At 43.9% G+C, this 142,396-nt stretch overlaps 11 protein-coding genes, 1 long non-coding RNA gene and 1 other non-coding gene across 18 annotated transcripts in view; 5 read left to right on the plus strand and 8 right to left on the minus strand.

Annotated features, from left to right (window-relative positions):
* The window catches only part of LOC119883092, a 12,143-nt gene extending 10,650 nt beyond the window's left edge, over positions 1-1,493 (minus strand). Inside the window, exon 1 of the long non-coding RNA XR_005440586.1 lies at positions 1,243-1,493. This is a non-coding gene — a long non-coding RNA (uncharacterized LOC119883092). The remainder of the gene's footprint in view (positions 1-1,242) is intronic.
* LOC119883091 (butyrophilin subfamily 2 member A2-like) lies at positions 156-5,231 on the plus strand. 4 transcript variants are annotated; one of them, XM_038693600.1, is made up of 8 exons: positions 437-576; positions 675-790; positions 1,698-1,832; positions 3,023-3,168; positions 3,417-3,446; positions 3,810-4,145; positions 4,698-4,744; positions 4,989-5,231. In XM_038693600.1, the coding sequence occupies exons 4-8, from the start codon at positions 3,102-3,104 to the stop codon at positions 5,043-5,045; spliced, it is 537 nt and encodes a 178-aa protein (XP_038549528.1). In that variant the 5' UTR covers positions 437-576; positions 675-790; positions 1,698-1,832; positions 3,023-3,101; the 3' UTR covers positions 5,046-5,231. The 4 variants fall into 4 exon arrangements, with proteins under 4 accessions (XP_038549527.1, XP_038549530.1, XP_038549528.1 ...); XM_038693599.1 differs by lacking the exons at positions 437-576; positions 675-790 and adding an exon at positions 156-393; XM_038693602.1 differs by lacking the exons at positions 437-576; positions 675-790 and adding an exon at positions 156-393 and having other exon boundaries at positions 4,701-4,744.
* An 8,283-nt stretch (positions 5,232-13,514) lies between these two features.
* On the plus strand, positions 13,515-17,919 carry LOC119883020 (Fc receptor-like protein 3; the record flags this gene model as incomplete). Its single annotated transcript, XM_038693468.1, has 4 exons — positions 13,515-13,800; positions 16,108-16,353; positions 16,429-16,587; positions 16,751-17,919. Coding segments are annotated over 4 exons (816 nt in total), but the record flags the coding sequence as incomplete, so codon positions are not given.
* Positions 17,754-27,196, minus strand: LOC119883019 (coagulation factor X). The gene is made up of 11 exons (XM_038693467.1): positions 27,048-27,196; positions 26,278-26,346; positions 24,231-24,403; positions 23,938-23,962; positions 23,739-23,852; positions 22,024-22,158; positions 20,683-20,969; positions 20,433-20,547; positions 19,538-19,734; positions 19,335-19,460; positions 17,754-18,394 (listed from the first exon to the last, which is right to left on the minus strand). The coding sequence occupies exons 2-11, from the start codon at positions 26,342-26,344 to the stop codon at positions 18,152-18,154; spliced, it is 1,482 nt and encodes a 493-aa protein (XP_038549395.1). The 5' UTR covers positions 26,345-26,346; positions 27,048-27,196; the 3' UTR covers positions 17,754-18,151.
* A 1,415-nt stretch (positions 27,197-28,611) lies between these two features.
* LOC119882796 (diacylglycerol kinase delta-like) lies at positions 28,612-73,409 on the minus strand. Of its 3 annotated transcripts, none has more exons than XM_038693051.1 (31): positions 73,239-73,409; positions 67,383-67,493; positions 67,176-67,256; positions 63,124-63,228; positions 62,218-62,350; positions 46,998-47,104; positions 46,788-46,913; positions 46,601-46,703; positions 46,367-46,529; positions 46,184-46,292; positions 45,518-45,657; positions 44,070-44,154; positions 43,560-43,654; positions 43,376-43,475; positions 39,077-39,380; positions 38,820-38,981; positions 38,347-38,475; positions 38,170-38,263; positions 37,984-38,094; positions 37,664-37,760; positions 37,448-37,555; positions 37,166-37,279; positions 36,918-37,052; positions 36,593-36,765; positions 36,097-36,208; positions 35,465-35,557; positions 34,837-34,953; positions 34,309-34,426; positions 32,519-32,649; positions 32,315-32,414; positions 28,612-31,703 (listed from the first exon to the last, which is right to left on the minus strand). In XM_038693051.1, the coding sequence occupies exons 1-30, from the start codon at positions 73,374-73,376 to the stop codon at positions 32,325-32,327; spliced, it is 3,684 nt and encodes a 1,227-aa protein (XP_038548979.1). In that variant the 5' UTR covers positions 73,377-73,409; the 3' UTR covers positions 28,612-31,703; positions 32,315-32,324. The 3 variants fall into 3 exon arrangements, with proteins under 3 accessions (XP_038548979.1, XP_038548978.1, XP_038548980.1); XM_038693050.1 differs by having other exon boundaries at positions 34,837-34,956; XM_038693052.1 differs by lacking the exons at positions 67,176-67,256; positions 67,383-67,493; positions 73,239-73,409 and adding an exon at positions 66,356-66,568 and having other exon boundaries at positions 34,837-34,956.
* A 2,355-nt stretch (positions 73,410-75,764) lies between these two features.
* trnak-cuu lies at positions 75,765-75,837 on the plus strand. Its single transcript has one exon. It is a non-coding gene; the product is annotated as a tRNA-Lys (tRNA).
* Positions 75,838-78,198: 2,361 nt separating this feature from the next.
* On the minus strand, positions 78,199-79,133 carry LOC119882579 (olfactory receptor 6N1-like). Its single transcript, XM_038692666.1, has one exon. It carries the CDS (start codon positions 79,131-79,133, stop codon positions 78,204-78,206), a length of 930 nt encoding a protein of 309 aa, XP_038548594.1. The 3' UTR covers positions 78,199-78,203.
* A 15,978-nt stretch (positions 79,134-95,111) lies between these two features.
* LOC119882491 (olfactory receptor 142-like) lies at positions 95,112-96,041 on the minus strand. The gene has a single exon (XM_038692533.1). The coding sequence runs from the start codon at positions 96,039-96,041 to the stop codon at positions 95,112-95,114; it is 930 nt and encodes a 309-aa protein (XP_038548461.1).
* A 1,557-nt stretch (positions 96,042-97,598) lies between these two features.
* Positions 97,599-107,254, minus strand: LOC119882492 (olfactory receptor 1509-like). The gene is made up of 2 exons (XM_038692534.1): positions 106,318-107,254; positions 97,599-97,756 (listed from the first exon to the last, which is right to left on the minus strand). The coding sequence occupies exons 1-2, from the start codon at positions 107,252-107,254 to the stop codon at positions 97,599-97,601; spliced, it is 1,095 nt and encodes a 364-aa protein (XP_038548462.1).
* Positions 107,255-116,938: 9,684 nt separating this feature from the next.
* On the minus strand, positions 116,939-117,868 carry LOC119882493 (olfactory receptor 1509-like). Its single transcript, XM_038692535.1, has one exon. It carries the CDS (start codon positions 117,866-117,868, stop codon positions 116,939-116,941), a length of 930 nt encoding a protein of 309 aa, XP_038548463.1.
* A 3,709-nt stretch (positions 117,869-121,577) lies between these two features.
* Positions 121,578-122,504, plus strand: LOC119882573 (olfactory receptor 10J5-like). The gene has a single exon (XM_038692660.1). The coding sequence runs from the start codon at positions 121,578-121,580 to the stop codon at positions 122,502-122,504; it is 927 nt and encodes a 308-aa protein (XP_038548588.1).
* Positions 122,505-128,533: 6,029 nt separating this feature from the next.
* On the minus strand, positions 128,534-129,460 carry LOC119882230 (olfactory receptor 11A1-like). The gene has a single exon (XM_038692220.1). The coding sequence runs from the start codon at positions 129,458-129,460 to the stop codon at positions 128,534-128,536; it is 927 nt and encodes a 308-aa protein (XP_038548148.1).
* A 5,767-nt stretch (positions 129,461-135,227) lies between these two features.
* Positions 135,228-142,365, plus strand: LOC119882494 (olfactory receptor 11A1-like). The gene is made up of 3 exons (XM_038692536.1): positions 135,228-136,883; positions 141,500-141,640; positions 142,278-142,365. The coding sequence occupies exons 1-3, from the start codon at positions 135,760-135,762 to the stop codon at positions 142,363-142,365; spliced, it is 1,353 nt and encodes a 450-aa protein (XP_038548464.1). The 5' UTR covers positions 135,228-135,759.
* Positions 142,366-142,396: the final 31 nt, after the last annotated feature.

Consider the following 142,396-nt stretch of genomic DNA (forward strand, 5'->3'; position numbering starts at 1 on the left):
TGTGAGTGCTTAGGCAAAATTACTGTGAAGAATAAGTGTTTAGCGAACAGTTGGCCGCTGTAATCAAACAAATGTAACTGTTATTTAGCGAGAGCAGCACGACACGGTACCAACACACAAGCACCGGAAACGGAAATGAGTCGACACGCTTACCGCAATACGTCAGCCAACTTGTCTGCTCTTACAAAGTTACAAAGGTTATTCTCCCATTCAGCACCACGTATCTGTCTGAGACCGTCTTCAGCGCCTTGTAACCATAAACACAAAGGCCCGTAACAGGCTGAGGAGGACTTTAGGCTGAGGAGGACTTTAGGCTGAGGAGGACTTTAGGCTGAGGAGGACTTTAGGCTGGCTGTCACTAGCATCATACCTGAAATTCCATTTCTCCCTCAGGTAAGTAAAACAGGCTGGGGATGTTAAAATATTTCCTGGTTACCAGTCACGGGATCCCACGCCCAGCCCATCTCTCCCATATTCAACTACAAATACCACCACGTTAGTTCAGCCACGCCAAAGATTTAGGACCAATACACCTGAAGTACCGGATTCTGCTCTAATAACGTAGGACGATTAACGGTGGGTGGATCTCAGAATTAACTGCTTTTATTAAATTAACTTTTTACTTTAAATTTATGTGATTAAAACGTTGATTTGTCTTCACTGGCGCTTCTCAGCAGCGAGCTTTCGTGTGTATGCAGTTATACCGTCAGTGGGCACTGCTCCGTGGGAATAACGTTAACACTTCATATAAAAAACTGGCTGCTTGGAAAAAAAATAAGAGAGGAAGCTGGTAAGTTCAGAAATTGCGTGTCTGTTATTTGATTCCAGCTGTCGATTTTGCCCTTTACTGTGAAAGAAGTTAGTTAGCATAACACAGGCCTGCTCGAGCCGAACTCCGTTCAGAAAACACACATTTTAAAAGTTATCGTCTTATAATCTTGCTGTCAGACCTGGAAAAAGCACGGATTCATGTGTTTAACTAACCGGCATCATGATGTCGTTATTTCGGCATCAGTTTGATCACAGCAAACTGTTTATTTAGGGTTCACACAGCTGTAGAGAACCGGGTTGTGCAGTCTATGGTTGTATGAGGACACTCGGCCAGTTGAGGTCATAATAATTTTTTACCAGGCTCACCCTGAACCGAGTCTCTGTAGACTCTGCAGAGTTTGTCTAATAAATAAAAGTCCAAGAGTCTCTGAATCAAGTCAGGTTTTTGACTTTAGAAGCGGAAACGCTCACCTGCGAAGTCTTTTCTCCGGGTTTGGATCCTTCAGGGTTTGTAGGACTTAGTATTTCAGACGGAGGCCCTTCTCTACGGATCCACATACTCATCACAGGAGGACTGAGACACGGTGACTCTGCAGCCTCGGTCATGTGTTTAAAATAATCCCGCAGTTCTTCACCTCTTTGTGATATATAGTGCTGCTGCTACTTTTGCTTCTGCTGCTTCTTCTTTTGCTTCTTCTGCTGCTTCTGCTTCTGCTTCTTCTTCTGGCTTTCCGGCAGACTGGATGCCTTACGCCGTAGTGCTGCCTCTCACAGTTCAGTCTCAGTATCGTTTTATGGCGTCCCCATTCTCAGAGAGGTAACCCTGTTGCAGATATAAAGTCCATGATTGCTTCCACGATCCTCGACTGGTTCTCATGTCTCTCAGGGTCACTGTCTGTAGTTTAACAGTCTGTTGTTGTTTGCAGGTTCTACAGAGTCCGTGCTGCCCCGTCTGCCACCTCGTTCTCTTCCACCCCAACATGTGCAGGCACCCAAAGAAACTCCACTGACCCTCCAGCCTGTTCGACTCTATGCAACAGAACCATCAGCTCTACAAACAGGTCTGGCCGTGCTCCCCGATTGCTTCCTCTTCCACTGTAGTGCCCATGTAATAGCTAAAATCTCTGTTGTATACACCGATACCCTCTCAGACAGTCGCCTGAGCTTTACAAATTCATATTGTGGGATATAAAGTTTGCGGATCTTGGGATCCACCTGTATAGATCTGTGGATAAGACCCCCAGTGATTTTACAGTCTTTGTTTTACCATATGTGTATATAGCTTGGTGTTTTCTGTTTACTGAAGTCTATTTCTGCTGTGGGCAACTGACCAGTGAACTTGCGGGGCCACCCCCTGCCTCCCTCAGTCCCAGTTCCTCCACCTTTCTACTGATGTTAAATATAAAACATTCCTTCCACTCCCATGCATTAAGTAGTACTGTTTTTGTCCGGTCTAGACCTTACATTGCCCTGTAGATCATCAGTTGAGTATCTCTGCCTGCACCCCATGTTCTACCGGAGAGGGAACACACTTACTCACTTTTTCACACTCAGTCTGGATCTATAGAAAGACTCCCGTGTCCAAGGTACATGTGGTGAACAACTTAAAGTCCTGACCCTTCTGGACATATGTTAAAGCATCACACACTTACTTTCCGGTGGCCCCGTACCCAAGAGGCTGGAGGCCCCTAGTGAGATGAGTTACATGGCAGTGTTTTCTTGAAATTACAATACTCCCTTTTAGCATTTTATGCTAACACAACATAATGAGAATATAAACACTTCATGTAACTTCAGCAGTACTTGAAGAGAAGGTGATTATGTAAAAATATAAGGCGTAAAAATACAACGTAAGGAATATAAAAATTAGAGACAAACACTTGTAATTATGCAAAATGTGAAATTTCATTACATTTGCAAAGACTAATGGTTCAAAAATTACAATTTCAAAAATAACTAAGACACTAGGAAATGATTGAGATTAAACTTCACTTTCACTTGCTGTAACCGTCTGCTTACATGAAGACGTTCCCAGGAAACCATCTCTTGGTGTGAGACATTGTCTGGTGAGACGCTCCTCGCCAGTCCAGGCTGTTGGATTCGTTATCACGATGGGCTTGTAGATTTTCTGCTCCGTTCTGAGACGTGTTCCAGAATCGGGTTGTGGAGCTCAGCTGCAATCAGGAGTCTGCGCAGGATGTTTTATTCTCTGTCCCGTTTCTGTGTCTGACGCTCTTCTTGTTTTAAACAGTTTCAGGGTCCGACTCCTCCCTTCGTGCTCGCAGGCTGCCTGCTGGTGAAAGAGGCGGAGGCAGCGGAGCAGCAGCATCATGAAGATCTTCAGCATCATGGAGATCTTTGTGCTCCTGCTGGTCCTTCTGTCTGCACCAGTTTCAGGTAAAGACGAGCTTTTATTGTGACTCATTCATGTAGAGAGGAAAGACTTTGGAGCAAAGTTAGAAAATAACTTTGGAGAGATTTCTCCACAGTGAAGAGAGGAGGAGATGTCTGAGTGTTTCTGTTTCCTAAAGTCAGTGATGGTTCACTGGGAGCTGGTTCATTCTCAGGCAGATAGGTTGTTATTATTATAGGTAATTAAGTCAATATTATGTATTTAATAATTTTTCGGGTCATTTTTTCCACAGACACATGGGCAAAGTCAAGAGGGAATAATGGTAAGTAAAAAAAATGCTGTCTTTAATGTGTGCAGATGTAACTCGTCCTTCATTCCAACAAGAAACTGCAAGAACTCTTTTTTTATTAAACTATTCCACTTAACAAAAAACAAAACAGGAAACACAGCAAACAGCACAGTCCATGGCAACTTGTCTCAGATCTCACCGGAAACACTAAAATAATGAGGTCATTTCAAAGTTTTTGGTAGAGATGATTTGTTTTGTGTACGTCTATGCAACACGGAGCTGAACAGAGTGAATATTGGTTCTACATTTAAAAATATGCTGTTCTTAAAAGCAATTTCAAGCCTGTTTTGGGGTTATGGCTACTAGATAAAGGATTTATCTTGTGTCTTGTTTCAGAAAAGTTAATTTGCGACCGGAAGCACGAAGCAGCAGTCGGAGACAATGTGACTTTGGACTTCCACTTTAAACCCGAGTGTGATGTGACGAGGGAACTAGTCGAGTGGAGATTCAGAAGCTCTGCTCTTGTCCTCGTTTACAGAAGCCAAGGTTTTTCTCCCAACAATCAGGAAAAACAGTTCAGTGGCAGAGCGTCTCTTGACGACAGCGGCGATCTATCCAAAGGAAAACTTCCAGTAAAGATTTTATCGGTTAGCAAAGAAGATGCTGGAATATACAGCTGTTCTATTGGAAAGGGAGAAGACAAAGTTTCCAACAGTATGGAGCTCATTATTTGTAAGTAGTGCAGTGTAACTCGTATGACTGCTTGACATCTATCTGTAAACACAGCAACACCACTGCGAATTCAAAACAGTACTACAGTAACTTTAGTATCCAGCTGCCAGGAAGTTATCGTGAAATTCTCAGTAACCCTTTTACAGTAAATGCACACAAAATCCACAAAACAAAGGATATGCGACTCAAAAGCCAACTACGGGTTTTCTTTCACACTTCCAAAAAGAAAGTTTAGGTTCAGTTCAGGAATAGCAACAAAATAAACCAACGCACCTTCAAGTAAAAGGAAAAAAAAATAGTTTATGCAGTTATGGAGCCAGTCTGAGCACTTCTGAGTGAATATTAATAATAACTTCACATGTTTTCTTGTGCTGAAACAAAGAACACGAGAGAAAAATAAATAAAGTTAAATAAAAACATTTTAAAACAATTTACGGTGCAATAATCACTTACCTCATGTTGAAAGCCAGTTTAAATCATAACAGAGCTGTTCTGAAATCCTTCATGGTCTCGTCTTTTCTGAATACTTAACACCTTTTTGTCTTTTCTCAGCAGCTGATGCAGATCAGCAAGTCAACAACAAATCCCAGAAACTCAATGTAAGTATGTGTGTAATGTGCAAGAATTACACTGAAGGTAAGTACTATTACAGGTTAGGTATCAGAAAGCTAATTGTTCTGATATTTCGGTTAGACCAGTGTGCAGTGAGACAAGCAGACAGTTTTCATAAGACAGACTGCTCATCCAATAAACACTGTGCAGCAGAAGTTGGTGAGGAAAATGGATGCATGTTAACTTAGAAGCCCAGACTGAGAACAGATCTTGACATCTTTGTTCTTTCAGGTCACTTCTTTTGGAGTGGGATTGGTTACATCTACATTCCTGTATTCACTGTGGTAGTGAGGAAAAGACCGGTACGTCACGTGTTCCTCCACCCCTCGCAGACCCTATCATGCGGAAGAAAGTCGCATAATGAAGAACCTCTTGAATACTGCTGCGTTTATATACTGTGTTTATGTTTCTGTGCTGGAGTTCTTTTAAGAACTATGAGGTTTTATCCAGATTATTAAATTTTTTAAATTTTAATAAGAGTGTGTTTATTCATCTAGTGTGTTGAGCTTAATACTTCAATATGTTCTGATGTTAATATATGGGTGTTACTCATGGACGTTGTTAGTGACGTTAGGCTGCTGTATGAATGAGCACTTTAGAGATATAATGAGAGTAATTATAATTATATATACACATATATATGGCTGGTCTGGTAGTATACTCAGGAAAGATTGTGAAAATGGACAGATTTAACCGGAGTAGTGGCTTAATTGAATATTGACAACATATTTCTGTGGTTTTTCCATGGTTTGAATTTGGTCCGTGTTGTTCCATTTAATCTGGCAAACCAAAAACGAAATAATGAATCAATATTTTGTTTTTCTGTATGTACAAAAAATTGAAAACTGATGTTTGTTTCGGTCTGGGTATCTCTGGATAATCCGTAATTCATTTGTAATTATAAAACTAAAATATCATTTATCTGTTTTTTGTTTCAAAACGAAAAACCAAATAACCGTTTTTGGTGTCAGAATCAAAAAACGAAAAACCAATTAAAAACGGCCCGTTTCTCGTTTTTGGCGATTCATTTTATTCTTTCTTTTTGAACAAAGAATGAAGAGGGTCTGAACTTCAGTCAATTCGTTTTTCGTTATAAACCAAAATCTGAAGTCAGGTGATCTATTCCTTTTATGGAAGCGACAGTAACCCGTAAAACCTTAAATAAAATAAAAGTAGCCCATGTACTAAAACTAAACTAAAATAACATTTTTAGTAGGTTATAAAACTAAACTAAATCTGGGTGTGTGGAAAAAAAAAAACAATTTAGCTAACTGAAATTAAAAAAATAACTAATATAATAATACCTGTTGGGGAGAATTAAACATTTGTAAGACCGTTGGTGACCTGTAACTTCAGATTAAGACAAGTGAACTAATGTTATATGTAGCTTAGGACAGCAGTTAGCCTGTTTATTTAAGTTTCTATTATTTAATTCATGTTTTAGTTTTTTAACATATTTACACTGCGGTTTGCAGACTCTCATTAATGCTCACCAGGTTTCACACATTAGTAGGCCTACATAACTTATGAGAACTACAGGCTGCATTCAAATATTTACTTAACTAACAAGTATTTTACACTGGGGAAAATAGCAAAGGAAATTTTACAACTCCACAGATTTGTTTTGGAAGAGTTTTGTTTCAACACATAACAGTAGATGAGAGTTTTTAGCAGCTATAGCAGCACAGAAAGAGAAGCTGGAAGGCAGGTGAAGTTCTGCACACCCTTCAGACTCAGTGATCAGCTTCCTCTGGTAGCAGTGCAGCCTTCTCTGTGATAGAAACACAAGTCAAAAGGTCAAAAGCTTGTTGGCTGTTGGCGCCACAGAAGGGGGCAGAGTGACCTCTGCTGGTGGAGCTCACACACAGCAAGAAGGCCTGTAAATATGTTAAAAAACTAAAACATGAATTAAATAATAGAAACTTAAATAAACAGGCTAACTGCTGTCCTAAGCTACATATAACATTAGTTCACTTGTCTTAATCTGAAGTTACAGGTCACCAACGGTCTTACAAATGTTTAATTCTCCCCAACAGGTATTATTATATTAGTTATTGTTTTTATTTCAGTTAACTAAAGTGTTTTTGTAATCCAGTTTTAGTTTAGTTTTTACTAAACGTTATTTTAGTTTAGTTTCAGTCTAAAATCACCTTTCTAACCATGTTTGAGAGAGTCCTGTCACATGTGACCTGGACATTAACAGAATCAACACGGTTTTCTATTAACAAACACAAATTCATTTTCATACGGAGCCCTAACAGCCATGTGAGTGATTTGGTCTGGGAAACCGGACGTTGCTGCAAACGGCATTTTAATTTCGTCCTGTTCCAGCAGGGATTGTGGCACTCAGGGACAGCCGTGATGGCGCAGTGGATAAGACGCATGCCTTTAGTGTGAGAGACCAGGGTTCAACCACCACTGTGACCCTGAGAAAGACACTGAACCCCTCGTTGCTCCAGAGGCGTGCGACCTCTGACATGTATAGCAGTTGTAAGTTGCTTTGGATAAAAGCGTCAAATGTACCAGGAGATCTAACAGAATTATATCCAGAGAAGGCCTCAGAGATAAAGATTTCTATAAAACATTTACCTCCTGGTTGCCATGAACCCCAGAGTGGTGAGGACCTGTTTGGACCGGGTAATAAAAAAAAACAGACTTAAAAGGGGAATTAATTTATAATTAGGTCATAACTTTAAATGCAAAAAAAAACTATAAGGGTTCAAAACGAAAAGACCAAAAGGGTTAAGTTTTAAAAACAGTTCTTTGAAACAGTTAAAACGTCTAAAAAGAGGTTCACAGGAAAGTTTTAGGACTTCCTCTGCTATATTTCTTTGCTCTTTATTGAATCTTGAATTCTTCTAATAAAGAATCTTCAGCGGAAATAAAAGAACTTAAATGTCAGAACAATAGAAGCTGATCCACCGGGGGGCTGTAACAAAGAGAGGCTATTAAAGCAAAGTGTTTAAATCTTTACACATTTGAACTGTTTTAAGAACTTTACTATTCTTCATTCAATCTAATGTTTGATTTCTGTTTTAAAATGTATCTGTGGTTCCTTTTCAGACCATTTGATATTTTTAATATAAGATAAAGTCAATCAATGTCAATCTTATCATAAAATTATATATTGTCTCTTTTTCATAAATAAAATCTCTGTAGTTTTGTTGGTTACACAATATTTGTTATTGACTGACTGGACAGCAGGAGGAGCTGTGACTGCTGGCAAAGTCTCCTTTATCTGTGAAACCGTTTTAAACTGCGGGTTCACGTTGAACCAGAAGGAATCGCACATTCCTCAGGTGTAACTGGAATTCATTATTTCAAGAGAAATTCTGTATCCGAGAATAAAAGTCCATTTTTATTTAGTCAGTGTGTCACCAACACTTTATCATTTAATGAGTTTGTTTTTAAACCTAATATCTTTATTACACCTCACAGCAAGAAGGTCGTGGGTTCAAACCCCGGTTGCCCCGTGTTCTCCCCGGGTCTGTGTGGGTTCTCTGTCCAGGGATTGGCTCCAGTCCCCCACGACCCTGTACGCAGAATAAGCGTTGACGACGGATGGATGGATCTTTATTATTGCAAATTAAACATTTCTGGGGAGAAAAGTTGTGTTTGGAAATAATGAACCAGGATAATAATAAAACAGAGCAACAGGCATCTGATTTATTTCAAAACTGTCCAGAATAAAGAGACGAATGGCCACTAAAGTTAAAAAGCTAGTTAGTTAGTTATGCATTTTAATAAATTTATGAGAATTGATACCCAATTATGAATTAAAATTCATAAAATAAAAATTTCCTCGTTAAGGGCACCACCGGAGTTGTTATAATCCTAGAGTCTCCGGACCTCTAGGTAGTTTTGAATAATTATACAATTATTACTAGTGATCAGTTAGTTAATAATCGCTCAATTATCTTAAATCAGTCAGTCAGTCTCATATCTAAAGGCTCAATTCTCTTGGCAGGAACTATAAATAGGCAACACACACAGCTCTTGATTATATTACAGTGAATTTATTCTCTAACTAAGGTGATAAAAAGATGGTTGGATACAGGGAACAAACATTTGCTGAACAATGAGCCTGGAGGTTCGATTGTGGGAAGCATTTGACTCATACGGCATAGAAGAGCTAATGAAAGTAAACTAATGCTATGATTTAGGAGTTAAAATGGACATCTGATCACAGAACGTGTGTTAAGTCTTACTGCTTGTCGACAGCCTGCTTTTGGCCTGTTGCACGGGTCCCACTCTAGCTGCCTGATCCTGGCTTTTTGCTAGGGATTCTTCGGGGTTCTCCGTGTCTGATTGAAAACGCCTCCTCCGTCTGGCAATTCGGCTGTTTGCAGGTTTCCTTGGTTGTAGCTGGCGAGACCACGTGGCTTGGTCTGACCTCGGTGAAGTTGGCTCGACGAAAAAGGCTTAAAATGGAACTTGGTCGTTCCTGAATTAGTCCAGTGTAACTTAACGGACTCATAACTTTAACAAACAAAAGAAATAAAGAAAATAAAACAAACTGAAGGCAGATCGATGTCTCACTTCAGGTGTGTAGCTTCAGGCGAACAAAGGCCTGTTTGTTTCGCTGGCTGAGTCTGGGCGTGTTGCCTGGCGAGGCACGCTGTGCGTGCCGAAGCATCCAGAGGGCAGAGTGGAAGAGCGAGAGGAGAGAAGAGACTGGCGAGCAGGTCGCGTGTCGCTCTTTTGTTGCCTGGGGCGTGATTCCCCAGGAACTGCCTTTCTAAACTTAATGTCTAAAGAAAAGAAATCTATTTGCACGTATTATAATCAAATATTTTCCACAATCGAACCTCAATGGTTGAACGGTTGTACTGTTCTAAGCATTTGGTAACAGGAAACAATTGTCACATTATTGGTCAGGATATTTATACATTTAACGGCATTTCCGATGAGGGCATGTAATACTTATTTCGCCCACTTGGGGGAGCTCAGGTTACATGAGGAAAGCTTGGATTAAATCAAAGATCGTCTCTCCTTAGGAACCGGGGGATTTTTTGTTGATTCATCCTTTAATTCAAGCTGGCGATTAAGAGTATAGTAAAACATTTCTTTGTCATCATTTCTAAAGGAATTTTGTAGGAAAGTATTATGAACAACCATTGATTACATCGGATGAAGGAGTGTCTTGCTGAAAATAAAAACATTGCACAAGTAACTTCTTTTCAGCACTAATATCAACAACAGATAGCAACAACAGTTAACATAACTACTCAAATAGAGGCAAACGTATTCAGGCAACTAAAGATTTAATTAAACTTTGAGTCCAGTTCAGTATCTGGAACATGTCACACTTAGGTGAGACAAGGAGTATCCCTTTGATGTGGTAATAAAACAAAGAATGAGGTCAGTTGCCACGGAAACGTGTGTGTGGGGGGGCAGTTTTGATAGGCTGTTCAGGGAGATGCCAATGGCTGGCTCGTGTCCCTTTGTCAGTTTAACAGTCAGGCCCCGCGTTATCAGCTTCGGAATCAAAAAGGTGCCAGTTTTATGGTCGGGCTAGCACTTAGAGAAAGCAACTTTGACCCCTCCCCTTCTTCTCTGGGGAGGAGAAAGGAATTTAGGGTAGCTCCACATTTATTCCATGTAAAAAGCACAAATCCACACCGTTGTTCACTACAGAATGATGACATTTATTGTGATGTGTGCCTATAAATTACATTTATTCATTTAGCTGATTTGCTATACATGTCAGAGGTCGCACACCATCCCCATCTGCCATAAATAATTGCACCTCTTTATCTTCTATTAAAAATAATAATACCAATCATATCACATATCAACATCTCTGGCTTCAACAGGTGGTATTTTACTCTCTGTCGGTATCAGTATCACTGTCAGGGTTCAGGTTTTGGTTCTGGTATCGTAACAGTTTAATTAAATGATACCCAGCTCTAAAGTGAGTAACGTTACGGACAGCTTTGTTCCTCAGGAGTTTAACTCCAACAGCACGCCAGCGTACCAACAGAAAAACAAAACCCCGGGTTTTATTATGTCTTAGTGGGGTATTGCAATAAATACTTGTGGAAGGCCCTGAATGATGATGTTTTTGACGCCTCACGAAGCAGTTTAACGTCACTTCCTGTGTAACCTGTGTGGAAAGATAGAGGTGCGTCCTCCCCCTAAAGTCTTTGAGCAGTAAACTTAATTTATGCACAAATTTATATGAAGGTAAACAAAATGAAGGTGTATATAACAGAATATAATGCAGGAATGAGCAGCTTGTTGTTTTAACTTAAGTAACTTTTTGGGACAAAGCACATTTGTTTCTTATTTCAGTTGCATTGCATATTTCCTTCTTGTTTCATTTGTTATTTAACATTTCTAGCTGCTGTTTTTCCAGAACGTTTTTAAAAAAAGCTTTCAAAAAGTGATGGAGACATTCTGATTCTGACCTGTCCCCAGCGTCCCCAGTGAAAATGACACCTATCTGTCAATACTTTTAAATCCCGCCCCATCCAGGCTGTGGACATTGACTCTTATCAAACATGTAAAGTCTGGTGCAGATGTGACCATGTACTCTGAAGTTACAACAACTTCCTGTTTCATGGCGAATCATCGATTTTCGCCGCCATGCCACGGCCACGCCCTTCGATGAAAACTCACAAATAACACAACTTTTCATCGTCAGTGCCTTTAGACAGAACAGCAAAAATTTGAAGTCAATCAGATTAATTCTGTAGGAGGAGTTGGTTAAAGTACGGAGCCTGTAACTGGCAAAAAAATGACCATTAAATCCAAAATGGCCGACTCCCTGTTGCTGTACATTTCGGTGAAACGTGGCCCCGGGGCTGCTGGTGAGACATCCTGCCACGCTGTGAAAAAACATGTCATGAAATTTTTTTTTTTGTGCAAAGTTTGGTGAGTTTTTTAGCAGGTTTAAGAAACCAAAAATGCTCTTCATCTGCAGAAAGAAAGAAGGACAGATAAAATAAAAGGCAGGACTTGGTGTTCTGTCCATGAAGACCATCGTGTCCCTGCATCAGGACACCTGAGGGCTGATCTAAGGACAGTATCATCGTTACATCAGGGACACGTTCCACAGACAGTGAAGAGCGGCTGCTCTGTCTGCGTAGGTTTCCTCTCTCAGTCCTAAGACAACGTTCATCATCAAGCTTCCTGCTGACTGCTTGATGGAAAACCACAACAATACGAGTAGAACAGAAAGAGGAAGGAGGTGGGTTTTACTTGGTGTAACTGGTAAACGTTGGTCTCAGATGACCAAGAATTAAAATGGAGGAACCATCTCTGCCGTTGCTGCTGGGTCAGTAAAAATCTACTCTATCTGTGATAAAGTACCAACAGAACAATAACACGTTCATTACAGCAAGAGTTCATTTAAATTGTTAACAGTGCGAAGTTATTTGAACTGTAGAAAAGTTTTAAAGTTTAACCTTCAGGTCGTTTCTGTACTTCAACAGCTCCTCTGATTTTCCCTCCTGCTGTCCTGGCAAGGGTTTTTTTAGAAAACTTTGAATGTGTCCTAAATAAATATAATTTATTTCCATCTCTCAGATCCGCGTGTGGCTGCGCTCTCTCTCTGTGATCTTTAAGGTTTAGCTGTGAAGCTTTAAGGTTTTCATGTGTTTTAAGAACTGCAGGTGTCTCGTTGCTTTTAAAACTTCAAACCAAACGTGTGATTTCTCTTCAGTTCTGACTTCACTGCTGAGCTGCACAACCAACCAAGGTGAGCGAACGTCCATCTTCACAGTGTTCTTGTTGTACTTCTCCATTAAGTATTTTACGGACTCTTCTTTTATGTCTGATATGATTAAGATCTAAAGGTCCAACTTTATGTTAGGTCTACTGTAATAAAAACATTTGGAGCCGGGAGGAATAATCTGAGAGAAAACTCTGAATTTTGTCTTGAATAATCTCTAAAATTATGGTCAAACATTTATGAGCGAAACTCTCTGAAAAACTGTTTTTATTTTTAAATGAACCGCATCGCTTCACTTCACCTCTGCTGTGTTTTACGCACGCAGTGGAAAATTATTCTGCGCACTCGGATTCAGTCAGCAAAGAGGAAATAATCCTGATTTCAAACACCAGATTGTCATTCAGAAGTGATGTGGAGTATATTTATTATTAGCCCCAGCCGGCTTTGGACAACGTGAATTAGTCGGTCTAAATATGTGAACAGATGGGCTACATCTCAGAAACTGACCCGTTAATGAATTCAGATCTGCTCCCTGAATCACAGCTCGGCTGCAGGGCGGCTGTCTGAACGTGATGCTGCTGTGTTAAAACTTCATGTCAGCTGCAGCCCAGAGGAACAAGTCAGGAAATATTTGACCAGGTGGTGTTTATTAATACGTCTCATTACCACAGAGAGCAGTTGTGGTGGGTAGCCCACAGCGTAACCTCGAGTTAACCACAAAGATAACTAGCTTGCAGCAGTTTAGAGATGCAGCTTAAACCACTCTGACAGCGGACCTCGGGTAAAACCTGTCCCCCTTTCATAGTACGGGTTCGTCAGGATGTTACACCTGAAGTTACCTGCATAAGACAGGTACCTGCTTGGTAGTTCAGGCCTCTGTTCTGCACAGCATGATGCAGCAGCTACCAGAGGAGCGGAAACAGAATGAAATATAATCCAGCCTCCTGTAGCCAGATCTTTGAAAACATTTGTTTAATTTAACATTCGTTTAATTCAGAGTTCTGAAACTGGACATCAGTTCAGCAGAAGCGACAGTTTGAAAGTAGAAATGTGGAGAGAATAGATGAACATGTTCTCTGTAACCACGTCTCCTCCTCCCATCAGCCTCTCTGACTGCGAGTCCCAGCAGCTCTCAGCTGTTCAGAGGAAACTCTGTCTCTCTGAGCTGTGAGGACGGCGGCGGCGCTGCTGGATGGACGCTGAAGAGGAACTCAAGTGAAGGAGGACGGTCTCAGTGTGGAACTTACTGGGGAAGACCAGAGGGCTCCACCTGTCACATCAGCTTCATCCTCACATCGGACAGCGGAGTGTACTGGTGCGAGTCCAGCGACGGAGAAACCAGTAACACCGTCAACATCACCGTCACCGGTAAAGTCAGACAGGATTAACAGGCCTGATGAGGGGCAACGACGCACACTGAGTCAGTCATACTCACCGTTTCACTTTGGAGAAATCAAAACCAAGATTTAATGAGAAAAGACGAAGCTAACAAACACTGGGAGGATAGACCGCGTTCAGTCAGGCCAAACATTCAGATGGCAGCGTTCACTGAGAGTCTGGAGGCTCAGAAGAGGAGGAGAACTAAAGCTGAGACTGAGGCCCCGCCCACACCGCTGAGACCTTTTGCCGCGTTTGCTCCCCTCGACCTGACTAAAACGGCAAAAAACGCTGCCGACCCCGTTTTACGTTTTGAAACTCCGGAGGGCGTTTTAGCAAAGCAGAAACACGATGCTGCTGACAGAGTTTTAGATTCGGTATTTTTATTAAAATATAATAACAAATATCTGCCTACACTCGTACTGCGCATGTCGCCGTTTCCTTTCTGCCGTCACAGTACTGTGTTCCATACAGTAACAGTCCCTGCTCCTTATTGGTGCATGCAAATAAAAACAAACCTCTTCGTCTGTAATTGTTTATTCTTTCGCCAACTCTGTAACTAGGAAGAGACCGTCTGCTTCCTGTTTACACCCACACCCTGCGCACTTATACAGCCAGTGGCGGTGCGTTTTCAGTCGTTTTAATGTAGACGGGGCTCAACTTTTAATTATCCGTTTGTAAACTAAAACGAAGCAGCGGGCCTGAGACAGATCTCAGCGCTGACGGCAGGAGAGCAGACAGTTTGACCGCCTCCTGCTATATTTGGATAAGATATTTATTGTAAGAGAGTAAAGCAGAATGAACAACAGAAATGGGCCAATGGGTTCTGTGGAAATCAAAAAAGGAATATAACCAGTAGAGACCCTCAAAAGGAGGATTACTAGTCGAACTACTCGGAAAAATAAAAAGGTCAAAGTTTTTAAAACTGAAACCCAGAGCGCTCAGCAGCCTTTAACCCAGTGTTTCTAGATAAGAGAGAAAACTACTGTGTGCAAAGGGTGTCAGCGTTGAGACTCAAACTCTAGCCCACCTCCACACATTTACACTGATAACAAACCAGCCCGCCTACAGAAAGGTCGAAACCACAAGAGCCCAGAACGCTCGGAGCAAGATCCAGCAGCGTGAGAAACACAAATGGGCGAGCTATTCCAGGGGCGAGTTCAATCTCAAGATGGTGATGGCACGCCGCACCAACCAGAGTCACCGTCATAGGGAAAACAGGAAAAAAGCAACATGTGACCTCTTTAATGTTTTAGCCACAATCTGTAGCACTTTTTTGTGAACATGAACTTAAAGTAGAGCTGAGTCTTACTGTGTTCGTACGACAAACAGCAAGTTCACACACACTCACGTCATCCTCACAGACACGATGGCAGATGTGTTGTCAGAGTGATCCAGATGTTATTTTCGCTCCTGTTTTGTCTCTTTAAGTTCAGCTTGGTGTTGAGATTTTAGAATTACACTCACACTTCAAAGGTTCTGGGCAGAACAATCTAATTAAATCAAAATTAATCCTGAATCAATTATTGTAAACTGAATGAATTAAGGTACAATTAGATCAACCTGTTCTCACTCCCAGGTCGTCACATATGGACGAATCAGACGATGCAAAAGCAATTTATGGTAAAGTTATGGTCTTGACTGGTCAAGACCATAACTTTGGAATATCAATAAATCGCTTTTGCATCGTCCGTTTTATTTGTCAACATCCGAACTTTGCTTGGATGTAAAACGTGTTGCTTCACATGCAACAAAGAACCCTAATTAAACATGTGTTGTTCCCGTTAATGACTGCCCCCCCTCCCCCCGATGGTCAGCGTGGAAAAGGAGCGTTGAATAAAGATGCTTATGCTGATTTCAGCTCTTAGTGTTTGTTTGTGGGTGTTTTAATGGGAATGTGGATCTTTCAGATCAGTCTGAGAAGTACCTGTGATCTCGTTCCACATTTTATTGTGTGTCATGTAATGTGGGGAACTGGTCTTGGTCTCGATAAATTCTGGTCTTGGTCTTGACTTGGTCTCGGTTTGGGCGATCTCGATTACAACACTAGTACCCGGGGCGTTACAAAGCGACGACAAGGGGTGTGACCAAACGTCTGTATGTGACGAGCTGGGCGTGAGAATGTGTTGATTAGACTTGTACTGATCTGTAGATTACTGCTGCAGTAATATACGGTTCTCCTGCCCCCCCTAACTCCCCTCACATCAGTAACAGCAACAATAAAACTGAAATCGACTGTACAACAGAAGTTCTGGCTCCCCTGTGTGGGTGTGAATGGATGTTTGTGTCTGTGTTGAGGTGGACCGGTGATCCTGCAGAGTCCAGTCCTCCCTGTGATGGAGGGGGACAACGTCACTCTGCACTGTGGAACCAGGACCCCTCCCTCCGACCTGCCAGCTGCTTTCTACAAAGACGGCTCCCTCATCAGGACTGAGTCTACAGGTCACATGACCATCCGCCACGTCTCCAGGGCTGACGAAGGCCTCTACAGGTGTGACATCAGCGGTCAGGGAGCGTCTCCGCCCAGCTGGATCTCTGTCACAGGTGAGGAGGACACGTTTGATTTCAGGACTTACTTCCTCCAGAGGTTCACGTGACCAGGTGGGATTCTCTACACAGGGAAACCTACAACCTCAGCCACGCCCACCTCTGCAGCCCCGCCCCCTCCCTCAGCCCAGCTCCACCTGATGTTCTCCCCTGTCTGCCACCTGATGGTGATCTGTCTGTACTGCATCTCCACCGTCCTCATGGTGTCTTTATATCGACACAGGCCCGCAGGTAACTGAGACGTCCGCTGTCCTTACAATCGCTCAGTCAATCAATCAATCAATCGATCAGTCAGTCAATCAATCAATCAATCAATCAATCGATCAGTCAGTCAATCGATCAGTCAGTCAGTCAGTGGTGTTGATGACTGACAGTTTGTTTTCTTTCTAACCAGCTCGGACTGCAGGAAATTATGTGCCTGTCTCCATAGTGATGACCCCGCCCACCCAGGCTGAGCAGCGACTGGATGAGGACCACGCTGATGTCATCACTGCCGTCACTACAGAACATCACTTCTGAGCTGATCCGGTGCGTTCGATGTCTTCTCGTTCTTAAAGGAAGCTGAAGTGTTCGAGTCATCAGCTGATAAACCATCACAAACCTCAGAGGACCCAGAACGCTTCCCTGAGGGACTCCTCCTGTTGGAGGTGATGTTGAAGTCAGACTTCAGCTGCAGCGACAGGCTCAGCTCTGACCTGATACTGAGAGCAGCTCTGAGAGAGCAGGGATCAGGTTTAGTGAAGCCTGATCACGCTGACTCAGCTGGACTGGATACAGGGCTCCTGGACAAACGGACAGAGCTGGCGACATGTTTTTGGTCCAAATGAAACTGATCGTTATAAAGTTCTGGTCTGAGTTGTTGTTGTTGTTCATGTTTGTTTGGTTAAAATGTTTTAGAACATGGCAACGCTTTGACTTTATTATTTATTACTTTTAACAACCAGTTCTCGCTCCCAAGTCGTCACATATGGATGCATGGTCAAGTCCGGTTGGCCCCTTAGCGCCCTTAGAGCCCCTTAGCACCTGGGGGAAGCCCCATAGCGTCGTTTTTTTAACGCTAAAGGCAGGTGTATAATGCATGACAGTAAGACAGTCTGAGTAAGGAGGTGCTTACTCACGGAAGAGATGTTATTTTAAGCCAAACCATGATGCCTTACACGTAACCAAATCACAATGTTAACTAGCACTTTTATTTTGAAAGTCTAACCAGACGTTGCATATTTACTGTTGGTAACTTGACCGTAGAGCCTTTAACGTCGAAAACGAAGCTAAAGAGATCAGGGTGTTAAAAAGCAACGCCAAGGCGTCTGACCAAACGTCCACATGTAGCGAGTTGGCAACCACTAATTAAAGACATCTGTGTGGGTCATGCATTAAAAGTGTTAGAGCGTTATATCTCCTCTGAGACGTAGCTTATTTTATTTTACACTCACATGAATCATCTTATTAATGATATGAAATAAACACGTTTTGCAAAGAAATGTCTCATTTTCTGAAAAGTTTTGAGTTTAACTGACAACATTTTTCATTATTCTCATTGTTTTAAAGACTTTAGTGAGAAAATCTTCTCTGATCACTGAGGACGGTGAGCTGAAGGCGACAGAAGTAGAAACTAATCATCGTGCGTCACTTCATCGTTCTTTGGCAAAATGTTAAAACACAAACTTCTCTGTTAAAAAGAAAAAGAAGAACTCAGAAGCAGCTGTGGGAACGTTTAGAGTCACGTGAGAGGGATGTTCTCTACAGCACCAGGCGTTAAACATGACCGCTCAGTGCTCAGCCAATCAAATCACAGCTAGTGACTGGTGCCGTTGATATCTGGTCTCGCCATGGTGTCCCAGATCCAGTTCAGGAAGTTCCCCAGTCGGGTATAAACTCCGTACTTCCCCTTTTCGGCGCATTTCTCCCCCCAGCTGACCACCCCGGTCAGGAACCAGGTATCTCTGTAGTTCACCACGAAGGGCCCTCCGCTGTCCCCGCTGCAGGCGTCGATGCTGGCCTCCAGGTAACCTGCGCAGAACATGTTGTCTGTGATCACCTGCAGGGCGAGACGACACGTCAGAGACGGGCATCACTTGGTAATCCTCAATTTCCAAATGTTTTCATATTTCTGGGCATTTTAACATTTTCCTGACTAACGTTTGGGCAGAGAAGAAGACCGTTTATGTAACCAGCTACTTGATTACACTGACAAAAAGTTTTACATGCAGAACAAGTTTTACTATTTGATACCTGTATGTATTGTTTTAATTTCATACTTTGCCTTTTAGTTTATGCTTTACCATTTACAGTGTGAGCTTCCTGTTGTCATTCGGCTGCTACTCGTGAAGTCGGGGTACAAATTTTTTTTCCCGAGTTCACAAGTAGGAAATGCGACTTCAGGTGGCGTTCATGGTACTTTTTCTAGTTGGAGGTCGGAAATTCCTGAGTTCCGAGTTGCCTGGAAGGCAGCATTAGATCAGGGGTGTGACGATACGCTTAGCTCACAAGACGTGACGATGCAAAATTCTGGGTTCATGAGAAAGTGATGAGAAAATATTTGAACACGATTTTGAAGAAATATTCAGTGCTGAATGTCGTGTTGGAATTCTTCATTCTGGAGAATTTTTCTGCACCGATTTATGCTAAAAAATGACTTTATTTATGTAAAAGAAAAAAGTTCAGGTGAGAAATTAAAAATAAAAGCATATAACAGAATAGGATGCAACAATCAGCCGCTTGAGCCATTTAAAAAAGTGGTGTGGACATGTCCCCAGCGTCCCCCAGTGTAAAAGACATCTTTGCACATGATGGTCTTTAAAGGCCGATTACAAAAAGAAACCAGCAGAACCTTAATGCAGAGAAACTGGAGATTTGAATAAATAAACGAATTGTGAAATGTTTGTATTAAATAAGAACCGAACACACAATCCGTCGCTCAGCTGTCGTCAGCGCCTCCTGCAGGTGGAGCAGCTGAGTGAACATGCGGATCTGATCACCTGTTCAGTGGATGCGGTGCAGTCTCGGAAGCGGATCACAGGGAGCGCCACCTTCCTGAGGAAGCGGGAGGATCTGCCCAGGTACTGAGTGGCCCCCCAGCCCGTCACCACGCCCCGGTTACCCTCCTGAACACACAAACACAAACTGTCAGCTCTGATCTCAGGTCCGTCCTGAACAGAATCAGCGTTATGAATAAAGTTACCTGCAGCAGGTAGCTGGAGAGGTGGGGGTCGGGGAGGCAAACGGGGATGGCGGTGGGGCCCCTGACGACGGGCTGAGCGAGGTACAGCAGAGCGATGTCGCTGTCGAAGGTGAAGGAGTGGAAGTGAGGGTGAACGAAGACCTTCTGGACCTTTATCAACTGCTCACCTGGATCAGGACGCTGCTTATCAAAGTCTCCTGCACACAGAGAGAGAGAGGGGGGTCAGGGCCCGGGACATGATCCTGTACAGCACCAGCCGGAACGGCCTGCTGCTTGTTAGGGTCTCCTTACAGACTGAACTCAGAGGTCTCTCAGGTCTGCTACTCGCTGGGAGGAACTAAATCCTGTCTGATGCTGGTTTCTGTAACGACACTGACGCAGCTCAGAGCTAAAGACGTAGAAATACTCTGTTCTGTCCAGCCCGGGTTACTTTAGTAAAAGTTCAAATGTATTAGCATCAAAATATACTTACAGTACCAAAAGTACAAGTACTCATTTCAGATAATATTACTGGATCACACTTGTTGTTGCAGCTTCACCTGGAATAACACATCATCATTTACCAGCTGGGTAAACTGAGTTAATAATCTGAATCTGCAAAGTCTCAAGCAAAAACATTTCTGTCTGAAATGTGTAGAAGTAGAAAGAAAATGGAAATACTGAAGTTAAAAAACAAGAACCAAAACATTTCAGTATTTGCACACGAGTACAGTAATTACTTTCCACCACTGCTGATTGGTGAATTCGACTCCATCCTCAACGTCTCTATTTCAATTCCTCATCTGAGGAGCTCAAGAAACGAGGAAGAGGAAGCCCGTTAGCAGAATAGAAAGCACCTGCAGAAGGACTGTCCTGGTGTTGTCAGGTAGTTTACAGAAGCAGGACACGTCCTCACCTATGTTAACGTGGTCTGCAGTCTCCTCGAAGCAGTGAGCAGCAGTGACCACCCAACGGTCAGAGACCAGAGTCCCCCCACAGAAACCATAACCATCAGACCTGCAGATCCGAACCTGAACACACACAACAGATAAACAACGAGCTGAAAGTCACTATGAAGCTGCAGATTCACCAGCAGAGACTCCACCGCTGTTACTTCATACGTCAATACCATAAAAACATCTTTAGATTAATGCTTTTTAATTCACCTGCCACGGACTCCCTCCTGGTTTCTCCAGGACTCCGCCCACGATGCGAGGTGTCACCTCCTCCATCAGCTCGGTCTTATTCCTTCCTCTCCGTCCAGGCGTTGCGTTTGCTGTCACCACCTCTTCTTCTGTCTCTGTTAAGTTGAGTATAGGCTCCCAGCTGTCTGTGCTGTTGGCGTCCAACACGGCGTCCGTCTCCGTGGTGGCATTGTCCTGCTCAGAGGGACTCCACAGAGAGCGACCTTGGTACAGAAACTCACTCTGCTGACGACCGCAGGGGAACGACACTGGACAGGAAGAAGGAAAGATCTTAACACCTCGACTGTACACAGGAAGCCTCACAGTTCAGACTGACTTTTATTCTAGCGTTATGTCTTGTCTTGGTCTCTCATCCAGCAGGGAGTCCCAGCTATTTAACCTCTGTTGGGGTCGTTATCAAGGTGATGACACGTTTGTCGCAAAAGAGGTCAAATGTGAGTGTTTGTTCACAGCATTGTAGGTGGGGGATAAGTGGTGTCTCCTCCTCCCCTGTTTAGAGACGGTTTCTCTATTTTGGTGTAAATGGCTTCTTGGACTCCTCTTTCAAACCACCTGTCCTACCAACAAGTGTCCATGCACAAGAAAAGGAGCATTATCACCTGAAGGGGGCACTTACGGCCTGCGGATACCCTAAACGGACCTTTGCGAAAACAGCCGCAGGATCCAGGAAGAACACCAACACTACGGGGGATGAAGGAAAGAAAATCAAACGCAACAACACTGTGATTCCAATACGTGTCTGCAGTCTCAGAGAAACTCTGGAGGATTTTCAACAAACATCACATCCACGGGTTTTTTAAATCCAGGGACACGCTAAGACAGATACCGGTCCAACCCCGAAGACCCAAACACAAGAAAAGTAAGGTACACAAACGCATGGCTCAACACAGAAAGGCCAACTCCTCAGGTCAAGACTCAGCAGTTTACTTACATCTACAAGGACAGAGGACACTTTTCAAGTCGGCCTTGACTTTAACCTTCGTTGGATCTTTAAGGACATCAATGTATGATTCTGACCGAGAAGACGGATGGTTGGAAAGAGCAGTTAAAAAAAGACATTTGCACCAGAGAGACCATCTCTCAACAGGGAAGGAGGTCTGAGACACCACTTACACCTACAATGCTCTGCATTCATCTCGTCCCAGGAGGTTGAACAAAAATTTGGCCTCGGTCGTCACCTGGGTAACGCCCCCGCAGAGGTTAAGCAGTCGGGACTCCCTGCAGTCAGTCAGAACCGAAGAAGTACAGTACTATCAGTAGTTGCAGTAGTTATCTTAGTAACACGAGTTCTGTGAGGGGTACCGGTCTGCGAGCATCTGCGTCCATCGGGCTCCAGTTTGTATCCGTCAGCGCAGCCACACTGGACCCCGGCTCCACCCGGCAGGTCTCTGCAGTACTGCAAACAGCCGCCGTTTCTGTAGCGACACTCCAACACCTCTACACACAACACAAACACAAGTACACACAGACCTCAGTCAGCAGATCGAGCCTCCACGCCGAGGAACTGGACTTTTAACAGACTGAATGTTTTCAGTGCTGAGAAATATTTCAAGATAAACACGTAGTACCTCCATGTTGTTTCTCTACCTCAGTGTTCGGGTTCAGGTTCATAATACTGCCGATACTACTGCACCTAATACTGCTGATACTACTGATACTACTCCACATAAAACTGCCAATACTACTGTAATTACTCCACAGAATACTGACGATACTACTCCACAGTATACTGCTGATAATACTGCACATAATACTGCTAATACTATTGTAACTACTCCACAGAATACTGCTAATACTTCTCTAACTAGTCCACAGAATACTGCTGATACTACTCCACAGAATACTGCTGATACTACTCCACATAAAACTGCCAATACTACTCTAATTACTCCACAGAATACTGCCGATACTACTGTAACTACTCCATAGAATACTGCTAATACTTCTCTAACTAGTCCACAGAATACTGCTGATACTACTCCACAGAATACTGCTGATACTACTCCACATAAAACTGCCAATACTACTCTAATTACTCCACAGAATACTGCCGATACTACTGTAACTACTCCATAGAATACTGCTAATACTACTGTAACTACTCCACAGAATACTGCCGATACTACTCCACAGTATACTGCTGATACTACTGTAACTACTCCACAGAATACTGCTGATACTACTCCACAGTATACTGCTGATACTACTGTAACTACTCCACAGAATACTGCCGATACTACTCCACAGTATACTGCTGATACTACTGTAACTACTCCACATAAAACTGCCAATACTACTCTAATTACTCCACAGAATACTGCCGATACTACTGTAACTACTCCATAGAATACTGCTAATACTACTGTAACTACTCCACAGAATACTGCCGATACTACTCCACATAAAACTGCCAATACTACTGTAACTACTCCACAGAATACTGCTGATACTACTCCACAGTATACTGCTGATAATACTGCACATAATACTGCTAATACTACTGTAACTACTCCACAGAATACTGCTGATACTACTCCACAGTATACTGCTGATAATACTGCACATAATACTGCTAATACTACTGTAACTACTCCACAGAATACTGCTGATACTACTGCACATAATACTGCTAATACTACTGTAACTACTCCACAGAATACTGCTGATACTACTCCACATAATACTGCTAATACTACTGTAACTACTCCACAGAATACTGCTGATACTACTCCACATAATACTGCTAATACTACTGGAACTACTCCACAGAATACTGCTGATAATACTGCACATAATACTGCTAATACTACTGGAACTGGTCCACAGAATACTGCTGATAATACTGCACATAATACTGCTAATACTACTGGAACTGGTCCACAGAATACTGCTGATAATACTGCACATAATACTGCTAATACTACTGGAACTGGTCCACAGAATACTGCTGATAATACTGCACATAATACTGCTAATACTACTGGAACTGGTCCACAGAATACTGCTAATACTGGTACCTGAGTCACAGGTCTTGCCGTGATACTGAGGAGGACAGAGACATGTGAACTGTCCTCGGTCCAGAGTGCAGATCCCGCCGTTCAGGCAGGGGTTGGTCCGACAGGGGTTCAGATCTACGACACACAGGAGAGACGCTGAACGCATCACAACTCACGTCATCACGTCATCACGCATAAATGTGCTGTAATTAATACTCACTTTTGTATTTATACCAAAACTCCAGCTGTGGGACAAAAGAACACAGAGTTAATATACGCAGTACTGGGAGTAATACTGTGTACAGTGAGGGTGCTGTGACCTTTGACCTCCACAGGTGACTGGATGCTGTTCGGATGAAGACGCAGGTGCCCCCCAGTGGTCGTATTATACATTAGACAGTAAAAATACACCACATCATGTCTGTGTTGTTTCACATGTGGTCTCTAAACCCTGTGTGTGTTTTCAGTGGCCTCCTGTGGGGGAGCGACCCTCAGTTTGGACCTCGTTCTCACCGTCTTCTCTTTGGTCTGGAAGATCTCGGCGGCCTCCTCCTGAGAGCAGGTCTCCTCGTAACACTCCCTCTCCAGGTTTCCTGGTAGCATCTCCTCCAGGAAGAAGGAGTTGGCTCGACGCCTCCTGGAGGGCGAGCGGAGGATCTGACCTGCTGACAGCTGATCCAGGAACACTGCGAGGTGGACAAAATAACAGAAACACTCACTGTTAGTAACCAAGGGCGATTAAAATCAAGGGCAACTGGACTTGGTTGAAGATACTCGTAGACGTTTCACCTCTCATCAAAGAGGCTTCTTCAGTTTTGAGTGACTGCAGGTAGCTGTAACCTCTGTGGGGTCGTTATCAACGTGATGACAACACTTGGTTCGTTAGTGCTCCTGGTTGTTGTGGTCAGTGGTGTCACCTGAGGCCTGAGTCTTAATGACTGTCATTGGCTTTGTCACATTGTTTAGAGGACAGCATTGTAGGAGGGGGATAAGTGGTGCCTCAGCCCTCCGCCTCTGTTTAGAGATGGTATCTCGATTCTTTGAAACCATCTGTTCCTGTTCATCGAAACAGTGTCCTTTATCCTTCAGATATACTGTAGGTCAGTTTAACAACATCTGAAGGAAAAGGGAGGCCAAATGTGAGCGCTTCTTCAATGTCCTGCAAAGGGATAAAAGGACAGCACCGAAAGTCAGGGATAACTCAGGTGAGTCCATAGCGACTGTCGTTACAGCAGCGAGGAGAGCACTAACGAACCAAGAGGTATGATCACCTGGACATCAGCCCCACAGAGGGTAAATAGCTGGGACTCCCTGCAGTCGGTCAGAACTGAAGAAGCCTCTTTGATGAGAGGATCTTCCACCAAGACCGGCTGTCCTTGATTTAACCTTTTTTGGTAAACTCTGATCTGGCCGACCTTCACAGACTGTTAGTAGAACAACAGTAGAACCTGCAGGTGGAGCTGAGAGAAACAGTGTGCACACATACTGCAGAGGAGGAACTCAAGAAAACAGATCTATTATTATCCAACAGGAATAAAGACGTTTTCTTTGAGAAGCAGCAGATTCTTTGTGCAACACGACCCCAGGCAAAATGGCAGCAAATCGTTTAATAAATAATTCTTGTTGATCAGTTTTGTGGTGTTGGACAGTGATTTCCAACCAGGGGTACGTGGAGGGATTAGAACGTAGGAAATCTGATTTGATTAAAACAATATATCCACATATCAAGGCAGCTGTGACACCCGAACACTTCTGTAGCTGTTGTAAGAAGTCTAAAGCCCTGGATATGCTTGCTTTTAACGCCTATCCTGTGTACTTAGGAGCGTAGGTTGTGCGCGTCTCGACCTCACGGGCAGGTCCAATATTATGTAGCTGCAGAACCGGAGCTGCAGTTTCAGGACCCCTGCAATCCTGGGACCGCAGTTCTAGGATGCTTTGTATTGCTGTGCATTACCACCACCACTCCACTAGATGGCCCAGTCGCAAAAGAACTATGGTCCTAGAACTGCGGTCCCAGGATTGCGGGGGTCCTGAAACTGCAGCCTCCGGTACTGCAGCTACATACTATTGTTACGATGTAAAATTTTGGAGGTTGTCAAGGACGATAATCCGGTGTCGGCGAGAGATGATCCGGTCCTGGTCTGCCCCCTAGTGGATCGAGGTTTAATCCTCCAGTTACACGCAAAGTACGCAGGCAAGTATGTGAACAAAGCCGTTTGCGTCGCCAACGCCTGTCTACGCCTGTCTACGCCTGTCTACGCCTGTCTACGCCTGTCTACGCCTGTCTACGCCTGTCTACGCCTGTCTACGCCTGTCTACGCCTGTCTACGCCTGCGCTTTGTTAAAAATCCTTAAACAGGCGGCTAAAGGTAACGGATCAATGTTGGAACATTCAGCTTCACTCGAAGTGGTAAACGTATGATCGCTGACCAAACCAACCAATCCCTGGTGTTACACATGACAGGTGGGAATCGATGAAGGGGTAGGTGACTTCAGGGATGTGGGGTTACTCAGTACGTCAGCAGATCGATGAGATCGCCGCTCTACCTGCAGGTCTCACCTGTACATTCGATCAGTGCAGAGCAGATGAGCAGAGTGCAGAGAGCCGACGTCAGAGCTGGCAGCATATCTGTGGACAAAGACAGGAAGTGAATCCTCTGTTCACCGGGACAGGCTCATCAAACGCCTCATGAACGCAGCTGAGCACGTGTGTCACATGTCAAAATATCTGAATGTACAGCATCATGGTGCTTTTTGGGGTTTTCAGCAGCTTGGCACTCTGTTGGTCCACCTCTTTGGGTCAGACTGAATATATGAACTATTGAGATTAAATTTGGTTTAGACATTTAAGTTAACTGTAATAACTTCCTCTGACTTCCCTGTAGCACCAACGCCACAGTTTATGATGAGAATTCCTGTGAAACGGATTCCTGTCAGACCTCAAGTGTCTGACTTTTGACATTACCATGCAAACAGAACCCAGGTTTACGGAAGCCCTAATCGGCCATCCATTTATACATTTTATCTACATTTCCCAACAGCTATTTCAGAGGTGTGTGATGGACTCTTTAAATGTCCTTTAGAACTTTTCAAAGGTTCTTGACACACCTCTGAGACAGCCGTCAGTAAATGTGAGAGGTTGATGGATCGCCGGGTCTCTTCATAGCCACTTTACAAATCTACTCTTGTACAAGACAAACAAACACCAGCAGCTCCAGATCTGCAGAGACCTCGTCTCTGTGTTAAAGGACCCCGAGTGGCGCTGCGACCCGCGGGTTGAGAGCCTCGGCATTACTGTGAACCTGTTCTGCTGTAAGTGGACGGTCCTACCTGCTGTCTTCTGTTGTCTCTAGTTGTCTCCTGTTGTCTCCTGTGAGGACACTTTGTGTCTGTTTAGAGCTAAAATGGAGATCACACTGATTTACTGATCGTTAACCACAATGCAAATATTGACAGACAGACGTCACAGCAGCAGGACCGAGAGGACACAACAAGAAACAAGTCTGTTCACTCTGACTGAGATCACCAAGTTGTAAAGGAGATCACAGCAGCCTCTGATGATGTGTGACTTCATATTAACAAACAGGTTCAAAATACATCAGCTGATATCAAGGACTTTCCGCTCAGCTCAATAAACTCAGATCTGCTAAATCTGTTAAACACCTGAAACAGAATGTCAGTAAAAAGCAGCTGAAACATTTCAGAGCCGTAACATGAAGCTTCAATTCACTTTAAACTCATCATTCACGGAGAACTCCTCAAATAGTTACTGTGAAAGTGTAAATTAAAGGAACAGTAACATATAAAATCAACTTCATTTGTTAGGGACTATCTGTTGGCGCTGTTCACGTTCCACTCCGTCTCAGACGAGCTCTGGACACGGGCCCTCAGGGCCTTCATGGCCGTCTCTGGAGACTCCGCCCCACCAGAGACAATAAAAGCCCGGGAGCTGGGCTGATGAGTTGACACCACCCAAACACCTAGACCGGCCGGGTGAGATGAGGACTGCAAAGACTCCATCCAGGAAGGTCCTGCAGCACGTCGACTACCTGAGCCCGAGCAGGACATCATGCCTGGTCCTCGTACTCAAGAAGGGACCCCCCAAAGTCTTAAATAAAATTAAAAAATGTAATTAGTGACCTGCTGCCCCCATGTTCCTGCTCGACACCCTCCCAGTCCTGTTGTTATTATCATTAACATTAATATAAATATCCGCACCATTATTCGTTTTCAAACTAACATTAACTTTGCTGTCAGTGCTTCTGTGTCCACTGTGTTGACTGCCCCCCCCCCCTACATATATAAAATTTAATTGAAAACGGATTAAATGACTACATCCCACGTGATGAAGGCCTTTCTGAGACTTCCAACACTCCCACCTCAGGACTTTTTGTCTCCCAGGAGAACGTCAGCATCGTTTAGCTGCCACACCGGGCTTATTCCCACCTGGACGAGCCTGCGGGCAAAAAGAGGATCATGTTTGATTCCTCCAGTGCTGTTAACACCAAACTGCTGGATCCAGGCTCAGGGCTGTGCAGGTCAACTGTTCGCTCGGGTCTTTCCGGGCCTTTTCCGATCCAGCTCCAGTCACCTTCCTGCTGACGGTCTGACTTCAAACTAATCTATTAACTTTAGTACTTATTCCAGGTTCGTCCTGCCGACCAGGAATTCAACTAACAAACTGCCTTGTTGAGACTTGTTAAGGGGTTCAGTTTTTCAAGTTTATCCAGAAATGAAGGATCTCGGACTGATCTGGATGAAGGTGTTTTGTTTTTAAGGGTGAATGAACTATTTGCTGCCGAGCAGGAAGACAGACAGGAAACGTGCTGAAAAACCAAAACCTGGAGCTAAAAGAGGCTTAAAACCTCTGCAGAGGAGAAATACGCTGAGCGGGTGTTTTTCCACAGTGGAGACTTTATTTCTTACAGGAAGTTCAGATGTTTCTCTGCACACAACAATGCACTTACACTGACAGCCCTGCAGGGGGCGTATGTACAAACAAGAGGTATGACAGTACAGTATCAGGATTAATGTATAAATTATCCAATAAATACACAGGATGGAGGAGAGACGGACAAACAGCAGAGGACGAACCTGGAGCAAGGCACCGACTCGCTCATACGCTCCGACTGCAGCAGGAAGCTAACAAACATTAGCATGTTAATAATTACATTGATGCACGTTTTAAATCTTTACAACTGTCAAACTACAGTTACAGCAAAGTCTCTAACGCTCCTGATTGGTGAGACTCGGCAGCTTCGAAGGTCCTGGCGTTCTCTGAAATATCAGCTTGTTGCAGAGCCGAAGGCCTCAAGATACTTTCACCTTCTACAAGTTATCATTAAAAAGGATGGTTCGTCTGTGAGCTCACGGGTTCTTATCTTGATCCAAAGCGTGTTTGGACGACATCAGAACATGTGAGCGCATGATATGGAACAAGAGAATCATTTGTCTTTGAATACTGAACACACAGATCTGAATCAAGATAGTTTTCAGTTTGACATCCTGATCGTGTGTTTAGCTCATCACGTTAACCAGACGATAACTTGTCTGCACAACCTTTAACCTGCATGATGTGCACTCGATACACAGAGCTTCTGAGAGCAAGACCACGTCTGCGGTACAAGTAAATATCTTGTACACAAGTTCAAAACATAAATCATCTTTCAGGACTTGAAGTTAAACCACGTAGTACATCACACTGCTGCTTTCTCCTTCATCTAAATAAACTCAGCGTATTTAGAGAGCGTTAGAATATTTAATGACTAAAAGATGGAAACAAACAGAAACATAAAGTTAAACTCACTGAAACTGAACGACAGACACAGAAACACTGAAGCAGCTGAAACAAACAGAGTGACAGCATGAACAACATCAGCGGGCTGATTAAATGATTCTTCAGATATTAATACTGACTAGTCTGATGTGTGATCGACGGGAGAGTTAAGGCATCCTTTGATAACGAGTCCATCCGCTAGCTTCATGTAAACACTGAACTCCTGCTGGTTTCCTGTTCGCTTCACTCGCTGATCAGTAATCCATCACAGAGGATCAATCAGTGGGCTTGCTGTCACCGCTTGGCGCCGCATTAGAGGACGCTCGGGCATCGCAGAGGTGAGCTGCAGCTGCAGGGACGATACTTCTGAAATCTGGACGACCTGAACAAAGTGACCTGATAAGACGAGACTCCAAGAAAACGAACATATCGAGTTTGTCTGTCGGAATCCACCTGAAGGCAGCACGCACAGAAGCCGACCTATCTCTGCTGGCGGGCACGCCGTCAGACTGCGGAGGGGAGCGAAATCTAAACAACCATGTAAATATCTGTATGAACACACTGAACACACACGTGTAGCGTGCGTTATCGATTTGCACTACTGTAGCATTTTTCAATACGGTAGCGTAAAGCGTCAGAACGCCGGTCAGGTTCAGGAACAGAAAGGCAGGAAGTTTCCTGTCCCCGCAGGAACTCCTTCACGTCACCTAACTAAAGAATAGAGAGAGAAACGATCCCATCAAACGTTTCTATGCTCATTAGGCACTAATATTTTCCGGTTTATCAAAAGTGTGACGGGACATGAGGCTTTTTAGTCGGACCAGTGGAACATCGGGGTCCCTGTAAACGCAGCTCCTGAGCACCTTCACTGATATCAGGAGAACTTGTCTCCTGTTAAGACGTTAAATATGAACGTCCAGCTGCTGTTTGTTTTCTACAGACTAAAGCAACGAACGAGCTGCAGGATCTGGAGGTTCACCGGATCCAGTTTCTCTTCCTGTCGGTCCGATGCGGTTGGTTTCCAGATGACTAATTCATCGTGTTAAAAGTGAAAAGACAAATATCCCAAAGTGACGTCTTCAAACGGCCAAAAAGTTTCAGCTGGAGTTCAGGCTGAGGTCTGGGGCGCCGGGCAGAGCGGGACCGCCCGGACCGGTCTGATACACAACACAGATACAACACAGACAGAGAGACAGACAGCACTGAACAAACAGGAAAACATCAGACAGGAAACGCAGCTCGTCTTCATCGACTGTCGCTGCAGAGTCTTCGTCTCGCTCCCCTCTTGAACTCTGAATATCATCTGGACTTTATAGAAGAAATAAATATGTATTCTGGTACAAAACTCTCTGAGTCCGTGTCTCTCTACGAGCAAGAGACTCAAAGCGTCCGTCCCCCCTCGGGTGTCACAGAGTTCCTGTGTGGCAGATCGGGGACGTAGTTTAGTTCTAAAAATGTCTCTGAGCTGCTGAAACGACACTCGTCTAAAGGTTTAAAGGGTTCTGCAGGATTCTGGTCCGACATGAGAGGGACCGGAGGAGGTTCTGATTGGTTTGGCTGGTCAGATGAGACCCGGGTTGGAGAGCTGGCTTAACGGTGGCTTAAATCTGGACCCACACATCCAACAACTGAAGCTAAGATCCGGCTCACAGCTGGTCCAGAACGGGACCCAGGTCGGGTTTCTAACTGGTGTGGTGTGACGACCAGGATTAGTCAGGTACAGACTCCTGAAACCTTCATTCTGCACGCAGACATCACAGGGACATCTTTTTTGAAAAACTCTCTAAAAAAGACCCGACTCAGTGAATATACGAAGGTCACGGGGTCAGGAAGTGACCTCGCCGCACCAGCAGAGCCCAGAAGGACCTGATAACACGCAGGAATCTGGCGGCCACGTTGTCTCCCCGGTCTCCTCAGGTGTATGGCTCTGTCGCAGCCCTTCAGTAGGTAGATAATGTTTGGCTCTGGATCCCAACCCCCCACCCCTGGATACTGGATACCGATTGGTTGGGGGGTGAGATGACAAGGCACTAGTGGATCATCTGATTAGTTTCTTTCTCCTGGTGGCGGAGCTGAAGGCTCGGCAGAGACAGAATGAGTCCTGCTCCAATCGCCGTGAGCCTTGGATGTGATGTCACAGGCTGTGGTTGTGTCAGAGGTCAGGTGGTTGAGGTGGTCAATGGCAGCAGAGGTAGGAGGAGGTCGGGAAGCTGGAAGAACAACAAGGAGAAGTCAGACTACAAACAGACTGTAAGGAACAGAGACCGGGAAGATCCTGGTCAGGGCGGGGGACCGGGGGACGGGGGACCTTGGGACCAAGGGACCAATGGACCAACGGACCAAGGGACCGGGGTACCAAGGGACCGGGACACCAAGGGACCAATATACCAACGGACCAAGGGACCATGGTACCGGGGGACCAAGGGACCAATGGACCAAGGGACCAATGGACCAACGGACCAAGGGACCGTGGTACCGGGGGACCAAGGGACCGGGGTACCAAGGGACCAAGGGACCAATGGTCCAACGAACCAAGGGACTGGGGGACCATTGGACCATCGGACGAAGGGACCGGGGTACCAAGGGACCGGGGGACCAAGAAACCAGGGTACCAAGGGACCAATGGACCGGGGGACCAAGGGACCGGGGGACCAAGGGACCAATGGACCAACGGACCAAGGGACCGGGGTACCAAGGGACCAAGGGACCAATGGACCAACGGACCAAGGGACCGGGGTACCAAGGGACCGTGGTACCGGGGGAACAAGTAGAGAAGGTCATTCTCTAAATCCTGTGTTCAGAACAGAAACTCTAGAATCACCTGGCGGCCGTCACGCCTCGCTGGCGCTGCTGTTCCTGTTGAGCTCTCTGATGCCCTGAAGGATCCGCTTCATGTGACCCACCTTCGTCACCCCCAGGTCCTAAAGACACACACACAGCATTAACAGAGGGTTTGTAACAACATCCATCACGCATCAGTCGTCCATGCAGCCGGCCAATGATCGATCAGAGCTAGCGGCGGTACCTTCAGGTCCCTCCTCTCCAGGTGGATGAGCTCGGCTCCGCGGACGTCGTGTCCGATAAAGATGTCTTTATATTCAGTGAGACAGAGAAAGTCCAGCCACGCCCCCACCTCCTCCGTCCCCCACTGGTGAACTGAGACACCGACAGGAAGTGAATCAGACAAACAGGAAGTGAATCAGACAGACAGGAAACATCCCAACACAGAAAAACTACAGAGAACTGGAGCAGCTTCAGAGAGACCTGAACCCTTAACACGTGAACTAGAACCCACAATCAGTGACCTCAGGGTGAGAGAGAGAGAGAGAGAGAGCGCTCACCTGGCAGAGAGAGAGAAAGAGTGAGAGAGAGAGAGCTCACCTTGCAGAGAGAGAGAGTGAGAGAGAGAGAGCTCACCTGGCAGAGAGAGAGAGAGAGCTCACCTGGCAGAGAGAGAGAGAGCGCTCACCTGGCAGAGAGAGAGAAAGAGTGAGAGAGAGAGAGCTCACCTTGCAGAGAGAGAGTGAGAGAGAGAGAGCTCACCTGGTAGAGAGAGAGAGAGAGAGCTCACCTGGTAGAGAGAGAGAAAGAGTGAGAGAGAGAGAGCTCACCTTGCAGAGAGAGAGAGTGAGAGAGCTCACCTGGTAGAGAGAGAGAGAGAGAGAGAGAGAGAGAGCGCGCGCTCACCTGGCAGAGAGAGAGAGAGAGAGCTCACCTGGTAGAGAGAGAGAGAGAGAGAGAGAGAGAGAGCGCGCGCTCACCTGGCAGAGAGAGAGAGAGAGCTCACCTGGCAAAGAGAGAGAGAGCTCACCTGGCAGAGAGAGAGAGAGAGCTCACCTGGCAAAGAGAGAGAGCTCACCTGGCAGAGAGAGAGAGAGAGCGCTCACCTGGCAGTGAGAGAGAGAGCGCTCACCTGGCAGAGAGAGAGTGAGAGAGAGAGAGCAAGCTAGCTCACCTGGCAAAGAGAGAGAGAGCTCACCTGGCAGAGAGAGAGAGAGAGCTCACCTGGCAGAGAGAGAGAGCTCACCTGGCAGAGAGAGAGAGAGCGCTCACCTGGCAGTGAGAGAGAGAGCGCTCACCTGGCAGAGAGAGAGAGAACTCACCTGGCAGAGAGAGAGAGAGCTCACCTGGCAGAGAGAGAGAGAGCGCTCACCTGGCAGAGAGAGAGAGAGCTCACCTGGCAGAGAGAGAGAGAGAGCTCACCTGGCAGAGAGAGAGAGAGAGCTCACCTGGCAGAGAGAGAGAGAGAGCTCACCTGGCAGAGAGAGAGAGCGCTCACCTGGCAGAGAGAGAGAGAGCTCACCTGGCAGAGAGAGAGAGAGCTCACCTGGCAGAGAGAGAGAGCTCACCTGGCAGAGAGAGAGAGAGCTCACCTGGCAGAGAGAGAGAGCGCTCACCTGGCAGAGAGAGAGAGAGCTCACCTGGCAGAGAGAGAGAGAGCTCACCTGGCAGAGAGAGAGCGAGAGCTCACCTGGCAGAGAGAGAGAGAGCTCACCTGGCAGAGAGAGAGAGAGCTCACCTGGCAGAGAGAGAGAGAGAGCTCACCTGGCAGAGAGAGAGAGAGAGCTCACCTGGCAGAGAGAGAGAGAGAGCTCACCTGGCAGAGAGAGAGAGAGCTCACCTGGCAGAGAGAGAGAGAGAGCTCACCTGGCAGAGAGAGAGAGAGCTCACCTGGCAGAGAGAGAGAGAGCTCACCTGGCAGAGAGAGAGAGCTCACCTGGCAGAGAGAGAGAGAGCGCTCACCTGGCAGAGAGAGAGAGCTCACCTGGCAGAGAGAGAGAGAGAGCTCACCTGGCAGAGAGAGAGAGAGCTCACCTGGCAGAGAGAGAGTGGCGCAGGCCTCTTTGTTCTTGTTGTTTTTGTCTTTCTTGAACTTTGGGACGAGACGAAACTTTGCGCTCCGACTCCGTTTTGAGAAATCTGTCAGAGGACCCTGAAGACACACACACAGGTACGTCCTTCAGAATAAAAGCATGTCAGGAATGTTTCTCTGTGTGTTGGACGTGGTTAAAGAGGCTCAAACTGTTTGACAGCAGCCTCAGAATTTGATGAGATGGATTTACATCACTGGTGTCTACAGCAGATTTTTGGCCAATCATGTTTTGATGTAAACTTTCAGGTTTCAACGGGCTGCTGTTTGTCCGTAAGGCCACCTGGCTCTAATTTCGCTGCAACTTTCAAACTCTTTGTTTCAATGGGGACTTTGCACTATTTTGAAATCTCCCAGGACAAGTAAATTGTATTTATGTACCAAGACTACAGGCTGTATAATTACGCAGGCTAACAGTACTACTGTAAATACACCTAGTACTACCAGCTGAGTCAGCACTGATGGCGATTTACCTCGTGGTCTGAGGGGTCGATGACGGGACACAACCAGGAAACATCAGCCAGCTGCCGGAGCTGCTGAGCCACAGAGCTCAGAGCTGCATTCAGCTGTTCCTGCTGAGGAGGGTCCAGCTGCTGCACAAAAACACACAACAACCATCAGGACCAGAAACAGAACCAGGATCAGTACATCAGAGAGTTAGTGCTTGAAGATTCCTCAACAACATGGAGGAAAACAAGGAACCTTAAACTCTAATTTAATATAATCATGTATTGATGTGTGGGCTGAACAGCTGATCTGACCTCAGCAGCACGGACGATCACTATAAATATGTAGATGATCAGAATAATCAAACAGACCTGAAGTATCATCAACAAAGCAGGAGATGAATCAATATTGTTGTTTACTGAAGTCAAGTGAAATCATATCCTGATGACATCATCTATGACATCATGATCTTCTGGAGTCAGATTAATGATTCTGAGAAGTTACAAACTAAGAACTTTTGGATTAATCTATACGTGGTTTTTACAGATCTTTGCCCATGACAACAAGCTCCATTCTGAATGATAAAACATAAAAGTTATAATCTGTGATAGAAACGTCTCAAACATCTTCATGGACAGAATGATGGACAGTTACCATGGACATCTTTCCAGCCAGCAGCAGCTCCGTCTCACTGAGTAAAGCTTTGACATTACTGACCATCTGAAGGACAACGCTGCAGCTCAGAGACTGGAGACAGACAGAGAGAGAAACACAAGGTCAAGTGTTTGATTTGGATAACTAAAATCACAAATTAAATTCACAATTAAAATGATAAATGTACGCTACCGCTCAAGCTTTTAGAACAGCCCCATGTTTGTAGTTCTTCTGTAAATCTAAGTAGTTCAAGTCCAGTGAAAAACCTTAAATGGTACTAAAGTAAGGTTCCAATGTGTTTACTGTACAAATGTGTTTCATTTCCTTCCACTGCTGCAGAATAACCAAAGAAGTTAAAGACAAAGTAAAGTAAATGGCAGAGATTTACAATTTTCAGGGAACAGTAATGAGTCAACAACTTCAAATTATTCTGCAGCAGTGCAAGGAAATGAATCATCAAACACACTGGAACCTTACTTTGGTATATTTAGGGGTTTTCACTGGACTTGAACTACTTATGTTTACATACAAACTACAAATATAGGGGTGTCGCAAAACTTTCGCACTACATACAACATATAACGAGGACAGTAAGCTTCAGGACAGGACAGTGGAAAACTTGTGTTTAGTACCCCGGAGCTCTTGGAGTTTGCGTAGACCACATCCATGGCCTTTGAGCTGGCGTTGACAGCGTGAGCAAGTTCCTGTTCCAGACTGTGGTGAGACTGAGCGACTTCACGAATACTGAAGCACAAAACACCAGAGATTCATAAACATCTGCTGTCTGAAAACATCAAGTACAATCAAAGAGTACTCACAGGTCAGGCATTTCACAGTGGGTATACCACAGTATATCACTGTTGGTATACCGCAGTGGGTATTTGATAGTTGATACACCGCAGTGGGTATTTGATAGTTGATACACCGCAGTGGGTATTTGATAGTTGATACACCGCAGTGGGTATTTGATAGTTGATATACCGCAGTGGGTATTTTATAGTTGATATACCACAGTGGGTATTTTATATTTATATATCACAGTTTGTCCTTGAGCAGGATCCTTAAAACGTGAATCAGCCAATCCTTTAACGATCATTCTCCACACGCTGATGTTGGTCCTGTGGTTACCTGTGTATGAGAGCCCCTGCTGCCTGACCGAACTCGCCGATGAGCGACGCCTCTTCCTCAGAGACAATCTCTGGCTGTGAGGAGAGAGGGGGCTGTGGGGGCTGTGGGGGGGGAGTCCGGGGAAACTCGCACTTCTGTTTGTCCTCCCACGACTTCAGGGTGCTCTCAAAGGCCTGAAACACACACTGTAACTGAAACAGCTGTGGCATCATACAACTCATCAATCATTATAACTGATATTACTTATTAATCATTACATGGGCAGATCAGACCGATTCTCAGTAACCAGTTTATTATCTGTCTGAGGGTCTGGTTTAGTACTCACTCTGTCCCTGGTGAGCGTCTGGGTTCGGTTCTTGTGGATGATCTTGATGTAACCTGGAGGTTGGACCCACGCCTCCCCGTCTACCTGCACCGGGACGCCTTCATCACCCAGGATGGTGATCTTCACAGTCCGACACTGAAACAGGGAGAGACAGAAAGCGTCAGGAAGCTGGATGGACAGACAGACAGATAGTAGAGACAGACAGGTGTACCTGATGGACAGATAGACAGACAGACAGACAGGTGTACCTGAGCTATGCGGTGGTGCTGCAGGTTGATGACTCGGGACACGGCCATCTGCATGCTGCCGAACACGGCCACCACCTCCAGGATCTTATCATCAAAGGACGGAGCTGTGAACGTCTAAGAGAGAGAAACAGGTGACATCACTCATCACCTGACCACTCTGGAAGAATCTCGTTTAATACTTTCAAACATATAGGAGGGCCGTCTGTAAAGCCAGAGCGCGTGGAGAAGGACCGAGCGACAAGACAGGCAGACAGACATCACAGAGACAAGTTCAGTTCTCACGTCGTCCTCTTTGGTTCCTCCCCAGAAGTTGGTTCCTCCTGCGTAACTCGGGATATTCAGCACAGCGATGCCCTGCAGACTGGGGAGGGGGATGGGCCGCCCATCACACTGCGCACACACACACAGATTATATGTCAGCTGAAGAAAGTACCAGTTAATGGTCTAACACCAGCAGAACCGGGTCACTGGCCTGCTCCACTTTGTTCTGTGTCTCACCTCCAGCAGAACCCTCTGTTCCAGGTTCTTGTAGGTTCTGTGCAGCAGCTCTTTGGTCCCCAGAACTCCGTACCACATCATGTTCTTGGTCCGACTCCTGAACACACATTATTTAAAATGTTTAACATCAAATTAACTCACACGTTTATTGATTCACACATTTATGGTTATCGAACCACAAATAAAAAGGTCATCAGTAGCTTCTGTGGAGATGAAGCTTAAACTAAACTTTCCTTTTGTTTCTGTTCAGATCAATCGGGAAAAGACAGAAAGACATTCAGGTTCAGTAAATAAAGTGTTGATGGGCTCGTTGTCAGTACCTGCACTTCTCTGGATGTTCGTCTCTCTTGTTGTTGAAGTCCAGAGAGATTTTAGCGTCCAGTCCGATTCCAAAGTAGTTGTTCATGACACATTTCTCAGTGTAGCAGTCCCTACAAACACACACAGGTTAAAGTCATGATATCACCCACAAACAGACGGACGCACAGACTGACGGACAGTCTTACATGTTGTCTGGGTCACAGCTGAACGGGTCGGCGTTGACCAACAGTCGACTGATGACAGAACTGCTGGAGAGGGAACCTGAGAGCCCTCTGAGACCTGCACACAGGTAAACACACAGGTAAACATCACGCTGCTGTCATGACAAGATGAACTTCCTGTTTGACCTTAGAGCCTCTTACTTGGATAGAGGATCTTTGCGTTGAGCATGGGCATGTTCTCCCTACTTGCTGTCTGGACAGGAAGTGATGCAGAGCTGCCCAGTGACAGGCTGCCCTTATTGATCAGCTTCTCACAGGGCGTCTTACAGACTGAAGACACAGACAGACAGACTGACAGGTAAATAACTCTGGACATTGTTAACTGACATCTATCTGCTTTGGTATTCAAAGTGTTGAATCTGGTCGTATCTTTGGGCAGATATGATCATACTGTAGATTCTTGGAATAGTCTTTATTTACAGTAAAGAGAAGCAGGAGCATATTAAAGGTAGAACTTTTTTATATTTGTATTATAATTAATATATTAATATAATAGTTAATGTCCTTCTACAGGAAGCGTTAAGATTCCCTGATGGAACATTTGAGACTTTATGGTTCTGTACTGGTATGAGTACTAGAGATGGTAGTAGAGTTAGTAGTACAGTAGGGCTGACCTCTGCGTGAGTTGCGGTGTTTGGCGCTGTAGGACGACTGTAGAGACATTTTATCCTCCTCCACGTCCTCCTCCTCTTCCTCCTCCACCAGACCCTCCTCTTCCTCAGCCCGACTCAGAGAGAAGAGCTGCTGCTGAGTCTGAGCGTTCTGCTCATCCACAGCTGGAAACACGGACACACTTTAACCATCCTGAGAACACATCTGACGAATGAAACAGTGAACCTGATGTGTCTGCCTGCCTGTCTGCCTGTCGTACCTTTCTCTGTGTGCTCGATGATCTGTCTGATGGCCTTCTTCAGACTGTTGGCTCTCAGCATCAGCTGCTCTCGAGGTTTAAAGATGGCGGCCACAGCAGAGGAGGATGTGTTGGTCCGCGGGGAGCAGGGGGCGTGAGGGGAAGGATGAGGAGGACAAAGACGAGTAGGCAGAACGACTCCCTCTGACTCCTCCTGCTCCTCAGCGATGGTGGGGGGAGGAGCCGGGTGGTGCACCGTGGAGGCCTGAGACTCCTCGTTCAGCGTCTTCAGCAGAGAGTCCAGCTTTTCCTTCAACACACCACACTGACACAAACACGGCTCATCACCATCACGGCTCACTATTATCACTAACACGGCTCACATTACCACTAACACGGCTCACCACTATCACTAACACAGCTCCAACATGGCTCACCACTATCACCTACACGGCTCATCACTGTTATGGCTCACCACTATCACTAACACGGCTCCCCACTATCACCAACAGTAAGTAAGTAAGTAAGTACATTTATTTGTCCCGGTAAGGAAATTTGTTTGCATGGCAATCAAGTAGGCATTACAAACATACATCATACAACATACATCATACATATACACCAAAAGAGAACCTTTAAATATACAAAGTCACATACTAATACACTTAACACATATTTCCCCATACCCTGCACTTTTACTACCTATTTGATTAGGCAATACCAGACCAGCTGAGTATCCTACCTATTAACTTACATATTTAAAAGCTTAATTGCTTGAGGCACAAATGAAAACTTTGATCTATTTTTGGTAAATAGAGGGAGGCAATATCGTCGCCCAGAAGGAAGTAGTTCAAATGAAGAGGCAAGGGGGTGCCTCTTGTCTCCCACAATGGTTTTTGCCTTGTTCCTTACCCTTTCCCTATAAATGCATTCCACACTTGGTAACTTGATCCCTAGTAGTTTACTGGCCATTGTTACTGTTTTCCTTACAGACTTCTTCTGTGCCTCAGTAGCATTACCAAACCAGCAGATGATGCAGAAGGCCAACACACTTTCAATAAAAGAAGAATAAAACATCTGAAGCATTTTGTTGTGAACATTAAAGGATAACAATTTCTTTAAAAAGTACATTCTTTGTTGTGTCTTAGTACTGATGAGGTCAGACCACAGATCCCATTTAAGCTTATGGTCAATCACAACGCCAAGATATTTATAATTTGTAAGTGATTGTATAGCCTCCCCGTTGATAAAAGTTGAATTTGATGATTGGATCATTCTAAAATCAATAGACATTTCTTTTGTTTTGGTGGTGTTTAGAAGGAGGCTTGACTTTTCACACCACTCTAAGAAATAGTCAAGAACTGGCCCATGCTCCTCCTCATCATCATATAGTAGACTTAACAAGGCAGTATCATCTGCATACTTAATAAGGTGCCTGTTTGGTAAAGTGCTGGTACAAGAATTAGTATATAAAATAAACAACAAAGGAGATAAAACACATCCCTGAGGAGAGCCTGTGCAAGTAGACATTTTATCAGAGAGAGAAGTTCCTGCCCTGACTTGCTGGATTATACAGCTAAGAAAATCAACAATCCATAAGATCAAGCCAGGTTCAAGTGAAAATTCTGAGGCCAATCTATCCACCAAAATACTGGGCTGAATAGTATTAAAAGCCGAGGAAAAGTCCACAAATAAAATCTTAGCATGGGTCTTTGGTTTCTCAAGGTGAGTGTGCAATAAGTGCAATAGTGTCCCAATGGCATCTTCAAATCCCCTGGAGGCCTGATAGGCAAATTGCAAGGGGTCCATGAGGTGCTGAGTTTCAGATACAATGTACCTCACAACACTCACAACACGGCTCACCACTATCACTAACATGGCTCACCACTATCATGGCTCACCACTATCACTAACATGGCTCACCACTATCATGGCTCACCACTATCACTAACATGGCTCCCCACTATCACGGCTCCCCACTATCACTAACATGGCTCCCCACTATCACGGCTCCCCACTATCACTAACATGGCTCATCACTATCACGGCTCCCCACTATCACTAACATGGCTCATCACTATCACGGCTCCCCACTATCACTACCATGGCTCACCACTATCACTAACATGGCTCACCACTATCATGGCTCACCACTATCGCTAACACGGTTCACCACTATCACCAACACAGTTCACCACTATCACCAACATGGCTCCAACATGGCTCCTCACTATCACGGCTCAACACTATCACTAACATGGCTCATCACTAACACGGCGCCCCACTATCACTAACATGGCGCCCCACTATCACTAACATGGCTCACCACTATCACAGCTCACCACTATCACTAACACGGTTCACCACTATCACCAACACGGCTCCAACATGGCTCCTCACTATCACGGCTCACCACTATCACTAACATGGCTCATCACTATCACTGCCATCACTAACAGGGCTCATCACTATCACCACTATCACTAACAGGGCTCCCCACTATCACCAACACTGCTCCAACATGGCTCCCCACTATCACCAACACTGCTCCAACATGGCTCCTCACTATGTACACTATCACGGCTCACCACTATCACCAACATGGCTCCAACATGGCTCCTCACATCACCAACACGGCTCATCACTATCACCAACACGGTTCATCACTATCACCAACACGGCTCATCACTATCACGGCTCACCATTATTGCTAACACGGCTCATCACTATCACTGACAAGGCTCATCACTAGCAATACTATCACTGCTCACCACCATCACTAACATGGCTCACCACTATCACCAACACGGCTCCAACATGGCTCCTCACTATCACGGCTCATCACTATCACTAACATGGCTCACCACTATCATGACTATCACCACTATCACTAACAGGGCTCCCCACTATCACCAACACAGCTCCAACATGGCTCCTCACTATCTACACTATCACGGCTCACCACTATCACCATCATGGCTCCTCACTATCACTAACATGGCTCCCCACTATCACCAACACGGCTCACCACTATCACCAACACGGCTCCAACATGGCTCCTCACTATCACGGCTCACCACTATCACTAACATGGCTCATCACTATCACCACTATCACTTACAGCGCTCCCCACTATCACCAACACGGCTCCAACATGGCTTCTCACTATCAACACTATCACAGCTCACCACCATCACCAACATGGCTCATCACTATCGCTAACATGGCTCCTCACTATCAACACTATCACGGCTCCCCACATCACTAACATGGTTCACCACTATCACCAACACGGCTCACCACTATCACTAACCAGGCTCACCACTATCACTAACCAGGCTCACCAATATCACCAACACGGCTCATCACTATCGCTAACACGGCTCATCACTATTGCTAACACGGCTCATCACTATCACTGACACATCACTATCAACACTATCACTGCTCACCACTATTATTGTTTTTTGGGTATTATTGTCTTTAAACTTGTTAAAGCACTTTGTAACTTGTTTTTGAAAAGTGCTCTACAAATAAAGATTATTATTATTATAACACTGCTCATCACTTTCACCACTATCACGGCTCATTACTATCACTAACCTGGCTCATCACTATCACCAACTTGGCTCATTAGTGTCACAGATTATCACTATCACGGCTCACTGCTATCACTAACACGGCTCCAACATGGCTCATCACTATCACCACTATCACCAACTTGGCTCATTAGTGTCACAGATTATCACTAACACGGCTCCAACATGGCTAATCACTATCAACACTATCACTAACTAGGCTCACCACAAGTCCCTTTTCCACCGATGGTACCCACTCAACTCGACTTGCCTGTTTTGGTTTTCCACTGGGCAAATCTGGTACCTGGTAGGTTTTTTGTCGAGGTTCCAAGCGAGCTGAGCTGATACCAGAAGGCTACGTGAAAACACTGCAGACTGCTGTGTGAGATTGAACCTAGCTAGCAGCCGATGTGTTTATAGCTGAGCTGCTAACGTTAGCTCAGTTTAGAAGCTCAGTTTGATTTAAGTTTAAGATTCCTTCAGTGTTGACTGTTTAGGAGGTTTCTACTGGGAGCTGAATAACCACTGAGGTTGTCTCCACTCCAGAACATACGGACGAGCTCATTAAAACATCAAAAACACTGAATAAATCAGCATCACCCTAAAAAATGAACGTCTCTTCAGAGTACACTGTGCGTCAGCCAGCTGACCTCTTGGTTAGAGCTGTCGGCCGGTAGAACACAATATGGCCATGCAGTCATTTCACAGCGGAGTTATAAAGACATTAAAAATATAAATATACCTTCTTGGCCATAGCTTCCGACTCCTCTGAATTCTCGGTGTTCTTCTCGTACGCTTTACCAACACGAGCCACAAAGTCCTTCACCGTCTCACACAGAACCCTGAAGATCATCATACAAATACAGACACAGTAAATTAAACAGACAGGTGGACAAACAGAAAGACAGGTGGACAGACAGACGTACTTGGCAGAGGAGATGACGACAGAGTGCTGGTCTGAGGTCAGGATCTTGGAAAGGTGAGCAGCCACAGAGTCCTCATAAGTCTGAATCTGCTGTACCTGTGTACATTGAGGTCAGTACAGGTGAGCATGAGCTTTCAAAAAGAGACAGATTCATCAGTAGTTTTATCATGTGATTCAGTTTTTCTTGTTCTTTAAATCAGATTTTCAAATTCCTCTGAATGAGAACTAACGTCGGTCAATATTAAGAATATAAAGTAGCAGTTCTGGGTTCAAACTAAATGGATCATGTACATATATGCCCCCCTCCTCCTGAGTATGAAAACACACTGCGGACGAGACATTAGTAGATCAGCTGTTTCTTTAACATGGCATCTCGTAGTTGCATCTTTCCTGATCACATGAAATGATCCAAATCTCTCTGGTCAGTCACTTACAGACTCTTCAACACCAACTGAAAATTGGACAACGGCTGCTACTAAAGAAATATGGAGTCGCTGAATGTTCCCGTTACCTCAGAGTCGTCGCTGCAGTCCTCCGTGACGGTAGACGCAGAGTGCTGCCGTGGAAACTTGGTTTCATAGACCATGATGCTCCACCTGCAGCCGGAGGAGAGAAAGGTACAGCTAGTGTTACTGTGTCGCTGTGCAGACGCACCTTGGTGTACACATGGATAATAAGTTATTAAGTTCATCCTGATATATTAAATATGTCCGTAGCTGCATGTCAACAAGGGCTGCGGTGACGTTCATGCACTTACTTGTTTTATCCTGTATCATCTACTGTTTGACAACCTGGTCACAAGCAAGCAACACTCTCAAACCACTACAGTCCCTATCCAAAAAAAACCCATATACTTTCATCATTGCAACAACATTTATGTTGGAAAACTTAATTACACATAGAGATCTCTGTCTCATGTACAAAATCTTACATGGACTGGCTCGTCCTGTATTTGTCAACACAGCACCAACTGCTTACAGATGTACTAGGAGTGCAGCAAGAGGTGACTGCATTGTCAGTGACAGTGAGATGAGTTAGATGAGAGATGCCTTTTTTAAATTGTATTTTATTGGCAGTGAGCGTTCTGCGTGCTGTTTATGAGCCCTGGGCGCCTCAAGTTTTCACACCAGCAAAACATGTTCTGTGTGATCCGGGCCTTACACCACTGAGTTACCTGTCCTAAGTCAGTTACCTGTCCTTCGTCAGTTACCTGTCCTTCGTCAGTTACCTGTCCTACGTCAGTTACCTGTCCTTCGTCAGTTACCTGTCCTTCGTCAGTTACCTGTCCTACGTCAGTTACCTGTCCTTCGTCAGTTACCTGTCCTGTCCTTCGTCAGTTACCTGTCCTACGTCAGTTACCTGTCCTTCGTCAGTTACCTGTCCTGTCCTTCGTCAGTTACCTGTCCTACATCAGTTACCTGTCCTGTCCTTCGTCAGTTACCTGTCCTACGTCAGTTACCTGTCCTACATCAGTTACCTGTCCTGTCCTTCGTCAGTTACCTGTCCTGTCCTTCGTCAGTTACCTGTCCTACATCAGTTACCTGTCCTGTCCTTCGTCAGTTACCTGTCCTACGTCAGTTACCTGTCCTACATCAGTTACCTGTCCTGTCCTTCGTCAGTTACCTGTCCTGTCCTTCGTCAGTTACCTGTCCTACGTCAGTTACCTGTCCTACGTCAGTTACCTGTCCTGTCCTTTGTCAGTTACCTTTCCTTGGTCAGTTACCTGTCCTGTCCTTCGTCAGTTACCTGTCCTACGTCAGTTACCTGTCCTACGTCAGTTACCTTTCCTACGTCAGTTACCTGTCCTGTCCTTCGTCAGTTACCTTTCCTTCGTCAGTTACCTGTCCTACGTCAGTTACCTGTCCTACGTCAGTTACCTGTCCTGTCCTTCGTCAGTTACCTTTCCTTCGTCAGTTACCTGTCCTGTCCTTCGTCAGTTACCTTTCCTACGTCAGTTACCTGTCCAACATCTTGGTGCTGGCTCTCTCCAGTTTCTCCAGTATCTGAGGCAGCTGAGTATCGTCGTCACAGGCTGAACCCCATCCCAGAACCCGGGCCAGATCGTTGCCCGTCCCCAGAGGAAGGACTCCCAACTGACACTACAACAACAAAACACACGACAACACAGTAAACAACACGTTTCATTTCATATCTTCAGTGTGGGCCCCCGAGACAGCACTCTCTAAGGATGTTTTGCCTGTATCTTGACTCTTAGGCCCAAATAACCACAGACCAGGTCCGAAATCTTGGCTTTCTAATAGACTCAGATCTCACAGTCACAAACCACATCAAAGCAAATCACCAAAACAGCATTCTATCGTCTTAAAATACAGGCAGAGTGAAGGGCCCGGTGTCCCAAAAAGACAGAGAGATTCAGACATATGATGTGATTGGACAGTGATATTCATTAAATTAGCCTATTATTACTTTTGTTTGTCAGTACAGGAGCATCTCAAATCTCAAAACAAATTTGAATCTGGTGGAAAAGTTAATTGTGAGCACCAGAACCAGACTGAGAGATTAAAGACTCAGGAAACTTTTGCAGGTGTTTTGAGTTAATTAGCTGATCAGAGCTCTTCTCAAGTCGACATTTCTGTGTTCGGTGTGTGTATTATAGTGCGTTACCTGTTTGTGCAGTGTGAGAGCGTCTATCTCGGACAGAACCCAGCCGACGCTGCCGTCTCCTCCACACACCAGGATCCTGAACGTGTCAAACTTCTGGAACAAACGCAGACTGACAGCAACAGATTTAAAGTTTGAACCAGTTTAATAAAACTCTCTCTCTCTCCCTCCCTCTATCTCTCTCACCCCAGGTGTGGTCCCCCGTTCATCAGGTCGAACACCTGCGCCGGGTTCAGCAGCTGTTTGAAGCGCCGCAGGAACTTGACGCCCTGGTTGTCTCCGCTCTTAGAGTTGACAAACACCAGCAGAGGACTGGTGCAGGACGGAGGACAGGACGCCTTCCAGAAACCTGGACACAACACACACTTCAGCACGTGTCGCAGGTGAACGTGTCGAGTGCTGCAGTAAATATGGTCTCACCGTCAGAGTCGATGCTGTTGAGCGCCGTCGGCGGGATGACGGACACTTTACACTGACCCAGAGGACACTTAGAGGACAGCTGCTCCTTACAGCCTGAGTGCACCTGCAGGACGCACAGAGGCAGCACATCTGTATTAGTGATACGACTGTGTACACAGTTACCATGGTAACTGGACATGCGTCTCACCATGGCTTTGCACCAGAGACACCTCCAGTCCTGCAGCCGGAGGACGCTGCCACACGTCTTGTCACAGACGTTACATTTAGCCGAGACGGGTAGGTTCCCCTCTAACCACTGATGAGGCATCGACACCTGAGGACAGAGGTCAGAGGTCACGTGTGAGCGGGACACGAGGCGTTTACTGTCACAGCTACCAGGTGTGTGCATGTGTCTCACCCCGTCCTCGTCCTCGATGATGTCCTTCCCGATAGAAGCCAGCGTGGTCCACTTACAGTTGTTGGTGGCTCGAACGGCGCAGCGTTTATGAGCCTTAAACTTGCACACTGTAACACACACGCACACAGTTAGAAACACACATTGAACAGATAGAGCAGGATGCATACAGAATCCGTGAATGGTTCGTTCTGTAGTTATTAAATTATATATATTATATAATGAGTCTGATTTGTGAAGATTTGTGTGTTACACTGACAGTGGCATAATCTCAGTCTTAGTATTATTGGATCTCAGTGCTGCTTTCGACACGGTCGACCACAACATATTATACTATACTATAGGTAATCACACATCTGAGCTAAGAAAAATGACTTGTGGAGTTCCCCAAGGCTCCATTCTGGGGCCTCTTCTGTTTAACTTCTACATCAGGGGTTGGCAAATAAGTCTGGCATCGGGCCAAATCTTTTTCAAGGCATTACATGGCGGGCCAGAACAAAGTCGAATTATTTCAAATCCTTATGTATTCGTGTGCACGTTTAGCTCAGTCGGTACAGTGCGGGACTCTCGTTTGGAAGGTTGTACGATCGATTCCTACCAACTACATATAGTTTTTTCTCCTTTGTTAAACAAATGGATTATAAGCACACTTTTGCACACGCTCACAATAAAGCAAGTGCTGCAGTGTGCGTGCCTACAGACGCTTATTTTCATTTCCCTGAGAAAATTCAGGGGAATCCAATCACACGTTTACTGACGGCTTTTCCAGAGGTGTGTCAAGCCGGCCAGAGACGCTTTTGAGTGTCGTTCAGAACTTTTCAAAGTAAAAGCTCTCGATAAACTTGTCATAAAGCATTGCCACAAAAAAAGTTCTCGCGCTTTTATTTTGGAGGCACAATCACTTAAGAGGAAGTGATTGTGTGAGTAACTGTAGCTGTCATGTCTGAGATCTATTTCAGCACCAGCTGCTATGAATTTATTTCTCTTTTTTAAGAGCAAATCAATCGGGCTGCTTATTGCTGACCACTGATCTACATGCTTCCACTGGCTCAGATTATGAAAAACAACAAAATATGTTACCATAATTATGCAGATGACACACAGATTTACATAACCATTTCACCAGGGGACTGTGATCCCATACAGGCGCTGTATGGGATCACATTGTTTTTGGAGCGAAGGAAGAACGATTAAAAGTCAGTGCTCAGCTTCGATCAGTAATGTTAAGAACCACAAATCAAGCCAGAAATCTTGGTGTAGTCATGGACTCAGACCTGAATTTGCGTGTATACTGCGTGTATACTGCGTGTGTACTGCATTTCTACAGCGTGTGTCCTGCGTGTATACTGCGTGTGTACTGCGTTTCTACAGCGTGTGTCCTGCGTGTATACTGCGTGTGTACTGCGTTTCTACAGCGTGTGTCCTGCGTGTATACTGCGTGTGTACTGCGTTTCTACAGCGTGTGTCCTGCGTGTATACTGCGTGTGTACTGCGTGTGTACAGCGTGTGTACAGCGTGTGTACAGCGTGTGTACAGCGTGTGTACAGCGTGTGTACTGCGTTTCTACAGCGTGTGTACAGCGTGTGTACTGCGTTTCTACAGCGTGTGTACAGCGTGTGTACAGCGTGTGTACAGCGTGTGTACTGCGTTTCTACAGCGTGTGTACTGCGTGTGTACAGCGTGTATATTGCGTGTGTACAGCGTGTGTCCTGCGAGTGTCCTGCGTGTATATTGCGTGTATACTGCGTGTGTACTGCATTTCTACAGCGTGTGTCCTGCGTGTATACTGCGTGTGTACTGCGTTTCTACAGCGTGTGTCCTGCGTGTATACTGCGTGTGTACTGCGTTTCTACAGCGTGTGTCCTGCGTGTATACTGCGTGTGTACTGCGTTTCTACAGCGTGTGTCCTGCGTGTATACTGCGTGTGTACTGCGTTTCTACAGCGTGTGTCCTGCGTGTATACTGCGTGTGTACTGCGTTTCTACAGCGTGTGTCCTGCGTGTGTACTGCTTTTCTACAGCGTGTGTACAGCGTGTGTACAGCGTGTGTACTGCGTTTCTACAGCGTGTGTACAGCGTGTGTACTGCGTTTCTACAGCGTGTGTACTGCGTGTGTACAGCGTGTGTCCTGCGAGTGTCCTGCGTGTATATTGCGTGTATACTGCGTGTATACTGCGTGTATACTGCGTGTGTACAGCGTGTGTCCTGCGAGTGTCCTGCGTGTGTACTGCGTTTCTACAGCGTGTGTCCTGCGTGTATACTGCGTGTGTACTGCGTTTCTACAGCGTGTGTCCTGCGTGTATACTGCGTGTGTACTGCGTTTCTACAGCGTGTGTCCTGCGTGTGTACTGCTTTTCTACAGCGTGTGTCCTGCGTGTATACTGCGTGTGTACTGCGTTTCTACAGCGTGTGTCCTGCGTGTATACTGCGTGTGTACTGCGTTTCTACAGCGTGTGTCCTGCGTGTATACTGCGTGTGTACTGCTTTTCTACAGCGTGTGTCCTGCGTGTATACTGCGTGTGTACTGCGTTTCTACAGCGTGTGTCCTGCGTGTATACTGCGTGTGTACTGCGTGTATATTGCGTGTGTACAGCGTTTCTACAGCGTGTGTCCTGCGTGTATACTGCGTGTGTATTGCGTGTGTACTGCGTTTCTACAGCGCGTGTCCTGCATGTATACTGCGTGTGTACTGCATTTCTACAGCGTGTGTACTGCGTTTCTACAGCGTGTGTACAGCATGTGTACTGCGTGTGTCCTGTGCGTGTCCTGCGTTTCTACAGCGTGTGTACTGCGTGTGTACAGCGTGTGTACAGCGTGTGTACAGCGTGTGTACAGCGTGTGTACTGCGTTTCTACAGCGTGTGTACAGCGTGTGTACTGCGTTTCTACAGCGTGTGTACTGCGTGTGTACAGCGTGTGTCCTGCGAGTGTCCTGCGTGTATATTGCGTGTATACTGCGTGTATACTGCGTGTATACTGCGTGTGTACAGCGTGTGTCCTGCGAGTGTCCTGCGTGTGTACTGCGTTTCTACAGCGTGTGTCCTGCGTGTATACTGCGTGTGTACTGCGTTTCTACAGCGTGTGTCCTGCGTGTATACTGCGTGTGTACTGCGTTTCTACAGCGTGTGTCCTGCGTGTATACTGCGTGTGTACTGCTTTTCTACAGCGTGTGTCCTGCGTGTATACTGCGTGTGTACTGCGTTTCTACAGCGTGTGTCCTGCGTGTATACTGCGTGTGTACTGCGTTTCTACAGCGTGTGTCCTGCGTGTATACTGCGTGTGTACTGCTTTTCTACAGCGTGTGTCCTGCGTGTATACTGCGTGTGTACTGCGTTTCTACAGCGTGTGTCCTGCGTGTATACTGCGTGTGTACTGCGTGTATATTGCGTGTGTACAGCGTTTCTACAGCGTGTGTCCTGCGTGTATACTGCGTGTGTATTGCGTGTGTACTGCGTTTCTACAGCGCGTGTCCTGCATGTATACTGCGTGTGTACTGCATTTCTACAGCGTGTGTACTGCGTTTCTACAGCGTGTGTACAGCATGTGTACTGCGTGTGTCCTGTGCGTGTCCTGCGTTTCTACAGCGTGTGTACAGCGTGTGTACAGCGTGTGTACTGCGTGTGTACTGCGTTTCTACAGCGTGTGTACTGCGTGTGTACTGCGTTTCTACAGCGTGTGTCCTGCGTGTATACTGTGTGTGTCCTGCGAGTGTCCTGCGTGTATACTGCGTGTGTACTGCGTTTCTACAGCGTGTGTACAGCGTGTGTACTGCGTTTCTACAGCGTGTGTACTGCGTTTCTACAGCGTGTGTACAGCGTTTCTACAGCGTGTGTACTGCGTTTCTACAGCGTGTGTACAGCGTGTGTACAGCGTGTGTACTGCGTTTCTACAGCGTGTGTACTGCGTTTCTACAGCGTGTGTACTGCGTTTCTACAGCGTGTGTCCTGCGTTTCTACAGCGTGTGTACTGCGTTTCTACAGCGTGTGTACTGCGTTTCTACAGCGTGTGTCCTGCGTGTGTCCTGCGTTTCTACAGCGTGTGTACAGCGTGTGTACAGCGTGTGTACTGCGTGTGTACTGCGTTTCTACAGCGTATGTCCTGCGTGTATACTGTGAGTGTCCTGCGTGTATACTGCGTGTGTACTGCGTTTCTACAGCGTGTGTCCTGCGTGTGTCCTGCGTGTGTACTGCGTTTCCACAGCGTGTGTACTGCGTTTCTACAGCGTGTGTACTGCGTGTGTCCTGCGTGTGTCCTGCGTTTCTACAGCGTGTGTACAGCGTGTGTACTGCGTGTGTACTGCGTTTCTACAGCGTGTGTACTGCGTTTCTACAGCGTATGTCCTGCGTGTATACTGTGTGTGTCCTGCGAGTGTCCTGCGTGTATACTGCGTGTGTACTGCGTTTCTACAGCGTGTGTACTGCGTGTGTACTGCGTGTGTCCTGCGAGTGTCCTGCGTGTATACTGCGTGTCTACAGCGTGTGTACAGCGTGTGTACTGCGTGTGTACAGCGTGTGTCCTGCGAGTGTCCTGCGTGTATACTGCGTGTGTACTGCGTTTCTACAGCGTGTGTACTGCGTGTGTCCTGCGAGTGTCCTGCGTGTGTACTGCATTTCTACAGCGTGTGTCCTGCGAGTGTCCTGCGTGTATACTGCGTGTGTACTGCATTTCTACAGCGTGTGTCCTGCGTGTGTACTGCGTGTGTCCTGCGAGTGTCCTGCGTGTGTACTGCGTTTCTACAGCGTGTGTACAGCGTGTGTACAGCGTGTGTACTGCGTGTGTACAGCGTGTGTCCTGCGTGTATATTGCGTGTGTACAGCGTGTGTCCTGCGTGTATATTGCGTGTATACTGCGTGTGTACTGCGAGTGTCCTGCGTGTATATTGCGTGTATACTGCGTGTGTCCTGCGTGTATATTGCGTGTATACTGCGTGTGTCCTGCGTGTATCCTGCGTGTATATTGCGTGTATACTGCGTGTGTCCTGCGTGTATATTGCGTGTATACTGCGTGTGTCCTGCGTGTATATTGCGTGTATACTGCGTGTGTACTGCGAGTGTCCTGCGTGTATATTGCGTGTATACTGCGTGTGTACAGCGAGTGTCCTGCGTGTATATTGCGTGTGTACAGCGTGTGTCCTGCGTGTATATTGCGTGTATACTGCGTGTGTACTGCGAGTGTCCTGCGTGTATATTGCGTGTATACTGCGTGTATACTGCGTGTGTACAGCGTGTGTCCTGCGAGTGTCCTGCGTGTATATTGCGTGTGTACTGCGTTTCTACAGCGTGTGTACAGCGTGTGTACAGCGTGTGTACAGCGTGTGTACAGCGTGTGTACTGCGTTTCTACAGCGTGTGTACTGCGTGTGTACAGCGTGTGTACAGCGTGTGTACTGCGTTTCTACAGCGTGTGTACTGCGTGTGTACAGCGTGTGTACTGCGTTTCTACAGCGTGTGTACTGCGTGTGTACAGCGTGTGTACTGCGTTTCTACAGCGTGTGTACAGCGTGTGTACAGCGTGTGTACAGCGTGTGTACAGCGTGTGTACAGCGTGTGTACTGCGTGTGTACTGCGTGTGTACAGCGTGTGTACAGCGTGTGTACTGCGTTTCTACAGCGTGTGTACAGCGTGTGTACAGCGTGTGTACAGCGTGTGTACAGCGTGTGTACAGCGTGTGTACTGCGTGTGTACAGCGTGTGTACAGCGTGTGTACAGCGTGTGTACTGCGTTTCTACAGCGTGTGTACTGCGTGTGTACAGCGTGTGTACTGCGTTTCTACAGCGTGTGTACAGCGTGTGTACAGCGTGTGTACAGCGTGTGTACTGCGTGTGTACAGCGTGTGTACAGCGTGTGTACAGCGTGTGTACTGCGTTTCTACAGCGTGTGTACTGCGTGTGTACAGCGTGTATATTGCGTGTGTACAGCGTGTGTCCTGCGAGTGTCCTGCGTGTATACTGCGTGTATACTGCGTGTGTCCTGCGAGTGTCCTGCGAGTGTACTGCGTTTCTACAGCGTGTGTACAGCGTGTGTCCTGTGAGTGTCCTGCGAGTGTCCTGCGAGTGTCCTGCGAGTGTCCTGCATGTGTCCTGCGTGTGTACTGCATTTCTACAGCGTGTGTCCTGCGTGTGTACTGCGTGTGTACTGCATTTCTACAGCGTGTGTCCTGCGTGTGTACTGCGTGTGTCCTGCGAGTGTCCTGCGTGTGTACTGCGTTTCTACAGCGTGTGTACTGCGTGTGTACAGCGTGTGTCCTGCGTGTATATTGCGTGTGTACAGCGTGTGTCCTGCGTGTATATTGCGTGTATACTGCGTGTGTACTGCGAGTGTCCTGCGTGTATATTGCATGTATACTGCGTGTATACTGCGTGTACAGCGTGTGTCCTGCGAGTGTCCTGCGTGTATACTGCGTGTATACTGCGCGTGTCCTGCGAGTGTCCTGCGTGTATACTGCGTGTGTACACTGCGTGTATACAGCGTGTGTCCTGCGAGTGTCCTGCGTGTATATTGCGTGTGTACTGCGTGTGTACAGCGTGTGTACAGCGTGTGTACAGCGTGTGTACAGCGTGTGTACAGCGTGTGTACTGCGTTTCTACAGCGTGTGTACAGCGTGTGTACTGCGTTTCTACAGCGTGTGTACAGCGTGTGTACAGCGTGTGTACAGCGTGTGTACTGCGTTTCTACAGCGTGTGTACTGCGTGTGTACAGCGTGTATATTGCGTGTGTACAGCGTGTGTCCTGCGAGTGTCCTGCGTGTATATTGCGTGTATACTGCGTGTGTACTGCATTTCTACAGCGTGTGTCCTGCGTGTATACTGCGTGTGTACTGCGTTTCTACAGCGTGTGTCCTGCGTGTATACTGCGTGTGTACTGCGTTTCTACAGCGTGTGTCCTGCGTGTATACTGCGTGTGTACTGCGTTTCTACAGCGTGTGTCCTGCGTGTATACTGCGTGTGTACTGCGTTTCTACAGCGTGTGTCCTGCGTGTATACTGCGTGTGTACTGCGTTTCTACAGCGTGTGTCCTGCGTGTGTACTGCGTTTCTACAGCGTGTGTCCTGCGTGTATACTGCGTGTGTACTGCGTTTCTACAGCGTGTGTCCTGCGTGTATACTGCGTGTGTACTGCGTTTCTACAGCGTGTGTCCTGCGTGTATACTGCGTGTGTACTGCTTTTCTACAGCGTGTGTCCTGCGTGTATACTGCGTGTGTACTGCGTTTCTACAGCGTGTGTCCTGCGTGTATACTGCGTGTGTACTGCGTGTATATTGCGTGTGTACAGCGTTTCTACAGCGTGTGTCCTGCGTGTATACTGCGTGTGTATTGCGTGTGTACTGCGTTTCTACAGCGCGTGTCCTGCATGTATACTGCGTGTGTACTGCATTTCTACAGCGTGTGTACTGCGTTTCTACAGCGTGTGTACAGCATGTGTACTGCGTGTGTCCTGTGCGTGTCCTGCGTTTCTACAGCGTGTGTACAGCGTGTGTACAGCGTGTGTACTGCGTGTGTACTGCGTTTCTACAGCGTGTGTACTGCGTGTGTACTGCGTTTCTACAGCGTGTGTCCTGCGTGTATACTGTGTGTGTCCTGCGAGTGTCCTGCGTGTATACTGCGTGTGTACTGCGTTTCTACAGCGTGTGTACAGCGTGTGTACTGCGTTTCTACAGCGTGTGTACTGCGTTTCTACAGCGTGTGTACAGCGTTTCTACAGCGTGTGTACTGCGTTTCTACAGCGTGTGTACAGCGTGTGTACAGCGTGTGTACTGCGTTTCTACAGCGTGTGTACTGCGTTTCGACAGCGTGTGTACTGCGTTTCTACAGCGTGTGTCCTGCGTTTCTACAGCGTGTGTCCTGCGTGTGTCCTGCGTTTCTACAGCGTGTGTACAGCGTGTGTACAGCGTGTGTACTGCGTGTGTACTGCGTTTCTACAGCGTATGTACTGCGTTTCTACAGCGTGTGTACTGCGTTTCTACAGCGTGTGTACTGCGTTTCTACAGCGTGTGTCCTGCGTGTGTCCTGCGTTTCTACAGCGTGTGTACAGCGTGTGTACAGCGTGTGTACTGCGTGTGTACTGCGTTTCTACAGCGTATGTCCTGCGTGTATACTGTGAGTGTCCTGCGTGTATACTGCGTGTGTACTGCGTTTCTACAGCGTGTGTCCTGCGTGTGTCCTGCGTGTGTCCTGCGTGTGTACTGCGTTTCCACAGCGTGTGTACTGCGTTTCTACAGCGTGTGTACTGCGTGTGTCCTGCGTGTGTCCTGCGTTTCTACAGCGTGTGTACAGCGTGTGTACTGCGTGTGTACTGCGTTTCTACAGCGTGTGTACTGCGTTTCTACAGCGTATGTCCTGCGTGTATACTGTGTGTGTCCTGCGAGTGTCCTGCGTGTATACTGCGTGTGTACTGCGTTTCTACAGCGTGTGTACTGCGTGTGTACTGCGTGTGTCCTGCGAGTGTCCTGCGTGTATACTGCGTGTATACTGCGTGTATACTGCGTGTCTACAGCGTGTGTACAGCGTGTGTACTGCGTGTGTACAGCGTGTGTCCTGCGAGTGTCCTGCGTGTATACTGCGTGTGTACTGCGTTTCTACAGCGTGTGTACTGCGTGTGTCCTGCGAGTGTCCTGCGTGTGTACTGCATTTCTACAGCGTGTGTCCTGCGAGTGTCCTGCGTGTATACTGCGTGTGTACTGCATTTCTACAGCGTGTGTCCTGCGTGTGTACTGCGTGTGTCCTGCGAGTGTCCTGCGTGTGTACTGCGTTTCTACAGCGTGTGTACAGCGTGTGTACAGCGTGTGTACTGCGTGTGTACAGCGTGTGTCCTGCGTGTATATTGCGTGTGTACAGCGTGTGTCCTGCGTGTATATTGCGTGTATACTGCGTGTGTACTGCGAGTGTCCTGCGTGTATATTGCGTGTATACTGCGTGTGTCCTGCGTGTATATTGCGTGTATACTGCGTGTGTCCTGCGTGTATCCTGCGTGTATATTGCGTGTATACTGCGTGTGTCCTGCGTGTATATTGCGTGTATACTGCGTGTGTCCTGCGTGTATATTGCGTGTGTACAGCGTGTGTCCTGCGTGTATATTGCGTGTATACTGCGTGTGTACAGCGAGTGTCCTGCGTGTATATTGCGTGTGTACAGCGTGTGTCCTGCGTGTATATTGCGTGTATACTGCGTGTGTACTGCGAGTGTCCTGCGTGTATATTGCGTGTATACTGCGTGTATACTGCGTGTGTACAGCGTGTGTCCTGCGAGTGTCCTGCGTGTATATTGCGTGTGTACTGCGTTTCTACAGCGTGTGTACAGCGTGTGTACAGCGTGTGTACAGCGTGTGTACAGCGTGTGTACTGCGTTTCTACAGCGTGTGTACTGCGTGTGTACAGCGTGTGTACAGCGTGTGTACTGCGTTTCTACAGCGTGTGTACTGCGTGTGTACAGCGTGTGTACTGCGTTTCTACAGCGTGTGTACTGCGTGTGTACAGCGTTTCTACAGCGTGTGTACAGCGTGTGTACAGCGTGTGTACAGCGTGTGTACAGCGTGTGTACAGCGTGTGTACAGCGTGTGTACTGCGTGTGTACAGCGTGTGTACAGCGTGTGTACTGCGTTTCTACAGCGTGTGTACAGCGTGTGTACAGCGTGTGTACAGCGTGTGTACAGCGTGTGTACAGCGTGTGTACTGCGTGTGTACAGCGTGTGTACAGCGTGTGTACAGCGTGTGTACTGCGTTTCTACAGCGTGTGTACTGCGTGTGTACAGCGTGTGTACTGCGTTTCTACAGCGTGTGTACAGCGTGTGTACAGCGTGTGTACAGCGTGTGTACTGCGTGTGTACAGCGTGTGTACAGCGTGTGTACAGCGTGTGTACTGCGTTTCTACAGCGTGTGTACTGCGTGTGTACAGCGTGTATATTGCGTGTGTACAGCGTGTGTCCTGCGAGTGTCCTGCGTGTATACTGCGTGTATACTGCGTGTGTCCTGCGAGTGTCCTGCGAGTGTACTGCGTTTCTACAGCGTGTGTACAGCGTGTGTCCTGTGAGTGTCCTGCGAGTGTCCTGCGAGTGTCCTGCATGTGTCCTGCGTGTGTACTGCATTTCTACAGCGTGTGTCCTGCGTGTGTACTGCGTGTGTACTGCATTTCTACAGCGTGTGTCCTGCGTGTGTACTGCGTGTGTCCTGCGAGTGTCCTGCGTGTGTACTGCGTTTCTACAGCGTGTGTACTGCGTGTGTACAGCGTGTGTCCTGCGTGTATATTGCGTGTGTACAGCGTGTGTCCTGCGTGTATATTGCGTGTATACTGCGTGTGTACTGCGAGTGTCCTGCGTGTATATTGCATGTATACTGCGTGTATACTGCGTGTACAGCGTGTGTCCTGCGAGTGTCCTGCGTGTATACTGCGTGTATACTGCGCGTGTCCTGCGAGTGTCCTGCGTGTATACTGCGTGTGTACACTGCGTGTATACAGCGTGTGTCCTGCGAGTGTCCTGCGTGTATATTGCGTGTGTACTGCGTGTGTACAGCGTGTGTACAGCGTGTGTACAGCGTGTGTACAGCGTGTGTACAGCGTGTGTACTGCGTTTCTACAGCGTGTGTACAGCGTGTGTACTGCGTTTCTACAGCGTGTGTACAGCGTGTGTACAGCGTGTGTACAGCGTGTGTACTGCGTTTCTACAGCGTGTGTACTGCGTGTGTACAGCGTGTATATTGCGTGTGTACAGCGTGTGTCCTGCGAGTGTCCTGCGTGTATATTGCGTGTATACTGCGTGTGTACAGCGTGTGTACAGCGTGTGTACAGCGTGTGTCCTGCGAGTGTCCTGCGTGTATATTGCGTGTATACTGCGTGTGTCCTGCGAGTGTCCTGCGTGTATATTGCGTGTATACTGCGTGTATACTGCGTGTGTACAGCGTGTGTCCTGCGAGTGTCCTGCGTGTATATTGCGTGTGTACTGCGTTTCTACAGCGTGTGTACAGCGTGTGTACAGCGTGTGTCCTGCGTGTGTCCTGCGTGTGTACTGCGTTTCTACAGCGTGTGTACTGCGTGTGTCCTGCGTGTGTACTGCGTGTGTCCTGCGTGTGTACAGCGTGTGTACAGCGTGTGTACAGCGTGCGTCCTGCGAGTGTCCTGCGTGTATATTGCGTGTGTACTGCGTTTCTATAGCGTGTGTACAGCGTGTGTACAGCGTGTGTACAGCGTGTGTACTGCGTTTCTACAGCGTGTGTACTGCGTGTGTCCTGCGTGTGTACTGCGTGTGTCCTGCGTGTGTCCTGCGTGTGTACTGCGTTTCTACAGCGTGTGTACAGCGTGTGTACAGCGTGTGTACAGCGTGTGTACAGCGTGTGTACAGCGTGTGTACTGCGTTTCTACAGCGTGTGTACTGCGTGTGTCCTGCGTGTGTCCTGCGTGTGTCCTGCGTGTGTACTGCGTTTCTACAGCGTGTGTACAGCGTGTGTCCTGCGAGTGTCCTGCGAGTGTCCTGCGTGTGTCCTGCGTGTGTCCTGCGTGTGTACTGCGTGTGTACTGCATTTCTACAGCGTGTGTCCTGCGAGTGTCCTGCGTGTATACTGCGTGTGTACTGCATTTCTACAGCGTGTGTCCTGCGTGTGTCCTGCGTGTGTACTGCGTGTGTACTGCGTGTGTACTGCGTTTCTACAGCGTGTGTACTGCGTGTGTACAGCGTGTGTCCTGCGTGTATATTGCGTGTGTACAGCGTGTGTCCTGCGAGTGTCCTGCGTGTATATTGCGTGTATACTGCGTGTGTACTGCGAGTGTCCTGCGTGTATATTGCGTGTATACTGCGTGTATACTGCGTGTGTACAGCGTGTGTCCTGCGAGTGTCCTGCGTGTATATTGCGTGTATACAGCGTGTGTCCTGCGAGTGTCCTGCGTGTATATTGCGTGTATACTGCGTGTGTACTGCGAGTGTCCTGCGTGTATATTGCGTGTATACTGCGTGTATACTGCGTGTGTACAGCGTGTGTCCTGCGAGTGTCCTGCGTGTATATTGCGTGTATACTGCGTGTGTCCTGCGAGTGTCCTGCGTGTATATTGCATGTATACTGCGTGTATACTGCGTGTGTACAGCGTGTGTCCTGCGAGTGTCCTGCGTGTATATTGCGTGTGTACTGCGTTTCTACAGCGTGTGTACAGCGTGTGTACAGCGTGTGTACAGCGTGTGTACAGCGTGTGTACTGCGTTTCTACTGCGTTTCTACAGCGTGTGTACAGCGTGTGTACAGCGTGTGTACAGCGTGTGTACTGCGTTTCTACAGCGTGTGTACAGCGTGTGTACTGCGTGTGTACTGCGTGTGTACAGCGTGTGTACAGCGTGTGTACTGCGTTTCTACAGCGTGTGTACAGCGTGTGTACTGCGTTTCTACAGCGTGTGTACTGCGTGTGTACAGCGTGTGTCCTGCGAGTGTCCTGCGTGTATATTGCGTGTATACTGCGTGTATACTGCGTGTATACTGCGTGTGTACAGCGTGTGTCCTGCGAGTGTCCTGCGTGTATATTGCGTGTGTACTGCGTTTCTACAGCGTGTGTACAGCGTGTGTACAGCGTGTGTACAGCGTGTGTCCTGCGTGTATACTGCGTGTGTCCTGCGAGTGTCCTGCGTGTATATTGCGTGTGTACAGCGTGTGTCCTGCGAGTGTCCTGCGTGTATATTGCGTGTATACTGCGTGTATACTGCGTGTGTACTGCGTGTGTACAGCGTGTGTCCTGCGAGTGTCCTGCGTGTATATTGCGTGTGTACAGCGTGTGTCCTGCGAGTGTCCTGCGTGTATATTGCGTGTATACTGCGTGTGTCCTGCTAGTGTCCTGCGTGTATATTGCGTTTGTACAGCGTGTGTCCTGCGAGTGTCCTGCGTGTATATTGCGTGTATACTGCGTGTATACTGCGTGTGTACAGCGTGTGTACAGCGTGTGTACAGCGTGTGTCCTGCGTGTATATTGCGTGTATACTGCGTGTGTACAGCGTGTGTACAGCGTGTGTACAGCGTGTGTACAGCGTGTGTCCTGCGTGTATATTGCGTGTATACTGCGTGTGTCCTGCGAGTGTCCTGCGTGTATATTGCGTGTGTACAGCGTGTGTCCTGCGAGTGTCCTGCGTGTATATTGCGTGTATACTGCGTGTATACTGCGTGTGTACAGCGTGTGTCCTGCGAGTGTCCTGCGTGTATATTGCGTGTATACTGCGTGTGTCCTGCGAGTGTCCTGCGTGTACAGCGTGTGTCCTGCGAGTGTCCTGCGTGTATATTGCGTGTATACTGCGTGTGTACAGCGTGTGTCCTGCGAGTGTCCTGCGTGTATACTGCGTGTATACTGCGTGTGTACAGCGAGTGTCCTGCGAGTGTCCTGCGAGTGTCCTGCGTGTATATTGTGTGTGTACTGCGTTTCTACAGCGTGTGTACAGCGTGTGTACAGCGTGTGTACTGCGTGTGTCCTGCGTGTGTACTGCGTGTGTACTGCGTGTGTACAGCGAGTGTCCTGCGAGTGTCCTGCGTGTATATTGTGTGTGTACTGCGTTTCTACAGCGTGTGTACAGCGTGTGTACTGCGTGTGTCCTGCGAGTGTCCTGCGTGTATATTGCGTGTGTACTGTGTTTCTACAGCGTGTGTACAGCGTGTGTACAGCGTGTGTACAGCGTGTGTACTGCGTTTCTACAGCGTGTGTCCTGCGTGTGTCCTGCGTGTGTCCTGCGTGTGTACTGCGTGTGTACTGCGTGTCCTGCGTGTGTCCTGCGTGTGTACTGCGTGTGTCCTGCGTGTGTACTGCGTTTCTACAGCGTGTGTACTGCGTGTGTCCTGCGTGTGTCCTGCGAGTGTCCTGCGTGTATATTGCGTGTATACTGCGTGTATACTGCGTGTATACTGTGTGTGTCCTGCGAGTGTCCTGCGTGTATATTGCGTGTATACTGCGTTTCTACAGCGTGTGTACAGCGTGTGTACAGCGTGTGTACAGCGTGTGTACTGCGTTTCTACAGCGTGTGTCCTGCGTGTGTACTGTGTGTGTACTGCGTGTGTACTGCGTTTCTACAGCGTGTGTACAGCGTGTGTACTACGTTTCTACAGCGTGTGTCCTGCGTGTGTACTGCGTGTGTACTGCGTTTCTACAGCGTGTGTCCTGCGTGTGTACTGTGTGTGTACTGCGTGTGTACTGCGTTTCTACAGCGTGTGTACAGCGTGTGTACTGCGTTTCTACAGCGTGTGTCCTGCGTGTGTACTGTGTGTGTACTGCGTGTGTACTGCGTTTCTACAGCGTGTGTACAGCGTGTGTACTGCGTTTCTACAGCGTGTGTCCTGCGTGTGTACAGCGTGTGTACTGCGTGTGTACTGTGTGTGTACTGCGTGTGTACTGCGTTTCTACAGCGTGTGTACAGCGTGTGTACTGCGTTTCTACAGCGTGTGTCCTGCGTGTGTACTGTGTGTGTACTGCGTGTGTACTGCGTTTCTACAGCGTGTGTCCTGCGTGTGTACTGTGTGTGTACTGCGTGTGTACTGCGTTTCTACAGCGTGTGTACAGCGTGTGTACTGCGTTTCTACAGCGTGTGTCCTGCGTGTGTACTGCGTGTGTACTGCGTTTCTACAGCGTGTGTCCTGCGTGTGTACTGCGTGTGTACTGCGTGTGTACTGCGTTTCTACAGCGTGTGTCCTGCGTGTGTACTGCGTGTGTACTGCGTGTGTCCTGCGTGTGTCCTGCGAGTGTCCTGCGTGTATATTGCGTGTATACTGCGTGTATACTGCGTGTATACTGTGTGTGTCCTGCGAGTGTCCTGCGTGTATATTGCGTGTATACTGCGTGTGTCCTGCGAGTGTCCTGCGTGTATACTGCGTGTGTACTGCGTTTCTATAGCGTGTGTACAGCGTGTGTACAGCGTGTGTACAGCGTGTGTACAGCGTGTGTACTGCGTTTCTACAGCGTGTGTACAGCGTGTGTACAGCGTGTGTACAGCGTGTGTACAGCGTGTGTACTGCGTTTCTACAGCGTGTGTACAGCGTGTGTACAGCGTGTGTACAGCGTGTGTACTGCGTTTCTACAGCGTGTGTCCTGCGTGTGTACTGTGTGTGTACTGCGTGTGTACTGCGTTTCTACAGCGTGTGTACAGCGTGTGTACTGCGTTTCTACAGCGTGTGTCCTGCGTGTGTACTGCGTGTGTACTGCGTGTGTACTGCGTTTCTACAGCGTGTGTCCTGCGTGTGTACTGCGTGTGTACTGCGTGTGTACTGCGTGTGTACTGCGTGCACCTTCACAGGACAGGCCGTGTGATGTCACTCCTGACAGAGCCTCTCTGCAGACGTTACAGTACGTCGGTCTGGCGTGAGAGCAGGCGTACCAGTTGTGCATCCCGCTGAAGTGGTCCATGCTGTACTGGGTGGACTGGGAGACACAGAGACAGTCAGAACCTGGTACTGGGCCGATATCTGGCTGATACAGCAGCTCTGATCTAAGTGTTTTTAAGTTTGTTTTTTTATTATACATGTATTTTAATTAAGAACAGTTTCTTATTTACAATAACGGCCTGGCTGGAGACATAAGGCCTCCTGTGGGAAAGGGTACTGGGATTAAATAAAAACATAAAGCAACAGACGGAGGACGCAGGACAACAACTCAGTCACAACAACCAACCTGAAAACCAGGGACAAGGACACAAAGAGACCAGATGAGAAAAATTAAAAGACAGATAAGAAACATGATAAAAGACGATCTACAGAGAGTAGACGATACAACAAACGGCACAATAGTTGAATAATAAAAACAACCTAGATAGTAGCAGAGCGACATATAAGAACAACACATAACATCACATGAAGCAAATCTAACAGAGGATAAAGATCTACTGTAGAGAGCAAAGCAGCTCTCCTTTAAACTTCAGAATGAAGCAGAACTCAGTGTGTTTCTGCTTCATTCATTAATACAACATGCTGCTGTCTCTCTCTGTGAGGCCCTTTGTGCTTTGTTTGATAACGGCTCTGCAAATAAAGTTTAAGGTTTAATTATAATATTAGATTCGACTCTAATATTATAATAACACAATAATACAGGACTTGTATCTGTTCTGATATCTGCATAATAGATCTCTGCGCTCTAAATATTGACATCGGCCTTTCATAAACCCGTATCAGTCCACCAGTATTAATCACGCAGTTCACCTCATAGTTCTGTCGGTTCTGGACGCTGCGCAGAGCCGCCATCCACTCCTCCATCTCCTTCCTGTTGTCAGCACACAGAATCAGACGCCTGCAGGGGGTGATGACCTACGCACACGCACACGCACACACACACACACACACACACACACACACATACACACAGTGCTGTTGTTGCCCATTGTTCTGGTTATATGAATAAAACACTGCAGGAGTGTGTGTGGTTGTCATTTTAAGAGAAACAGACTTCCACTTCCTGTTCAGCTGCTCCACAATGAAGCGTCTGTTTCCCACAAAGACAGAAATAGACCTGCGAGCGAGCGTGCGCACACACACACACACACACACACACACACCAGCAGATCTGACTCTGTTTTTGAAACAACACCTGAGGGTCTGACAGAACAAACACTCGTCTGTGTAGTCGTATGGCGGCGGCTTCCTGTTTGACGTCCTGCTGTCACTTTTTATTCCAAACTTTCCTTTTGAACGTGTTAAAAACTAACGAGCAGCTCCGACCTCTGACTCTCCTCCTCCCTCGTCCTCAGGAGCCAGAAGATTTATACAAAGGACGTGAAGCCTGGCGATAAAAATAAAAGCTGAGGCTCAGAGCTCCGTTCACATTCATTCAAACCAACGACGTGTGCAGGACTTTCAGAAAACAGGGTTCACATCAGTGCTCAGCACTGCACGAACCTGTGGAACCAGAACCTAACATGGTTCTGTTTGTCCCGATTCCTGGGTCTAAATCTGGGCTCTGCTCTGGAGGCGATAATAAACCCAAGTTCAGGTTCTTTCGGGGGTTTAAGGGGCAGAACTGTCTGTGTTTGGTTGAGTAGAGGACGACTACAACGACCACAACAACAATAAAACACAATAATAATAATTCTGTCTCTTCTGATATTGTGTCACTTAACACCTCCTGCTAGCATAGCAGTTAGCGTGACCTGCTGGCGTTGCTCCTGCTGGCTTCCCACCAGGCTGCAATGCAGAACTCCCACAGGAAAACTGCCTATTTAAGGCAACTAGCGATTTAAACATTAAACTGCACGTTTGGTGTTGAAGCTTTTGATTTCAGCCCCGCTTGTATTTCAGTTTCATCTTGTGAGTGTGGATATTACCAAAGGCGTCCTGTACTTATTCTTATTTATTATTTGTGGGTCCTCGGTGGTGCCGGCTTGCTTTGACGGTGAGCTTCTCGTGAATCCTGCCCGTTCTCCACAGGATTAAACTCTAAACTCTGGATTTATTTTTTGGGGTGTATTTATGTTTCTGGAAAAGATTTGCAGTAATAAAGCTCATCCTGGTCAAGTCCTCCACCTCTTCTGTGCACCTCTGGTCCATAAGCTTCACTTTAAGTTCTAATCACCTGCTGCATGTGGCTCCGCTGGACCACTCGCTCAATCAATACTTCTACCAGTACTCCTTTATATTTATTTATATTTTATCATATTTTCTACTTACCTACTTTCTATCTATTATTTCCATTCCTTATACGCTGACATGAAAGTAACAAAAGTATTTCTGAACAGTAAGACGTACAGGCACACAATATGCAGATCACATGTTGTCCGAGCCTGTGTTTCCTGTCGCATGACGGCAGGCGAGCGGAGCTTCATCTGACCCGGTGTGACTGGAAATAATGAGCAAATATTTGCAGAGGATCTGTACCGAGTCCACCGCGTCACGGTCTGAAGACTGAAGCGAGAGAAGAAAGTGAGGGAGGACAGGGAGGCTTCAGCAGCACAGCGTCAGTCAGGAACATGTAGCTGTCAGTTGAACCTGATCCGACAAGAGTCTGAATGATAGATCAGATTTATTTATCTGGAACTGAAAATTATATCATTAAAAGGATCAGAGCTGCAGTTCTACACACACTGCATGTAAATAATAAATTAATTTGCTATAATTCATTTGTATTTGTTTAGTTTTTGTTATGCTAAACGTACCTAACACCGCCAGCCCCCCCGCCTGACTTCAGTAATCTGACAGTGAGAAGCAGAAACTTCCTCGTGCTTCGGCAAAGACACAAACGTTGGCTTCAGTGCTGGAACGAGATCTCGGGATGTTAAAACGTGACGATATTCCTCGTTAACAGCGTTGGACAGTTACTCAGTTACTGCAGTATTACTACTCTCCCCAGTAACTAGTACTGTAAGGTTTACTATTCCCTTGCTGCCCAGCATCACCGGCTCTGTCAGGTTCGTTATTGTTCCAGTAAAGTGGATTCATTTCTAAAACGAGCTGCTGAACAGGCCGCCGTCACTTTTTGAGGACTTAACTTTTTTTAAGGAGTAAAAAGTAACTCATTACACTTCCACTTCAACTTGCTGAAGTTAGCAGAGAAGACGCCCCCCCGCCACTTTTAAACAGTTTGCGTGGCAGCGTGTTGGTAACAGGTGGAAACAATAAACGCCGACAGACGAGACAAGAAACAAAATGCACCTGCACTGTTTTGCATTTTGTGACTTTCAGTTTCAGATATTCTGTCATTGAAGATTTCTTAAAATTTGTGTTTAAATGTCGTCCGGTGAGCTCAGTGTGTCGTCACTCCATTCTCTAATGGCTTTAAATGCAAAGGTATAAAACTGTGAAAAGGAGTACAGCGTGTACTTTAAATATCTTTAATATATAAAACCAACTTCACTCCCTCACACAGTCTCCTCTTCCTCTCTGTCCTCACGTCCACACTAACAACATGAAGGTTAAAACTAAAGAACAATAAAACCTGCTCAGGAAGTCCAGCGCAACAGATGGAGGTGAGTCTTACACAAGAACTTGAACATGTCAGCAGTCCGAGCAGTTCTTCCTTGAAAAGGCTCGGTCACCTTTAGTTTTTAACCTGGATCAGGGGAGGTGGAGGAGCATCTGATCGGACCACCTCAGGGCTGTGACAGGAGTGTGAACATGTAAAGGTTCTGACAAATAAGAAGGCGCCAAACCATTTTAAAATCTTAAAATGAATCCTAGAGAGTACGGGAGGTTGAAACCGGGGTGACGCGCTCTCCTCTCTGCTGTGAATCTATAGGCAGAATAACTTTTACAAATAAAACCATCAATCTGATTATTGATTCTCTGTTTCAGTTGTTTGCTGATGTCGCTTCTGACGTTTTATTTCCTGCTCACATTTCTGGATTCTCAGAGACGTTTCACATGAGTCCATGATGTTAGTAAGCCCCTAATCACCAGGCCTGTAACAGCTGTGTCCATCATTTAAACCAATTAGCTCTCTTACCGTCTGATCCTCGACTCGTCACCCAGAAACACAGAGACGCCGCTTTGAATCTGTCTGGCTCAAAAATCCACTCCACAATCTGGTCCAAATCCAGAGTCCTGATCCAGCAGGGTTCAGATCTTGAGGAGAGCTGGTTCTGGTCTGAGTTACAGTGATGGTCTATCGCTCCTCAGCTGCTCACTCTCTCTCTCTCTACTGGCCACGCCCACATCCCCAAGTATGACTCAAGCCTACTTCCTGTCTGTCGTCACCCCGACTCCCACCCCCCCCACTCCCAAACACACCACCGCTTTTACAGCAGGAAGTGACAGAGTATACCAAAATAAGACTCTTAAGGTTAAGTTTCAGATTAAATTCTTATTATATCTTTATTATAAAAGATAATTTGTGTAAAATGACATAATTCTGATCAATAATTAATTTATGCAGCAAACACGCCGTTAGGCGGAAATTACTCCACTAGATGTATCTGATAATGTCTAAAGATAAGCTACAAAACTACTGGACCCAGCACAACGCCTCCCCTACACTGACTCCTGACACCGACCACATAGACCACAAAACTACTGGACCCAGCACAACGCCTCCCCGACACTGACCCCCTACACTGACTCCTGACACCGACCACAAAGACCACAAAACTACTGGACCCAGCACAACGCCGACTCCTGATGCCGACTCCCCGACGCTGACTCCACATATGGATAAAAACCAACGCTGACCAGTTGCTAATGTTATCTGATGCAAAATACCACAGGTGTGTTCTTTTCCACATGGCTTCACCAGCTCACGGTCCACATCACTCTCCAGCTCTACTCACCGTGAAGCTGTTGTTGACGTTCTTGGTGCTGGACTCGGCCACGCTGGCGTCAGTCAGGTCCACCTCGTCGAAGATTATCGACTACAGACAGGAAAAAACACCACAGATCAAACCTGAACCGACATCAGCACCTCACCTTCAGGAGGGGGAGGCATGGACAACAGGCAGGCAGGTGACCTTGTGACCCTGTCCTGCAGCCTGGCTCACCTTGGCAGTCTGAGCGTAGTACAGAGTCCTCCCTCTCAGCTTGAAGTATCGTCTCTTCCAGCGCTGGAACGAGTTGGTTTGTTTCAGCAGGTTGCCCTCCTTCAGCACCGTCTGCAACACAGCGGAGTTCATCAGCACAGGCTGATTTATGTTCGCTGCAGAGAAACTTCTGTAGAGCGACATCATCCTACAGAGACTGATAAAGCCGGGTAGGTGAGAGGAAGTCTTCTCACTGAGTTTTATATTGGTTATTTTTCCACACAGCCGGTAGAATAAATGGGTTTAATTCTTCTTATGTGAGACTGAATATTCTGAGCATTTAGTGTGGTCGGCTGAAAGTGTTTATTTTAGGTTAGTAGCTGTCTCGTGTTGGATGTATGGATTGGATGGATTTTGGTTTCGTTGCTTTATGAAGTTAATTTGGAACACTTTTCATCAACACACTGAAAAAACATAATTATGGGATGTTTTCACAGGTGACTGAAATATTGAAATAATAATATTACAGTACATAAAAACACGACTGAATACTTCATTTTAAACAGCTGGACGTTCAGCTGACCGTGTGAGTTTTTACATTTTACAACAAGATGAATTAGGACAGATGATTTTCAACGTGACGAACTGAGCTCACAAATCATCTCAGCCTTACGGATCACACAGCTCGTGCCTCACCGGCGTCAGGGGGACAAACGCTCGACTGTACTCGTCTTGTGACGGAGTCGACAACAGCAGCCGCTCAGGTCCCGAGTTCCCTTCATGGTTATTTAAAGGCTGCAGGTCAAACAGCTGCTGGCTCCGACTGACTGCAGTTATCTAACGTTTAATAAAAACAACATGATGATAGTTTCCTCGCTGGAGGAGTTGATTTTGACTCTTTTGTTGTTTTTACACAAACTTGTTTTTGCTATATTTTATAGTAGAATCAGTTTAATGTTCATTAGAGCGGACACCTGATTAGACAATCAACATAAAACAAGTATTGATAATCAATTCTTTAAACATTCTTATCCCTGTCTGCGGCACAGACAGTAACAAAGTCTACCGCCTACATTACCCATGATGCACCAACACCATGAGCTGTCTCTGCTGCACTAGACAGGTTTGCACAGTTTAAACACCTTAATGAAACACAACAGCAGCTTCAAACATAAAATAAAGAGACACAGGTACACAAATGAAACATCGCCACTCCCTGACTTTCCCCTCCGGGGGATTAATAACAGTATATATCTTATCTTATGTGCATTTGTTCTATAAAATTTCAAATTATTATTATTTTCATTGTTTGTTATTTTAGTAACTGTTCCTTTATTAATTTTTTTTAAATCTCACATTTGATACTGATTTTTATTTTTTGTCTATTAATATCCACACACACATTTACTGTTTAATTAATTATTTATTATATTATAACTTTATTTAATCTATTATATTATTATTAATAAAATTGTAATATTTATTTTTCCTTTATATATATTATTTATATTCTTTTTTTAAACACATGCTTTTTATTTACTTATCTAATGAAATGTATGAAATTAATTGTTCTTTTGTCATTTATTTGTAGCTTTGGCAATATTGTTGTTTTACATTCATGCCAATAAAGCTGAACTGAATTTAATTAAGCACCATGTATTAAATGTATTTTAATGTTTCCCCATTTATAGATCCACAGAGCTGGTTTTAAATGTGACGGAAACATCTGGACGTCTGTAAAAGGACTTGATGGATTCCTGAGACTCTGACGCAGCGGTCGGCCTTTAAACGAGTTTCCTCCTCCTGAACACAAACATCTCATTATTTCCCACATGACTCATTTATCATGTTTTTGTCTCAGACTGTGAAATCTCCCAAAACATCGGCTTTAAATAGAAACTCGGCGGCCTCCAGCCAAACTCGCTTCCTGTGACACAAACATCCACGTCAGTCTGAGCTGAGCTGCCTTCAAGGGCCGTCGGACCTGACGGGCCTCGGGGTCAGCACGCATCCTGACATCCGTGGGACAAGGTCGGGCCTGTAGTTAAAATGTTGCATCGACATAAAGACTAAATAAATGTTTAAAACTGAGAATGGAGGTTCTTCAGACAAAGAGGAGGTGTTACGTAAAGCAACGTCGCAGCAGACTGCAGCATCAGAGACACTGCTGAGTGAACGAATGAACCTCTCTGTGAAGGGCTGAAGGTGTAAATGCTCAGGTGTTAACGACACGACGAACGTCTCTCCTGTCAGGGCAGCAAAAGTCTCTAATAAAAAAGCTCTACTCCAAGGCTTTAAATGGTCTTCAGTGTGATTAAAACTCTATGGAAGCCTATAGGGGACTAAATTAAAACGTTAACGGCAGCGGTGCACCAAACTGAAAATAACGGAAAAAATTGCAGAATACCAAACATTCACATTATTTCAGTTTATGTGCAAACGGCTCGGACACTTTAAAATGCTTCCACACTGCCGGCATGGCAACGCAGTAGTTTGGTAAAATTAATACTCGGTGTTTTGACTGATTAACACCGAAAGTGCTATTGTTGCTATTTTCGGCCGATTGATTTCGGTGGTCGAACATTCGGTGCATCTCTAGATAGCGGTAACTTCAGAAAGAAATTAACTTTGTTCTGCCACTGTACGGAGATAATATTCAAATTCAATAAGCGAAGCAGCTCCGGCGTGCTTTGATTCGGTTTAGAAAAGTTCGTGGTGTGCGTTAAAATAAAAAGTCAACGCTGATTTGCCTTAATGAGGAGCGACGGATTTCATTTTCATTTGAATAAAGCCTGGGACTGTCGCCTCAGACAAAGCTTGGAAAAAGGCGCCCCTCACCTTGTTAAGGCCAATTAATACTTCTGGGTTGAATCTACACAACTCCCCAAAATGTAACGACAGTCGCGGCGACGCAGACCGTAACAACTGCGATTGGTCGTCCTTGTTCTTCTTCTCTTCTCCTCCGACGCCTTCTCTCGTTTCTACGTTTTAATAATTTCACTAACAGAAACTGCTGTTCAACACCGATCTCGCCTGCACCAACGAAGAAGAAGGAACGCTGTGGAACATGGAAACCGCCAACTAGCATTTTGGCCCAAACTACTGTCTCTCCGACTCTCTCTTCATCCAGATCGCACGCTTTAGGATATTCTGTGTGACCTCCTTTTCATAACTAATGTAATATTTTTCCACTGAGCCTCCCCTGAAGCAGCCTGGACCCCCCAGCGGGGGCCCTCCTCCCACTTTAGGCTCCCATAAAACTCCCTGCCATCGTGTTTATTTTGCTGCTGTGGCCTCAAAGTGATTTTTTATGTTCAGGAGTCGTGATTCTTGTGTCTGAACAATTACAGACGGGTTTGAAATCTTACGCCATGTCTTAGTGCTTTAGGAAGTTACAATATGAGGCTCTACCGTTAGCGGATGACACAGTTTTGTTAAAATGGCGGGGACGGGGTCATTTGAGCCAAAAGATATTTGACTGTAATATTACATTGCATTTTTATGTGACATTATGTATTTCAGACCAGAAGCCATCACGTCAGGCTTCGACTCCTCTCGTGGGGAGAGGTACAATCAGGACGCACGGGACGTGAAGATCAACAGGATGACTTTAAAGCGATGCATTTATAAGAAACAACCAGGAGACACAGCTGCGATGTTTCGCTACTAAATGCAATTAAATGTTGGGACCTGCCGTTTGAGTTTGCATGATAAAATGCCACTGATGTCACAGACCCCCAAGAGACCACTTTTTTTGGAAAGCCATATTTTAAAAAGTCTATTTTAGATCTAAATTCCCAGTGATGCACCACATCCTAAAATATACGTATATGTTTCAGCTGGAGACCTTACTGTCATGGACTCAGTTTATAGCCTAAGGGACTCCAAACTTTGGTTTCGTTATATAATGACAAATTAACAACCTTGTACATCCTGAATGTATCACATCCACCAACCTCATGTACATATAATGTTGCATAATTACTGCAATTTCTTTTTTATTTATACCAGCATCCTTTGCACTAGGGCTGGACAGTAAGGCCAAAAATGTTATCAAGGTAAAAAGTTTCACATCTTTCGATATTGATGATTAATCATATAATTAAAGGCTTATTTTCACTCCTGAGTGAAAGTTGAAGACACCTGATGGTTAATTGTGGTTTGAACTCGTCTTTATGGTCAGAACACTTGAAGCCAAACAGTGGATCACTTCACAAATCTGAGGCAGAACATTGAAAACAATCATGTCAAGTCTTTGTCAACAGATGTGCAAAAGCTTTCTTTAAATCCTTTTTCCTCAACAAAAAAAACCCCATCTTGATAAAATAAAATTAAGTCCTAATTTGTGTGTGATTCAAGTGAATGAAATAAAATATTTATTTAACATTTGTAAAATTTTTATTGCAATAAATAATGTTCCTGTTTTATTGTCCAGCCCTATGTCGCACTATTTCTTCCCACTGTTTTTGTTTACTGTTCTTCTTGTATCTGTTTGTGTTGAGCTTGTTGTTTGTTTATGCTTGTTTTGTGTGTTTTGTGTGCACACATACCTGGCGACTAAAGGTGATTCTGTTTCTGGTTCAGTGCAGGTATTTCCGCGCTTCTGAGGCGCACGTGAAGGCAGCACATCGCTGGTAGTGAAGCTAAATAAAGACCCGCTTGTATAAATTAAATGACGTTGTCGAGTTGAGCAATCTGCTCGTTAATTACCGACATGTCTGCTGATATAAACGTTATAAATGAGGGTTATAACCCCACATCATAAACTTGTATAATAACTGAGGACCGTTATGTCTAATAAAGCGGATTTTCCGACCGAGCATCCCCCCAACTGTCACCCCAGAGTGCAGCCCCCCTCCCGGGTGGGCGGCGGTGGGAAACAGCGGGGCTTTTTTGGCCCGAGACCCTTCAGCTAGCAGGAATTAGCCGGTTCAGCTTCGGCTTTATTACCGATTTCTTATCGTTTAACGGTGCAAATAACACCCCCCACAACACTGGGCTGTATTTACATGCTGTAGCTGCGTCCTGGATACACTTTCTCCCAGAACAAAGGTCTGAGTAAAGTTTAGACCCAGTTTTGGTTCTGGTTTTATTAAGTTAGCAAAGAGCTAACGTTACATTTCCGGTTAAAGACATTCACATTTTAAAAAACCCGGAGCTTCCAGCGTTTAGTTATGTCCCTACATTATGTTTTAACCCGGGTATCGACTAAAATCAAGAGTTTGGTAACTACAACTTATTTCGCGCACTGTGTGAAGCGCAGCAGCTGTGGCCCTTAGCCCAAAATATACCGTTTGCTCTCGGAGACAGAAGACTGGATCCAAACTCCATATAAAATCCGTCAGATTTCAAGTGACATCGCTCATTAAAAAAAATTTGCAAAATCAAAAACAACAATTAAAGTCGTTCAAGGTTCAAATACACCCACTCTTCTTTTCGGCATAATCCAAAACCACCAAGCAGCAGCGATTTTATTTAAATAACGCCTCAGCCGCTCGCTGCCGCCTACCACTGAGTAACTTTCCCATTAGTGTAGGAAGAGGATGTGAGGGGGGCCAAAGGTGTCAAACCGGTAACAAAACATGACATATTATAAACACATGAGAAGTTTAGTGTGTCTGGTTTATGCCGTATTACACAGCAGCCCCTGTGTGGTCGGAAAAGATCTTAACTGACAGTGGACATTGTGTATAATTTGTCTCCTAACGGAGGAAATGTTAAACTGATAGATTTTCGTATGGAGTTCTGCGAGCCGTTCTATCACTGGAGGACACCGGTGCATCTCGGGGCTGTGTGGCCCAACCCCGCTGAATGAAAACAGACACCGAGCAGAGAGAATGTGCGCTGAGATCCGCCGGGGCTTCGAACCCTCTTTACCTTGCTGCGGATCTGGCCGGACGTGGACACTTTTCGGATGAGTTTCTGCGGGGTTCCGGGCTCCTGCTCCGGCTCGCTGTCCGACGACTCGTCCGGGCACCGGGCCGCGGCAGACTCCGGTCCCCCTACCTCCGCCATCCTGCCATCAGACCCCCGTTGAGGACCAGGGGAGGGAGCGCCCCCCAGCGGCCGAGACCAGGCCACACACAGAGGTGACATATGGGCGCTTACTGACCTCTGGTGGCCAAAAGCTGATACTACAATAACTCATTATATATTTCCACCACTACATGGAGGAGCAGTTTGGAGGGCTCACCACACTCAACTGCGCCACCTGGAGGAATTTCACCTGCAGGAAATCATTAAGAGATTTAAATACTTAAATACTCAGGATACACAGAAAGGCCACTCAGGTTTGAACACACTTAGCCAGAGACGGGAGTTCAAAACTAAAGATGCTTTTTATTAATATAATAATAAAATGCAGACAAGCAATTTGAGAATAAACAGTATATAAAATATTGCACAATAGAACAAGCCAACTTTATTGTTCGGTACCTCATTGACACCGAGGTTACCAGCTAGTACCGGGCCAGATCAATACACTTCATTGGTCAACTATTATTCACAAATCTACATTAAACACACACTCACGTGCACACGCACACAGTTGACCAGGGGAACCCCAGAAAAATCAAGTACAAAGAAATAATACTACATTCACCTTCAAAAATAATAAATTGTTCAAATCAATACCCAAAATAAAAGATAAAATGAATATGATTTAAAAAAAAATCCCCAAACCTCTGTAACCTCAGCAACCAAAAACACAAGAACAGAAACACAGTATATGTTCATTCTAAGCTACAGCGAGCCCACAGCCGTGAAACTACATTAATCTCAGAGAAGAATCAAAGAAAACAAGCGTCCTACAAATGCAGTTCCGGTCCTTGGATTGCGGTCCTTAAACTGCAGCCTCCGGTACTGCAGCTACATACTACTGCTGAACAGGGGAGGGTGCCTGCAACACAATGGGTAAGTTAAAGAGAGCAGGCCCGTGCTGCACAGCAGGAACTGAAGGGCCACATCAGAGCTGGAGCGCACTGCTACAGTGGCTGGCCAGGTTGTTGGCTCCTCCCACAAATGGTAGTTTTCTTTTGTTGTTGTCTGATAAAACATGATGGTATCAGCCCCAGAGTCCTGAAGGCCTGGTTGACCGCTCTGCCGTTTTTCCAATACCAGTACCAGCGCAACTCGCCTCCACTCGGTCTTGCCGTGCTCCGTTTTCCATTGCAGATAGCGCCCCTCAATGTCTCTTTATCTAAGTTCAAACGTTTGAGGGTCATTATACAAAAACATGTCATTTTGTTTCCCTCTGAAAAAAGAAATCTCTATAAATCTTAATAAATCATAAAACAATTAAAATATTTTATAATTTAGTTTCCATAATATGTATCATCATATAATCATATAACATCATATAATAAGAAATTAACGGTTGTCTCTTTTGTTTCTAAAGGATTTTAATCACTTTTTTGTGCAAAGCATCTTGCAGAAATGTTGAAAATGGCCCTCAGTATGATTTTTCTACTTCTACTTGCTATTGAGGCCAAAAAAGTCAAACTATCATACAAAAACTTAAACCTATATAAAGCCTCGAGTGTTGTTTCATTACTCATGAAGAGGTTTTATTCTTAACATGTGTAAAATATTGCAAAAAACAACAAGTTAGCGGGGTCCCCGTGTTGTTGTCAACCCTGTTACTTTCAATCAAAACACCCCTTTGAAGCAGATGGATTGTTCCGAAGGTTGCATAATTATACTTGTCTTGACTTGACTTGTATAAAAATACTTGTCTTTGTGATGTCCAGGAAGTGACATCACAAAGACAAGTAACTGTCACCTCCTTTAATGGAATTTTTTCGAGTAACATAATGTCTCATGGAGGGGGACGAGCTCATCATGCGTCAACCCTGTTACCGCGAAAACATACAAGTTATTTGTTAGAAATTTTCAATGTACATATAACACGAATGATCACCCTGTGGGGTCCTGACATTTACCACAAGGCTTGTAGTGGCTGGTAATAAAATGTTTTGTCAACCCTGTTACCATGATGAAGTTATATGCTTTTGTGTGTTGTCCTGGAATTTATCATATTAGTGAGTCTAACATATAATAATACAGATCTGTGCATTCCTCACTGCATTGGATCGCATACACTATGTTGCTTTTCTTGTGTTTGGGGGCGGGGTCTTTCAGGTGGACCAGTTTCTGTCTTAGTGTGTTGCTGGGTTTGAAAAACACAGGGTGTGGAGTTTCTCTGACACTCCTGACATGTATGGAATGACGATGTAGCATTTTGTTCCTCTTTTCTTCACCAACCACAGTGTTAGATTTGTAGGCGGTGATAGTATTAAGTAAGTTACTTAAGTAAGTACTGGTCTGTGTGGGCTTTTCTTCTGTATACTCCAATGTGGAGGTTCCTGACCTCTTCAATATGTATGCCACACACAGATAGATGTGGCCCGGCTAGCTCAGTCGGTAGAGCATGAGACTCTTAATCTCAGGGTCGTGGGTTCGAGCCCCACGTTGGGCGAGGTCCTCTTTAGCTTAGCATTTGCTGGTTTGAGACCCCTGAGCAAGGCTGTTAAAATACCCACACCCATCCACAATTGTGACATGTCTTCTTTCACACAAGAGTTAAAGACAAGGAGGAAAAATGCAATAACATTGTGATTCATTACTGTATTTGGGGAAGAATAGAGAAGACAGGGGTGGACATATGGCACCATTTTTCCCCCATATATAATGCTGTCTCCACCTCCAAAGACAACAACGACCGTTGTTACAATAACCAGGATCACCAACCACAACTTGGTATCAATGACTTTGATCAGGACCCCATAGAAGTAAAATACCTGGAATCATTTAGAACTGAAGAACTGAAAAAATCTTCAAACTTCAGTTGTCCTCGACTAAAAATATATACGTATATATATATATATTTTTATGTACCCACAGGCCAAACAATTTAATTTTTCACATTTATTTGTTTGAATTCAACAATTGATTTAAAGTTACATCTGTAGAATAATAAAAATAATTAGTAATGTCAGCTCAGCTGCCAGGGTTCTCACTCACACCAGGCCCTGGCAGGACATTACTCCAACCCTTACTCACCTTCACTTCAAGTACCGTATCACCTATAAAATCCTCCACCTCAGCTGTAAATCCCTCCATGCCATTGTCCCCCAGTACCCACTGGGCCTTTTCCATCTCTACACCCCATCCCGGAATCTGCAGTCAAAACTCTCAAACTCTCAAACTCCGAGCTTGAGGAATATGCCCTACCCCCCCCTGGGCCCTATATACAAGCAGTCTCTTTGTTGGTCCCTGTCTCTCACGCATCTTTTGAAAATTGTGAACAAATAATTGAGCTAACAACTCTACAAATTCAACTGTGGTGGTGATTTGGGAAGTCACTAATGAACCCTTTAAACAAGTATTAACAAGGGTGTCACTTTGTGTTAAAAACTGGTGGGGACATAAGATCTCAGATTTTTCAAACAAGGCTAAATAAATGATATTCTTTACATTACCATTTGTATAATTTCAGTACATTTAATCTACCTTTATGTCCAAGCCCACAGTGTAAGTTCATGGTTCAAAGGCTTGTAGCCCTAAAAGCAAAATGATTAAAGCTTTAGAAAATTAAATGTGTGATGCTGATAATAATTTATGTTCTAGCCTACTATGCAAATATGCATCAAGCTAGATTCCTGCCTTCAATCTAAATTGCTGATATCAGCTTAAACCATTCTTCAACTCTTTAAGTTGTGATTGTGCAGACCTTTCTTTTGAAAGAAATTGGTTGGTAGTTGTTTTCCTTTCTTTGTTTTCTTTTTTGGTACCTTGATTTCCCTTTCTTTGGGAAAGACATTACTGCTTGATTATACTGTTTAGAGATGACTAAACCATTTAGCATTTTTTGTAAGGGGTGAAAGGGGCCTTAAGTCTGTCCTAAAGTCCCCATACTTCCTGTTCAAGCATATAAACTTACTAAGCTGTTTGATGTTCTTTCAGGAAATCACACCTAACAAAATCTTTAATAGAAAGCAATCAGACCCACCATTTCTATATGTTAAAACCTTTATTTCACACATAACGCAGACATCATACTTGTTAACAGAACAATTTTCAAACTACTATATCTTTTTTTGTCTTGATATTGAAGCAGAGGACATGTATTGTTCAAGAGAATTTATTTTTACCTTTCATATACATTTTTGTTTTGAAATTCTCAGTCCGTATGGCAGAGAGGTAAAGCACAGTTGGCAAGTGAGAAAGTATAATGATGAAAAAATACACAACATGTTTGGTGAACTCTTCATGTTAAACACGGTCTGATCTTTTATCATCTCTTGCTTTTCTTTACAAAGAGCTTTACAGCCTCACATATCAACATTGTAAAAATGTATGAAGAAGCTACACAGTCTAGACAGTATTTTTAACAATATAACAATAAATTGACTTTATCAACAGTAAGTCCTTTAAACATAGATGAATTCAACTTGAGATTCCCTTTACGGTTTTTAAAGGGAATTCAATAAATATCATCTCCAAACACTTGGCATGTAATCCTGGACTGAGACCTGAGAGACTCATGTGACTCATTCGAGCATACATGTACACAGCATGTAATGTGTGTTGCTGTGAGTCCATCTGCAGATGATTGAATAAAATCCACAGAAAGACAAGTGCTTGCCTCAGGTGTTTATTCGAAAAGAAGAATTACCACCACAGGTTTTTATGAAGGACTCAAACCAACTTTATCTAAATGTTTAAACATGTTTAGTTAAAACACACACGCCACAGGTATCGTCACTGTTAACACGTCTATTCTGTTTATGTTATTCAAAATCAACCAATTTGTTAGATGACAGATGGCACACAGTACGTATTCTACATTCTTTTACCAAAAGCAAGACGTTTGCATATGATGCGGATTTTGGACATTTTCAGTCCATACACTAGAGGGGAGAAGGCCGGTTGGCATGTAAGCCAGTATAATGATAAAAAGATCCGCAACATAATGGGTACCCTGCTCATATCAAACCTGCTCTGCATTATTTCAAAGAAAACTCCAAAAGAAAAGTTTAGCAGAGAAGCAAGGTGAGGAGTGCAGGTACTGACAGCTTTTTGTCTGGTCTGTTTAGAACCAGAAAAACAAACTTTAAGAATCCTCATGTACGTGTAAAAAATTAAAATTACAAGCCCAAAGATTACTGTAAACAAATAAATAAGACCGTTCATGCTATTTACAGTGGTGTCAGAGCAGGCCAGTTTAACGATGGAGTAGTTGTCACAGTACACTTTCTGGATCGTGTTCCCACACAGCTGTAACTGGGCACTTTTAGACAACATGACAACAGTATAAAGTAGATTGTAAAACCATATGAACACAGTGAGGATTGCAACCTTGTTAATTGTCATACGTATGTGATATTGTAAAGGATGACAGATAGCGAGGTATCTGTCATAGGACATGACACCCAAGGTGAAAAATTGTACATTTCCATAAAAGTGCACACAGTAAATCTGCAGGAAACAAAAGGGAGCAGAAACAGTGTGAATGTCAGAGAGAATCTGAAGCAGAAGGAATGGAAACAACCCTGTACTACCATACAGCTCATTTACAAACAGGCTGCACAGAAAAAGGTACATAGGTTCATGTAAGCTTCTGTTCATACAGATAACCACAATGAGCAGAAGATTGGCACCAACAATTAACATATATAAAGACATGACAATCATGAAATATAAGTATTTCAATGCCCCAGTGTCAAAGTAGGCAACAAGTATAAAATATGAAACCTGAGTAGAGTTTATCATGATCCTTCATTTGGTTCATTAAACAATCAGAACATTATGCAGTGGATAAACAATGTTAATTATTATGTGATATTTGTTATCGATTAGTAAAGGTATAGGCTACACCTAACACTTCCACATTAACCCCACATTAACAGAACTGATGGTAATAACAGTAAACAGATTGAATCTTCATTATGAAAACAAATCAGACAAGTTACCCAAACTTCCCATTCCACAATATAAAATCTGTATGATACAAAGATAATCAACCTTACAAGACCCAGGTGATGAGACTGTCTGCTACTCTGCTGTAGTCACACTGAGTCCCTCCCGACTGAGCTGAAACTCTTCTTCTGCTTCTTTTAAACTTTTCAGGTCCGATGACGCCCACAGCAGCAGTCTGACCTCGGTATCATAGGAGCCGCTGATTGTTGATGATCCTGATTTCAGGTAAAACAGCAAACTGTCTTTTGTGTAGATAGATAACTAGTTGGACATTTTCCTTAAAATGTCAAAATAATTTAGGTAAATTATCATTATTATGATGATCCTGATTTCAGGTAAAACAGCAAACTCTTCTGAACATGTCTGATACTTCTAAACCGATAGAGTTTTTACCTCAAGTTCTTATTGCTAACAATAGAATAGAAAATAATCTATCATGGATAAAAATACATAATATAAACAGAGAATGAGACAGAAGAACAATGAATTATTCAATCAGTAGTGTTTCAATGTGCGTTTCTGAAAAATCTGAAATCTGAAACAACACACATATACATATATATATATACATATATAGGCAAATTAAGGAGACATCAGTGTGGTAGGTGGATGGAATTATAAATTACATGTGTCATTACAAGGCCACTGATTGAGTTGGTACTGTCACGTCACAGTGTTTTCAGGCTGCAGGTATTCCTATCTGATATTTAAGTGAACTAGTGTTCCTTACAATAATAACAGGTGTATGTTTTTACATAAATGGTGCAAGTTTATTAACTAGGATAAACCCCTTCAGATGAACCGTTTCGTTTTTGAGCAGGTCTGAAGATATAATACAAAGCAAAACACAAGAGATGAATCAACGACATTATCAAATGTCTTTATTGTCCTCAAATGTGAAAATTTGTGTCTGGCTTCACAGGTTGATTGAAAACCACATAATTAAAAATCATTCTAAAAACAAGAGGAAAAGTGGAAGAAACATCAAAACGATAAGTACTTACCACTTAATGGCCACAAAGAGGCTGTTAACTAGACTGGATTTTGAAAAACATGCTTGAAAAAACTTGGGCATAGTCAAAATACGGTATCTTTTGTCTCTCGGGGTAAAGTAACATTTTCTTGAATGCAATGAAACACTGGTTCCAAAAAGTAATTTTGTGAAGGAGGTGATCAATGTGAGATTTGACTGTAAATTCAGAGTTAAGCCATAAACCCAAGCATTTACCTTTGTTAACTCTATGCAGAGAAGTGCCATCATTACACATTATTTTTGGATTTTAGATTTTGTTTTAAGGCCCTGTCTTGTACAGAATACCAGTGTAAGTGTAAGATTTTGATTTACTGAGCAATAGTATTTACAGAAGAGCCATGTTTGTAAGGTACTGCACAAATCTGTCCAAAGGGCAGTTTGGGTTTGCAGTAAATGAGGACTAGAAGTATAAATGACAGTTATTTCTGCATAAAGATCTAGAACAGATTAATAAAGGAATCTCATTAATAAAAATAGAGAAAAGAAGTGGAACCAGTGTCGAACCCTGGGGTACACCTCTTGGTTGAACAAATAAAAATTAGACCTACTTCCTTTAAGGACAACACATTGTTTCCAAATATGCAGATACAAACTAAAACATAATATTGCATTTTAAGATACACCAACTGCATAGAGCTCATCTCAACGTAGATGTTCATCAACCAAATCAAAAGCCTTCTTGAGATCAAGATCAACCCAACTCGTTATCACTCCTAAGTCGTTGCATATGGACACATGGTCAAGACCCAATATGTCAGTTTGGAACACTGGGGAGTCATAGTTCAACGCAGTGCTGAAAGCCGTGTAGCTTCAGTTTTAGACGGTAAAGGCAGGCAAAAGATATTTAATAGAAAAGACTGAGTGAGGAGGTGGTTGGGTGGAGGGCCAGTAACCGGAGTTTCAAGCAAGTTACGCAAGTAATGTTACTTACATTCCATTAATTCATTTAGCTGATGCTTTTATCCAAAGCGACTTACAATTGCTATACATGTAGCAACTAGGGGTTAAGTGTCTTGCTCAGGGACGCAATGGTGGATGTCTCACAGTGGGAATCAAACCCAGGTCTGACACACCAAAGGCAAGTGTCTTCTCTATGCTCCATCGCCACCCGTCTTTCGTTGCCTAAACCGAACCAAGTAGTTCTCTGCATAGGTTTAACCAAATAGCAACGTTTCGCAACTTTAAAAACATGCCGTTTCAAAATGGTGACGTTTCGCAATGCTTTTATTTTGAAAGCCTAACCGGACGTTGCATATTTATTGTAGCTAAATGTTGCTAACTTGACCGTGGACCCGTAAACGTCAAAAAATTACGCTAAAGTGGTACTCAGGGTGTTGCAAGCGACGTCAAAAGGGCCTTGAGTGAGAACGTGTTGACGTGTCATTTGTAGAGTGTTAAAGTAGTAACAAATGCTTACACATACAGACACACTCAGATAATCAATGTTTTTAAAAATATAATCAAAAACTACAATGCAGTCCCAAAGCCTTCATCTTCAGCTATCCCTGGCTCAGCTTTCCCTGTGTTGGACCCTGCCTCCGGTTGTACTGATTGTTCTCATGAGGAGAACCTCAGCAATAAATTTGACTAAAAATAATCCATTTTCTAATTCTATCTGGACATAATGTAATTGCCTACTCAGACCTGCGCACTGTCGCTCTTCCTGTCACTGTTTTTTCTGGTTCCATTCTCCTGCGTCCTCTCTTCCTCTTCCTTCTCTCCCACCTCATCAACATGACTGGGGTCATCACCACCCTGTACCTCTCCATCACCTTCACTGACCTTAAACACTAATATACATACGGAGATTCCTCGGTTATAGAAAGATGTTTTGTTTGTGGGAGAACACATTGCAAAACTGTTGTTGATAGTGTTTATTAACATACAAGAGATACGCTTATATATAAATGCATGTAAAAAAATGTCAGCATATAATAAATGCATTACAAATTGTGCACCTCCCTAGGTTGGGTCCTGCCTCATCTGCGCTTGCCACAGCAAACTTTCCACCAAGGAAGAGGCCGGGTCATTTGGCAAAAGGTTTTGGGATTAAAGTCGCCCCAGATGGAAAGGAAACTCCTTTAATCAATGCTGTGGAGCCAATCAGATTTCAGCTAAAAAGGAGGATCAGACGAAGTTGGGAGAGGCCACTGGTAATCAGTTTTGAAACTATTAGTTTGGCCCAGTCTGATTTGAAGACAGACAGCATTCCGGCTAAGGTTTGGAGTCTTCCCTAACTTAGCCAGTCCTCCCCTGGCTGACTCTGCTAAATGATATTTGAAGTGATGCATTGCTAACAGTGTTAACTACTAAGTGAACTTGTTAAGTATATAACTACTGAAGAGTCATTTCAGCATAATAAGTGGTATTTGATGTCTGGACTTGATGAATTTGCACAGATTTGTTACAGATTTGACTTTAATTGCTTAATAGAACTTTAGATGTGTGATTGCTTTATCGTTGTTACGTGAATTGAGGATTTGCTTTGAAGTAAATTGGAGCTTTGGCAAAATTGTATATATTCATTTTAAGATTTACTGCTATTGTCATTATTCTAATGCGCTTCATCAGGATGACTGAATAAAATATAGATTTATTGATTAGACATGTTTTTGATATTTATTTTGGATAAATTGGTTTGTTAATCGAGTAATAGGCAACTTTTCTTTCTTTAGAATAAATAAAATTAGTCGATAGATTAATCGACTAATCGAAAAAATAATTGATAGATTAATCGACTTGAAAAATAATCAATATCTACAGCCCTATTCTCAGGCTTGACACCACCTCATTAAACCTGACGAGGCTCTTAAACCCAGTCTCAAGTCTCCCTCAGGCAGCTTCTCTCAAGTTATCTGAGGTACCAGCAGATTGCCTACAAACCCTGTCCCTGAACATTTACTAAGACATTTTAGGCCTGAGAGAAGTGATGCAACCAAGCTGGTGAGATGGACGCCAGTGACGCGCTGTGCAGTGAGTAAACCTCACTCTCAGATACCTTAAGAGACACACTGGTGACTGACACCAGGACCAGTTTGAGCCTCCTCATCAGCGTGTCTGCCTCCCGTACCCGAGGTCGCCGGTTTGAGTCAGGACAGTGCGGTATGTTCTCGGGAGCAGCCGGTTATACTGATAATCACCAGTTAACTTGGGTTTCTTAAGCAGGCACTAAAATAATGTTTAACTGTGAACATCTGGCAAAACATCAGTATAGTTTTACGACAAGTGTGTATAAACAAACATTAATTTTCAGTAGATACATACAATAAGAAAACACATCAAAATACAGCAAAGTGCATTGAATGAACATGTAAAGATGACAAAAACAATTAAAGCTGCAAGCAGCGTTGGGCGGGCCCTCGCACTTGAAGCACGTCCAGGTGTGAGCCGGCCGCGAAGGTGTTATGTCACTTCCTGTGTCCCCATTGACGAAAACTCACAGATAGCACAACTTTTCATCTTCAATGCCTTTAGAAGGCACAGCAGAAATTTGAAGTCGGCCAGACTAAATCCCTAGGAGAAGTTCATTAAAGTACGAAGTGTGTAAATCATCCAAAAATGATTCAAAATGGCTGACTTCCTTTATAGGACATTGGTCCAAGACGCTTTTTTGTGCGTCTGGACATGATACATGTGCCACAGAAATTTCATATATGTAGGTCAAACGTGCGGCGGGGGCTGCTTCGTTAAAGGTCACTTCCTGTTGCCAACAGGTGAGCTTGTTTAGTCTCCCCAATATACAGGTCTGTGCATTCCTCACTGCATTGGACCGCATACACTAGATTGCTTTTCTTGTGTTTGGGTGTGCGGTCTTTGGGGTGGACCAGCATCTGTCTTAGTGTGTTCTTGGGTTTAAAAAACACAGGGATGTTGTGTTTGTTGAAAATCCTCCTGAGTTTCTCTGATACTCCAGACACGTATGGAATCACAATGTTGTTGCGTTTGACCTTCTTTTCCTCCCCTGTAGTTTTGTTCTTCTTGGATCTTGTGGCTGTTTTCACAAAGGTCCATTTAGGGTATCCACAGGCTGTAAGTTCCCCCTTCAGGTGCTTCTGTTCCTTCTCTCTGGCTTGGGCGCTTGTTGGTATGTTTTCTGCTCTGTGGTGCAGTAATAATAATAATAATCCTTATTTGTAGAGCACTTTTCAAAAACAAGTTACAAAGTGCTTTAACAAGTGTAAAGAATAATACAAAAAAAAGATAAGAGCATGAAAATTTAATATAAAATTAGTAAAATACAATAAAATAAAAGGGATAAAATAGAGTCAAATAAGATCGGGAAAGGCTCTCCTATAAAAGTATGTTTTAAGAAGGGACTTAAAAGAGTTCACTGACTCAGCCGACCTGATTTCCTCGGGCAGGCTGTTCCAGAGCCTCGGGGCCCTGACAGCAAACGCTCTGTCCCCTTTAGTTTTCAGTCGAGACTCTGGAACAGACAACAGACCTCTGCCCGAGGATCTCAAGGTACGTGCTGGTGCGTATGGGACTAAAAGGTCAGAAATATAACAAGGCGAGAGGCCATGAAGAGCTTTAAAAGTGATCAATAGAATTTTAAAGTCAATTCTAAAACATACTGGGAGCCAGTGTAATGAAGCTAAAATAGGACTAATGTGGTCATATTTCTTTGTTCTGGTTAAAAGCCTGGCAGCTGAGTTCTGGACAGTCTGGAGTCGATCAATAGATTTTTGGGTTAAACAGGTGAAAAGGCTGTTGCAATAATCCAGGCGTGATGAGATGAAGGCGTGTAAAATCGATGGGATAAAACTGGTTAAAACTCTGTTGTTGCTGGTGAGGAACCTCTGAGTAAGAGGCCACGGGGGTAATAGAGGCTCTGATTGACACCACCTTATTGGTAAGATAAAAATAATTCACAGTCATCATTACTTCCAGCTGAGGCACAAGGAGGGGTTGGGTTTACCAGCTGATCCACAGTCTTAAACAGAAACCTGGGATTGTGTTTATGTGTAGTAATGAGTTCAGAAAAATAGTGTGTTCTCGCATCCTTAACCATGTTATTGTAGTTAATTAATAAATCCTTCAGACTGAGGTAATGGACTTGGAGACTGGATTTTTTCCATCTGCGCTCTGCTTTCCTGCATTCCCTTTTTAGGCTGCGAATGCTGTCATTTATCCAGGGTTGCTTACTAGCTTTAGACGTAGGCCTAACCTTTAGAGGAGCAGTAATATTTAGTGACGACAAGCAGATATGATTGAAGTGATCAACCAGATTGTTGGTGTTGGAATCAGACAGGTGTTGGCTTTGGCTCTGAAAGACTGCGCAAAACTTTGAAACACTTTGTTCATTAAAGATGCGAGAACACACGGAGCTTGGTGAGGCGGCATGAGTAACAGGCAAATCGCAGCTAAAAACAATACATCTGTGGTCAGATATGGTCATGTCCACTAATTCCACAGAGGAAATGCTGACACCCAGGGTAAAAACCAAGTCCAGTGTATGACCACGGTTATGTGTTTGCCCTTTGACATGTTGTTTGAAGTTAAAAGAAGTGGCCAAATTTAAAAAGTCAGTTGCATTAACATTGTTGGGGTCATCAACATGAATATTAAAATCGCCACAAAGAACAATTCTGTCATAATTTAAAACCAGAGTAGATAAAAATTCAGGAAGTTCTGATAAAAATCCTCCAGGCGGTTTTGGGGGGCGATAAATTATAACAAATATGATAGGTTGCAGCCCTCCAACTTTAAGAGTGAGAACTTCAAAGGAGCTAAATTCATCACAGCGTACTTGATGACATTTAAAATTTTTCCTATACACGCTCACTAGCCCACCACCACGACCACTGACCCTCGGTTGACTAAAGCAATCATATTGAGGCGGACACAGTTCAGCTAGCTGGCTATAGTCATTCATCTGCAACCAGGATTCAGTTAAAAACATAAAATCTAGATTTGCAGACAAGATAAAATCATTTAAGATAAAAGTCTTACTTGAAAGTGATCTCACATTGAAGAGAGCCATTTTAAATGAGTTTGTTCTGGGTGCTGGAGTTGGTGCAGTTGTCCTAATCCTTAAGAGATTACTAATATTTCTGTGTGGGATGTGCACATTTCGGTTTACTGGTCTATGCGTGATGATGACAGGAATAGAAGTCTGTGGAACAGCGCTGGGAGCAGACGGCTTTACATGCCAGCAGGTGGAGACAGTTGTTTGTGGCAGTGAGGCAGAGATCTGTTCAGTGAGCGGTGGTGTGTCCAGGTGTGCTGCATGAATGATTAGTCATTCACGTAAGTCATGTGTGGACCGCACCACATGCTGTATGTGCGCAGCTAACATTTCTGAGCCCCGTTTGTTTGGGTGAAGTCCGTCTGTCTTAAAAAGAGACATTCTTTGCCAGAAAATATTAAAATTATCCACATAACACACACCGTGAGCCCTGCAGGTGGACTGGAGCCAGTCGTGGAGGCCAAGGAGTCTACTGAAGCGGCCAGCACCGCGACCGACTGTGGGAATGGGACCAGAGATAAAAACGGACTTTCCGCACTGCTTTAAAAAGTTAAGGAGACGGTTAAAATCTAATTTTGTCAGCTCAGACTGCCGAAGAGCTGTGTCATTTGTTTCCGACATGGACTATCACTCTTGTGATGGAGGACGGGAGCGACGGCATCAGGTCCTGGAGTTTTTTTAAAATGTCAGCTGTGGTGGCACCGGGGAAGCAGTGAGTGGTAGCGTTAAAGAAACGGAGGTTTCTGGTTATGGAGTCACCAATTATTAGTGTGGTTGGGGAGAAAAGAGGACGAGGAGATGCCGGTTGTGGGGTTCCAGAGCAGGACTGAGCAGAATCTGCTTCAACACTGCGTGCGGACTGAGGATGGAGTGTGTGAGCTGCCGAGTGTTGTGTTGGAGTAGCAGTAACAGACCTGACAGAAGGGCTACCCGACGGTGCAGGGTAGAGACGGCCTCCGGAGCGTCTGAGCACAGCCTCCTTCAGGATCCTACGTCGGGAAGCGGAGGTTTTTGACCGGGATGACGGCCGCCGATCAAGTCCGGCGGCAGACCGGCGGCCCAGTGCAGGAGATGTAGCCGGTGGCGGAGATGCAACAGTGTCGGCAGGCACTGTGCGCCGAAAGAGATCCGTATCAGGGAGACTCGAAGCCGCAGGTGCATCCGCTGGATGGACCGGAGTGTCGTCAGACAAGGCTGCATAGCGGTTGGAGAGGCCGATGTACGGAGGAGAGGCAGCCCCATCCGAGCCTCTCTTGCAGCCACGGACCACCACTTCAGCCCAGGTTGACTGATGCTTCGGAGTCGAGCAGGATGAAAGCCTGGGAAGGCTAGAGGGGTCCCAAAACACGGTGTCCTGGATGTTAGCGGTTGCGCTAAGAGAAACAATCTGTTTGGCTTGTACTGAAGCTACATCCATAAAGCCAGTCAGCAGGGAATCTTTCTCTTTGAGTTCCTCTGAAAGTCGTCGGATGTCTTCCATAAGGTCAGCAATCTTCTTGTTCGCTTTCTTAAGGAGTGAGTAGTCCTCATGGGGCAGAGTTATCTCGGCTTGCATAGTCACCGGAGCCTTGTTGCGATCAGTAGCGTTGATCGCGTTTTTACGGTCATCTATCTTAAAATCCATGTCGGATGACTAAAAGCCTTAACCCACGTAAAACTTAAATAAAGTTAAGTTAAATAAAAGGATATAAAAAATGTAACGAAAAAAGTGGATTAAAACTGGATAAGAGTCCGGTTCAAGACGGAGCTTCCGACAGGTGGCTACAGACGCCAACGCATGCGCAGAGTGCAGATTTCGTCAGCAATTACGTCAGAGATCTTGTGACAAGATGTTGTTCTCATGACCCCTAGCTTGTGCTCCAGTGGGTGGTGTGAATCGAACAGTAGGTATTGGTCTGTGTGTGTGGGTTTTCTGTAAACACCAATCTGCAGGCTCCTGTCCTCTTCAATGTGTACAGCGCAGTCCAGGAAGGCCAAACTGTTGTTGTGAACATCTTCTCGTGTGAACTTGATGTTACTGTCCACAGAGTTGATGTGTTCTGTGAAGGCTTTTAATTATGACCCAGGTGTCGTCCACATATCTGTACCAGTGGCTCGGTGCTGTTCCTCTGAAGGAGTTGAGGGCTTTATTCTCCACTCCATGTAGATGTTGGCCACAATCGGGGATACCGGTGAGCCCATGGCACAGCCATGCTTCTGTCTGTAGAATCCACCGTTGTACTGGAAGTAGGTGGTGTTTAGACAGAGGTCGAGTAATTTGCAGATTTGGTCAGGGCTGAGGCTAGTTCTGTTGTCCAGGGTGTTGTCTTGTGTTAGCTGTTTCCTAACGGTTTCTGCTGCCTCTATGGTGGAGATGCAGGTGAACAAAGAAGTCACGTCATAGGATACCATGGTTTCATCTGGATCCAGTTTTAGTCCTCGAACTTTGTTTACAAAGTCAATAGAGTTTTGGACGTGGTGAGGCGTGTTTCCCACCAATGGAGTTAAGATGGTGGAAATGTGTTTGGCAATGTTGTAGGTGACCGAGTTAATGCTGCTGATAATCGGCCTGAGTGGGGCTCCGTCTTTGTGTATCTTGGGTAGTCCATAAATGCATGGAATGGCTTCTCCAGGATACAAACGGTAATATTGTTCACGGGTGATGGTGTCGTCCTTCTGTAACTGTTGTAGACATTCTATGGCCTTTTTCTTGTATCCGCTGGTTGGGTCTCGTCTCAGTGTCTCATACGTGTTTGTGTCCATTAGTAGTGTGTTGACTTTGTTCTGGTAGTCTGCTGTGTTAAGGACTACCGTGCATCTTCCTTTGTCAGCAGGTAGGATAGTGATGTTTTGATCCTTGCTCAGAGATGTCACAGCCTTCCTTTCTTGGATGGTGAGGTGGGGCCTTCGCATTTGAAAGGGCTGCAGATACCTTTAGTCTGAGCTGTTCCGCTTCTGTTTCTGTTAATTTGTTTTTCCTAATGGCCGATTCTGTGGCTGTGATGAGGTCTACTATAGGTAGTTGCTGTGGTGTAATGGCGAAGTTTAATCCTTTGGCCAGAACGTCTTTCTCTGGTTGGGTGAGTTCCCTATCTGACAAGTTTTTCACCCATCTGTTGTCTGTTTCAAGTGTTGTGGGGTTGTTGTCTTTTCTCCTCCAAGACAATTCTCCTGTTCTGTTAGTGCAGCTCGCTCTGGACTGTAGGTTTTGGAATTTCCGGGTCTGTCTTTCTTTGCTCTTGTTGTGCTGAGATAGCTGTGCTTTCTTGATGAAGTCCATGACTTTCCCAGTGCTGTACTGGGCAGATATGTTTCTAGTTTGTGGTGTATGTTGTCCATTTCTTTGTTCAGGGCTTCAATTGTGAAGTGTATCTGTCTCACTCTCTCGTTCAGTAGCTGGTGTTGTGCTTTCTCCAGGATTATTCCGGCTCTGTGTCCTTTTACCGTGGAGCCTAAGTGTAGGCATCTCATGTTGAATCGTAGGTGGTTCCTGTAGTCTGCAATTTTGTGTGTGAGTGACATGTTACACCGACCCCGCTACACCCCCCCATGCCATCGTCCATCCCGATGTTTCAATGTAGTTTTGTTGATATCGTCCCAACCCTACTGAACCGACTGTTTCTGCTGCTCCCTAATAAAAGACACTTGATACGGGCGTCAAACTTGTTTTAACAAGCTAGATAAAAGGTAATTCCCTGGCAGGGGCAAATAGCTTTGGTTTAATATTTGATTTGATCACATTAATGTATAAATTGAGATTTACAAGAAATATTTTATTGCTGCTGTGTAAAGGGAATACTGCGGGGAAAAAAAGCACCTTATTTGTTTAAAGTGTTTGCAAACCACACAGAATTCATTGTTCAATTTAATGGCGATTAAAAATTTTAATCGTAGCCCAGCACTAGTAAAAATGTACAAACAAATACTTATAATACCTGTTACAATGAAAATATACAGTAAGACATAGAAAATGGCAGCAGGAAGACGTTACTATTGACAAGTTTACTTGAAGCACTTTTTTCCGACTGTTTTTGATGTAAACACACTTTGTCCCGCCAGAACTCAGATCCAACCTGTTTACCACCCAGACCAAAGTGGTGAAACACATAAGTTCTAACTTTATTTCCTCTGCAGGCCATAGATATCGCACATTTAGATGAATTAAATGTTTCACTCTCTTAGTTTGGGTGTGGTGTATGGTGGACAGAGGGTGGGCCCTGGGGACTCATGTTTACTGTATCAGTTCACAGTAATGAGTCCCGGCAGATCGCCTCTCTTCGTCCCCTTCATCATCATCAGCTATTTCCATCTGCAACACAACACAAGGCCGGATCCCAGGGGCGTCTGTGTGGACACTCGGACACCCTGGAGGCTCTAACCTGCTTCACTAACAGGCCAATTAGCTCACCCTGCATCACAGGGAATTATGGGAAGACTGACAGGTGTCACCAAAACTGAGCAGCTTCAGGCCTTCGCTTTGGATGTTTATTCTCCTCTGTAGTTCTGTTTTCATCCTCATGTCCATTAAATGGAAAGTCAGATTTGATTTCAGCCTACTTGTCATCTGACATGGTCATGGTTTCAATGATTATACAAATACAGCAGGTCTGGCTGGTACGACGGGACATACCAACGCGTTCCTCTCATCTCAGCGTGTCATTACCGACGCTTTGACAGCATGACAAAGTGTAATTATTTGACTCTAAAAGTACCCGTCAGCATCCGAGTGAAACGCCACTGTTTGCATCAACGTGATAAAAGAAGACGTGATTGACGAGCCCATTGCAGGCTGTTTTGGCAGTGGTCATTGGTCAGCATGGGCACCCTGTCTGGTCTGCAACTATGCAGCCCCATACCTAACAAACTGATGCACTGTGTGTTCTAACCTGCACATAAGTGACGCTTTCAGACAGCGTGATAAAGCGTTAGGATTTTACGCTAAAGGTTCCCTTCAGCGTCGGTATGAAACGCCCCCGTTTGCTACGTTGCAGCAACACAAGGGAAGCTAGAACTTCAGCTGCGCACATCGGCCGTGAGGCCGGTCAACATGCATACATTCAGTGACTTAGGTTTAGGTACTAACATTGGTTGTGGTGAGGGTAGGGCCTTCGGAGGGCTGTCAACACCTTTATCGCGCTATCGCTAGGGACGCCTCCTTAACAAAAACGCTGTTTGTATTTACTAATCATTTCTAGTTGCTTACATTTTTACTAATAATGAAACTTGTAACTTCCTACACTAATGTTTCATTTTAAAGTCTTCCACGTCATAATTTGCCTGGTTCTTGATAGACTTTTAGTTTGAAAAATCCTCACAGTTACCTAACCAAGCTAGAAAAAATAGCAACTGGAAAAAATTTATGAGGCTTATAATGGCTTATAAGCCATTCTTTGAATAAATATAAAATATCACAGTTCACACACTCTGCAGGTTTTGCTAAAGAAAGCCATCTGTCAGCCTTAGCTCATAGCTATCACATGACCTGTCCTCAGAACAATAGAACCAAAACCTTCAGGTTCCCCCCACTGCTGTAGGCCTGGAAGAAAGAAACAAAAACTTAAAACTGGTTGAACTGTTTCATCCAGTTTGAAGTGTTGCTTTAGAAAAGGTTGATGAAAACAACAAAATCTCAAAAAAACCCTAATTTCACTAAAGGTTTTTTTTTACGCTCGCTTGAGGTGTTTTTTGTCATAAAACGCGCTAAATGGGAGATGGAAACACTTCATGTCTGATATTCCCATAAGGTGCTGAGACACGGCTGGTAGCAGTTTGCCCGCTTGAAACACATTCCTGAGGATCTGTCTCCATTTTTATAAGATCATTTTGCCCTTAGTTCCATGCGGCCGGTTTTGTTTCTGGTTTGAAACCCATACGTCGTCTTTTTTACTCAACAAACTGATCTGCAAGGCCGGTGACGTTGTGGGGGTGGAGCTGGACTCTCTGTCGCTGGTGTCAGAGAAGAGGATGCTGTCCAAACTACATGTCCTCTTGGACAATGTCTCCCACCCACTCCATGACGTGCTGCTCAAACACAGGAGCACTTTCAGTGCAAGACTTTGGGTCTTTTCACATGGAAAGCGATTCTGTGCCCTACTGGATTCCTTCATAGCCTAGCTTAAAGTAAAACTATTAGTAACGTTAGTTGATAGGCTATATTATTACATTATATATATTCATACATCTGACAAATGTAATCATGTAAACGCCCGCCTGTTAATGTCCTGTTAATATATTTCAGGGAAGTCACAGACGGCGAGGATCATCGTCTCTCATCCATCTTCTTCTTGTGCTGCGCGTCGCGGACAGAAAGTTCAACTTTGGCAGCGGCAGCGGGTGTGTGTGAGCCCGCTTGTCTCTACAACTGTGCCCGCGCCTCCCTTCCTACATGCGCTTCCTACAGCATTTACAATATTACATTTTATACAGCGTTGCTCCTTCATCATTTGCCAGACTGGAATTTCCTAAATGAATGATAAAGAGCTGGATTCTCCTGCAGCCTGTTATTCATTTCAAACAGCTCCAGGCCTGTTTATTCAGCCGGAACCTGACGGGACTAAACGCCGGTGGCAATAACTGAGGATGAAAATATTAATGGAACAGATTAGACACAGTTTAGACTAATGAAATGAGAATGAAAAAATTAGTTTCAGCTGCACCGCAGTCATCCTCACTCAGAAATCTTCACATCATATCCAGCTGATATCTACGACAGGAATGTTCAACCTGTGCTGAAGATGAAAGGTCACTGTTCATTGATCAGTTTTGTAGCTCACGGTAAGTGTTTTGTTTTGCCTTCGTGTCCACAGAGTCACTGTGTTATAAAGAAGGACAGTGTAGCTTATAGATTTGATTCTGTGCCGAGGATAAATTTACGATGTCCAGAGATAACTCTCTGTCCTCACATCCATGACATCATAAAAGCGTCATGTTCAAGATCATGTTTGGGTAAAAAAAACTAACGGCTTATTTAACCGTAATTTCGATGTTTCTAAAGACGTAACTGCGTTCCAATACGTGCTTTGACATCGACAGTCTGAATGAGGAAAAAACAGACAGCCACTTCAGGCTCCGCAGGAGGGGAGGAGTCAGAGAGAAACTCAGCGTTTGTTGAAGTAACTTATGCTGTGAAGGTTCACAGCGTAAGTTGCCGGGGTTACAGAGTTTATCTGATCTCGCTCTCTGAAACCGAAAACCCAGAGTTTTCCTCATCTCAGGCTCAACTTACTCAGAGTTTTCATTAAACCCACTTTCTATTTTCATACCATGTCTTCTGAAATGATCAGCCTTCAGTATTTTGGGGAAATCTTAAGGACAGGTTGGCGTGGTCTTCTATCCACACACTTGAGATCAAAAGCTTGGTTGTGGACGGGATCTGTTGGATACTTTAAGGATGCAATTTTTGATACGGCCCCTTCTACAACCAGTTTCCTCACCCTCATCATCTTCTATTGCTTCCTCAAACTCAACATTATCCACCAGTTTCGGTTGTTCCTTCAGAGAATTCAACTGCTCGCTCAGGTGTAACACTTTCAGCATCTGAGTTATGTGTTCTCTCTTGGGTTTTGCTTCTGGTACCTGGTTTTAATCATGCATTTAGCGATTTGCCACTCTTGGCTGTTTCCTGGCGCTCCTTCTCCTTTTTCTGTATCTTTTGTCTTTTTGGCATTTTTTGCTGCAGGCATGATTCAAATGAATTGTTTAAATACTTTTTAGCTTCACATAACAAAACAACAGAATAATGAATTTTCTGAATACGTTAATGTATTGATCAAATACATTATTATTATTATTATTATTATTATGATTATTGCTATGCATGTACACACACACACATACAATAACTGACGGTTACATGGACTTAGTTTCACATTTGAGGAAGGACTGTCTGTATCATCATCATCATCATCGAAGAAAACCTCAAATACACATTCAGATGGAGTTTGTTTTAAACCTACTGTCCTCCATCTGTTTGCATCTGTAGATTTCTTCTCAATTAACCAAACATAACATTTCAGGGAAAGACTCCTGATGTAAGTCATTAACTGGGGAAGTTCTGAGGTGATTTGCTTTAGTTATTTTGTTTATCCTATTCACCTGCATTGCCCTGTCAAAAGTATGCAAATTTGCGCATTTTAGATGGGTTAAATGCAGAGAATGAATTTCACAACATGTATGTGACAATAAAGATATCTTCTCTTCTCTCTCTCATAATTTGTATATCAGTGTGACATTATTGGACATTAATGTTACTGTGTTCACCTGTAGTTTCTCCATTAAGTACAGTAGGCTACACTTTATATTATTACTATTAAAAATAAAAAAGCACCACAGAAAGAAGGTCACTTTCTCTTGAGGAAGAAAAAGGGCAGGAGCTGAAGCCCCTTTTGATGTCTATGTGTGCACGTGGTACCTGTTCTGTCTGCGTTTGAGTCCACAACCGGCTGGCCTAACACTTTTCATAGATCACCATCCCTGTCTCAGGTTTTGGTTCACTTACTTTTGTGTTGTGTTTTCTATGTTAATGTGCCATGTCTTTATTTGTTTTCCATGTCAGCATGTAAAGCACTTTGTAACTGTGTTTATATAAATATAGCTCTACCCGAGACCAGGTGCAGGCCAAAGCTCCAGGCTGACTAACATATGAGATATGACCACAGTCCACTGGCCTGTTTAAAATGATTTTCAAAGTATCCAGAAACAGAATTGGCATTATGCTCTTTTATTTATTAAGTAATTACAACAGATGACACACAGTAGTAAGTATTCTGCATTAATAGTAGTAGCAGTAGTTCTACATTCTCCTACCTAAATAAAGAATTTTGGATATGATGCGGATTTTGGACATATTCAGTCCATACAATACGGGGGTGAACAGCGGTTGGCATGTAAGCCAGTATAATGATAAAAAGATGCGAAACATTATGGGTACCCTGCTCATATTAAATCTGCCCTGAACTATTTCAAAGAAAGACCCGAAAGCAAAGCTGAGCAGAGAAGCAAGGTGAGGAGTGCAGGTACTGACAGCTTTTTGTCTGGTCTGTTTAGAACCAGAAAAACACACTTTAAGAATCCTCATGTACGTGTAGAGAATTAAAATGACAAGACCAAAAATTACTGTAAAAATGTAAACAAGTCCAAATATGTTACTGACAGTGGTGTCAGAGCAGGCCAGTTTAACGATGGAGTAGTTGTCACAGTACACTTTTTCAATTGTGTTTCCACATCGCTGTAAAGGGACACTCAGAGACATCATGACAACAGTTGCAAGTACACTATACAACCATATGAACGCAGTGAGGATTGCAACCTTGCTGGATGTCATACGTATGTGATATTGTAAAGGATGACAGATAGCGAGGTATCTGTCATAAGACATGACACCCAAGGTGAAAAATTGTACACTTCCATAAAAGTGCACACAGAAAATCTGCAGGTAACAAAAGGGAGCAGAAACAGTGTGAATGTCAGAGAGAATCTGAAGCAGAAGGAATGGAAACAACCCTGTACTACCATACAGCTCATTTACAAACAGGCTGCACAGAAAAAGGTACATAGGTTCATGTAAGCTTCTGTTCAGACAGATAACCACAATGAGCAGAAGATTGGCACCAACAATTAACATATATAAAGACATGACAATCATGAAATATAAGTATTTCAATGCCCCAGTGTCAAAGTAGGCAACAAGTATAAAATATGAAACCTGAGTAGAGTTTATCATGATCCTTCATTTGGTTCATTAAACAATCAGAACTTTATGCAGTGGATAAATAATGTTAATTATTATGTGATATTAGTTATCGATTAGTAAAGGTATAGGCTACACCTAACACTTCCACATTAACCCCACATTAACAGAACTGATGGTAATAACAGTAAACAGACTGAATCTTCATTATGAAAACAAATCAGACAAGTTACCCAAACTTCCCATTCCACAATATAAAATCTGTATGATACAAAGATAATCAACTTTAGAAGACCCAGGTGATGAGACTGTCTGCTACTCTGCTGTAGTCACACTGAGTCCCTCCCGACTGAGCTGAAACTCTTCTTCTGCTTCTTTTAAACTTTTCAGGTCCGATGACGCCCACAGCAGCAGTCTGACCTCGGTATCATAGGAGCCGCTGATTGTTGATGATCCTGATTTCAGGTAAAACAGCAAACTGTCTTTTGTGTAGATAGATAATAGATAAATTAGATAATTTAGGTAAATTATCATCCCGAGCTAGAACATAGGACATTGTAGCTGTTGTAAATGTATTTTAACAACTTGGCCACCAGGATGCACCAGGATGAAGTGAGTGAACAAAAGGAAAATCTAAATCAAATCAATATTTGATGTTACAACCACCAAGTTATATTGCATTAGCAATGTTTCTCCCAGGCAGACATTTCAATTCAGAAAGGGGTGTCCAGATGTGCTGTCCAAGCTATTTTGAAGAAGCACAAAGAAATATGGTGAGGACCATAGATGCACTGGTCGGCCATTGAAACTACAGCCATAGATGATAGACACATCATGTTTACTTCCCTTCATAGTAGAAGATGTCCAGCAGTGTCATCAGAATCAGAATCAGAAGGAGCTTTATTGTAAAGTAGTGTATTACACATACAAGGAATTTGCAATACGAAGACAAACATACAGTTGACGTAAATAAATGTAAACATATATAAATGTGGAATAGACAATGCAAGTTATATACTGTAAGAATAATGGGGGAATAGAAAAAATTAATACAACTATTTGCAGAGAAAGAAGAATGTGGTAGATATTTAAATGTAATTACTCTGGTTTGTGTTGTGCAGACGTATTGCAACGGAAGAGAATATAGTGTACATAAATATGTAAATTGGAAAAATAAATATATAGAACAACAATTAACAACAAATATGTGCAATGTTCCAGGCATATATGAAATGAAGTAAAATTTACACGTGCAGAGACATGTATATTATTTGAAAGGGGGGAGTGTCAGTGGGGGGCCCGGGCAAATATCAATGAGGCTAGCTGCAGATGGGTTGAAGCTGTTTTTGTGGGGAGAGGTTTTGACCCTGATGGACCGCAGCCTCCTGCCAGAGGGGAGAGTCTGAAACCGTTTGTGTCCGTACAGTTCCTGAAGCGATGGAAGATTGCAGCCAATCACCTTCTCTGCAGAATGAATGACACATTGCAGCGTGAGGTGAGGATGGTGTAGAAGTGCACCGTCATTGTCGTTTGTCATCATTCTCGTTAAAATGTCAGTGAACACCGGAGACAGCTGATCAACACAGTGCTTCAGGGTAGATGGGGATACAGAGTCTGGCCCAGCTGCTTTGCGGGGTTTCTGCCTCCTGAATAGCCTGTTGACTTCCCCCTCTGAGATGGAGAGAGGAGGGGAGGTGGGGAGCCGGCCAACTCTGAGGAGGGGGTGGGGTGGTGGACTGGGGCTGAAGCTGAGCGGAGGAGTCACGGGGGATGGTGCCCAATTGACTCTCAAAGCGGCAGTAGAACTGGTTCAGCTCATTTTCCCGGCGACAGTCGTTGATGGAGTGGGGGGCTTTGGTTTTGTAGTTAGTGATCTGTCTGGACCCCCTCCAAACAGAAGTGGTGTCGTTTGCAGAGAACTGGTCAGTACCGGTAGAAAACAGTTAGACCCAGGCACATCCTTATATTGTCCAGAGAAGTCTGGTCAGCTCACTTACCCCAGCTTATTCAAAGGATCAAACCACCATTAGAAGCAGTTCCCCTTCGAGGGAACTCGAACTGCGTTGGTGACGACACTATGGGAACGCCTCTGGGCGTGGCAGGGCTTAACATGAATGAAACTACTCCAATCCTATTGGTGTTGCTAGAACGGTAGCGTGTGACGGCGTAACTGGAGGCGTATATAAGTACGCCGGCACACAGGACACATTAGCCTTTTTCTATTCAGCAGGCACTCTGGCATGTTAAGAAAGACTACAGTAATCCGATCTCTTACCTGGAAGGATGGCAGACAGAGAGACGGCTGGTGAGCAATTCAGGCGATGTGTTTTCCTGTGCCCACGTTACATCACGGCGGGCGACACTCATATCCTGTGTGTTTCCTGTCTGGGGATGCCGCATGCCCAGGCAGCTCTCGAGGGGGCTGCTTGTGGCCATTGCGAGGCCCTGTCCCTGAGGGTGCTGAGGTCCCCTGCGGCTCTCTTCTCCCAAGACGACAGGATGCGCTCCAGGGCATCCGCATACTGAACTACATCGACTACTGGCTCATTCTGGCCCAGTCTCGAGAGTTAGCGGTTCGGCATCGAGATGTCGTCCTCGCCCACCTTCGGCGTTTGGGGCTGCGGCTCAACGCGAAGAAGAGCGTGCTGACACCCGCCCAACAGACTACGTTCCTAGGGGTGGTGTGGAACTCGATGACAATGTGGGCCCACCTGTCGCCTGCACGCGTCGGGTCCATTGTGTCCTTAGTAACCAGAATAAAGCTAGGCCGCTCCATCACTGTGAAACACTTTCAGAGAGTGTTGGGTCTCATGGCAGCAGCGTCCAGCGTAATCCCGTCTTCCCTGCTGCACATGAGAGCCCTGCAGTGGTGGTTGAAATCCAAGAGATTCTCCCCAAGGGGAAATACGTTCCGTCTGATACGGATTACGAGCAGGTGCCTTCGTTCCCTGTCAGTATGGAAGAAACCTTAGTTCCTGTCCCAAGGGCCCGTGTTGGGAGCGTCATGTCGCCGGACAATTATTTTGACAGACGCCTCACGGGATGGGGCGGTCGCCACGTACTTGTCAGGACCGACAACACGGCGGTGGTCGCCTATTTGAATCACCAGGGGGGTCTGCGCTCGCGCCCTTTATGCAAGCTGGCACATCGGATCCTCCTGTGGTCCCAGCAGAGACTGCTGTCCCTCAGAGTGATGTACATCCCTGGGACCCAGAATCAGGGAGCAGACCTGCTGTCAAGACAGGGGCTGAGGCCCGGGGAATGGAGACTCCACCCCGAGGTGGTGGAGTTACTATGCGAAGAGTTCGGCCCCATAGACGTGGACTTGTTTGAATCTCAAGAGACGACGCACTGTCATCTGTGGTTCTCCCTCTCGCCCCCAGCCCCGCTAGGGCTGGATGCCATGGTACAGACGTGGCCGAGGCTGCGGCTTTATGAATTTCCCCCAGTCGCTCTGCTTCTGGGGGTTCTGGAGCGGGTCCGTCAGGACGGTGTCAGCCTACTGTTAGTAGCTCCGTTTTGGCCGGCCTGAGTGTGGTTCTCGGACTTAATTTTGCTCCTAGAAGGCCCGCCATGGCAGGTCCCTCTGAGGAAGGACCTACTGTCTCAGGCGCGGGGCCTGGTCTTTCACCCTTGCCCCGCCCTATGGAGACTGTGAGTCTGGCCCCTGAGGGGGCCCAGTTCCTGGAGGCGGGCCTCACGGCAGGAACAGTCAAGACGCTGCTCAGCTCCAGAGCCCCGTCCACGAGAAGGATGTACGGCCTGAAGTGGAATGTGTTTGCCACCTGGTGCAGAGAACGAGCGTTGGACCCAGTTACCTGCCCGGTGACTATGGTACTGGAGTTCCTCCAGGACTGTTTCTCTGCTCGCCTTTCCCCATCAACACTCAAGGTATATGTGGCTGCCGTGGCTGCCGTGGTGGCGTTCCACACCCCTCTGAGGGATGGGCCTCTGGGGAGGCTTCCACTGGTCGTGCGCTTCCTCCATGGAGCCCGGAGGATGAGACCCGTGACTAGTTCCAGGCTTCACACCTGGGACCTGGTGGTGGTTCTCGAAGCGCTGGCTGAGGCCCCCTTCGAACCCCTGGAGTTGGCTGAGGCCAAGCACCTGACGCTTAAGATGGCCTTTCTCCTTGCTATCACCTCTCTGAGGAGGTGTCTCCTCAATGCCTGGAGTTTGCCCCGGGGAGGGTCAGAGCCATCCTGCACCCCTGTCCGGGCTATGTCCCTAAGGTCCCATCCAGGTTGGCAGGGTCCACGGTGCTGCAGGCGTTTCATCCCCCACCTCATGTGACGGCGGAGGACGGGAGACTTCATCTGCTTTGCCCTGTCAGAGCACTGAGTATTTACACTCTGAGGTCTTCCCGGTGGAGGAAAGCAGACCAGTTGCTGGTGTGTTTTGGGTCCCCCAAGGCTGGGCTCCCGGCTTCCAAACACACGATCAGCAACTGGATTGTCCAGACTATTTCCTTGGCCTATCAGGTGCGCGGGATACCTTCACCTATGGCCATAAGGGCGCACTCTACTCGAGGCATGGCGGCTTCTAGGGCCCTCCTCGCAGGGGCGTCGCTCCAGGATTTGTGTGATGCGGCTGGCTGGGCCACCCCTCACACCTTCATCCGGTTCTACAGTCTGGACCTTCCTTCTGCACCCGGCACCCGTGCGCTCTCCTCCTAGTCGTGCCGTCAGGTTCTGCAGGCTGGGGGCAGGCTGGGGGCAGGCAGGGTTTCAGCGCGGCCTAAGTGGGTATGTCGTTCCCATAGTGTCGTCACCGACGCAGTTCGAGTTCCCTCGAAGGGGAACGTCTCGGGTTACGTATGGACAGTATGGTCGGTCCGCCACACCTCACCCCGCCTGGTGTGCCTTGCTTCATAGAAAAGGGCTAATGTGTCCTGTGTGCCGGCGTGCTTATACAGGTGAACCAACCAATCAACCATGAGGAATATACATCATCAGAGAAATTATAAATCAACAAATGTGTTAATGATAAGGTGATCAGTAAGACAAAATCATTCCCCAACCAGAATGCCTGGATGAACGTAAAGGTGAGGGTTCTATCCAGAGCCAAAGAGCTGCTTTTTGGTCATGTGATAAAGAAGCTTACAGCACCACCACATGAAAGCTGGGCTCAAGGAGGCGAAGAAGAGACTGAAGAGAGACCTCAACACCAACAACACCAAAGATTTGCTAGGCGCCCAGAAATATCACAGGCTATGTGAGGCCACATTACCAGATGAGTATAACAGCTTTTATGCTCACTGTGATCTCCTCAATAAAGGGTCAGCTGTAACATCTACTATTCCTACAGAGGACCGGCAACTGTCAGTATCCACAGCAGATGTGAGAAGAGTCTTGCTGAGAGTGAATATGAGTAAAGCTGCTGGGATTTATAAAATCCATGGTCACGTACTAAAAAACTGTGTCAATCAGCTAGTTGACGTTATAACTGACATTTTCAACATCTCAGAGTCTCAGGAAAGGGTTTTCACCTGCTTCAAGACAGCCCCCAACATCACTGAACCTAAAAAGTCTGCAGTATGTAGTCTGAACAACTACTGTGCAGTGGCACTCACCCCCATTCTGATGAAGTGCTTTGAGTAAAAGGTTCTGCAGCATATAAAGAACAACATCCCAGCCAGCTTGGACCCTCACTAGTGTGCTTTCAGAACCAACAGATCCACAGAGGATGCCATCTCCACTGCCCTCCACTCAGTCCTCACACCTGGCCTGCCCACAGAAGTGACTGGGCCCCTGAAAAGGTCCAGTAAATGGGCCCTCCGCAAATCTGCTTTACTCATGTGAACGCATGCTGTGCTCTCTCTCTATCTCCTACATTAACACATACTATCCTGCCTCGTGCGGTGCACTTTTGACGTTGTGTATAACAAACTCATATCATTTTCAGGAGAGGGGGTTTTCATTATGAAACAGGCTACATTTTACGAAAGCAACATAAAAAATTTTTGTTAAGTTTTTTGTTATTTTAATAAGTAATGGTGAGTTTTTTGGTTCAAAATAAAACTTGGTTATCTTTGCTTACATTTAGAATGAACGTCATTAATACTGGAATGCATGCCCCAGAATACTTTCTCCTTTTTCCCCCCTGCCCCCATGAAACTGATCAACCACACTCTGCAAATTGATATTGGACTTAATAATAATAATTTTTATTTGTAGAGCACTTTTCAAAAACAAGTTACAAAGTGCTTTAACAAGTGTAAAGACAATAATACCCAAATAATAATAATAAAAAACAATTCAAGATAAAAGCAAGAAAACATTGAAAAGACTAAAATACACGTTTAAGATAAATATAAAATAAGTAAAACAGAATAAAATAAAAGGGATAAAATAAAGTCAAATAAGATCGGGAAAGGCTCTCCTATAAAAGTATGTTTTAAGAAGGGACTTAAAAGAGTTCACTGACTCAGCCGACCTGATTTCCTCGGGCAGGCTGTTCCAGAGCCTCGGGGCCCTGACAGCAAACGCTCTGTCCCCTTTAGTTTTCAGTCGAGACTCTGGAACAGACAGCAGACCTCTGCCCGAGGATCTCAAGGTACGTGCTGGTGCGTATGGGACTAAAAGGTCAGAAATATAACAAGGCGAGAGGCCATGAAGAGCTTTAAAAGTGATCAATAGAATTTTAAAGTCAATTCTAAAACATACTGGGAGCCAGTGTAATGAAGCTAAAATAGGAGTAATGTGGTCATATTTCTTTGTTCTGGTTAAAGGCAGTACCAGAGATCCCCACCCAGTGCCTCAGTCTGTCTAACATGATGTTGTGATCGGTGGTGTCAAAAGCAGCCCTAAGGTCCAGGAGTATCAGGACTGAGCACATGCCTTCATCAGCAGACATTAAAAGGTCATTGGTGACTTTAAGCAGGGCAGTCTCAGTGCTGTGGTACTTCCTAAAACCAGATTGAAACTTTTCAAATGTTTTGTTATTTCCCAGTACAGTGAGCTGCTGTTTGGACACAATTCTTTCTAGAATCTTTGCAATAAAAGGCAGTTTTGAAATTGGTCTAAAATTTTGTGGGAGGGAGGGATCTAAACCAGGTTTCTTTAAAAGTGGGTTCACGGAAGCCGCTTTAAAATAATCAGGGACACAACCAGTAGATAGGGAGCTGTTGAAAACAGAGATCAAATGGGGCCCAACAGAATCTATTACTTTCAGTAAAAACTTTGTAGGTATTACATCAAGTGGGCCGGAGGACACTCTCATTTGTGATACTGTTTTTAAAAGCTCAGACAAGTCAATGGGATAAAACTGGTTAAAACTCTCTTGTTGCTGGTGAGGAACCTCTGAGTAAGAGGCCGCGGGAGTAATAGAGGCTCTGATTGACACCACCTTATTGGTAAAATAAGATAAAAACAATTCACAGTTATCATTACTTCCAGCTGAGGCCCAAGGAGGGGTTGGGTTTACCAGCTGATCCACAGTCTTAAACAGAAACCTGGGATTGTGTTTATGTGTAGTAATGAGTTCAGAAAAATAGTGTGTTCTCGCATCCTTAACCATGTTATTGTAGTTAATTAATAAATCCTTCAGACTGAGGTAATGGACTTGGAGACTGGATTTTTTCCATCTGCGCTCTGCTTTCCTGCATTCCCTTTTCAGGCTACAAATGCTGTCATTTATCCAGGGTTGCTTACTAGCTTTAGACGTAGGCCTAACCTTTAGAGGAGCAGTAATATTTAGTGACGATATGATTGAAGTGATCGACCAGATTGTTGGTGTTGGAATCAGACAGGTGTTGGCTTACTAAAAGTCTTACTTGACAGAGATCTCACCGCCGAAAGGGATCCGTATCGGGGAGACTCGAAGCCGCAGGTGCATCATCTGAGTGACAGGGCTGCATAGCGGTTGGAGAGGCCGATGTGCGGAGGAGAGGCAGCCCCGTCCGAGCCTCTCTTGCGGCCACGGACCACCACTTCAGCCCAGGTTGACTGATACTTCGGAGTCGAGCAGGAGGAAAGCCTGGGAAGGCTAGAGGCGTCCCATAACACGGTCTCCTGGATGTTAGCGGTTGCGCTAAGAGAAACAATCTGTTTCTCTTGTACTGAAGCCACATCCATAAAGCCAGTCAGCAGGGAATCTTTCTCTTTGAGTTCCTCTGAACGTCTTCTCATGTCTTCCATAAGATCGGCAATCTTTTTGTTCGCTTTCTTAAGGAGTGTGCAGTCCTCAAAGTTAGGGGGCAAAGTTATCTCGGCTAGCATAATGTTAGTCGCCGGAGCTTTGTTGTGGTCAGTAACGTTAGCGTTGATGGTGTTTTTACGGTCATCTATCTTAAAATCCATGTTGGATCACTAAAATCCTTAACCCACGTAAAACTTAAGTTAAGGTTAACTTAGGTTAAATAAAAAGGATATAAAAAAATGTAACGAAAAAGAGTGGATTAAAACTGGATAAGAGTCCGGTTTAAGATGGAGCTTCCGACAGGTGGCTTCAGACGCCAACGCATGCCCACAAACAGACCCCAGACAGCTCAGATTGGCAGCCACACCTCCTCCACTCTAGTGCTCAGGGATGTACTGAGACTGAAATTCAGCCCGGTACTTTCAGACGGAGAGCTGATAGACCGGCCGACCAACGGTCGGGGATCAGAAAGTAAGACATTAGAAACTAAAAAATAAAAACTCTTGACCACCAGCCAGTCTGCTTCTGCTAGTGCTCAACACCCGAGCCCCCCAGGGCTGTGTGCTCAGCCCCCTCCTGTTCAAGCTGTACACCCACGACTGCAACTCAAGACAATAAAAGGACTCTGTTATAAAGTTTCAGACCATTCTCATCTCAGGGCGTCCAAAACCAATGCTTTCAGAAAAAGTTACAAAGCGTAGTTATTTGATGCTAAAGGTACCCTTCAGCGTCTGTGTGAGAAGCGTCTCGCTCCCGGATAAGTCTGTATAAGTGCCCCTATTTCTGATTCAAGATTAAATACTTTTTATGTTGTATGATCCTCTTTTAGAAAATGCTCCCCCTTAGTTGTAGCTATGCTAATACATTTATAGACTTGTTCATTCATTTGATGATCTTAAAGTGTAAAATGTGCCCAAAAGTTAGGATTCCCATCTATGCTATTGTAATTATTGTTATTCAGACTCAAGATTTGTGATAATTGACAAATACATAATATATGATATTATCATGTCTGCAAGAAGAAATTCTATCTTCAACTAGTTTTTGTGGCTTAAAACAATCATTACTAAATGTTTAATTCAGATATTATAGAGACATCATAACTGTTAACAGGACAAATGTCAAATTTAAATATGTTTTTTTTTATTTAAGCAGAGCAAATGTATCAATTTGATGAATGGTATTAAGAGTCTTTGTTTTATCAAAGATACTTCAATACTTTTTTTCATCATTCTCAGTCTGTAGCCTACAGTACAGAATTGAAGAGTGGTTGGCAAGTATAACAAAAATAAATATATATTATTATAATAATGAAAGTGCAACATGTTCGTCACCTTTTCAAGTTAGATATGTCAAAGAAAGATCCACAAGAAAAGGTAACCAGGGAAGCAGGGTGCAGGTACTGAGCTTACGGTCTGTTAAGAACCAGAGAGAAAAAGATGGACAATGATTTTAATAACTGTAACTGTAACAGAGGCTCATTATGTGAGCTGAATACTGTATATTATAGAAGAACTTTGTCATGTGTTTACAAAATCACCATTTACTTCATCCCAACTGCTATGGATCTTTGACCTGAAACCTTGGGTTTCCTTTTCCAATTCAATCCCACTATAAACCAGGGCCTTACTATACACATCTCTGTAATACTAGGCCAACAACAAGTAATAATAAGAAGGTTAAAAAATGTGGACTTCATTGAAGAACTAGTAGATTGTATCATAGGTGTTTTTATTTATTTCACATATAGTGTACCTTGGTATGTCACATTAGAATTTAAGATTTTTATATTGTGAATTTAAACATATTGAGTATCTCTCTGGGTTCTAGGGGAGTCTTCAGATATTCAAACAAATGCTCAACAGTGTGTAACAAAATAATGTAAACTCTAACAAGCCTTTGGAGTTTCAGCTGCAGCTTAAAGAATTTAGTCCCCAGACAGAGTAGTTTTTGTCACGTGTTATCAGATGGATTAAAATGCTTTGAAAACTGAAGTGTTCATTTTAAGAAAAAAATTAATAATCATTAGTAATTTAAGGAAAGGCCGATGCTGAATTGATTCAAAAGATGGTTGTTAGATTATATAGTTCAAAGTAGTACTTTCATAAATTATCTCAATCAATGAATATATTTCTTTTTATTGAAGAATTTCTGGTAGTTGTCAGATAACATTTGTAGTTAATTTTTCCCCCAAAGAGCAGACTTTTATAAACAGTGCGTATTTTGGACATTTTCAGTCCATACACTAAAGGACTGACGAGCGGTTGGCATGTAAGCCAGTATAATGACAAAAGAATGCGCAACATATTGGGTAAACTGCTCAGATTAAACCTGCTCTGCATTATTTCAAAGAAGGCCCCAAAAGAAAAGTTTAGCAGAGAAGCAAGGTGAGGAGTGCAGGTACTGACAGCTTTTTGTCTGGTCTGTTTAGAACCAGAAAAACACACTTTAAGAATCCTCATGTAAGTGTAGAGAATTAAAATTATAAGACCAACAATTACTGTACACATGTGAAAAATTCCATACATGTTATTTACAGTGGTGTCAGAGCAGGCCAGTTTAACGATGGGGTAGTTGTCACAGTACACTTTTTGAATTGTGTTCCCACACAGCTGTAAAGGGACACTCAGAGACAACATGACACCAGTAAAAAGTACACCGTATAACCATATTAATGTGGTAAGGATTGCAACCGTTTTAGACGTCATACGTGTGTTATATTGTAGAGGATAACAGATTGCAAGATATCGATCGTAAGACATGATGGCTAAGGTCACAAATTCTGCACATCCATAAGAGTACAGACAGTAAATCTGCAAGAAGCAAAAGGGAGCAGAAACAGTGTGAATGTCAGAGAGAATCTGAAGCAGAAGGAATGGAAACAACCCTGTACTACCATACAGCTCATTTACAAACAGGCTGCACAGAAAAAGGTACATAGGTTCATGTAAGCTTCTGTTCATACAGATAACCACAATGAGCAGAAGATTGGCACCAACAATTAACATATATAAAGACATGACAATCATGAAATATAAGTATTTCAATGCCCCAGTGTCAAAGTAGGCAGCAAGTATAAAATATGAAACCTGTGTAGAGTTTATCATGATCCTTCATTTGGTTCATTAAACAATCAGAACTTTATGCAGTGGATAAATATTGTTAATTATTATGTGATATTAGTTATCGATTAGTAAAGGTATAGGCTACACCTAACACTTCCACATTAACCCCACATCAACAGAACTGATGGTAATAACAGTAAACAGATTGAATCTTCATTATGAAAACAAATCAGACAAGTTACCCAAACTTCCCATTCCACAATATAAAATCTGTATGATACAAGGATAATCAACTTTAAAAGACCCAGGTGATGAGACTGTCTGCTACTCTGCTGTAGTCACACTGAGTCCCTCCCGACTGAGCTGAAACTCTTCTTCTGCTTCTTTTAAACTTTTCAGGTCCGATGACGCCCACAGCAGCAGTCTGACCTCGGTATCATAGGAGCCGCTGATTGTTGATGATCCTGATTTCAGGTAAAACAGCAAACTCTCTTTTGTGTAGATAGATAACTAGTTGGACATTTTCCTTAAAATGTCAAAATAATTTAGGTAAATTATCATCCCGAGCTGGAATCAAATTTAGGACATTGTAGCTGTTGTAAATGTATTTTAACAACTTGGCCACCAGGAATAATAATAATAATGATAATAATAATAATAATCATCCTTATTTGTAGAGCACTTTTCAAAAACAAGTTACGAAGTGCTTTCACAAGTATAAGGAATAATACAAAAAAACAAGATAAGAGAATGAAAACATTGAAAAGACTAAAATACAGATTAATATAAAATTAGTAAAATACAATAAAATAAAAGGGATAAAATAAAGTCAAATAAGATCGGGAAAGGCTCTCCTATAAAATCAGGAAGCACCAGGATGAAGTAAGTGAACAAAAGTCCACTCAAATCAATATTTGATGTTACGACCACACCATGGCAAGACTGAGCACAGCAACAAGACACAAGTTATACTGCATTAGCAATGTCTCTCCCAGGCAGACATTTCAAGGCAGAAAGGGGTGTCCAGATGTGCTGTCCAAGCTATTTTGAAGAAGCACAAAGAAATGAGCACCATATGGTGAGGACCATAGATGCACTGGTCGGCCATTGAAACTACAGCCGCAGATGATAGACACATCATGTTTACTTCCCTTCACAGTAGAAGATGTCCAGCAGTGCCATCAGAATCAGAATCAGAAGGAGCTTTATTGTAAAGTAGTGTATTACACATACAAGGAATTTGCAATACGAAGACAAACATACAGTTGACGTAAATAAATGTAAAAATATATAAAAGTGGAATAGACAATGCAAGTTATATAAGAATAATAAAGGAATAGAGAAAATTAATACTACATTTACTCATTTGGCAGACGCTTTTATCCAAAGCGACTTACATTTGAGGAACAACATACAAGCATCAACAAAGCATCAACTACAGACAACTGACAATACATACTAGTAAGAGCAGCAATAAATACTAGTAAAAGCTCACAGCACATATCACATCAATGGGGTAAATACCTAGGGAAGGAAGTAAGAGTTAACAAAAAGTGCAATCAATACAAGATCATTGTAGGGGATAGAAGAAGAAGAGCACAGGAAGTGCATGTTAGAGGTGTTATAAGAGGAATTGTTCTCGGAAGAGTTGAGTTTTTAAGAGCTTCTTGAAGTTAGAGAGGGACGCCCCTGCTCTGATGGTGTGTGGTAGCTCGTTCCACCATCGTTGTCTCACAAATGAGAATAGCCGGGACTGGGATCGCTTTGTTTGAAGGGATGGCAGAGCCAAGCAGCGTTTGCTGGAAGAGCGTAGCGGCCGAGAAGGAACATAAACTTCTATTATGGAGTTTAGGTAGATGGTGCAGACCCAGTAGTCACTCTGTATGCAAGCATTAGTGACTTGAATCTGATTCTGGAGGCCACAGGGAGCCTGTGGAGGTCACTGAGTAATGGAGTGACATGAGTCCTTTTGGGCTGATCAAAAACCAGACGTGCTGCTGCATTCTGAACCATTTGTAAGGGTTTCACCGCACAAGCTGGAAGACCTGCTAGGAGGGCATTGCAATAGTCGATGCGAGAGATAACCATGGCCTGTACCAGAAGCTGGGTGGCGTACTGAGTGATGTAGGGCCTGATTTCCCTTATGTTGTATAGAGCAAAGCGGCATGACCGAGAGACAGCAGCAACATGGTCTGAAAAGGACAGCTGGTCATCAATCATGACACCCAAGTTTCTCACCACCCTGATTGGAGTGATGGTTGCGGAGTCAATTTGTAGTTTGATGTTATGGTGGATAGATTGCTTGGCTGGAATGACCAAGAGTTCAGTCTTAGAGAGGTTTAGTTGAAGGTGGCAAGCTTCATCCATGCAGATATGTCCGATAGACAGTCCGTGATCCGCGCCGAGACAGTGGGATCGCCTGGCGGGAAGGATAGGTAGAGTTGCATGTCATCTGCATAGCAGTGGTAAGAGAAGCCGTGCGAGCGAATGATCGGCCCATTGAGGTGGTGTAGATTGAGAAGAGAAGAGGCCCAAGCACTGAGCCTTGGGGCACCCCTGTGGAGAGGCAGTGGGAGGAGGATAATTGTCCTTGCCACAAAACATTGTAGGAACGCCCCGAGAGGTAGGATTTGAACCACAGGAGTGCTTTACTCGAGATGCCCATTGCTGAGAGAGCGGATAGCAGGATCCTGTGGTTGACTGTGTCAAAGGCAGCTGATAGGTCAAGCAGGATAAGAACCGAGGATTGGGCTGCAGCTTTAGCTGACCTTAGGGCTTCTATTATAGACAGAAGAGCCGTTTCAGTAGAGTGGGCACTCTTAAAACCGGACTGATATGGATCTAGGAGGTCATTCCCTGAGAGGAATTCTGAGACCTGTTTGAATAATGCCCGTTCAATAGTTTTGGATAAAAATGGTAGAAGAGTCACTGGTCGATAGTTCTCAACTTGAGTTGGGTCAAGTGAGGGCTAATACTACTATTTGCGGAGAAAGAACAATGTGGTAGATATTTACATGCTCATTACTCTGGTTTGTGTTGTGCAGACGTATTGCAACGGAAGAGAATATAGTGTACATAAATATGTAAATTGAAAATATAAAAATGTAGAACAATAACAATTAACAACAAATATGTGCAATGTTCCAGGTTTGTGCATGATATGAAATTAAGTAAAATTTACACGTGCAGAGACATTTGTATCATTTGAAAGGGGGGAGTGTCAGTGGGGGGCCCGGGCCTTGTTAATGAGGCTAGATGCAGATGGGTTGAAGTTGTTTTTGTGGGGAGAGGTTTTGACCCTGATAGACCGCAGCCTCCTGCCAGAGGGGAGAGTCTGAAACCGTTTGTCTCCGTATAGTTCCTGAAGCGATGGAAGATTGCAGCCAATCACCTTCTCTGCAGAATGAATGATACGTTGCAGCGTGAGGTGAGGATGGTGTAGAAGTGCACCGTCATTGTCTTTTGTCATCATTGTCGTTAAAATGTCTGTGAACACCGGAGACCACTTACCCCAGCTTATTCAAGGATCAAACCACCAGTAGAAGCAGTTTTTACAGCAACTCTTCTGGACTGTTTTGAGTGCACAGTCTGGCGCATGTTGGCCGTCACCCAGGTGAACCACATCAACCATGAGGAATATACATCATCAGTGAAATTATAAATCAACAAATGTGTTAATGATAAGGTGATCAGTAAGACAAAATCATTCCCCAACCAGAATGCCTGGATGAACATAAAGGTGAGGGTTCTATCCAGAGCCAAAGAGCTGCTTTTTGGTCATTGACATTTTCAACATCTCAGAGTCTCACGTAAGGGTTTCCACCTGCTTCAAGACAGCTCCCATCATAACTGAACCTAAAAAGTCTGCAGTATGTAGTCTGAACAACTACTGTGCTGTGGCTCTCACCCCCATTCTGATGAAGTGCTTTGAGAAAAAGGTTCTGCAGCACATAAAGAACAACATCCCAGCCAGCTTGGACCCTCAGCAGTTTGCTTTCAGAACCAACAGATCCACAGAGGATGCCATCTCCACTGCCCTCCACTCAGCCCTCACACACCTTGACAAAAACAACTCCTACATCAGAATGCTGTTTGTGGATTTCAACTCAGCATTCAACACAATCTCCCCATGCAGGCCTGCCCACAGAAATGACTGGGCCCCTGAAAAGGCCCACTAAATGGGCCCTCCACAAATCTGCTTTACTCACGTGAACGCATGCTGTGCTTTCTCTCAATCTCCTACATAAACACATACTATCATCATCATGCGGTGCACTTGTGACGTTGTGTACAACAAACATTACTCATATCATTTTCAGGAGAGGGGGTTTTCATTATGAAACAGGCTATATATACTGAAGCAACATCAAATTTTTTTGTTACTTTTTTCTATTTTAATAAGTAATGGTGAGTTTTTTGGTTCAAAATAAAACTTGGTTATCTTTGCTTACATTTAGAATGAACATCATTAATGCTGGAATGCATGCCCCAGAATACTTTCTCCTTCCCCCCCCCTGCCCCCATGAAACTGATCAACCACACTCTGCAAATTGACTTCCTCACAAACAGACCCCAGACAGCTCAGATTGGCAGCCACACCTCCTCCACTCTAGTGCTCAGGGATGTACTGGCGTTTTGCTCCCGGATAAGTCTGTATAAGACGCTCTGGGGCCCAATTTGGACATTTCCACTTAGTAGTGTCCTCACTTTTGTTGCCAGCAGTATAGACATTAATGGCTGTGTGATGTGTTATTTTGAGGGGACAGCAGATTTACACTGTTATACAAACTGTACACTTGCTACTTTGCGTTGTAGCAAAGTGTCATTTCTTCAGTATTGACACATGAAAAGATATAATCAAATATTTACAAAAATGTGAGGGGTGGACTCACTTTTGTGAGATACTGGACATACAGGTACTGGTCATATAATTAGAATATCATCAAATAGTTGATTTATTTCAGTAATTCCATTCAAAAAGTGAAACCTGTATAATGTATACATTCATTCCAGACAGACTGATATATTTCAAGTGTTCATTCCTTTTAATTTTGATGATTATAACTGTTAAACTCAGATAAAACTGAAGTTATTGCTCTGGGGCCTAAGCACCTCCGTGACGCATTATCTAAAGATATAGTTTCCCTGGATGGCATCGCCCTGGCCTCCAGCACCACTGTGAGGAATCTTGGAGTTATCTTTGATCAGGACATGTCGTTTAAGTCTCACATTAAGCAAATTTCAAGGACCGCCTTTTTTCACCTACGTAATATTGCGAAAATCAGGAACATCCTGTCTAAAAATGATGCAGAAAAACTAGTCCATGCATTTATTACTTCTAGGCTGGATTACTGCAATTCCTTATTATCAGGCTGCTCGAAAAAGTCCATTAAGACTCTTCAGCTGATCCAGAATGCTGCAGCTCGTGTTCTGACAGGAACCAGGAAAAGAGATCACATTTCTCCTGTTTTAGCTTCTCTGCACTGGCTTCCAGTAAAATCCAGAATAGAATTTAAAATCATTCTTCTTACCTACAAAGCTCTTAATGGTCAGGCACCATCTTATCTTAAAGAGCTCATAGTACCTTACTACCCCACCAGAGCACTGCGCTCCCAGAATGCAGGGTTACTTGTGGTTCCTAGAGTCTCCAAAAGTAGACTAGGAGCCAGAGCGTTCAGCTATCAAGCTCCTCTCCTGTGGAACCAGGTTCCAGTTTGGGTTCAGGAGGCAGACACCATCTCCACATTTAAGAGTAGGCTTAAGACTTTCCTCTTTGATAAAGCTTATAGTTAGGGCTGGCTCAGGTGAGTCCTGAACCATCCCTTAGTTATGCTGCTATAGGCCTAGACTGCCGGGGGATTTCCCATGATGCACTGAGCTCCTCTCTCCTCTACTTTCTCTCCCTCTGTATGCAACCTTATCCCATTATTGCATGTTACTAACACAACTTCTCCCCTTTCTGGTAGTCTTGTGCTTTCTCGTCCCTCTCCTCTCTCCTCCTATCACTTCCTGCAGGTTTTCTGGCTCTGGAGCTGTGGAGTCTGGATCTGTGGCTGCGGGTCACCTGCTGCCCCCGTGTTCCTGCTCAACACCCTCTGCTGCAACGACTATTGTTGCTAGTCTTATTGTTATTATTGTTATTATAATCATTAACATTACGATGGTTACCATTAACACTATTATAAATATCTGTACCATTTTTCATTTAGTCTATAGCAACATTACCTTCACTGTGTGTACCTCTGTGTGTATATTGTGTAGGCTGCCTCCCTCCCCTCTCTCTCTCCTTACATCTCTCTCTCCTTACATCTCTCTCTCTCTCTCTCTCACCCCAACCGGTCGAGGCAGATGGCCGCCCACCCTGAGCCATGGTTCTGCTCGAGGTTTCTGCCTCTTAAAAGGAAGTTTTTCCTTGCCTCTGTCGCCTAGTGCTGCTCTTGGTGGGAACTGTTGGGCTTCTGTAAATAACATCATAGAGTACGGTCTAGACCTGCTCTTTTATGAAAAGCGCTGTGAGATAACTGTTGTTGTGATTTGGCGCTATATAAATAAAATTGAATTGAATTGAATTGAATAACTGACAACTAATGAAAACCCCAAAATCAGTATCTCAGAAAATTAGAATATTGTGAAAGTTTCAATATTGAAGACACCTGGTGCCACACTCTAATCAGCTAATTAACTCAAAACACCTGCAAAGGCCTTTAAATGGTCTCTCAGTCTAGTTCTGTAGGTTACACAATCATGGGGAAGACTGCCGACTTGACAGCTGTCCAAAAGACGACCATTGACACCTTGCACAAGGAGGACAAGACACAAAAGGTCATTGCTAAAGAGGCTGGCTGTTCACAGAGCTCTGTGTCCAAGCACATTAATAGAGAGGTGAAGGGAAGGAAAAGATGTGGTAGAAAAAAAGTGTACAAGCAATAGGGATAACCGCACCCTGGAGAGGATTGTGAAACAAAACCCATTCAAAAATGTGGGAGGAGATTCACAAAGAGTGGACTGCAGCTGGAGTCAGTGCTTCAAGAACCACCACGCACAGACGTATGCAAGACATGGGTTTCAGCTGTCGCATTCCTTGTGTCAAGCCACTGTTGAACAAGACACAGTGTCAGAAGCGTCTCGCCTGGGCTAAAGACAAAAAGGACTGGACTGCTGCTGAGTGGTCCAAAGTTATGTTCTCTGATGAAAGTAAATTTTGCATTTCCTTTGGAAATCAAGGTCCCAGAGTCTGGAGGAAGAGAGGAGAGGCACAGAATCCACGTTGCTTGAAGTCTAGTGTGAAGTTTCCACAGTCAGTGATGGTTTGGGTGCCATGTCATCTGCTGGTGTTGGTCCACTGTGTTTTCTGAGGTCCAAGGTCAACGCAGCCGTCTACCAGGAAGTTTTAGAGCACTTCATGCTTCCTGCTGCTGACCAACTTTATGGAGATGCAGATTTCATTTTCCAACAGGACTTGGAACCTGCACACAGTGCCAAAACTACCAGTACCTGGTTTAAGGACCATGGTATCCCTGTTTTTAATTGGCCAGCAAACTGGCCTGACCTTAACCCTGTAGAAAATCTATGGGGTATTGTGAAGAGGAAGATGCGATACGCCAGACCCAACAATGTAGAAGAGCTGAAGGCCACTATCAGAGCAACCTGGGCTCTCATAACACCTGAGCAGTGCCACAGACTGATCGACTCCATGCCACGCCGCATTGCTGCAGTAATTCAGGCAAAAGGAGCCCCAACTAAGTATTGAGTGCTGTACATGCTCATACTTTTCAAGTTCATACTTTTCAGTTGGCCAACATTTCTAAAAATCCTCTTTTTGTATTGGTTTTCAGTAATATTCCAATTTTCTGAGATACTGAATTTGGGGTTTCCATTAGTTGTCAGTTTTAATCATCACAATTAAATGAAATAAACATTTGAAATATATCAGTCTGTGTGGAATGAATTAATATAATATCCAAGTTTCACTTTTTGAATGGAATTACTGAAATAAAATCAACTTTTTGATGATATTCTAATTATATGACCAGCACCTGTACATAGTCGTGACCATACCTGAACATCATTCATTAAGAAATTTCATAAAGGAATTGAATGGCCTGTGGAACCTGTACACCCACTGAAAAAATAAAGATGGACAAAAAAAAACGAGTTTTAAAAAGTAATGGGAAGCAGGAGCATCTACGTCCAATATCAACTGAAAGCATCACCTTCATTCAGATATGCAGACGTTATTCAATGAGCAGCAAACATCTATGTTGCCTAGGCGTTATTCCATTGTGCCCCTATTTCTGATTCAAGATTAAATACTTTTTATGTTGTATGATCCTCTTTAAGAAAATGCTCTCCCTTAGTTGTAGCTATGCTAATACATTTATAGACTTGTTCATTCATTTGATGATCTTAAAGTGTAAAATGTGCCCAAAAGTTAGGATTCCCATCTATGCTATTGTAATTATTGTTATTCAGACTCGAGATTATTTGTGATAATTGACAAATACATAATATATGATATTATCATGTCTGCAAGAAGAAATTCTATCTTCAACTAGTTTTTGTGGCTTAAAACAATCATTACTAAATGTTTAATTCAGATATTAGAGACATCATAACTGTTAACAGGACAATTGTCAAATTTAAATATTTTTTTTTTATTTAAGCAGAGGAAATGTATCAATTTGATGAATGGTATTAAGAGTCTTTGTTTTATCAAAGATACTTCAATACTTTTTTTTCATCATTCTCAGTCTGTAGCCTACAGTACAGAATTGAAGAGTGGTTGGCAAGTATAATAAAAATATAATATATATATTATAATAATGAAAGTGCAACATGTTCGTCACCTTTTCAAGTTAGATATGCTCTTTATTGTTTCAAAGAAAGATCCACAAGAAAAGTTAACCAGGGAAGCAGGGTGCAGGTACTGAGCTTACGGTCTGTTAAGAACCAGAGAGAAAAAGATGGACAATGATTTTAATAACTGTAACTGTAACAGAGGCTCATTATGTGAGCTGAATACTGTATATTATAGAAGAACTTTGTCATGTGTTTAAAAAATCACCTTTTACTTCATCCCAACTGCTATGGATCTTTGACCTGAAACCTTGGGTTTCCTTTTCCAATTCAATCCCACTATAAACCAGGGCCTTACTATACACATCTCTGTAACACTAGGCCAACAACAAGTAATAATAAGAAGGTTAAAAAATGTGGACTTCATTGAAGAACTAGTAGATTGTATCATAGGTGTTTTTATTTATTTCACATATAGTGTACCTTGGTATGTCACATTAGAATTTAAGATTTTTATATTGTGAATTTAAACATATTGAGTATCTCTCTGGGTTCTAGGGGAGTCTTCAGATATTCAAACAAATAAGATTTTGAGTGTGAATGTTCATGCTCAACAGCGTGTAACAAAATAATGGAAACTCTAACAAGCCTTTGGAGTTTCAGCTGCAGCTTAAAGAATTTAGTCCCCAGACAGAGTAATTTTTTTCACGTGTTATCAGCTGGATTAAAATGCTTTGAAAACTGAAGTGTTCATTTTAAGAAAAAAATTAATAATCATTAGTAATTTAAGGAAAGGCCGATGCTGAATTGATTCAAAAGATGGTTGTTAGATTATATAGTTCAAAGTAGTACTTTCATAAATTATCTCAATCAATGAATATATTTCTTTTTATTGAAGAATTTCTGGTAGTTGTCAGATAACATTTGTAGTTAATTTTTTCCCCCAAAGAGCAGACTTTTATAAACAGTGCGTATTTTGGACATTTTCAGTCCATACACTAAAGGACTGACGAGCGGTTGGCATGTAAGCCAGTATAATGACAAAAGAATGCGCAACATATTGGGTAAACTGCTCAGATTAAACCTGCTCTGCATTATTTCAAAGAAGGCCCCAAAAGAAAAGTTGAGCAGAGAAGCAAGGTGAGGAGTGCAGGTACTGACAGCTTTTTGTCTGGTCTGTTTAGAACCAGAAAAACACACTTTAAGAATCCTCATGTAAGTGTAGAGAATTAAAATTATAAGACCAACAATTACTGTACACATGTGAAAAATTCCATACATGTTATTTACAGTGGTGTCAGAGCAGGCCAGTTTAACGATGGGGTAGTTGTCACAGTACACTTTTTGAATTGTGTTCCCACACAGCTGTAAAGGGACACTCAGAGACAACATGACACCAGTAAAAAGTACACCGTATAACCATATTAATGTGGTAAGGATTGCAACCGTTTTAGACGTCATACGTGTGTTATATTGTAGAGGATAACAGATTGCAAGGTATCGATCGTAAGACATGATGGCTAAGGTCACAAATTCTACACATCCATAAGAGTACAGACAGTAAATCTGCAGGAAGCAAAAGGGAGCAGAAACAGTGTGAATGTCAGAGAGAATCTGAAGCAGAAGGAATGGAAACAATCCTGTACTACCATACAGCTCATTTACAAACAGGCTGCACAGAAAAAGGTACATAGGTTCATGTAAGCTTCTGTTCATACAGATAACCACAATGAGCAAAAGATTGGCACCAACAATTAACATATATAAAGTCAGAATAATGAGGAAATATAAGTATTTAAAAACCCCAGTGTCAAAGTAGGCAGCAAGTGTAAAATATGAAAACTGTGTAGAGTTTATCATGATCCCTCTCTTTGTTTAAAAAAAATTGTAGTTGTTAAGTTCAGCAATTTAAAATAGATCTTTGTGAAAGAAAACATCAATTATTCCTACTTTATAAACAAATCTTAGCATATTCACACCAATCAGATTCACCTGAATGAAAACAAATTTCCAAAATACATCAAACTTACTGTTATATTATTTAAAGTCACTATAAGTCAGGTTGTGAGAATGGATGCTTTCTAACACTGATATGCTCACCTTCTATAGTCACACTGTGACTGCCTCCCACCTACTCAGCTTCTTTTAACCTTTTCCAGTCAGGGGGTTTGGCTTAGTCTGTGAGTGGACCCAGCAGCGGAAACAGACAGGAGTTGTATAAGTTAAACTTTTTTAATGAACAATTTATGAATGGATGAAGGGGTTGGCTGGGCAGACAAATGCAGGAGGGAGGCAGGCGTAGACGGTGTAGTATGGCTGGGGTTTTGAGCTGAGGTGGCAAATGGAAGAAGAAAAAAACCATGTTGCCAAAAAGCATGAGAGGAAAAAAAACCACACAAAAGCGACAAGAAGTTTCAGCTGAAAGCAGGACTTAACTACAAAGCAGATGGAAGAATCGGGTGACGAGTGGCAGGAGAGCTAGAGTCTTTAAGCAGATAGGCGATGATTTGATTGAAGTGAATTGAGGAGAGGTGAGGTGAGCCAGGTGCAAGGAAGGTAAGCTGTACCCATAATTCATACACACATATACGCATAGGAGGAAGATCCAGGGAAACAAGGAAAGGCTGAGGCAAGAGGAGGCAGGGCCTTCAGAGAAATCTTAAGTTGGGTCACTTAAGAGGAATCGATAAAGCTCAGCAACAGAATCCACTAGAGCAACCAAGAGAGAGGTTTTCAACTGCATATGAGTGGTTGGTGAAGAAGTGGAGGTATGGCTTATCAGGACCACAGTTACTGATGAGCCCACCCTTTTAGCAGAAGGGGACAGGAGATGAGGATGTGATCGGTCTAGTGGCATGAATGTATTGTGGCTTTAATTGGTGGTTTTTCCTTTTTCAATTTACTATGCCATTCTGAGTACGCAGCCTTCTTGAAAACTCTGGTAGGGGTTCTGGCAAGGTCATAGTTCTTCAGGGGGACTTCATTTCCTATTAGGGAAATTCTGGATAGACCTGAAGGGGATGACAGTCCAATCCTTTGTACTGGACTTGTGCTAGTCATGGATTGCCTTTTCCAATAAGGTTGTTTTTTTAGCATCTAAATGTCTTAAGACGCTTGGGGACCACCATGCCCATCTGCTAGACCACAGGCACTTTCCCCGACCTTCACACATATGATACTTGATTCGTTAGAGCTCCTGGTTGTTGTAAGGACAGTCGTTGTGGTCGCTGGAGTCACCTGAGGCTGTGATTGTTGTTGGCATTGTAAGAGTGTCCCTCATGCTTAAAATGTAGGTAAACAGCTGAGTCTTGATCTGAGGAGCTGGCCTTTCTGTGTTGTTCCATGCTTTTGTGTAGTGGTGTTTTAGTTTTCTCATTATACAAGTCAACATTATATAAGTTGCATTCTTCAATGAAAAACTTTACAAGAGATTTACTCACCAGCATAATTGTATTTTGCAAATATAAACAAAGTTAGAATTTCATGCATGCAACACACTGAGGCATGGTTAATTGTTTGGGAAGTGAAGATAATTGTGCCAGTTTTCCAATTGGAATTTTTGTCCATTCTTGCTTGATTTAAAACTTCAGCTGCTCAGCAGTCTGAGTTCGCCGTTCGCCGATTCTCCTCTTTATGATGCGTTTTATCATGATACATTTTCAACCGGGGACAGATCTGGACCGGCAGCAGGCCAGTAAAGCACACGCACTCTGGGTCTACAAGCTACGCCGCTGTAGCCTGTGCAAAATGACGCCTGGCAGCGTCCTGCTGAGATTAGGCTTAGACCCTTTTTTTTAATATAAAAGTCACAGCCCCATCAGCGCAGAGTCTCTTTCTTACCTATTCAACCTGTCGTTTCACTGTGCAGTTCCCAGTGCTTGGAAGGCAGGGGTACTTTATTTAAGGGGGAAAATCAAGCTGATCCAAACTGTTACAGGCCAATCTCTATTTTGCCAAGGTGCTAGAAAAACTTGTCCACAAGCAACTGACTGACATTCTTCATGATTATAGCATAACTTCTGGTATGCAATCTGATTTTTGTACTTGCTTTAGTTGTACCACTGCCACCCTGAAGGTCTTAAATTATGTTAAAAATTCCCTTGACATGAAGCAATGTTATGCTGCTATTTTTATTGACCTGGCAGAAGCTTTTGATAGAGACCATTCCATCCTAGTCAACTAACTCATTGGTGTCTCGTTTGTTGATACTCAGGAAAGTATTAAAAAACAGGCAGCTATGTAATAATTTTTAAACTTTCCAAATAATCTTATGAACCATTAACAACTCATATATAAATGGTTTGTCATTAAAATAATACTTCATTTATAAATAGTGAACCGATCATGTATAAAGTATGAAAATACAATTCACAATACAATTCTTATTAAGCACATTATAGCTTATTAATAAAGAATACATGTATAACTATGTTTATAAATGACTTACTAATGTGTATTAATGTATGAACAATGCTTTATAAATGATAAATTCCGTATTTACTAATACTTAACTAATGCTTTATAGTGTGTAGTTATTATAAAGTGCTACCCAAAATAAAGTGCATAAGCTATCTGTCAGAGCTAGATCACATAAATAAGGTGTATTTGATATAATTTTTATAAAAGTAATATTCATACTGAAATAAATAAACTGTTTCATTGTAGCCTGTTTCAGTTTTGTGCAAAAGGAATTAAAGGCCAGTCTCATATGGACGCCTGTCCCAAATATAGGCAGGGTCAATTCAGTGATTTTAGCAAATAAAAGCCCGGGCTATTAATCAAAGTTTTACAGTAATATAGTTTGTGTTGAAGTGTGTTAAATGTGTTAAGTGACAACAGTTTTCCAAAGTACACCAGGGCCCATGTGGCTATATTGGTCACAGAAGCATGACTTTTGTTTTTATTGCATATTGGAAAATATCCAAACTTTTCTAGAAATGGGGTTTGTATACAGCCTTACTGTTTTACTCTTCTAAAGCACTTTGTGACTTTGTTCTGTTAGAGGTGCTCTATTAAATAAACTTTACCTACTACTTACTTACAAATCTCAGTTTGCATTTACAGATTCTTGCACACATGGACTGAAATACAGTTACACAACTCTCCACTGATATTTGTAAATGGTCCAGCTACAATTTCCCCAAGAGAGATTCATAGTGTGTGTCTTCAACTTATTCTTCAGTAATAACAATAATAACCCCATAGTCACATTACTGTGGGAGTCTAATGACTTGAAAAGAAGGGACTCACAAGATTACTACAGCAGGTCAACATATAAATGTCAGGATTCACCCGGTGTCACTGTTTGTCTCTGTATTGTCTGACCTTAGTGTTACATGACAGAATGGTAAGTTAGTTAAGTTTAAATTGTCTCAATTGTTTTCTTGATGATGAATTTCTTTACTGTGTGTAGGCCTAGTACTATTAATCTGTTCGTTACTTTAGCTGCACATAGTCCCAAACAAGCACAGAGCTTATAGTTAAAGTTTTACTAAAACAAAATGTAACAATGAAATTCATTAATTCTATGAACAGTGTTATGGCTGCTTTATGAAGCAAAAGCAGGATCATGATAAACTCTACTCAGGTTTCATACTTCATACTTGCTGCCTACTTTGACACTGGACTTTATAAATACATTTATTTTATGGTTATAATGTCTTTATATATGTTAATTGTTGGTGCCAATCTTCTGCTCATTGTGGTTATCTGTATGAACAGAAGCTTACATGAACCTATGTACCTTTTTCTGTGCAGCCTGTTTGTAAATGAGCTGTATGGTAGTACAGGGTTGTTTCCATCCCTTCTGGTTCAGATTCTCTCTGACATTCACACTGTTTCTGCTCCCTTTTGTTTCCTGCTGAATTTCTGTTTGAACTTTTATGCAGGTGTAGGATTTACTAACTTAGCTGTCATGTCTTTTGACAGATATCTTGCAATCTGTTGTCCTCTACAGTATAATATCCAAATGACATCTTACAAAATTGCCATGCTTATTGCTCTAACTTGGCTTTACGCTCTACTAGTGTGTCTTATAATGATATCCTTGACTAACTCCTTAAAGTTGTGTGGGAACATTATTGAAAAAGTGTACTGTGACAACTACTCCATCGTCAAACTGGCATGTTCTGACACCACGATCAATAACATCTATGGGCTCTTTATGATTTCATTCACAATCTTATGTCCTGTTTGTCTAATCTTTTACACTTACATTAAGATTCTTAAAGTTTGTTTTTCTGGTTCTAAACAGACCAGACAAAAAGCTGTCAGTACCTGCACTCCTCACCTTGCTTCTCTGCTCAACTTTTCTTTTGGGGCCTTCTTTGAAATAGTGCAGAGCAGGTTTAATATGAACCATGTACCCATTGTTTTGAGATTTTTTTTATCATTATATTTTCTTACATGCCAGCCGCTTCTCAACCCTTTACTGTATGGTCTAAACATGTCCAAAATCCGCAATATATGTAAGAGTCTTGTCTTTGCTAAAATGTAGGCCACTTTTGCAATGGCCTTCCAACAGATTTCAGTGTTAAGGTCTGAAGTTTGATTTTTAAAATTCAACTGTAAAACTGCTGCTGTGCATTCAATGGTTGCCTTCTGATAGATAAATTAGTTTGCTATGGCAAATTTAAAATAATACACATTTTGTTATACTGTGTTTGAAATGTATTTTCACAAAGATGAATGCAAAAAAGTTACAAAATTTCAATGAAAAAGCAAAGTGGGGATTTGATAATGATGTCTCAACAATTTTGTATTAAATGTGTATTATGGCTTTATTATTAGGAGTACCTTTTTGAAGTAAAAATAAGTTAATAAGTTGGAATTCTGTGGATGTCACAAATCATAGACACTGTAAATTAATGAATGCTTTTATTTTTTAAAGGCCTAAATGTAGCTTTAGTCTAGAGATGGATACGGAGTTCCTATCTGAATGTATCAATGTCATATTCTTCATATATAAACATCTGCTATTTGTGTCTGGAGAGGTTTGCACTAGCTGTTGAAAAACTGAAAAATTAAAATGAAATTCCACAATAGCATCTAATGTATTCCCCTGTAGGTTTCCATGTTTTCTGGGCAAAAATACTGATGATAGTGAGAAGTGTCAAAATCTAAATGAACAGCCTTTATTCAGCAGTGTAAAAAGAATCTAAAAATGGCCACATGTTTTTGGCTTACACCTTCAAGATGTTCAAGTAGAAGCCATGAGGTATTTAAAGCAATGTAATGAAGAAAACACCTGATTGATTGGATTTCATTTAAAACTTCTGTATTCTGTCTGACAGTGACCACATTAACACTCGCAAAATAACATCACCATATATTTGACCATCAAAGGTCATTTTCTCCCCTCAAACTTGAAAAATAAAAATTAAAATTAAAGCTACATACACTATATACAAACTACATGTTGTGCGATTGCGTGGTGTGGGGACAGAGAGGACCCAAATGCAAAGTTTGGAGGGAAGGAGGTTTATTGAGGGAGAAGGGGGTAAAGGGACTGGAGTGGAGGAAGAGGTGGATGTCGGGAAAGCACAGGCACGGGGAACCAAGGAGACAGGGGCCGAGGAAGCGAGGAGAGGCGGGGGAACAGGGAGGACGCCGTGAGGGAAGTCCGAGGAGGAGTGGGCCAGCGGATGAGCCCAGCCGACTGAACGGAGGACGAGGGTGAGTGTACCTGGGAGGGAAACAGACAGAGAGACAAGGTTAGGGAAGACAACGACAAGGCACAGGGAAAATGAGAAAAAACAAGAAACATGAAAGCCTGAACGTGGGGGTGGCACCGGGTATGGAGCAACGACGATCAAGCGAGGATGGTTTCCCTGCCTGTATTTCAACCCCGGATGAGGTTGATTATTGGCAGGTGTGGCAGGCTGACGAGGTGGCTGATGGGATGCAGGTGCAGGTAGTTGGCTGGGCTCAGGAGCAGAGGGAGAGAGAGAGAGAGAGCACAGGCAGGGGAGGAAACACAGGGAGGCAGGCAGAGAACAGAAAACCAAGGAGAAAGCAGAACAACTGATAAAAAGGAGAAAAAAACAGGACACTCACCGTCAGCCGGGCTGCCACCACAACACTACACTTATTATCATAATGGATAATTACACAGAATAATTGCACACATCATTTACTAATTAAATATTTCTCTGTAAATTGGACAATTGCATGGAGATAACATTTTACAGGATACAAGCAGGAAATTCACAGAACAGTAGTACAGTAAAAATACAATAGCACATTTTACATTGAAGGGATATCCTGTATTCTATATTAGTATAGATAGTAAGTATATATATATATATATATATATATATATATATATATATATATATGTATATATGTATATGTATATATATATATATATATATATATGTATATATATATGTATATATATATACTGTAGTTCCCAAGTGTGAGGGTTGAGAATGAACTTTAAACCCCACTGACAGAATCAGAATCAGAAGGAGCTTTATTGCCAAGTAATTTTTACACATACAATGATTTTGCTTTGGTCATAAGGTGCTACACGTAGACAAACATACAGTTGACATAAATAAACGTAGTAATATATAAATATGGAATAGACAGATGGAAAAAATATATAAATTGATAAAATATAAAATATAGAAGAAAAATGATTAACACTTAACAACAAACAACAAATATGTGCAATATACCGGGTATGTGTATGTTCACAATGATGTGAAATTAAATAATATTTACATGTTCAAAGATATACAGGATTTGAGAGGGAAGGAGGGAGTGTCAGTGGGGGCCCGGGCCTTGTTAATGAGGCTGCAGGCGGGAAGAAACTGTTTTTGTGGCGAGAGGTTTTGGTCCTGATGGACCGCAGCCTCCTGCCAGAGGGGAGAGTCTGAAACAGTTTGTGTCCAGGGTGGGAGGAGTCAGCTGCAATCTTTCCTGCTCACCTCCAGGACTCTAAGGTGGTCCTGAAGTGAAGGAAGATTACCACCAATCACCTTCTTTGCAGAGCGAATGATACGCTGCAGCCTTCCCTTGTCCCTGGCGGTGGCAGCAGCGTACCGAGCCCGTTCTCATTTCAGGGCGTCATATACCGACGATTTGAGAAAGAGTGACAAAGCGTAGCTAAAGTTACCCTTTAGCGTCTGTGTGAGATGCACTGGATGCGTCTCCATGAGACGCTTCTGGAAGTGTCTCTATGAAACGCTCTGGGGCGTCCCGTACAGACTGGAAGTGCTAGCTAGCACTAAGCCCCTACCCTTACCACAACCATCAGAAATGTTCAGCCCGTTCTCATCTCAAGGCGTCATATAACAACGATTGGAGAAAGAGTGACAAAGCATAGGTGTTTGACGCAAAAGGTACCCTTTAGCGTGCGTCTCCATGAGACGCTAAAGGGTGTGGTAACGGTAGCTAGCTAGCTAGCAACGTTCATGATAAAGGTGTTGACAGCCCCCCGAAGCTCCTACCCTCACCACAACCATCAGGAATGTTAGTACCTAAACCTAAGTCACTGAATGTATGCATGTCGAGCGGCTAACCCTACATCACGGCCGATGTGCTAACAGGTAGGGTTAGCCTCTCTTGTGTTGCTGCAATGTAGGAAACAGGGGGCGTTTCATACGGATAAAATCCTTACGCTTTGTCACGCGGTCTGAAAAGCGTCAGTTATGACGCATTGAGATGAGAATGTGTTGGTGTACCAGATGGTGATGGAGGAGGTGAGGATGGACTCCATGATGGCGGTGTAGAAGTGCACCATCATTGTCTTTGGCGGGCTGAACTTCTTCAGCTGCCGCAGGAAATTCATGAAGGTTTTAGACTGGCCAAGTCAGTCAGCTGACCTTAACCCAACAGAGCTGCATTTCACCTCCTTAAGAGGAGACTGAAGGGAGAAACACCCCGAAACAAACAAGAAGTGAAAGAAGCTGCAGTAAAAGCCTGGAATAGCATCACAAATGAAGAATGCAACAGTTTGGTGATGTCGACGGGTCGCAGGCTTGAGGCAGTTATTGCAAGCAAGGGTTCTGCCACCAAATATTAAATGTTATTTACTTTTTTGTTCCATTACTTTTGCGCACCTTATAATGCTGTGGTCTCATACAAACGGGTATTTATATCTAGATGTGTTAATATGATCAAAAACATCCATGGACTCTTTATGATTACAGTCTCAATTTTATGTCCTGTTTGTCTAATCTTTTACACTTACATGAAGATTCTTAACAGACCAGACAAAAAACTGTCAGTACCTGCACTCCGCACCTTGCTTCCCTACTGAACTTTTCTTTTTTAGGCCTTCTTTGAAATAGTGCAAAGCAGATTTAATATGAACCACGTACCCTTTATTTAGAGAATTGTTTTATATTTTCTTACATGCCAGCCACTTCTCAACCCTTTACTGTATGGTCTAAACATGTCCAAAATCAGCAATATATGTAAGGTATAAAGTAAGTAAGACAATTAAAAATGAATGCAGATTTTGCATTTTCACAAAGAATGATGCAAGAAAGTAACAGAAATACAATTATTATTTATTGAAAGAAAAGTGGTTCTGATAAGATACAAATAAACTGGATACATGAGAAACATGTATCCGAAAGGAAACAAGGAAAGGTTTACATATTGTATATAGTTTTTATTTGTTTCATTTAGATGTATTTACATTTATCACTCAGTCCCCTTTTCCCTCTACTTTTGTCTCTTGAGCTGCTGTAACAAGTGAGTTTGGGATCAATAAAGTTTATCTTATTATAAGGAGTTATTGTTACCATGATTCTCTGGGTAAATGTTTATACTTTCAAGATCCCACAGAAACTGAACCCCAATCTCCCAGGTCTCAAGTCAGACCCATTCATAAACCGAAATCCAAATCAGGTTTATTGCCTAGTAGGTTTACAGATATAAGGAATTTGCATTCCTAACTTGTGCATAACAATAAAGATACAACTCAACTTTGACAAACATTTACAGTATGTAATGTAAAAGGTGGAGGGTGGTGGGCATGAGAGTCAGAGTCAGTACTGGTCCCAGGCCTTGCTGAGGCCATCTGCAGATGGAGAGAAACTGTTTTTATGGCACCACAATTTGCCACATGATACGCTGATAATATAACACTCCAAAACTCAAAAGTACTGAAACTCACCAAAAGGTTTAAAATAACGTTTCGACTCCAGTTACTGTGTATATGTTTATGAAATTGTCTATGAAAAACCTAATTATGTCCGCTGATAGACATTAAAAGTGTGTCTTAGCTGTGCCTTGTTAACCTGCTTGTGTTGTGCTCTGTCAGCGTTTCTGTATATTTGATCTTTCGGTTTTGTTTTAGCATCTGTTCCATGTTTGGATTTACCGTCGCTTAGACTCTTGCCTTGTGCTCTTTGGAAGACTGTTTCAGTTAAGTTTTTTTTTAAATAAACATTTTGGACTGCAACCTCCTCGCCATTGTCTGCATTTAGGTCCACACCTCAGTTTACCTGACTTTTTTACCTGACATTTTTTCAACTTACTATGTTTAATGTTATGCACAAATATACCAAGGCAAATTCTGTGTATGTGTTATTCTATTAGGCAATAAACTTTTTCTGGTTCTTATTTGTTCACCTTGAGTAACAAGAGAAAACAGTAATTGTATGTCATTGGCTGGCTAGTGTCAGCAGTAATAATTTATTCGGGTAACATATTGAAAGTCAAAGGTGGGAACTTTATCATGCAAGTTTCACAAAATAAAAAGTATGGTTTTGGTCTGTCATTCTGACATTCTTGTATCATTTTAACATTGTTGTGTGTGTAATATTCTATGTGAGGCCAAAGGCACAAGATCTAAAATCCTAAAACTTCAACATTCCCAACCAAATGTTTTTTGGGTGACATTTTAGAGTAGTTTGACATTGTCTGTTCAGCATGACATAAGTTATAAAATACAGAAATAAAGTGAATTTAAGTGAAGTTAGTAGAGAAAATGGGTGCATCAGTGGAAGGACACAAGTCTGACTTGTAATAAAACTTTAGTTTAAGACTATATGTGAAAGAACCTTTGTGAGAAAGACAGCAGGGGAAGTATTATTGTGGTAAATGACACTGTCACATACATTTTTTAAATGTATGCCTAGCAGGCTCTGTAATAACATGTGACCTATGTGACCTAACATGCTCCCTAATATGAAACCAGCACTAAGAAATACTGTATTCTGAATTAAATAGAAGAAACTTCCCCAGGAGAGTGAAGGCCGTCTCCTTTCAGCATATCTTGGCAGCCACATAAGCAAAACCAGTTTCTTAGAAAAACGAAACCTTGTCCATTACAAAGGTGAGCCAGTAGTGGTTTAAAGAAACCCCCATACAGAGAATCCCTTTCATCAACAAATTTGTGATATGGATCCAACAGATCAGATCTGTGCTTCACTGGTTTCAAGCTCAAGCTTTTTGGGGGAGCTGTTAAATTTAGATTAATTAAATTTTATGAATGGGACATTCTTGAGTAATGGATCCAAAGTGTAATAAAGACAAAATTCAACCCCAGCTCATGAGTTTGATCTTCTACACTTCAGAAGAAAACAGATTTTTACATATGTTACGGATTTTGGACATTTTCAGGCCATACAGTAAAGGGTTGAACAGTGGCTGGCATGTAAGAAAGTATAATGATAAAAAAATGCGCAAAATAATGGGTACACTGCTCATATTAAACCTGCTTTGTAATACTTCAAAGGATGCCCCAAAACAAAAGTTGAGCAGAGAAGCAAGGTGAGGAGTGCAGGTACTGACAGCTTTTTGTCTGGTCTGTTTAGAACCAGAAAAACAAACTTTAAGAATCCTCATGTAAGTGTAAAGGATTAAGATTACAGGACCAAAGACTACAAAGTAAGTGGCAAAAAGTCCATAAATGTTATTGACTGTGGTGTCAGAGCAGGCCAGTTTGACAACAGAGTAGTTGTCACAGTACACTTTATCAATGATGTTCCCACACAGCTGTAAAGAGGAACTTAAGAATGTCGTACCAGCAACTACAACAAAAGGGTATAACCATGATACACCAATAAGCATAACGACTTTCTTGAATGTCATGCGTGTGTTATAGTGTAGAGGACAACAGATTGCAAGATATCTGTCATAAGACATGACGGCTAAATTGACAAATTCCACAGCTACATAAGAATACAAAGAGAAAATCTGCAGGAAACAAAAGGGAGCAGAAACAGTGTGAATGTCAGAGAGAATCTGAAGCAGAAGGAATGGAAACAACCCTGTACTACCATACAGCTCATTTACAAACAGGCTGCACAGAAAAAGGTACATAGGTTCATGTAAGCTTCTGTTCAGACAGATAACCACAATGAGCAGAAGATTCACACAAAGAATTAAAACATATAAAGATGTTAGAATCAGGAAAAATACATATTTTAACAGCCTGATGTCGAAGTAGGCACCAAGTTTGAAATACGAAAATTGAGTAGAATTTGTCATGATCCTTCTATAGTTCATTTGCATAAGTTTAACTAGTTAAAACTTCACACTCACATTTTGTGGTCTGTGTTTGAAGACAACACATCCAGTACATGTGAAATGTTTAGTTTACTTACATGAAAAGAAATTATCCAGTACAGACAATAAAACATTTTATAAACATATTACCTTAAAGTCATTGTCATGTTTATGTTGAACTACAAAATATAGTTCACAACACTGTGTGAATAATACTTACTGGGTGGAAACTCTGCTCCTTTTATACTTATCAAGATGGAGGATGCCCCACAGCAGCAGTGATCTCATTTTTAAAATATCCTACAGATTTTTTGTGATTTGAAAATGACTTATTGAAATTGTGTAGACCAAAAGACTTTTGTTAAGACTACTCAGTACAATTAAGTTTGACAAAAAATAATGCTGTTATTTTATACAACCCGTTCTCACTCCCAAGTCATCACATATGGACGCATGGTCAAGAGCCATTGTCGTCAATTTGTGACTCACTGGGGATCCCTTTACTATCACAGTTCCAACCCTGTAGTGTCGTTTTTTGACAGTAAAAGTAGGTATATAATATTTAAGAGAAAAGAGTAAGGAGGTGGATGAGGTGGATGGGGGGCCAGGACTCCGACTGAAACAGGAGACTGATGTTCGTGTGTCATGTGAAACAAAAAGTCAACGTTAAATAATTTTTATTTACGCAAGTTACGTAAATCGACTTAAGTGACGTTTGTTAACTTACGTACGTAGTTATTTTAACCCAAACCATGATCTTTTCCTAACCATAACCAAGTATTTTTTGTGCCTAAACCTAACCTAACTGCAGCGTTTCACAACTTTAATAACTTGCCGTTTCAAAATGGCAATTTTTCGATACGCAAGCGTTTTATTCTGAAAGTGACGTTGCATATGTATTGTTGCTAACTTTACTGGAATATATGTGTTCTTGCTAAGCATTGCTAACTTGACCGCAGAGCCCTTAACATCAATAAATGACGCAAAAGGGGTAACCTGAGTGTAAAAAAGCGATGGCAAAGGGCCTTGACCATGCATCAATATGTGACGAGTCAGAAGAGAAATGTTGTTTTATACCCCGAGGGAAGATTTTGCTGACCTTTGATATTTATAGTAAGGTGCTACGGATAATTTTAATAGTTGTTATTTTCCAGTTGTCACCAGAACGTATTGTGTTCATAAATGTAGTCTTTCAGTGTTTGTTGTCTTTAAGTCTCCAGCTAGTCCATCGCAATGTTTAGTCAGGAGAACAGACCTGAAACCCCAAAGGTGTCATAACCAAACTTATCTCTGTTGATGGTGGACACTGTAAACTGTAATAGTTTGGCCCCGACAAATACAGCTAATTTTATCAAATTATTTAGCACTATATTGTAATAACTGAGGGGCACTTGGTCTGGTCCGAAGGTTAATTTTTATGACACCCACCCCATCGGCGAATATAACTCTGTACATCACTAGAACCCACCTATGTCAGAATAATGCCCCCATAAAAAAGTGTAAAAAAAAACCCCGTGTAAAGCATTACAATTCAGAGACAGTAATATAGTTATATAACTAATTACTCTCAAATGAGACTTACAAAACATCGCCATTTTAAAATGGCACATTATAAAAGTTGTGAAATGTTGTACTTTGGTTAGGTTTAGGCACAAAAAGTATTTGGTTAAGGTTAGGAAAAGATCATAGTTTGACTTAAAATAGCTACGTGTGTCAGTTAACACGTAAGTTAACTAACGTCACTTGCGTAACTTACACAATTTATGTAACTCGCGTAACTTAAATAAAAAATTTATGTTAAAAGTTGACACACGGGACATGAACACCGGTCTCAGATGGTGATGGAGGAGGTGAGGATGGACTCAACGGACTTCTTCAGCTGCTGCAGGAAGTGCATCCTTCTTGGTGTGGAAGGTGATGTTCAGCTCCCACTTGAGGTCCCAAGAAGCGGAAGGAGTCCACAGTGGCGACTGGGAAGTCATGCAGGATGATGGGGGAGTGTGGGGCTGGGCTCTTTCTGAAGTCTATGACCATCTCCACTGTTTTCAGAGCGTTGAGCTCCAGATTGTTCTGGCTGCACCAGGTCACCTGTACCACCTGTAGACTCATGATGATGAGCCCAATGAGGGTGGTGTCATACCCAGACTTCATGAGCTTGAAGGACTGGTGACAGGAGGTGCAGCTGTTGGTATACAGGGAGAAGAGCAGAGGGGAAAGAATGCAGCCTTGAGGGGAACCGGTGCTGTTTTCCATCTTCACGTGCTGCTTCCTCTGAGGGGTAGGAGGAGGAAGTGGTGGACTGGGGCTGAAGCTGTGATGTGATCAGAGTGACCCAGTGGAGTGTGGGGGATGGCATGATAGGCACTGCTTACTGTAGTGTAGCACCAATACAAAGTGTTCCCCTCTTTCTTTGCACACTGTATTTGGGGAGTTCTTGGCTGAGGTTTCCTTTGTTAAAGTTACCAAGAACAATAACAAGGGAGTCCAGGTTTGTCTGCTCCACACACAGTATCCGGTCGGCCAGCATGCACTGTGCGTCGTGCACGTTGGCCTGCGGTGGAATGTAAACACAGACCAGAGTGAATAAAGCAAACTCACGAGGGGAGTAAAACGGTTTACAGTTAATGATAAAATATTCCAGATCAGGAGAACAGTGCTGCTGAATCACTGGATCACATACTCTGTGAACTGTCTCAGTTCACAGAGTCAAGCTCAACGCTCTGAAAACAGTGGAGATGGTCATGGACTTCAGAAAGAGCCCAGCCCCACACTCCCCCATCATCCTGCATGACTTCCCAGTCGCCACTGTGGACTCCTTCCGCTTCTTGGGACCTCAAGTGGGAGCTGAACATCACCTTCCACACCAAGAAGGATGCACTTCCTGCAGCAGCTGAAGAAGTCCGTTGAGTCCATCCTCACCTCCTCCATCACCATCTGAGACCGGTGTTCATGTCCCGTGTGTCAACTTTTAACATAAATTTTTTATTTAAGTTACGCGAGTTACATAAATTGTGTAAGTTACGCAAGTGACGTTAGTTAACTTACGTGTTAACTGACACATGTAGCTATTTTAAGTCAAACTATGATCTTTTCCTAACCTCTGAGTCACGTCTCCGTGAAGCGCAGAACAGAAGTCAAATAAAAGTCTCTGTTTTTCCCCACCAGTAGCTGAAGTTCGTCCAGTTTGTTGCACAGTGCGCGCACGTCACGAAATATTGGTGGTGTGCAGAGTCCACGCCACTGGAGCGACACGGCTCGTTTTCCTCTCCTTCTGCGCTTCACAGCCCGAGCAACAGTGGGCGTCCCCTTCACCAAAATGTCCAATAATTCCACTGATGACGCGAGAGAAGTGGGAAATTAATCCACTGGAGTTGTTCCCCTGATGTTCCTGAGCTCTTATTTGCTGAAAGAGCTCTGGGAATCACAGCCAAAAACTAAATTAACACACAAAAACAAAACAAAACAGAGCACACCTAATGCCAAGGCAGCTATATGCAGCGCCATCTTGGACATTATTTTAGAGACTTCCTGAACCACTTTGTTTTTGTCTATCTCAATGACATTTTGATTTTTTCCAGAAACCTTACTGAACATGTGTCCCATGTCCGCCTGGTGCTCCAGCAGCTGATGAAAGATGAAAGCAGATCCAGGCAAGATTAGGGCAGTGGTAGAGTGGCCCGTCCCCAATACCATTAAACAACTCCAACAGTTTTTGGGCTTTGCAAAATTTTACTGCAGGTTTATCAGGGACTACAGCAAGATATCTGCTCCATCAACACAACTAACCTCTGTTAAAGCCCCGTTTACCTGGTCTACTGAAGCCCAAGCAGCCTTTGCCAAGCTCAAAATCCAGTTCACCTCCGCCCCCATCTTAGTTCTTTCTGACTTTCCAAGCAGTTCACAGTAGAGGTGGATGCGTCTGACAGCGGAGCAAACGATACATCCTTGTGCATTCTTCTCTTGCTGCCTCAGCCCAGCAAAGAGACTATGATGTTGGTTACATAGAACTGTTCTGATCTAGGTAACGGTCCAGTCCACTGTCCCTGTTTTGGAGGAGTTTCTGGATGTCCCACCTTTGAGGATGATACCTAAGAGGATGTATCTGCCTGCATGGTCTGCTCCCGGGGGGAAATATTCACACCGCCCACCCTCCACCATCTCAAGGTAATGACAACATACTCACCATAGTAGACTGTTTCTGCAAATCCGTGCATTTTGTTGCTCTCCCCAAATTGCCCACAGCCAGCGAAAGTGCATCCGTTCTTGTTCAACAAGTCTTCTGCCTCCACGGAATCGTTTTGGGCAAAGGCCCTCAGTTCATTTCAAAGGTATGGAAAGAGTTTTATCAGTCTCTCATCTGGTTTCCACCCGCAGACTAACGGTCAAGCTGAAAGTGCCCACCTTGCCTGGGTGGAATATGCCCACAATTCCCTAACCAACGTTGCCATGGGCCTGTCACCATTGGAAGCCTTCCTAGGCTACTAGCTCCTTCTGTTCCCCACACAGGAGAATGAGCTGACAGTGCCGTCAGTACAACACCACCTCTGATGCTGCTGCAGGTTGTGGAAAGACACCTGGGCTGCCCTTCTCCGGTCTGCGGAAAACAGCCGCCTTGCTGACAGACACAGAGTCCCTGCCCTAGAGTACAAACAAGGTCTGAAATTTTTGTTAACTTCCAAGACTATCCCATTAAGAACAGATTCCTGAAAACTGTCACCCCGTTTCATTGGCCCCTTTGTCATTGAGAGAATCATACATCCCGCTGATGTCAGACTTAAGCCGCCCTGGTCTATGAAAATTAATTTCATGTTTTCCAGTTAAAACCAGTAGTGTCCAGCCCCCTATGCCCTCCGAAGTTAATAGCTGTAGACTTCAGAAGGAGGACAAACATCAAAGCCCCAGATAAAATCTCTGAGCAAACCATAACCCTGACAGACTCCACATCAGTAAAACTCTGAAACACCAACCACATCATCAAAAAGGCCCATCAAAGACTGCCTCAGGCAACTAAAAAAGGATCATGTCAAGAAACATCTGTTGGTCCACTTCTATAAAGCCATCATAAAGAGCATTCTTACATCATCTCTCACTGTCTGGTATGGAAACTCAGACAGTCACAACAAGAACAGACTGGAGCGGATCATCTCCACAGCCTCCAATCTAATCGGTTGTAGGCTTCCTTTACTTGTGCTGCTAAACATGCTCTGGTGAAACTGATCATCTTACCAATTCTCGATTTCAGTGATGTGGTATCTAGAGTTCCTTCTAATTCTCTCTAGAAACTAGAAACTAGATGTGGCCAGACCTTACTGGGAAAATTACTGTTGTACCTAAATTCATTGGTCTCCTTATCATAACCAACCCGCAACACTCAAACAGGTTCATATCTCTGGCCACCCCAAAAGTCCACACCTCTCCATACCAAGACTATTGTTCCCCCCTCAGCTTTTGAAGAACTTCTCTCTGAGGTATTGACTGATCATTGCATGTGTTAAACCTAACCTATTCTCTGTTGTATTATACTGCTTTTACAATCTTCTCGCTTCAATATGTTTGTCTCACCAGTTTGGCGTATTAGCAATTTACTTATAACAGGTTATTTTACCTATATCATTATGTGGAGATGGGCTCAAGCATTCTTGCACATATATGCAAGAGCGTCATCAGCATAGATATAAATTTGTGAAGATTTGGTCAAATGTTATTATCAAAATATGTATTGCTCTTTGCTGTAGAACCAGTGTCACTGTATTGCCACTTCACCAGCAGTTGACCTCCGTATACTGCATTGTGTATTTTATATTTTATATGAAACTACATGTTGTACTGCATGATGTTTCATCTTGACTAGGTTGCCATTGTAAATGAAATTTTTTTCTCAATTGGCTTACCTGGTTAAGAAAGGCAAAATTAAGAGTTAAAAAAACAAGATCCCATACTGACCTAACTGCACTGTTTGCACTGGTACATCAATCATTGTACTTTTTGTCTGCCACTTGATATGCGGAGGAACTAAACTGTACATGTCATATCTTACTTATTCATTGTACATTTGATCATATTCAAGTGTTTCCATGTGTGTTGTTGTAATGGTTTATGGTGCCTGTGTTTGTTTTTTTCCCCCTGAGCAACCATCTATTACAAATTTAGTAACAGTGTTTCCTTTGATAATAACATCACTCTGCTGCTGTGGGCGTCCACTGACTTGAAAGGTTTAAAAGAAGCGGGACCAGAGTTACAGTTCAGTTAGGTGGGATTCACAGTGTCATTCACACAATGTCATGAATTCAGTTTGTAGTGTCTCTAACTGTTACATTGACTTTAATGAAAGAGTGGTAAGTTGGAGATGCTTTTCACAAACTATTTCTTCAACAAAGTGTAACAGTATTGTACTTAAGTTCTTCCTGTGCAGTGTTATTGTGTTTTCAAAGAAAATGATGATCATGATAAACTCTACTCAGGTTTCATATTTTGCACTCGATGCCTACTTTGACACCGGGCTTTTTAAATACTTATATTTCATTTTCATTTTGTCTTTATATATATTTATTCTTTGTGTAAATCTTTTTCTCATTGTGGTTATCTGTATGAACAGAAGCTTACATGAACCTATGTACCTTTTTCTGTGCAGCCTGTTTGTAAATGAGCTGTATGGTAGTACAGGGTTGTTTCCATTCCTTCTGCTTCAGATTCTCTCTGACATTCACACTGTTTCTGCTCCCTTTTGTTTCCTGCAGATTTTCTCTTTGTATTCTTATGGAAGTGTAGAATTTACCAACTTAGCTGTCATTTCTTATGACAGATACCTTGCTATCTGCTGTCCTCTACAGTATAATGCACATATGACATCTCATAAGGTTGTCATGCTTATTGTTGTTATATGGTTACCTCCTTTTTTTGCTGTTTTTGTCACAATATCCTTCAGTGTCTCTCTACAACTGTGTGGGAACATCATTAATCAAGTCTACTGTGACAACTACTCTATCATAAAACTGGCTTGCTATGACACTAGTGTGAACAACGTATATGAAATCATTGCTTTTTCTCTCACAGTCTTTGCTCCGATGTCTGTAATCTTTTACACTTACATGAGGATTCTTAAAGTTTGTTTTTCTGGTTCTAAACAGACCAGACAAAAAGCTGTCAGTACCTGCACTCCTCACCTTGCTTCTCTGCTCAACTTTGCTTTTGGGGCTTGCTTTGAAATATTCCAGAGCAGGTTTAACATGAACAGTGTACCTCACATGATGCGAATATTTTTATCATTGTATTTTTTTACATGCCAACCGCTCTTCAACCCTTTAATGTACGGCCTCAATATGTCCAAAATACGCATTATATGTAAAAGTCTTCTTTTAAGTTCTGTTGAGAAGTGCAGAGCATCCCATAGATTTGTTCACATTGAGTAAGAAGAGAAAACAATAAATGTATGCCTTTGTCTCACTAGTCTCAACAGTAATAATTTCTTAAGGTAGGAACTTTGTCATGCAAGTTTTAAAAAATGAAAATAAAAGGGTTGATTTTGGTCTGTCTGAAGACAAATAATTGATGCATTATTTTATTTGCAGTCAATGAAAGTGATCAACTTTTGTTTATTCTTGTTTCATTTTTTCAATGTTGTATTTTAAGCTTCTTTGTGAAGCAAAGGCGCATGATCTTAAATCTTAAAACCTCAGCATTCACAGAGAAGTTATTGGGTGACATTTTGGAAGTAATTTAAAATTGTCTATTGAGCATAAATTAAGTAATAAATAATAAAGTGAATTTAGTTGTCATAAACTTTGAATCTTGTTGCAATTATGCTTCATTTTATTTTTTTCACCTCAAGAGAGTTTATACCATGGTTCTATAAATGTTACTGAACTGTCTAACAGATTATTATTAACTACTATGAATTTGATGACTGAGATTTTTACACAATAAATACAGAATAGGATCCAGATTTAATGCACTGCAACAGTCAAGTCAGGATAAGTCTGCTGTATTCACAAAATCCCAAATTACAAATGTTACTCAGAGGTCTTTACAGTGTATCCAACATAGAACCACTCTATCCTTATATCCTGAATTTGAATATGGAAAATCTCTCTTTAAGGGGAAAAATTGAGAAGTGTCAGGAAAAGAAAAGTCTGTCTGTCATCTTCCAGGACAGACAGACTTTGAATGTGTATCTTTTCTACAGAGGAGACAGCTGGACTGCTGAGTACAAATTAAACAGGACAATAAAGGAAAATTTTAATTTTGTAAGCCAAGGAAAGATTCTGCTGACAAGATTGTTGGTATTTAAAGTCATCTTATGTAGTTATTTTACAGTTGTCACTAGGGCTGACCCAAAAAAGTTGAAGATTCAATGCTTTAATGGGCGGAGCCTGATTCAACAGCAAAACAAGGGTCACGCCATTTTGGCTATATGGGGGTGCATCGAACTACCAGTTTTCTGACAATAAGTTAATATACAGCCTATTAAAATATACATTTCAACATTTAATGCTGTAAATAAACATGTAAAAAGAATAAAACTTTCAATAAGTGTTTCAAAAAAAAGTATGTGAATAAATCCACAATTGTAACCCTGTGTAGCGCATGTGTAGGCGTAGCGCGTATGTATGTAATGGCAGAAGAGGAGCACTTGCTGAAGAGAGGGAGCCCCAGCTTCACCGGTGTTGTGTCCAGTTGTCCGCACCTTGCGGGACTTTCGGACAATTTATCACCGTTGATGAACTGCACAAAGAACATTATATCGTTTTTAAATAGCCAGCTACTTGAAATAGAACGACGTGCATGCAGTTGTCGGCGGCACGGCATGCACGCTAAACTCTACACAAGATCGGTGAATAGCAGACGAGAGAGAGAGAAAACGGTCAACAATAAGCCTCAGTTTAGCTTCGGCTCGCAATCGCCGTGCACAAAAACACACATGATTCGACTATCCGTCAACTATAGGCAGGACTTGAAGATTCTGATTCGACTATGTAAATCCTTACAGCAAGCCCTAGTTATCACTAAACTGTAACTATCAACTGCTTATCCTGCGTACAGGTTCGCGGGGGGTAGGAGCTGACATTGGGCGAAAGGCGGTGTAATTGTTGTACACCCTGGACAGGTCGCCAGTCAATCGCAGGGCCACACACACACCACTCACACCTAAGGACAATTTTTAGAGACACCAATTACCCTAGCCTGCATGTCTTTGGACAGTGAGAGGAAGCCGGAGCACCTGGAGAGAACCCATGCGGACAACATGCAGACTCCACACAGAAAGGCCAGGACGACGTGCTAACCCCTGCACCACCAAACTGTTTTCAATGTCTGGGGTGTGGAACGACCCAAAACCCTTGGCAATTCACAACACTATACTTTGACACTAGGCTACCCTGCTAAGATCCCTAGTTCTTGGTGACTAATTCTTCAGCAGCATCCTCACCACCTTCACGTTCTTGAATAGTACTTATTACATTTTGTACTCAGTTAGCAGACTGTTTTACTTTGTGTTGAACTTGATACATTTTATATAGATTTCATATTTTATTGTGTTGAACTTGATATACTTGAATAGTAGTCCAGATAGTTTATTTGTTAATTGTTGTTTTGTACAGCTCAAGTGGAGGAATACCGTTTGGTGCGGTATTTTCCTATTTTTTATGTTCCTCAATGGGCGGCTGTGGCTCAGGCAGTAGAGCAGGTTGCCTGTTAATCGGAAGGTCAGCGGTTCAGTCCCCAGCTCCTCCAGGCTACATGTTGAAATATACTCAACCCCGAATTGCCCCTGGTGGCTGTTCCACCAGTGTGAATGTTAGTTTAATGTTGTGCAGCAGTGATTTTCCATTTTGTTGGCCAGAGAGGGGACATTCGCCAGGTGGATAGACGGGAGCGCAGTGCGAAAAACCCGCTGTCTCAGTTTAACCAGTGCGCCTGCACGCTTTCCCCTTCTCCGGTAGAACCCATACAGAGCTGCTGCTCCTCCAACTAATAACTCCTGGAAAGTTCCAGGTTTGATAAAGTGTGGTGGAATAGTGTGAGCAGTTGAAAGTCCAATGTTTAAGAGCTCTCCTCTGGTAAATGTTACCAGAGAGTGACAGCAGAAAAGAGTTTATAAGCAAAAACACAAAAAGCACTATGAAGCAAAATCCAGAAGCGGCGTCTGCGGCACCATCATTAGCCACAACTGACCACAGGTTAGTGTCAGGTGCCCCTCACCTAAGGTGCTAAGGAGAAGACTACCTTCTCCCTCCCAGCTGAACTATTCTAGTAAACTACTTTGTGGTCTATGTACTGGTGGCTGGCCTTAGGAGACCACTGTGTGTGATCGGAGTTAGGGGAGGTACTGGAGTTCTGGCAAAACATCTGATAACTTAGGGATTGGAAACATTGATTTGCTTAAGACGAACTCAGCAGGGTTGAAGCTCAATCTTGGTGGCTGTTAGCCTCCACCAAAGTTATTCTTTGTCATCTCATTTTTATGAAGAGAATCTGCACCTGGGTCCAAATTTCTTGTTTTCCTGTGTCAGCACTGTAGCTAAATCTTACAGAATGAACTGGATGCTAATGGACCAACAGATACAGACTCTTTGTCCTGCTTACGTATTTCCTGGCTGGATTTTGGAGTTACACGGGATGTGTTATGCAGATCCTGACTTCCTCCGGTTCTATTTTGGGAATGGGATACAGAATTTAGGATGACACATTCCTAATGGCAACGTCTTAGATCATGAGTTTCCCCTGTTGAGGAGGTACTGGACCAGCTCTCCGTCTTAAAGGGTCCGATTCTCTAGGCCTATGGGTATTATCCTATTAGGTATAACTGAGGACTGATTAAGGTGGTGTCGAAGAGATTCGCCTAGCTTCTAACTGTTTTCTTCCAAACGCCTACCCTGCTTACTCTGAAATGACACCTGACAGAATAGCCCTAGAGCTAAATACCACCTGTAGTTAATTTCGTTGCCTAGAGCAACCTATAAGAACCTTAAAGATGCTAAACACACTTTACCTAATGATTCAAAACCTGATTATAATAGCTAACCTTGAGTGATTTAGATGTCTTCTTTTTGGAAAGAAAGGGAGGGGAAGGAGTCGTCCTGGCCAAGGAGGTCTTTCCCTCTTCTGCTGAGCTGTTGACTCTGGTGGAAACTTGAAGCTTTGTCCAAAGCCCTAAAATTGTCTTTAAAAGTCTTCAGCAGTTGAGAGAGAGAAAAACTTATCAATGATCCTTCAGTTGGTTTGGTCGTTGTGGTTATCCTCTGTGGCTCGATCTCTTGAAATCCACTGAAGAAAACTCTGAAGGATTCTCTAGTTGTTTGCTGTTCAAATCCCCAACTCTTGTCTTGGGTTCTTGGTCCGGTGCGGTGATGGTCTTGCTCCGAGTCTGATGCCTCTAAGATCTGCCGAGGAATAACCCCGATCTCTTTGTGACTGCTCTTTAAATATCTTACTCCGTAGCTGAGTTTTCTTGTCAAATCAGCCACCACCCTTTTCCTGTCTACGTGACTACTGTCACATATATTGTTCATCCGTAATTTTAGTTGGGCCAAAGATGTCCTCATTTGGCCATTTCATTTCCCCTTGCTGACCCTTCTCTCCCAGTGACTCATAGTCATAAGACCGTTACACCCATCTCAGTATTTATTTTACAATCAGAAGATCAATTCAATTTATTCATCTTCGGGATCAATAAGATTGTGGTGGTGGCAGCCCGGCTGACAGTGAGTGTCCTGGTTATTTCTCCTTTTTTCTTGTGATTCTGTTTTTCCCTTGTGTTTTGGCCTGCCTGTCTGTGTCTCCTCAGCTCCCCTCGCTTGTGTTCTCCCTCTCTCTCTGCTCCTGAACCCAGCTGACGATCCACACCTGCCAGCAGTCAACCTCATCCCTGACAGTATTTCAACCCCGGTTCTCCACACAATCGCGGCTTGATCGTCATTGCTCCTGACCTGTTGCCACTGCTAGACTCAGGCTTTTTATCTAGTAACATCCCCGTTCTCTGTTTTCCCGGTCACTAACCCTGTCTGTCTGTCTGTCTCTCCCCAGGTTCACTCACCTTCCTCTCCAGTTGTGTGAGCTGGGTTCACCAAGCTGCCCTCTCCACCCGGACCTTCTCCACGGTGTCCTCCCGGCTCCCCCTCGTGCCTCGCGGTCAGCCTGCCACCACACTCCTCCACCAACCCCCCAGTTAGTTCTCCTGTGCCTCCTCTCTCCCTCGGTCCCTGGTGCCTCCCAGTTCCCTCGTCCCTGCCTCCTTGGTCCCACCTGCTCCTCGGCCCCCACGGTGTTCCTCGCCTCCCTTGCCTCGGCCGCCTCTGCCCTACTTGCTGCTCGGTCCCCCGTGCCTGTTTTACCCCGTCATCCACCTTTCCCTCACCTCCCTTTTTCCCCTCAATAAAACCTGTTTCACTGGAGCGTTGCTTTTGGGTCCTCTCTGTCCAACACACACAACAAAAATATCCTGATTTTCAATCATCATAATATCATGTTTATACCAAATATCTTTCTTTTAATCATTATTCCATATATTGTTTATAGCATTGTTAAGCTCTATGTTTAGCAGATGGAAGTACGTTGCACTTTTCTCACTCACTGTTGTTACTAAAGGGAGAAAGGCTCCAGTTTTCTTCTTTGCAACCTAATAGCAAGAGCGTTGGGATCTCAACTTATTTGACAAAGGCTATATAACTTTCCAACCCATCCTGTTCCTCCTGAGCCAGGTACTGCAGCCTACTCCCGGCCTGCTGTTAGTCAAACTGTCTCCAGCCTGCTCACCTCTTGTTTGCACCTACTTCTGAGTCTGTCCTTGTTTCCTGTTCCTCAGACCAGGCTCGTCGGTCTTCCTGCGGGTGTTCCAGTCTAGCCAACAAGGTGCCCCCCTGCCCAAGCAAAAGGGTACCTTATCAAAGTAGGGACTCTTACACATCCAGCTCACTCTCACTT

This window comes from Micropterus salmoides, unplaced genomic scaffold, assembly GCF_014851395.1.
Source record: "Micropterus salmoides isolate LMB-PRFRI ecotype aquatic unplaced genomic scaffold, ASM1485139v1 Ms_hic_scaffold_3, whole genome shotgun sequence".
Lineage (NCBI taxonomy): Eukaryota > Metazoa > Chordata > Actinopteri > Centrarchiformes > Centrarchidae > Micropterus > Micropterus salmoides.

Bases quoted from the DNA above. Each gene is read 5' to 3' on its own strand.
- LOC119882230 (XM_038692220.1), bottom strand. From the start codon at position 129,460: ATGACAAATTCTACTCAATTTTCGTATTTCAAACTTGGTGCCTACTTC.
- LOC119882796 (XM_038693050.1), bottom strand. From the start codon at position 73,376: ATGGCGGAGGTAGGGGGACCGGAGTCTGCCGCGGCCCGGTGCCCGGAC. The intron at 62,351-63,123 runs GTGAACTGCGTG...TGTGTCTCCCAG, and splicing joins AGAACCGACAGAACTATGAG to TCCACCCAGTACAGCATGGA. The intron at 38,982-39,076 runs GTACGACAGGCA...CCGTGTTTCCAG, and splicing joins CATCGAGCACACAGAGAAAG to CTGTGGATGAGCAGAACGCT.
- LOC119882573 (XM_038692660.1), top strand. From the start codon at position 121,578: ATGATAAACTCTACTCAGGTTTCATACTTCATACTTGCTGCCTACTTT.
- LOC119883019 (XM_038693467.1), bottom strand. From the start codon at position 26,344: ATGCTGCCAGCTCTGACGTCGGCTCTCTGCACTCTGCTCATCTGCTCT. The intron at 20,970-22,023 runs GTACCCCTCACA...CTTCCTGTCCAG, and splicing joins ACGCAGATGCTCGCAGACCG to TGTCGTTCCCCTGCGGTCGT. The intron at 19,735-20,432 runs GTGAGGACGTGT...CTCTGTGTGCAG, and splicing joins TGCAGACCACGTTAACATAG to GAGACTTTGATAAGCAGCGT.
- LOC119882492 (XM_038692534.1), bottom strand. From the start codon at position 107,254: ATGATAAACTCTACACAGGTTTCATATTTTATACTTGCTGCCTACTTT. The intron at 97,757-106,317 runs GTTATCTGACAA...TCCTCCGCTCAG, and splicing joins GGGAAAAATTAACTACAAAT to CTTCAGCCCCAGTCCACCAC.
- LOC119882493 (XM_038692535.1), bottom strand. From the start codon at position 117,868: ATGATAAACTCTACACAGTTTTCATATTTTACACTTGCTGCCTACTTT.
- LOC119882494 (XM_038692536.1), top strand. From the start codon at position 135,760: ATGAATTCAGTTTGTAGTGTCTCTAACTGTTACATTGACTTTAATGAA. The intron at 136,884-141,499 runs GTAAGAAGAGAA...GTCTCTCCCCAG, and splicing joins CATAGATTTGTTCACATTGA to GTTCACTCACCTTCCTCTCC. The intron at 141,641-142,277 runs GTTAGTTCTCCT...CCTGTTCCTCAG, and splicing joins ACTCCTCCACCAACCCCCCA to ACCAGGCTCGTCGGTCTTCC.
- LOC119883091 (XM_038693599.1), top strand. From the start codon at position 3,102: ATGAAGATCTTCAGCATCATGGAGATCTTTGTGCTCCTGCTGGTCCTT. The intron at 3,169-3,416 runs GTAAAGACGAGC...TTTTTTCCACAG, and splicing joins TCTGTCTGCACCAGTTTCAG to ACACATGGGCAAAGTCAAGA. The intron at 4,146-4,697 runs GTAAGTAGTGCA...GTCTTTTCTCAG, and splicing joins CAGTATGGAGCTCATTATTT to CAGCTGATGCAGATCAGCAA.
- LOC119882491 (XM_038692533.1), bottom strand. From the start codon at position 96,041: ATGATAAACTCTACTCAGGTTTCATATTTTATACTTGTTGCCTACTTT.
- LOC119882579 (XM_038692666.1), bottom strand. From the start codon at position 79,133: ATGATAAACTCTACTCAGGTTTCATATTTTATACTTGTTGCCTACTTT.